This window comes from Candoia aspera, chromosome 2, assembly GCF_035149785.1.
Source record: "Candoia aspera isolate rCanAsp1 chromosome 2, rCanAsp1.hap2, whole genome shotgun sequence".
Classification (NCBI taxonomy): Eukaryota; Metazoa; Chordata; class Lepidosauria; order Squamata; family Boidae; genus Candoia; species Candoia aspera.
In genome coordinates this window covers 20294609-20414121 of record NC_086154.1, presented here as the reverse complement: position 1 = coordinate 20414121, position 119513 = coordinate 20294609, and the positions used below count along the sequence as shown (strand labels likewise).

General features: G+C 39.2%; 2 protein-coding genes across 2 annotated transcripts; one reads left to right on the top strand and one right to left on the bottom strand.

The window, feature by feature from the left end:
• The first annotated feature begins 7019 nt into the window (after positions 1 to 7019).
• On the top strand, positions 7020 to 18993 carry LOC134489052 (monoacylglycerol lipase abhd6-B-like). The gene is made up of 8 exons (XM_063291480.1): positions 7020 to 7132; positions 9395 to 9551; positions 10171 to 10284; positions 10751 to 10883; positions 12477 to 12634; positions 15290 to 15344; positions 16988 to 17088; positions 18817 to 18993. Exons 1-8 carry the CDS (start codon positions 7020 to 7022, stop codon positions 18991 to 18993), a joined length of 1008 nt encoding a protein of 335 aa, XP_063147550.1.
• Positions 18994 to 26309: 7316 nt separating this feature from the next.
• Positions 26310 to 100980, bottom strand: PRKAR2A (protein kinase cAMP-dependent type II regulatory subunit alpha). The gene is made up of 11 exons (XM_063291479.1): positions 100192 to 100980; positions 85968 to 86003; positions 53690 to 53742; positions 53202 to 53285; positions 46267 to 46373; positions 43218 to 43371; positions 37977 to 38078; positions 35335 to 35409; positions 33375 to 33440; positions 31392 to 31530; positions 26310 to 30262 (listed from the first exon to the last, which is right to left on the bottom strand). Exons 1-11 carry the CDS (start codon positions 100454 to 100456, stop codon positions 30129 to 30131), a joined length of 1215 nt encoding a protein of 404 aa, XP_063147549.1. The 5' UTR covers positions 100457 to 100980; the 3' UTR covers positions 26310 to 30128.
• Positions 100981 to 119513: the final 18533 nt, after the last annotated feature.

The following is a 119513-nucleotide window of genomic DNA, read 5'->3' as shown; positions in this document are numbered from 1 at the left end:
GTTGGTAGCTTTCTACCAACTGAAGGAAGGACCTGAGCTGCAGTTGTGGCAAAAATAGTAACAGTTTATTTTAAAAAAAAATTAAGCAAATATATGCAGCGTATCTGTACAGAATTATCCAGTTGCAAGCTTTAGAGTTTCCTTCCTTCCTTCCTTCCTTCCTTCCTTCCTTCCTTCCTTCCTTCCTTCCTTCCTTCCTTCCTTCCTTCCTTCCTTCCTGTTGCAGTTATTCATTAGTTGGGTAATGAAACTTCTGTAAGCAAACAACCCAACTCATCAAGGGCTCTAATCCAGGGATCAGCACAAAAGGACAACCAGTTTGAAAAAAATTGGATTCTCCACCTACTTAGAACAAAATGCCCCTGGAAGATGGGGCTAAGGATTTCCCTCAATGGTTGAGAGGTGAACCCACTCCCCAGAGGTCACCTGACTGCACCACCAATACAATGATCAGGGAAGCATTGATTGATTGATTGATTGATTTAATGAACATTTGTGTCCCTCCTATTCTCAAGATTCTGGGCAGATGCCCTGTTGTATGTTAATGGCATGTATGACTGGGAGGAAAAATGTAAAGTTCATGAAAGTTTTTGAGAGCATATGTAATCCATGCAGGTGCTAATTAAGGATATAACACCAATCAGTGCCACAATCTCAGTTTGTAAATTAAGAAATATATTTAAGCACCAAAAATTATAAGGTTGCCTAAAATTAGGCTATAGTAGGAAAAAAAGGTTAAATAGGAATAAGCAGATTTTACAGGCATAGTGATAAATATTGTTAAATAACTGGATTTTTAATACTCCAAATTATACATCTGTGTGTCTGTTTGTCTGATCTTGGATTCCTATGCCATATTTTGAGTTACACCAGACTAATTACTATTTTCTTCATTTTTTGTAATCCAGCCTATAGATATGACTGTAGATTACTGTTAAATTCTTCTAATTGATAAAGAAATAGCTAATTAAGTATGTCTATATAATTATTTGGAAAGCCAGTTTGGTGTAGTGTTTAAGGCACCAGGCTAGAAACTAGGAGACTGTGAGTTCTAGTCCTGCCATAGGCACAAAGCCAGCAGGGTGACCTTGGCCCAGTCACTTTCTTTGAGCCCTAGGAAGGAGGCAATGGCAAACCACTTCTGAAAAAACCTCACCAAAAAAACTGCAGGGACTTGTCCAGGCAGTCCCCGAGAACTGGACATGATTGAATGGATGTCTATGTCTATGTCAATACCAATGTTGATGTTTATGTTGATGTCACAGAACCACCTCAGTGGATTCAATAAGTAGCATATTCCAAAATGAATTATGAAAACAAGGTGGAATACTCAGAGACTTGACTGAATTTGAAAAGCTTATAGCACAAAACTCAGAACACTTGTTGAGGTTTATTTACACATTGTTATTGAAATAAGATTCATAGACTGAGCAAGTCAAAGATTGTATGATTAAATGCAGAATTTACACAGGACAATCAATATGCGTCAACAGGAATACCAATTAAAGTTGAATATTAAAGTTATGGAAAATATTAGGAAAAAAAACTGGTACAAAATGCTTTATCGCTTGTATATTACCCAGTGTTGTTAAATAATTCATTCTCCAGGAATTGCTGAAAATACAATTAGGTGAGACCATTTTTTTTTTACATTTGTTAACAACATTATTTGGACCAGCAGCATTTCAGCTTCTAAGACATCTGATATACTAGAACAACTTGTTAAATCCTTTAGAACTAAAAAGAAGATTATCTTTTATAGATATTTGTTATCAATAAATCAATTTGATATGCAGATGTTAAGGGATGAGTGGAATAAAGAATAAGAGGTTTCTATGTTGTCTAGACAATGGGACAGTGTCCTAACTTCTATAGCAAGAGTGTTAATTGACTTTAAACTACGACTTATACAACAAAAAAATAATATTTAGAATTTATTGGTCTCCATTACATTTGTATGGAAAAAGATTGTCAAAAACAGCATTTTATTGGAAATGTAATAAGGATAATGCTTCTTTAAAACACGTTTTTACAATGTCCTATATTTACTAAGTTTTGGGAGAAAGAAGTAGACAATATGATAACGCAACAAAAGCTACAATTTTCAGAGGATAGTATTCTTTTGAACTATATACCTAGTACATGGAATTTGACATCTGGACAGCATAAATGGATTCTCCGTGCCCTTACTATGCCCAAAAGGCTGATATTGCAGCATTGGAAAGATAAATGTATGGCCCCATTTATTCAATGGACTGTGAATTGCCTATAGACGTAGACTTTGTATGGACAAGAATAATGAAATATGGGACTTGTTTATACAAAACACACTGGGTTAAAAAAAATACAATAGTCATATAAATGTATTAGAAATATATATGCTTCTGAATAATATTCTCATTAGATAAATAGATATAGATTTTTAACTGTTTACTATTATAATGATATACTATGCCAAGTTTTTTTCCTTTTGTTGTATTTTTTTCACTTTTTTGTAAAAAACAGGGTTTTTTTCTTCTTGATAGTGTATGTATCTTTATTATTATTTTTGTGTTTTGAGTTTTGTTTTCCTTTTTTGTTATTAATTTAAAAGCAATAAAAATTATATATAAAAAAAGGTTAAACCCTTTTTTTCATACTTGCTGGCCATGTTATAATGCTCAACGATTCTGGAATATGATTTAGTACAGAATGAAACAAATCTTAAATCTTAAATTTTCTTTCATGCCAATTCTTTTTCTGCTATGTATTATTAAATCAAATATCCAACAAAGTGTATGGCGTTGGCTTTGTATATGATAAGAGCTGCCAGGATATTTTACATATATACTGGAATCATACATAATTCCTTTTTTTAAGAAGAATAGCAGAGTAAATTGTAAGACATAGTATAGGACATTGATGTCCAAAATAACATTGTATTTGAAAAACAAGTCTGACATGAACTTACTGGTTCTGCACATGGACTTGTTCTACATCCAAAATGTGTGTTTCTCTTAACATAAGGCTTCAAAAAAATTAGATCTTGCCCATTTTGTTGCAACAAGGATTGATTCTCTTATAGATGTTTTATCAATTGTTTGTTTTTATGATGATTTTATTACATTGGCTACTTTTGTTAATTATTGATCACTGATCTGATTTTAATAACAGTTATTGATCACCTTATGTGTATTATTAATCTAATGTTACTTTGTAAATTCTTCCTCAGTTTCACACAGCTTATAAATCTCCCTTCCTTTCTCCCCCTTGCCATTTTTCCCTCTTTCTTCTTGGTTGTGCTTTTTCATATCTGTAAATAAAATAATAAAATTACATTATTAAATCACATTACATTACATTACAGTGAGGTGACATCAACATTCTTTGGAGTGCCCGCCCTTGCTCCCTACTCTATGTTACCAGAAGAGGAGGAGGGACAAGGAGACAGCAAGTGTTGTTAACAAGGACATTAAAGGGAAAGGACAATAGAAAATGGACCAAAACAGTTCCATTGGTTGTTTCATGATATGTCATTAAGTCCTGAAAGCCCAGGGAGAAATATTTTTTCCAGACTCCCCACAGGATGCTTTGTCCATTTTGTCTCCTGCACTCTTTGCAGCAGAAGAGGTGCTGGGAGTGTGTTGGACTAGAAGACCACCAAGTTCCCTTCCAACCCTATGATTCTATGAGTCCTGGTTAGCAGCCTTCCCCTGATCAAAAGCCCTTAACGTGTCATCACAGAACTTCTCATGTTTTCAAGATGCCAGAGGGAAATGAAAATGAGAACTAACCAAGCTCCAAAAGCCAGTTTCCAAAGACTCCAGATGTGGGAGGAAGAATTGGTTGTCCAAACACCCCCACATAACCAAGGTACCTTTTAAAGAGACTTCCTTCCCACATCAAAATACAGATAACCAACGACTGCAACAGAAGCGAAAAAGAGAGTGGACACCCATCACACTTACCATCTCAGGTAAGGCTCTATGGAAATAACAGAGATTCTCCCAGATAGACTCTAAATGTCCATTTGTGTCTGTTGTTTACAATCCTATACAAGTATTGCTGTAAGGAAATACCATTAAAGCTAACAGGGTTTCTGTATGTTATCGTAACTCAAATACGTGAACGAAGATGGAAAGGCTAAACAACCTAGCAAGACAAAGTAAATGTTATTAACTGTGTATCAATAACATGAATTGACACAATGCTCAGCTCTTCCTCTTATATTATAGTATATCTGCCAGCTTTTGATTTGCTGTATCTTTTTTAAAGCAAGAAAAATTGAACGTTAAAGCTAACTGAGTTGGTTAGACTTATATAATGTGTATAAGTGGAAAAGGTAAGTTAAACATGAAAATTGCTAATAGAATGTGGATCTGGGTTGGTGATAGGGCAGACACAGACCAATCAGTACTGTGTGCTGAGAACTACCTCTGCAACAAACTAGTGTGGTTTTCCCTTAACTACCATAAACTTAACCTTGGGGAGAAAACACTTTGAACAGAAAACAGTAAATATGATTCTGAAATATCTACAATGCCAGCAAGTAAACACATGCGGTCCTTGGAGTCATCTGAAGTCAGAGGCTCTAAGAAATCCAGTGCAGGATGAAAGTAAGGGTGAAAAAGGCTTGCTTCTGCCCCTCTCCTTTAAATGCTGTTTTTAGAAAGACCCTCCCAGCAAAAATGGTAGAGTGAATTATTGGAGGCCAGAACACGGAGTCATTTACTAACTTTCTCTGACTCACGGACAGGCGGATGGGACTGAAGAGCTGAGAATATCTCCAAATTTTAAAAGCACATTTCCTTCACAAGAAAAAAGTGATGGATCTATAATATAGTCTTATGCATGCTTACTCAACAGTAAGCCTCCTTTAAAGGCTTATTCCCAGGAGAGTAACTATAGAATTGTAGCCTTAGTTGTACAATATGTCATAGGAAATTATTGCCTAATTTAAAACAAATAGGATCATGACTATGTTATCATAAAGATCATACAGATTAAGTTATAGGAAAGAGCATCAAGAAAATAGATGCTTCTATTTCAATAAAGCTGTTATCAAACAGGGTCAGTTATAGAGTACCCCAATATGGTTTGGGCCTGCATATTTCAGGAAAAAAATATTGCTCAAAATATGAGGCCACCTTCAAAAAGGTCCTACTTAAGGGATTGCCAAAGCAAAAGACCTGACTTGTGGAGGAAGTATGAAGGCCTTTTTTTTGTCTGATTCTACTATTGCGGACTTCCTGGGCTACAGAGCACTGCTAGCAGTTGCAAGTTTCAAGAGAGAAAAGCGTATTTAAAACATTTTCCCCCAGAGACTTGTACCTTAAAGTATGGCAGTGAGTTCTGTATTTTAGCCTTTGATTATTACTTAAACATTACTTCTTTTAAATATTTGATTTGTATCTGACCACTTCCAAGGGCATTTGTTCAGAGTGACTAAGTACTCAGCAAAGTAAATCCTGACTCATCCAGATCTAGAGGATGATTTAGATTGCTAAGGAACTAATAGGGTGTGGTGTGTGGCTCCTCCGAATCATGAATGCAACCTTCCATTGTTCAAAGCTGCTACAGGGTTGGATACTGTGGCTGATATTTACCTTGTCTCTCTGGATGTGGGTTTTAACCTGAAATATTCATTTTCCTCATGTACTTATAAAAATGAGAGCATGCTTGTAGAAAAAGAACTTTTCTGGCTGAACATCAGTAATAGGTTGGTCATGCAACTTGTATCTGTTGACATTCCTCCTTCTGTGGAAATAATTAAACATGTAGAGCTCTTAGTCCTTTCTACCCCTGGCTAGTGCTGACTGCCCTCCAAACAGAAGGGCCCTAGGAATGTCATCAATCTGAATTCCCAAGAAGTGCCCAAGATTCCTTCTTATTCAGAATTCCCTTTATTGTGACTAAGCAATCCTAAAACAATCCCACATAGTTATATGCATCTTTCTATCTGTATTTATGCACACATGATGCAGTCATTTCAACTGCACATCAAATTAGCTGCATATTTCTATGCATAATTCCTCGGAAATAAGTCCTACATGTATGTCTATACAATTAAAACTGTATCAACCTTATCACTAAAGTTTGGTTATAAAACAAATAAGACATCCATCATTTCCCAACAAAACACTCATTAAGCCTACCAATCTCATTATTTCACTTTGAATATCATCAATGAGTATCCCCAGCTGTAATTTTTCCCAATACTGAAGAAATTAATCCATCGTTGTTACATTTTCAGCATATTCAGCATTGTTTTCTAACACTAACAATATATCTGTGTGTACTTTCCAATTAGAAAAATGTGAAGAAGATATCACAGTGGCTGTAGGGCATCACTTGAGAATATTATTACCTTCTTTCTTTCTTTCGATATTCCAAAAATTAACATAATAGGTAATTGATTTCCGTTCAAGTAACTTGGGGATGATATGCCGTCTGGTCATAAGAGCATAAGAAGAACCTTGTGGGGTCTGCCCAAAGGCTTATCTAGTTCAGCATTCTGTTTTGAAGGTGACCAGAGATCCATCTTGTTTCCAGAAATGCTTTTCAAGAGGTAAACTAGGATTTTAGGTAATCCATAGCTTCTACAGCCAGAAAAGCTTTTAAATTTCTTATTCCCCAGAAATATATCTGATTTCTTTTGAAAGCTATCCAAGCTGCATGTTTTCTGGTTGCAAATTCCCCAGGTTAATTGTTCACTGTGCAAAGAAGTCATTCCTCTTATGTAAAGGGGCCCAATATGAAATCTATCATATTGCTTCTGATATGATCATGTATATGTTACTAATGATCAATAACTTAATCCTTCATGAAAGCGCACAATTTATAACGAGGTCACCCAAGTTATGGGCCATCACCCTAACTATGGTATCATTAACTAGATAGTATAATTAAATCCTTACTTTTATCCATCTGAATCATTGGTTAACAGGATCTATTATCACGAGGCCACATATATTTGTGTTTCACATTGTCTCATCCTTTGATTGTGTGCAGGCAACAAAGAAGTACCTTAACTTACGAGCATGAATTACAACATGGTCAGAATGATCATACATGGTGCTTTAGCCATCTTAATAAATTTCTTTATCTCGAAGTACAATCAGCTGCCTTCACTAATATTCAGGATCTTGATCTGGTAAGTATATTTTTTATAAAATATATAACATATTTGGTCAGTTAGACCATTGTTCAGGTATTGTGTATTAATCTACCAATCTTCTGAAGTTTTGTCCAAAAGTAGCTCAGATGACATGTTAGTGATGTAAACAACAGGCTGGGATGAAGTGGAAGGATCTGTCTTAAAATGCCAAGCAAGCTTCTTCCTGCTCCCTTCCACCCCTCCTTCACCTGTCAGCTGGGCTGTTTTTTGGACATAGATCTACCCGTCTTCCAGAAGTAGACTCTATCTTTAGAAATAGTCTGATCTAAAGCATCTCTGCACCCACCTTCAGTCACTTGGGCAGCTTGAAAGGAGGCTAAGTCCCCATCCCAGCAACCCACTCACCCTCACCCAAGCCCACCCTGCTTTTAAGGGGAGAAACTGGGGGTGGTTTTTCCTACCAGCTGCTGACATTAGATGGAAGGGGAAGCAACACCAGGAAATCTACCAATCAATGACCTTAAATGTTCCACAGTAAAGCTGTACGGATGGAGCCAATCACAAGCCATGTTAGTGATGCAGTTTAGAGCTCAGTGGTTAGACCACTCCCATGTACATTATGCCAAGATATTTTTCTGCCAACTCAGGATCTGGAGAAAACCACATTCATTTAGCTTTGTGAGGAAGAGCCCAAAACCTAGAAATTTATGGATCTTCAGGCTTCCCTCAAACACTATCAGAATATGAGGGAAAGTGCTAGTGGTTTAGATCTGTCTCACTTATGCCCCATACCCAGAGTCATTGGAAGTAGGGTGGCATACAAATTTGATGAGGGAGGGAGGGATGGAGGGAGGGAGGAAAAATTTAGGCACTGAGGATAAGATTGAGACAACATCATGAAGATGTGTTGGCAAAGGATGTTCCGGGGCACATTTATGCTGTTGTTGGGATCATGTGGAGAAAGGCCCTTTGAACCACCAACAGCAAAAAAAAACTCTTAAAAGAGGAAAGGTGAGCACTGACCTTGACTCGCTCAGAGAGGCCAGCTGTGACTATCCACAGTTCCCAGCATTCCCAGGCATGGAGAATGTGTCAGCCCCATTAGGTAGACCAGATCAAGAAATCAACTCCACAGGAAGCCTATACAGGTAGTCTTCACCTAACGATGTTAATTGAGCCTGGAATTTCCATCACTAAGTTATTTGGAGAGACTCTGAGAAGATAACGTAGCCCCCTTTGCCTAGGTAACGATTCTTGCATATCGCCATCAAGGTCAACTTTCTTACTCTTCCCTATATTCTGGGGCTATGTGATGGTGTGTGGGAAAGACCTTGGAAGACTAGGCAAAATGATGCTGCCTAGGGAACAGTCAGACAAGAGACAGCATAGCCCACAGCTCAATAGTGGGCAGGGGAAGAAGCTCAGAAAGGACCCTCCCTAGTTTCTCAGGCTGTAAGGAGACGGTGGGAGAACTATACTTTCAGACTTGCAAGATTCTGTCAATGTAGCTTTACAATAAAGTAGCATTAGCTCATCTAGTTGTGACTCCTGTCTGGTTTACCCTGTGAGGCCAACAGGTTTTGAAGCCTTTAGTAAATAATCTTAGGATTTCTTCTGCTCTCTTATGTGGGAATGGGTCATATGGTGACTTTCAGAGCCTTCTCCTCACTTGCACAAACATGCTCTGCCAACTCGTTTTGCTTGTTTTTTTCCTGTGTCCTCTAATGTCTTCACTTCAACCCCAGCCCATGGATGAGATGGCCTTTGGTCACGACTGTATCAGTGTTCAAACAGTCTATTCTCCCTTATTCCAGCACTGTCCAAAGGCAGCCTCAAGGTGTATAACATGTGTTAAGCTTTGTCACCCCTTACTTTGGCAGTGACTGGGAGCAAAGGCAAGAGAGGCACAATAATGGTTGGCAATAGGAATTGCAAATATCATGCTAGTATTGCTTTTAGCTGATTCAAGGATGGGTGGAGAGCACTTCACCTCAGCAGGAGGGAAAGGCACAAAGGCTCAACTCTCTCCTACAGTCACTCCCAGATCCACCCTGCTCTTCTCTCTCTCAGGCACAACTGGCAACTCCTTGTGCTGAAGTTCAGGGCTGCCTTGTGGGTCTTGGTGCTGCACCCTCACCAAATTCTCCATCCACAACCTCACTTCATTCTAGAAGTCATACAACAGCTTTCATAGCCTCTTCCACGCACTGCAATCCAAGCTTGGAATGGAAGTCATTCCAAAATATGCCTCCCTCACAAAATCCCCATCAGTCTCCCATCTGTTCTCTATACTTTCAGGACCAAGCGTCTGAGGAGGGGTGTGAAGGTGAAGTACCTCAATAAGGGGGGCTACCGGTTCAGATATTTCACCCGAGGGGAGCCTGGATCCCAGCCATCTGTGTTGATGCTTCATGGATTCTCACTCAACAAAGACATGTGGTTAAATACCATCAAAGTAGGTCTTCCTTTTATTCTAGCCTGGGTGGTGCTGGTTTGACCCCAGGTACTTGATGCCAGAGAAGAAACCTGCTGTGCTCTTGCTCAAGTCTAGTTACTTTTAAAAGAAATGTGCCAGAAACATTCCCCATGTCCCATCTACCTACAGCCCCCAATCCCCCTTGCCATTAGGCAGAGTGGGACATGTGGAAGAGGGAGCAACATCACAATGTCCAAGGAGAAAGCTGTAGATGCTAAGTGACCTGGCTATCTAATACAGCCTGCCCCACTCTGGTCATCCTCCAAATACAAGGACCATTTCCAGAATCCCCTGCTAGTACAGCCCATGCCAATGTCCACGTCTAAGGTTCTGCTCAGTGTTTCTGTTTCTTTATCTTCTTGGGGGTAGCTGAGAACAAGCTATCTGCCACTATGGATAAAGCAGACTGGGAAACTCAGATCTTGTGCAATTTGCTGATCTTATGAACTTTGGGCTATTAAATAATGCCTTTTTTAAAAAAAACCAGTAGGCGCTACCTCTGAATAACATGTTCTTATGGAACAGCTAGCAGGGAGTGAAAACCAAAGCAGGATAACCAACTCCCCAAATAAATCAATGAGGTGTGATTTCCCCATAGGTCTTTCCTAAGGACCTCCACTTTGTCTGCCTTGATCTGCCAGGTCACGGGGGAACCACTTGCTTGCTGGGAGAAAGTTACACAGCAGTTGCTCAGGCTAAAAGGCTACACCAGGTAGGTCCTTTCTTGAGCTGTGATGTGATGCATTGTTCTTTGAAGGCTGGCGAGTGGCAGCAAACGGGGAAGGTGGGGAGGGATGAGACATTAGATATAGACCCAAGGGGAGACTACAGTGCAGTGAAAAATAAATAAAGCTGTCTGTTCTTTGTATGAAAACTGCAGAGTCCCCTGGTGATTTCATGGACATGTCCATTTGATTTCTTGGAGACAAAGGAAGTGTTTTGCCACTGCCTCCTTCCAGAATCATTTTTGTTCCAGGTCAGAAATTCCTAGTATTAGCCAGTCCAAACCTTGCTTAGCTTTCCAAGATGGACCAAAGGTGGTTAGAAGTTGCCACCTAGCTGGAATGTTGTGCAAAGCCAGAAACTGGAATTTGTGGTTCCAGAAAGAATGGGTAAGGATGGGTAAGCATATCATGAAAACACAGCCACAATCTCTTTGTTCCCAATGCTCGTTTCAGTTTGTCAAGTGTGCTGGCCTGAACCACAAGCCTTTCCACCTGGTTGGCATGTCCATGGGAGGCACGGTTGCTGGGGTTTATGCAGCTCTCTATTCAACCCACGTCTCCTCTTTAGCTCTCCTTTCCCCAGCTGGTAAGTGTCTCCATCGAGTGAATGAACTCTAAAGGAGAAGGCCAGAATGCTTGGCCCAAACTCTAGATGATAAAAAGAGAACTTCATGGGCTGTTTAGGAGATGGCTTCTCTCATCAGATACAACACTTCTTCATGCATTTCTATGTAGCCATTTCTGGGTAGCCCCATTTTTAACACAGTGGCTAGACCTGAATTCAAAAACTGTTGCCAAGGGATCCACTCTCATTAGGGGTTTTTTCTAATTCCTGTCCAAAGAGTTTCAACCAAGGCTATTACATCAGGGAACTCTGGGGAGTGCACCTTGCAGATCCAATCAGACCCATTAAAAAATAATTGATCTTCTACCAGATTTATTTATACCAGATCTTGAACAAATACAACATCACACAACAATAACTACTGGACTTGGTGGGCTGGAATTGAGGTGATTTGTTTCTTCTTATCTCCACTTCAGGGTTACCTCCCCTCTCCCTTTGGAAAGTCCCCAATTCTAATATCCTTACAAGCTCTACTTTATCTACTAAGAAGCCCTTTATCTCATCCACTGATCCAGTTACCTTATCTCCCTATTCCCTTTTTCATCTGACTCCGCCTTCCTACATCCTACTCACTACAAAACCTGGGCACCCAGATTCCTAGCGCCCAAGTTCTTTCCTTGCATTGCATGCAAATTCCTACTAGTTTGCACCAGCTTTGCTCATTTCCCCAATTTTACTGCACTCCTCTGGGTTTCATTAAGACCGTACAGGGTATAGTCTCTACCTTGCCACTAACGATATTCTGGTGTTCAGACCATCTCCTTTGGGGGCATTAGTTTGCCAGGAAACATCAAACCCAGATCAGACTACTGCAGAATTGGATACATGGCCTGCCTTGGGAGACTGCTCAGAATGTCATCTGTTTAAATTATGGTGGTTAAGTTTCTATTCAGTACAGCATTTCAACCTACCTTAAGATAGCTTTCTTTTTTCCTTGATTTTCAGGGAGCATTCACAGATTTTTAACAACCTTTTCCGTCTACCTGTTAGGATGTGCAGCTCTCTCCATGCCCTTGTTTTTAGAAAACAAGGTGGGGGGTGTAATGATCAAGTGGATCTTTTGGTGGTAGTAGTACTCTACCTGTAGAATACCTGTGAGGTCTATCTGCTGACTCAATTGCCAGCTTTTTTCCTCTCCAATATTTTCTTTTGTTTTTTGTACCTTCAAGTCAGTCTTGACTCCTGACCACTGCCTGGACAACTCCATTGTGTGCCTCCTTCTTCTTCCTAGGGCCAAGAGAGAGGGACTAGCCCAAGGTCACCCAGCCAGCTTTCAGGCCTAAGGCGGGACTATAACTCATGTTCTCCCTGTTTCTAGCCTGATGACTTTAACCATTACATCCAGTTGGCTCTCCTCCAATCTTTTAACCAACAGTCATTCCACTTTTACCAGCTGCGGATATTGGTACATGAAATTACTTAACCTTTAATGTGTTTTTTAGTATTATTTATGTATTTTTAAGATTCCTGCTATTTTTGTTCTGGAGGGGTAGTAATTTTTTTGTTTGTTTGTTTGTCTGTTTGTTATACTCCACATTCTCACCCTGTTTTTAGGTCTGAAGATTCCAAAACAAAGTGAGCTCTTTGTGTGGTTACAAAAGGTAGTTTTCTCTAAGGATCCTGCTGATAGTGCTCTTGTTTCAGTTACTGAGGACCAAACAGACAACTTCATGAAGCTTTGCTTATACCAACCCAGCTTTTTAAAGATGCAGGTGAAGATCTGACCTTTCCTAGGCTCCTGTTCTCTAACTCAGTCTCTTGCAATTACATCTCCCATTTCTCCTCAGGTTCTTCTAAAAGATGGCCAGGGAAGGAACGAGACTGAAATTTGAGATGGAAGGGAGAAAAGCATAAATATTTCCCAAATTCTAGAACTGGAAAAGAGGTGCATGGCTCCTTCCTTCCTTCCTTCCTTCCTCCTTCCCTCCCTTCCTCCCTCCCTTCCTTCCATGTTTACTCTGCTTTTTTTCAAGAAAGGGATCCCAGAGCTGGTGGGACATAACCTGCCTACAGGCTGACAATATAAGAGATACAAAAAAAGGGAAAGGAAGGGATGGCCAAAGATAAGGTGAAAATACATTCTGGCCTTATTCTTTATTGTTTATAGTTTGTGTGCTCATTAGTTAGATTTATATCTTGTCTTTCTTCCAGGAACTCAAAATAAGTATATAAAACTCCTGCCTCCCATTTTTACCTAATGTAGGCAAAATACTTTAAGTCAATTTAAATGTCCCTGTTGTGATTGGGTAATGGGTTTGTGTGTCATTACCCAAAGAAAAACCACTTTTACCCAATTTTGGGTAATTTATCCAGGTTTGGGAAGCACTGGCTTAAAGTCACCCAGGTAGCTGAGGGTAGACATGAATCTGGGCCACACCACAATGATATCAGTTCTTACAAGTAATAGTTCTCACAACACAGGAATGAAAACAATACAGGGCTGAGGAGCTCTAACAAAATAGGTCCTTCAGCAGAATGGATGCAATTGCCCCATTTCTCTTTTGCTCCTAGATGCTCATCTAGATCAATATTGTCCACTCAGGTTGGCAGCCACTCACCAGATAAATGTAGAGAATACATGGAGAGCAAAACTTTCCATCTGATATTCGTTGCTTCAGATTTTTCCCAATGCCCAGTTGTTCACGGATCTGATACTTTGGACAATGCTTCCGGCATCATGATGTCTATGTTTGGGCCCTACCAAGGACTGCTAGCAAACCTTAGAACATTCTTTACCAAAAGAGTCTCCATTGTTAGGCATTATCAAACTAAGGCTAGAAAGTGTGTGTGTGTGTTTTAATTTTCTACTATATCCACAAAAGACATCACTCGGTGAGGTGGCTGAAAATTAAAACCTCAGAATCTGAAGACTAGCTATTTAATTTTTCAGTCCTCTGATTGATTTAAAGTGCCAGTGGATGCATCATAAACATTAACCATTTCTCCCAAGGCCCTTTTCCCCTCTTTCATCTTCATCATCGTCTACTGATACAATTTGGATCCTCCCTTTTGCCAATGGTTGGCTAGTTATCATGAACAGGCTTGAACCCATCACCCAAAACTGTCTTCAGCTAGTATATACAGATGATTGTTGGGAGTCTCCAACGCCATGAAATACATAACTAAATATATCTAGGCAGTCAAGCCCCCTTTTTCAAACCAGCAAGTTATTTACATCCCATAACCATCTCCAAATTCTGAAGAGCACTAACTTTTGCACGCTTCAATGCTCTCCCCAGCAGCAGTTTTGGGGAGGCCGATACAAAAAAGTCCCCTATAAGCTGAGACTCTGTCCCTGCTGACAAGAGACTATTGAAACTACAGCTCATGTCTTGTAATGCTGCACCCTGTATAAGGATCCTAGGACCCACTTCATAACTCCTCATCTGGTAAAACACCTGAGAAATTCTGATCATTGTTATGTACAGTTACTGTTATCAGATCGGTTTCCCTGAACATAGCCAAATTCTGCTATACTGCCTGTGAAATTAGACACACTCTGAATACCCAGTGATGAATCTGCCACCAATTGTAACATTCTTATCCTGTTTTGTTTCTTTACTCTTATTTTTAATGTGATTTATTTTGAACTCTGGTCTATGACTGTAATAAAACCTATCTCGATCATCTCTATCATCTATCTATCTATCTATCATCATCTTCTATCATCTATATCATCTGACTATCTATCTATCTATCTATCTATCTATCTATCTATCTATCTATCTATCTATCTATCTATCATCTACTCTATATCATCATCATCATCTCTCTCTCTCTCTAATCTATTTTCCTGCCTTCAGAAAGGAATTACAGTGTATTTTTTTCCTACCAATTCTCATTCACTTTGACAGAGAATTTGCTTTCAAACTTCCTTTGAAAAGTCAAGAGAATTTCAGTGATGGGAACTACATTCACAGATAGAATGAAGTGTTCTTTGCTTACTTAGTTCTGAGCTGGCCAAGGATGTGGCCATAAGCATCTATAGGGGAGGCAAATGAAAAACATGAGTCATTATGTTGTAATGCAAACACTACCCCTTATGTACTTGCATGTGATATCACAAGGCAAGGATGAAATTTACTCTCCAAGGAAAGACATCGTATTCCTCCCAAAGGGACTTTTCAGTGGAGCAGCTAAAGATTCTTCCAAATAATAAGAGTCGTTTGGCGAGATTGGCGGTGAAGAAATGGGATAAATAAATAAATAAATAAATGAAAAACATATAACAGAATGGCACCAGCAGTAGTATCTTCCTGCAGCTGCACACATAATCTAAGAATAAAATAGAGAAACTGTTGAAAAATGGCACAGCAAATTTTAACACAGCATTACTTCTGATTTATACTTTCTCCCTTCAACTTTAGCTCCTAAAGGGATACTTTGAGGATTGGAGACCACGTAAGATGTTTTTTGCATTGTGTAAGTACAAGATAGAGTATGGACCAGGCTGGGCTACTCCCCACATTTTAGAGGGGCAAACTTACATTTAACATAAAGAGAATCCATCCAGGGAACTGTAGCCAAAATCAGCCCTTCAATCAGTGCATCTTCACTGTGTTTGTTTTAGATATGGACATTTCTGTTTCCTAAAATGTTAAAATAACCTTGAAAAAGACTGATATACTGGGAAAATGTGGGTCTATTTTACTATACATTTTTTTAATAAGGTAGGAAAAGTGGGCCAAGCATGGCTTCTGAAATTTTTTCCATCCCTTAATAGCAGCTCTGCTCTGGATCACATCACAGGAAAGAGGGCAGCCTTACAATGAAAGAGTCACTAACATTCTGAGCCGGTGCCATTGCCCAAACATTTCAAGATTCTTTTTCTCTACAGCCACCAGACTGATCCAGTTTACAGTATGTTCAAGGTTTCTTTTGCTGGCTTCTTCTGCCACTCCAAATTTGATCTCATTCTGTTCAGGTTTTGAAGGGTTATTGTGCCAATGGACCGGGTCCCAATCCATACAAAATTTATTTCCAACATTCTGTTGAGCTGGAAAATAACAAAACAGAAAAGGCATCTTGACTGGGCTTGTTTTCAACCTCTTAAGAGCAGCTCCATCGGGGTCTCATGGCCAGACAGCTTAAGAATGGTAGTCTATGTTCCAAGCTATTGGAAGACCACCTGCCTCTCCCACAGGGATACACTGAGCAATTTTTTTCTGGATTCTCTTTTCTCTGCAGTGCTTGGCTACATCCAACCCATTTCCAGACTCATTCTTTTTAACCAGCATCTCTACTCACCAGACTTGGTCCTGTTCCATTCTGTTTTCAGAGAGCTATCCAGTTAATAGGCATAGCTTTGGGCCTTTTTCATAATTATTTTTTCAACATTCTGTTGGGTTAGAGGGGAAAAAGGGGTGGAAAATAGTGTGGGAATTATTATACCAGTAGAGGACGTATTGACTGGGATTGCAAAACGCACGTCTGTTAAACTCCTAGTGGCTGGATTTGCACCATACTTTAAGTTTGTTTTGATTAGTTTTGGAGGGTGTAGCCTGTTCTCTGAACCTGGTCCATTTTACTGGTTTATGCTTTAATGTATTCTGAAAGCTCAGAAAATGAGTTAATTTGGTAAGCAAATTAAGAATGTCATATAAACCAAGCCAATAAATGTGCCCCCTTTGTTTACCAGACTTCCAAGACTACAGAGTGATCCCTTATACCTACCAGAAACTCTACAGTCCAGTTCTCCATTATAATCACAATGGGACAGACGTTTCCAATTTACAATCCCTCCAAGTGTATTAGGGCTATAAATCCCATAATTCCCAGTCAGCACAATCCCCATTGGGTGAGGATTCTAGGAGTTGCTGCCCAACTACATCTAGAGAGATGCAAACTGGAGAGGCTGCAGGGATGGCATTTAATCAGGCCAATAGGAGGGCAAAGGGTTCAAGTTACTCCTCCAGTAGAATGTTCCGTAATCAAATTTACTCATCCCATTATTCATAAGAAAAAGACAACTGAAGATCATAAACAGGGAAAGCCCACAACAGGTGTAACTGCTCATTAGGAATGGAAAGAAACAGCCCCAATTCTGCTTCCTTTTATTGGGAAAGGTTTTCTGGACCTCACCAGCTCTGAATCAAAGTACAGCCTCCATGACAACATGAGGAAAATCAAAGCTCCCACCCAGATCATTTGGGGAAAGGAGGACAAGGTAAGGGATGTGTGGGTGTGTGCACACTGTGTGTTACCTTTTGAATCAGGCAACAGAAGCGTTCATGCAATGGGAATTGTATTGTTGTGGTTTTTCATTTGCTGAGAGTTTCATTGCTGCTGGTGGAAATGCTTGACCTGAAAACAAGCCGCAGTTCTTGTTATACTGGGAGGTGATGTCCTCCAGTAGAAGGAACAGCTTGAAATGTATGCCTACCTTTCCAGAGTAGGAAGATTGAACCATTTTTACTAGCATGAGGACTTTGCACGTGTGTTGAGGGAGACCCTCTGAAAGAGGGCAGGGCTCTAGGGCTTATCTAGGGTGTTAAGGAGAATAGTAACTCCTGCAGACAGGGTGAAAGGCAATGCTACTTTCTTTTACATTCCAGAATTGGGAGAAATGTAACATAGGCATTTTTCTTTCTACTTTGCTACACCCTTCCTCTTACAGCTCTTGCAGCTTCCTCTTACAGGTTTTTATACATTTCTTGTACAGAAGAGATGTGTAAAAAAATCATTTATCATAAAATAAATAGGGCAAATCCAAACGAAGGAAAGGAAGTACAGAAATAATGACAGAGGATATATCCTGATGAGCCTTGGTGATCAAGAGGTTGATGACCTATTAGCACCAATTAAGAACAGTGCTAGACACAAGGATTCACAGTACTTTTAGAGTCATAGGCACTTAACAAAAATCTTGGGAGGACTGTGAACCAGGAGACTTTCAAATAATGTATACTTGTGGTCAAGGAAAGCAGGGCCGCAACTAGGGTCTGTGTCACCCAGGGCAAACATGGATTCCATGTCCATTTTGGCACCCCACCAGCACTCATTTTGGCGCCCCCCCAGCGCGACACCCAGGGCACATGCCCCGGTTGCCCCCCCACCTAGTTGCGGCCCTGAAGGAAAGGTCAAACTTAGCTGAGTTCCATCTGATCTCTTCAGTGGTCAAAGAAAGTGGTCAAATCACTTCAGTGGTCAAAGAAAGATCTAGTAGTTCTGAGGTCGCATTGGCATAACAGTGGAAGAGCAGGGAGGAAAATTCAAGGACAGAGACACGAGAAGGAAGAAAATAATGGAGACAGGCTTCTCCGTTACTAAAACCCAAGAAGGCTATGAGTAAAAACATGGAAAGGCAAGATGCTTTTCCTCTTATAGCATAAAATGTATGAAAATGTCAGAGACAAAAGATATAGGAATTTAAAATTTCCATAATAGGGGGGAAGTTTCAAGGGAAAAGGATTTAAAGTACTTATTTTGTCCCTTAAACATATGCCCAACACTTCCGCCCCTCCACCATACACACATAAAGAGCTGAATCTCTTGGCTTCATCCACTATGTGGGGTCTCGGATCATGCTTTTTATAGCCTTACAAGTTTAATTCAAGTGCACAAAACATATGAGTACCATTGCCAAAAATTAAATACAGACATAATTTTACACATGGCAGCAGCCCTTGATGACTGTGTGTCAGTGCAGTTGACCTTTGTATCTTAACAGTACTCACATGTAACCTGGCTATACAATTCAAGGCATCACAAGTTGAACATCTGAGAATAGGGATGCTGTGTGAAACATCAGTTCCTATTGAAGACTTGTGTACTGAATGTTGCTTCAAAAGCAAATGTAAGGTGGCACATTCAAGTCAGGAGATTTTTTTTCTCTATATTCTTTAAAAATATTTCAGTTGTGATTGGAGGGAATTCACTGTTCCTTTTTGTGTAGGTCTTTGACTCTTCAGGTGCAGAAGTTCTGGCAGCTGCCATTCCTAATTCCCAAGTGCATTGGCTGGAAAAATGTGGACACCTCATAGCCCTGGAGAGGCCCAGGACAGCTGCACAGCTCCTCCTGGAATTCTACAAATCGGTCTGTGACTCAGCCAAGCATAAGAAGGTGGCCTGAGCCTCAGGAAGTGTCAAATGGCGGAGCTGTGCAAGGTCTGCCCCATCAACAGCCCCGTATTGACTTCTCTGGCTGGTATGATGGGAGCTACAACCCAAGATACTTGGCAGACAGCAGGGGAGGTGAGGATCTAGTGAAAACAAAGCTTTGCAACACCATTCCATGAAGACTGATTGAGAATTGATCCATCTTTCTAATGAAACTTGCGCTCCTGTGTGTAGGATTGTTGTTTCAGTCCATGTAGCTACATTTGTTTGCCTCCTCTTCACTCCAATTCTCTTTCCTCTGTTGTAGGAATTGAGACTATAAATGTTGGGAAGAAAGGCTATACTTTTTGCTTATGTGGCTTTGCAAAATATGATAAAGATGATGGCTTAATAAATAGGAATTGTACATATGAACATGAAGTGGAGAAAGACAGCCATGAGTTCACCCAATTGTTTTTCATTGTACACACTGTTTTGCCAGATATATTATCTCCCAGTTACAGCTAGTGCACGGTGGGTTTTTTTAAGATACTGGCATCAAGATTGAACTGCCAAATACAGTGCTCTCAAGCACTGACTGGCGGTGGCAAACCCGATTCACTTCCTGGCTCCTTCAGCTGTTCTGCTTCTTCCCACTCAAGGCTTTTCTTTAATTGTAAGTCTTCTTCAGTTTTTTCCTCGGCTTGGCTTAGTGGGTTTTCTTGGCTGTCCCCTTCATCCTCTGACTCAGTCTCTATTCTAACACTGGGTCTGTAGATCAGCAACACTGAACAATTGATCTTGGGGATCAATTTCCCTCCCATATAGTGCTTTGTTTCTTCCTCTTTCTTCCTATTGCCCTTCCACAGTGAATTCTGGAATTTTTGGAGCACAAGACAGCATGTCACATATAGAGGGACAAACTTGCCTGTCAAACTACAAAATCCTTGTTTGTACAAGCTCAACTTTTTGTTCTAAGAAAGAGGCTAGACCACTACCTGCCCATTTGGTTTGGTTTAACTCTGTTTCTAATTGTGGGCTAGAGATTGTCCTGTTCCATTTGTTTCAGTCATAACAAGTAGTTTAGGCTGTTAACATGGAGACTTATATTAGGTGAGGATTAAATACTGAAAAAACATACAAATGGATCATCAAACAAATCAACCTGTCATGCTCCCAGATCAGATGTTCCCAGAACATCTGATCAGATTTGCATGCATGAATGAAGTCAACACGTGTCGGGACTTGTGGGTCAGTAAAAGTGGGAGGGGGACATGCCAGGAGTGTGAAAGCATCTTGTTTGGACTATCTCTGGCATCCAAGGTCAAGTTGCCGAGCCATTGGATACATCTGCACAGAACTGAATGAACTGGCACAAAAAGAGGGGCTGCATACTGAAGAAGGTGGAGGGGGTTGAGTTCATTGGGGTGCTTAACGTGGAGAAAGTGCGGGAACCTTTATTCGCAACTTTTTCATTGTACTGTATACTACACTCCATTAAAGAGATTTCTACTTTAACTATGTATGAATCAAATTTGATGGCAAGCTGAGTAATACAGTCATCACACAACCCAGAATTTTCACTCAAGGCACAAATGATCAGTCTCAAATGATCATACTTCAGAGACATTATGTGGAAACTTAGCTCTCTGGAGAAGCCTATTATGTTGGGAAAGGTGGAAGGAAAGAGAAGAACAGGATGACCAGCAGAAAGGTAGATGGACTCAATTACAGTGGCAATAGGTGCATCACTGGAAGACCTGAAGGACCAGGGTGAGGACAGATACTCCTGGAGAAAATTTATGTGGTCAAAAAGAGTCACCTCCAACTTGATGGCACATAATAAATCAATCTCCATTCAGTCCCGTGTGCATTAACTATTTCCTATCACACTACCTCCTTCTGAACATTATTTGAATTCTTGTGGTTTTTCAACATGAGAAAAGAAAGTGGACCAATACAGTTTTACATTCATAGATGCAATTTAGAAGCATCTGTAAGGACTTGTCTATCCAAGGCCATGCAATAACATTATTTTAGGGAGCTGTCCAAATAAAATGGGCATTGTGTTTGTAGTGAAAAAGGGCATTAGTAGGACATTATAACTGCTTTGTAGGCAGTTTTATCCAATCCCAGGTTGTTAAATGTATAATGAGGGAGGAGGGAACAGAAAAGGAATGAAATAGTCTCTGACATGGTATTTATGCCAGTACAGCTGCTAAGACTTGACTTTTGTAGTTATAAAAATAGCAGAGTTCCAAAAAAGAACATCTGTTCTTTGATCTTACTCAGTGTGTTCATTTAAAAGATGCATTGCAAAGCCAATTAATATATTTTTTCTTCCACAATCTCCAAATAAAGTCTTAGGAATGGACACCTTGACCCTACACTTGTGCTGCCTGGAATAATTGTAACTTTGCTTCTCCAGAAAAAAAAACAAGTCAGTTAATGGCAGGAGATTGGATTGGCTAATGCATGTTGGGGATTCATCCCAAATCTGAGAGGTGATTATAAGTTGCAGCAGACTAGATATTTTAAAATTAATTTCTAAATTTCTGCTGCCCAATACTTTGGCTGAAACTAAAAGAACAAGACATACATGCATTGAACTGAATTATCAGCTCATCTCTAGACACTAATTGTCATCTTACCTAAGCCGTTCTGCAAGAGACTTTACAGAAAACATTTAACCTGTTTGGGACTGATGTTTTGTGGTCAGGAGACATCCACTGAGAACACCTTCTTCATCCTACAACTTGGTGTGTAGGAAGAATGAGGGCTGATTTTTTTCCTGATCAGATTACAAATAATCAGCTTTTAATTCAATCCAGTGTAGATTTAGATACCAGCATATGGTGTAATAATGGCTGTTGAGAAAAACTGTCAAGAGAAAGTTAGTGTCAGGTGCAGTAGGCTTTTCCCAACCAAAGACCCCCTAAAGATTGTTCCCAATGAGCAGTTCCTCCAGCCAATGTTGCCAATGCTAAGAAATTATGGGGGTTGTAGCATTATTTTGACAAATTCAAGTAAAAGATTGAATTACAGCACACTGCTCTTTTCCTTGGCATGAAAATGAGGGAATGAACAAGGATGTACTCTGCCTGAAGTTCACACACAATGCCAATTCAATTATCTGGATGCTCCAGAGACAATTTTCACTTTGGACAGGCAATCAAGAGTCTCCATATTATAAACTAGGTTGGCATGACCTTCCCCTTTTTGTTTGTTGTCTACTTTTAAAACAAAGTGCTCAGAGTCGGGCAGCCTCTAAGTTTGCTTAATTAATTAATTAATTTTGGTGATCTATTTTCTGAGAAGCCAAAATTCATGCTGCAAGTCTAGCAAAACATAAGCACAATGCTTACAAGTTCAGCCGAAAGAAGTTAAAGAGGTCTTGTTTTCCTAATGTAGGAGTGGCAGCAACAGATGTACTCCATGTTTAAAGTTCATTGTCCATAAAATTTCCAAGTTTGTATCATAAACATGATCCTATCTCAAAATAAGCACAAGCTGAAGCACATCCCTAGGTAATCTATGCAATTAAGGCTGCGATTCTATCTGGGATCTGCAAAATGTATTGAGTTTGAAACAGGTTGCTCTGACCTCACTGGAACTGTTTGGATGGTGGTCATCCATTCCAGAAGGGGTTCTGAGGCGGGAGCATGGCCTTCTGAGCAAAAAACACTTCTAAGTATGGTCAGAGCAGCTGTTTCAGCTGCTCTGAATACTTAAAAGGTTTTGTGCATTGTAAAGTTGTATGGTTTCTGGGACAGTGACCCAGAACCACAAATTTCTCAATGTTCTCTTCCAATATCAGAGGCAGAGCTCCAAACTGGAAGATAAATCAGATCTCATTCTCCAGCCTATTTCCTCCAAAATCTTCTTCTTTCAGGAGCCCTGATATCAAAAAGGCTCCAGTGATGACAGAGATTGAACAAAGCTGTCTGAGAAAGCTTATGAATTGGCAACAGCCTGAGCCCTTAGTCTGCTCCAACAAAAGGAAATTTTAGATCAGCAGCTGAGCAGAGGGCCTCATTTCTACCTTGTCAGTCTATCCTAGCAGGTGCTGGATTTGGCAGGGAGTTCCAATGATGGAAGACTCCAAAAAAGTAATTGTCTCAATTATATCTTTTCACATTTATTTTATATAGGATTAATACTAGTTTTAAAAATTCCTCCCCTGGGGGCACGCTGAGCCAGCAATATATCTGAGGACTTTGTGGCAAATTTAAGCTACTGGCTGATTTTTTGTACAAATGTGTGAGATAAAAGCCACTTCCCTAATATGGCAAGAAAGAATGTCAAGTTATTGAAGACTAAGGTTTGAAAATCAGTGATCTTCAGTGATACTTCCAGGGTGGACTGTATCTACTTCCCTTCTCTGATTTCTTGGACTAAGGTTGGTGGGGTGTTGTTGTTTGGTGCCCTCAAGTCAGTCTTTACTCCTGGTGACTGCCTGGACTAGTCCCTGCAGTTGTCTTGGCAAAATTTTCAGAAGTGGTTTGCCATTGCCTTCTTCCTAGGGCTGAAAGGAAGTGACTAACCGAAGATCACCCAGCTGGTTTTGTGTGTGAGACAAAAACTCATCTCCCAGTTTCTAGCCTTGTGCCTTAACCACTACACCAAATTGTCTCTCTTGGATTAAGGTAGATTAGCATCACATTTTTAACTTCTTTTCCCAGATCATTGACATTTTACTTCTGCCTTCCTGTGATATGTGTGGCACAGAGTGGTAGGCAGCAGAATTGCAACCAAAACTCTCCCCACGATCCGAGTTCAATCCCAGCAGAAGCTGGATTCTCGGGTAGCTGTCTCAGGTCGACTCGGCCTTCCATCCTTCCGAGGTTGGTGAAATGAGTACCCAGCTTGCTGGGGAAGGTGATGACTGGGGAAGGCAATGGCAAACCACCCCAATATAGTCTGCCAAGAAAGAGTCACGAAAGTGGTGTCCCTTCAAAGGGACAGACATGACGCGGTGCTTGCACAGGGGACCTTTCACCTTTTTTTGTGATATCAAGGTAATGCAAAAGTGGAGACTCCAATCAGACTAGTTGACAGAATCACAGATGCTTGACTTGGTCATGTTTATTATTTGAGTTTACATGTCACTCCATTTCCAAAGACTTTGAGTGTCTGACAAGTAATAAACATAACATGAAATAATGTAACAGGAAGAAGGTACTGATGTGACATGATTCAGGCAGCAAAATCTTCAAGCATCCCCAAATGCCTCCGTGAACAGCCTTGTTTTCATGGCTTTTTGAAAATACCTTAAGTCTGACTATCTGGGGATAGGCTGTTCTAGTGGTAGGTGGTCATCCCTGGGAAGGCCCAAGCATAGAGTTCCTGTGGATGGCATTCCTTTAAATTTGGGGCCATGGGCAACTACTCTCTACTAAATCTCGCTGGAGGGTCAAATGCAACTCAGGGAATGCAGGTCTATCCTAAGGGTTTAAGGGTGATCAGAAGCCCTTGAATTGCACCCAGAAATTGAATGCCAGCCAAAGCAGCTACCATAGTAGCAGTGTGAACAGGCAAGCATTCCTTTCTGCAGCCACAGTCCAACCATTTTAACTTCTTTTCCTAGAAAGGGAAGGTTGGAGACTGGTCACCAGTTGTCTAAAACAGCTGGGTCAAACAATAGCTTCTTCAGGAGAGGTATTGTCTCAAGGATACATTTACCATCATCCATACCTATCCTCCCATTATGTCCCTGGCAGCTTTCAATAGCCAAGCGGAATGGGAATCCAGTACCCAGGTGGCCAAGTTAACAGCACACAGATCCCTGTTAATTTCCTTGGGATTTTCAGGGTGAAACCTATCCCAGATAAGCTTGCAATATGAGGCCTCTTATCTCACTTGGATCTGCCCAGTTGGCATCTATCTCCAAGCAAATGAGTGACTCAGTCCCTGTTAGGGAAAACTGAGCTGGAAGATCATCTGTTGGGCCATTGCGATGAATTCCCACGGCATCTAGAAGATAAAATCACTCTCATTTGCTTGGAGTTAGATACCAGCTGGGCAGATCCAAGTGAGTTAAGAGGCTTCATACTGCAAGCTTATCCAGGACAGGTTTCACCCTGAAAATTAAAGTTGCTGGGTGGCCATCCAGACATTATTGTTTTACGTGGTTTTAAAATGTTGATGCCGAGCACCTTCCATCCCAAACAAGATGATCTCTTGGCTTGAGGAGTGTCAAACATTTTGAGGCAGTTGTTCTAAAACCAGTCAGATGGCCTTGAATAATGTTTCAACTGTTAGTCACCGTTCACACTGTGGAAGCAGGGAGGGATATACCACAAAGTCCTCATTTTCAGACCAATCTTCTGTGTATACTTTGCATGCTCACAGAAGAAATGGGCACTGGCTTAGGAAGCAGAAAGGCTGAGCCTGGCACTCTCAACTCAAAAGGGAGACCTTGCACACAGAAGGCATTTGAGGTGACCCAAATATACAAAGCTCTAAGGTTTCTCAAACTTTGCAGTACTGTAACCCCTTAAAGTGACGAGTTTGTGCGATCACTCTCAGGAACAAAACTAATGATTTCGCTTGGTTCAAGAATGGGCAAGAAAGAAGTAACCATCTAGTAAAAGTTATCAAACTTCCATCATATTGGTAGATGGATTTATCTTTATCTTTTTTCTTACTGTTCAACAAAACTTTTCCATTTCAAAAGGCTGAAAATTCAAAATAACAGACTAGAAATTACTGGGCTACACTAACTCATATACTTCTGAGACACTAAGATTACAGCTACACGTTACATCAGAAACCCCCCTCCAACAGCCTGTTGGGTCATGGTCCATGATTTGAAAAACCCTAACCAACTCATTTCGAAGTTTCAGTTGGGCTGGCTGAAACATGCATTCAGAACCGTCATGAAGTCTTTTCTGTGTTTGACATACTTCTCGTATAACATTTGACATGGTCAAATACTAGTTCTTGGGTGATAACTTAAATTACTATGACCCCAGAGAAACTGAATCACACAAAATACAAGAAACTGCTTTCTTTATTTGAAATGACCTTTATTTCAGGTCATTTGCTCTCGTTGCCTCATCTCAGGTAAATGTGTTAGCCAAGACGCTTTTTAGTCGATAAAGGTGTCTGGCGAGCATAGCATGTACTTTTTAAATGAGCATTCTTCCCATCTCAGAGTAACCCCGTCCTTGAGAAGGAGGTAGAGTTGGAATTGTCCTAGTACTTGCACTATGCATTATCTTTGTAGCATTAGCTGCTTTGAGCCAATATGCAGAACTTAACTGCTCTTTTGAAAAAGCTGCAAAGGACTGCATTTGTCGGATTAAAGAAAGCACACTCACACATGCAAAACTGCAGTCAAGAAGGACGGACATGGCATGTCAGCTTTTATTAGTTGAAAGTGAAGTCAAACCTCAGATCAGAATGAGACCAGTGTCTTATGTGGAAGATACTCTTCCCATTTTGGGCAACACTACAGTGCAAGTGCTGATCCCTCTGCAAAACTGCTCACACTTTGGAAACAATCAAGTTGCAGATGTAAAAGTGGCTTAAAATAAATCCCCCAAAGACAGAAAATATCCCTCCTACTAAATGCAACAGAACAGCTTATCAGAATCGGTGTGTGTCCTTCTCACAGGCAAGACACATTTAAAGCTCTTAGAGCCTTGAGGTAGCATCTTTATGCAAAATTAAAATCACCTTTTTGACCAGGCTGGAAATCATCCACAGCAATCCACGTGGTTTAAGCTTTATCTAGGCTCAGTAAATATGTGTCATGCTCCTGCCAGATTAGGGACTATGTTTTCTTTTTCCTGGAAAATCAAGGTCCAGCATAGCCCTATAGCCTGCTCAAGGAGAACCCACAGAGGAGGCTTCCTCAAACGGAACGTGTGCTTGGAACAAGCAGAACACATTTGCCTCACCAACACAGTATTCACAACAAAAGATAACTGGACTGGAAAAGATCAGAAAACTTGTATTTTTTGTCAAACTAATTTTTACAAAGACATTTCAAGAAAAAAAGATGACAAAATGGGTGTCGGGTTTCCCCCCACTCAGAGCTGCACTTTCTTGCTGACTTGTTTTAGAAATGTTCCTCATTTTAATACATTGTGAAAATTTGTGCTGTGACATTAACAGACGTATCTTAAGAGCAGGACACTATAAGCTCTTCCCAGAAACCTCAAAAACGATAAGCCAGTTAAAAAAGACAGTCTCAGAAAACACCACTCTGGTTAGCCACTTTGCTGCTGAGTTCTCTTATTAAAGCTAGACATCACCAATTAACCCTATGTGAATGAACGGCAGATTTCTTTTTCCCTTAAGAAAGAATATCACACAACATTTTAAACTGATGTTCGTCATAAGAAGTTAATGAAGCCAAGTTAGCGGAGGGATTCAAGGATGGAGACGGACTATTCATAGCTGACCTTGCTGAAATCCCGCTGGATTTGCAAAGTGAGGGGAAATTCACAAAGAAAGGAGCAGATGTTTACATGATTGCTCTAGCTTTCATTCCAAATGCTGCACAACGAATCATTTTAAGTTATACATTATAAATTATTTCTACTCTGACATATCCCAAATGGCTCATTTTAAAAAATAATTTCCTTAGTGCGACAATCTATGTGACCAAAAGTTGGACTTGTATTAAAATCAGCAGATGACAGAAGTATCTTCTCTGACTGGGCCTATAAAGGGAATTCTCAAACAACCACCACAGTAATGTCAGTAATCTATCATCATAATAAAGTGATTCGTATGACCAGTTGGTCAGCCACAAACATACACAGATAAAAAGATTTTGCACCAATTGAAAAGATAAACCCAGGCTGGGATTGTGCAAATCAGCCCTTCAATCTGTCTGCTTTCAAACTAGTATTGGGTTTTCTTTTTAGGCAGGACATATATAAATTAGTACTAACTCATCCTATTCACTTTGTTTTGCAAATGGCTTTGAATATATCCTCAGTTCACTTTTATTGGATCGTTTGTCAATGTAGAATCCTCTTCGAAATATCAGAACCCCAACAAGTGTCGCTTAAGTTTAACTAGGTGGAAGTGATACCCCAACTGTATAACCTGTTAAGATACATTAGACTGCAAAAGACACAAAACAATTTGAGCAAAAAATGCTTTGCAGAGGTTGAATGTAGGAGAGGAAAGCCTTCGTAGCCAAAATGGTGGTTCTAGGATGCATTTGTTTGGTTCAGCTGAAACTTGGCCAAGCCTTAAGAGAAAATTTAAAAAATGATTTGCTACTTATACAAGCAACAAAGGCTGTACCACTTACCTTTTCTCACCAATCCCTTTTATCAGATACACAGCCAAGAAATAGTTTGCACAAATTGAGAAACATACACTTAAAATCTTTGGTGTAAAATCTTCAGATAAATAAAGCATTTTTTTTCCTGGGATTTTCAAACTAAGCTTAAATTGAGATACTGGGGGTCGGGGGGGGGGATCAGAAATGTAAAATATGATGGCCAGGGCTTCAGTACCTTTGCCAGTGGCAATGATTATAAAAAGACAAAAAAAGATTTTACTTTCAAGTGCTATTTCCTGATTCAACAACATATAAAACATTAAGTCTTAAACGAGTAACACAGGAATAGAAACTGTAAAAAGAGGGTAACAGGCTCCAGGCTAATAGGCAACCTATGAACTGGATTTACAGCATTGCCAATGGGAATTCAGAATGGTTGAATTATTTCAAACTTTGATGGCACAACGACTAGATTTTGACTTATTCTATCAGCTGAAAATCCACGATTCATGAAAATTTATTTCCAAAATACACGTAAGTCCATGAACACTGGTGTGGAATTGGCACCTAACGCAACTTCATGCAGGATCAACACATCCTTCCCTAAGAATTTCTGGCGCTACATTTAGACTAATTTTTATGGTAATTTCTTACACAGTTAATACTTGGATAAAACTTCAGGAAGATGTCACTTCTGTGCAGTAATTATATATAAACTGGCAGATATTTGCTGACTCAATCAAGATTTTAGAGAAATTTAGCTAAATTGACCTGCATTCAAAAAAGTACCTCCAATGCAAGATTAGTTGCCCAGAGATGAGATTATTTTCCATTGTAGCTTTTAAAAAATCATTTTTGAAGTAAAACGCTAATTTTCAAAAAGGATTTAGCAAATAGGCATTGTAGTTGGAAAGTGTATACCCAATTATGTTACATAATATTGTAAAATATTACAGTATAATGGAACCCATTAGTACATAAATATTCCTTAAGTTACAAAAAAAAAAAACCCAACCCTTTTTTCTTTTTTAAAAAAGCATTAAAACAGATTTTGCTAATGGCAACGCCATGTGAAATCTAGAAGTATCAAGAATCTCCATGAGCAGAAATTTGGGTAAGCTTCCGCTGTTTCCCACCAGACCACAAATCAGTCCAATTTAGAAAACAGCAACGAATCTTCTGCGCAACCGTTGCAGCCCCTGGATCTTATGGCCTATGATTCAAATTCACTGGAGCCTTGAAATTCTGCTTAAGACACGGCTCGTAATTCAGCATTTTACTTCCCTGTTCATTATTTATCAATCAGGTTCCTTTGGAACCCTTCAGCTTCAAACTGTGACACTTCCATTTCCAGAAAAGAAAACAGAAAAACTCAGAACTGGTTAACGTGCTGTCTCTGCAAACTCCTCGTCCTTTTTGACATTCAAATCCAAATATATCATTATTAAAATCAGATTCTGATCATGTGAGGAAAAAAAACTGTCAAAAAGAAGGTAATGTTAAGAAGGTGGCTGTTTCCAAGGGTAGGAACAGCCACTGACTATCCAAATCTCTGATTTCAAAGTTTGTTCTTCCTTTTTTAACAAGAACAACAAAGAGATTGCTCCGTATCTTTAGTATCAGGCACTTGAATTGTTGGGAGAGACATGCCATTCTGAACCAAGCAATGTGAAAAGAGGATTAAGAGACTCAGCAGTAAGCTAGGTCTAATAACAAAATTTCAGCAGCAAAGCGGAGGCCTGGAGTGAGCCCTGAACCCTCCTGCTATGCTGAGACCTGCGTAGGTTTCTAAAAAAATGCCCAAGAAGACACCAACAGCCACTGTCCCGTAGTGTCCTTTTTTCATTTTTGTGGTGCTGCGCTGTTACTAATAGGAGACTTTTCTACATCTTGAACTGAGAAGGCATTGGTGCACTCTGTGCCTAATTGCCTGGATTGGTCAGGTCCATGCTTGAACCAAACAATGCCACCAGCTGCTCTTCATAATGTGTTATATTCCTCTTCATAATGTCCATGCAGGGCCCAAGTAACCGTTCAAATGCTTGCACATCCATAACTGCACAGAAATACAGAGAAATGTGAAAAGAAAACATTAAATTAATTCCAAGGAAACTTTCAACCCAGCTTTTTTAAAAAAAGCAATGAAACAAATTGCCTAGGGAGAGCAAAAAACAATCATCCATGGAGAACGAAGGAATTTAGACACCACGCAACTCTAATTGACTCCGATCAGCTTACAACTGAAAAGCAGGAACAATAAAAGTTGAGAAACCTATTGTAGACGTCCAAAAGAGAACAGGAACCAAACAGAACAGAAAAAACAACCTATAGGGGCTCAGCACCCCGAGGCCTGGGAGAACAGCCAGATTTTTAAGGACTTTTGGAATATCATTAGAATGGGAACCATGCAGAACTCTGGGGGGATTAATGGAATTAAAAAGTGATGGTGCAAACAACTGGTTTTTTGGCTTGGGGTGCTGCACTGACATCAGAGTGCCCCCACCGGGGGGGGGGGAACCCTTAGAACTAACTGTTGCATATGCCTTAATGTGACCAAAGAGAGATTTTTTAAACACCTGATTTTGCCAGTATTGTAGACTCAATAATTCAGTTATTCCCTTGAAATCAGAGCAATCACAAATCTCATAAAAAGTCCCAGAAATAAGAATTCCCAAGGCCTGAAAGAAGGCTCTTGGGAGTAAGTTACACACTACTACATTAAATGCTTCCTTTCACTATCTTGAAGCAGACAGAATCACAACACCTGCAAGACCCAAACATATAAAATCTGTAGTTTTGAACTATTTAATTAAGGTACTGTATACTTTAAGGTCTAGCCCAATAAGGGAAAAGCTGTGCTTATTTTCTTACTTCTTTCTAACATTCCTAGAAACATTCCATATCTCATTAATCAATAGACCTGTAAAATGCTTACATACTCTGAAATATAAGATGCTAACACTGGCACGAGAGATTTCTTGAAACTTCATGCCAATATTCTGAAAACCAAGCACAATATATACATTCAAGGGATTCTTGGAACCGGGATTGATCTGCATCACAAGTGGACAAGCCATTTTAAGCAAATGATGGATCCAAACAGAACAGTATGGAAGACAGAACCAATTGAGTCTGTTAGTAACTGCCATAAAGGGAATAAATAAAAACAAAAACAGAGTTCTCACCTAAACATTTGACTTCCCCAACAGCATAGGCAGAGGCTGCTCTGGGTTTGTTGGTAACAAGTGCAAGCTCCCCAAAATACTGTCCTTTTTGACATCGAGCAATCTCCACCTCTTGGTTTGCATCTTTTGCTGTAACAGTCTACGTGAGAAATTGAAGACATGGCATTGGTTATTTACTGAAAAACTGCTATCAAAAACATCCCAGTTTCACCTTCCCTATACTCTGAGATTAGCTGAGATTGTTCTGCTCTCAATTCCATACCTGTCAGATCTCACATTAAAGCTTATATGATTTGGATTCTTTTTGGTGATGGTCCCTTTAGTGTGAAACACTCTCCCCAAAGGAGTCTATCCAGGAATTTGTGTTCATGTTAGCAATTTAAGCCCCTTCCTGGATCACTGCCTTGTTGTAGAGAAGGGGCTTGCGTAACTCAATGAAGCCATGAGCTATGCTGTGCAGGGTCACCCAAGATGGACAGGTCATGGTGGAGAGTTCTGACAAAATGTGGTCCACTGGAGAAGGAAATGGCAAACCACTCCAGTATCCTTGCCAAGAAAACCCCACGGACAGTATCAAAAGGCTAAAAGATATGACGCCAGAAAATGAGCCCCTCAGGTCGGAAGGCATCCAATTTGCTACTGGGGAAGAGCAGATGGCAATTACGAGTAGCTCTAGAAAGAGAGAAGCGGATGGTCCAAATCTGCTCTTTCTAGAGCTATATCACACTGGTTCTTTAATTGACTTAGAATTGTAAGTTCTGTTAAATGTAAATGATAGTAGTTTGATTCAAAGGAGATTTACTTTTAAAAAGCCACACTAATGCTCTATTATTGTCAGAATGAATTTTTTAAATGAGGAAATGAATGTAAATTTGAAAATATATAAATGTATTTTATTTATTTAACCATATTGTATAGCTGCCCGTCTCACATAGTGATTCTAAGTAACTAAATTTTATTAATTTAGTTCTCTATTAATTAAATTATTTTTTTCAGTAATCCTCTCCTAACGTATGAATGGCAAAACCCCAATTATATCCAAATTTTTTACACTGAACTTACTTCCATAAAAGGAAAACTAATGTGCACAGTCATGAATGAGAATTATGTAGATATTTTCCTTGGTCATAAGTTTATGCATTTAGAAACTGCAGTCTGACAAATACAAATGCAGGGCAGGGCAGGGCCAGGAAAAACACACATGTAGAATATTCACACAACAGAGAAAACTGTTCTCTTCCTATACAGTGAAGAACTCTATAGAAAAATGTCCTCAGTGAATTAATCCTGACTTCCGTACATGTAACCAAGCCAAGAAATGAGCCATAATAGTATATACACAACTTCAACACTTACCAATACACTTCTTAAACCAAACATTTACCAGTATGGATTCATTTGCAAAGGCAATTGCATTATTGAAAAATGTAAGGGACCTTTCCCAACTTAGTGTCCATTAGATATGTTAGGAATGCTACCCAAAATTCACAATAAATGCAGTCACTCATTATACTAGCTGGGAAAGTCTAGGAATTGCAGTACCAAAATAGCTCAAGGAAACCAGATTGAGGACAGTCAATATAAAGTATAAGACTGATTTACAATAAAGTAAATTAAGTAACAACATATGCAGGATGAAGTTTATTAAATTAACTCACACTCTCTTCCAGGAGATATTAAGAGTACCTTTATAATATCACAGAGGGGCTTTACATAATAAATTTGATTTTCAACTTAACAAGATTAACTTCCCATCCCACTGCAACCTTGTTCACAAATCTTATCCTAAGCTTCAATAATTGGTGATTGATACATAGTTTCTTCCTTAGGCATCCTCCACCTCTCTCCCAGGATAACTGGAATGTAATACAGCAAGGACTATTTCAGAAAAGACTCCTTAACTTTGATAATTTAATGAGACATCCTTAAAATATTAAATGATTCTAAATTCTCGCCATCACCACCACAAATAACTGAACTTACCTTGCTTTTAATCATGATCTTTACTTCACCAGATTCTACAATGAAAAAACTCTCTGCCTTATCACCCTGTGAAAACAAGATTCCAGATCTGCATTTTCTGAAGCTTTGATCAAAATTAGTTTCAAACAAGGTTATGAAATTTCTGAAACTGATGCTACAAAAAACACACAGCAGCACAAAGAAAAGAATCTATGCTACCTAAATCCAAGATGTGAAAATACAAATGAAAGTTGTGGCAATATTGGAGTATTTCAATGGGGAAAGGAAATCCTAATACAAAGGTCACTGCTGCTCCAGAAAATAGGAAAGGCATACTTTCCAAATACTGTTTGAGCAATCCTTTTGCATTTGTAAAGCATTTCCTGTATTTTGTATTCTAGGGTCCAAATGAGAGTACAGAATGTAAATTAGCAAACTGTACAAGGGTACAAAATGTAAATCAACAATTAAGGCAATATTTGTTTAGCTTTACAAAACATATGTATACCGTTCATTGTAATCCATTTTTAAAAATTCTATTCTGAGAAGATTGCTGCAAAAGCTAAGTTCCCATTACAGTCTTAACTCTCTAATTAGTAATAAAAGTAAATTTAAAGTGCTGGTATTCAGTAAAAAAATGTGAAATGCAATTGGCATATAAATGGAGAACCCATTGAACAAGTCAATTCTTATACTTATTTAGGGGTGACTTTCACTAACACTGGTTTGTGGATGAAACATTTTAGAAGAGGCACGGCAAGAGCCGGAGCAAGCACCAAAAGGCTATACAAATTATTTTATCACAACGAACCAAGCACTTTGACACCTATCTTGAAAGTCTTTAGGGCCAAAATAATTCCAATGATGACTTATGGAGCTGAATTATGGGGTTTAAATAAAGCTTCCCCACTTGAGCAAATTCAAACGTGCTTCCTGAGGCACATTTTAGGAACTGATAGGAACACGTCTGCCTCAGCAGTCAGAGTGGAATTAGGCTTTTATCCTCTAAACAGCTGTCTAATGATTAAAGTTTTTACATAGTGGCTGAAGATTCAAACAATGGACCTTAATAGACTTCCTAGAATCTGCCTAACTGAACAGCTAAGTATGACACAGCCTAATACGTGGGCTTGTCAACTTTATGATGTTATCTCACATTCTGCTCTCTCTATTCAGCAGTTATTATCCAGGGCCACCCAAGCTAGGAAAATTTTTATGCAGAGAGATGTGGATGTAAGTGCCCAAACTGATTTGGAGCTTTTAGTCAAAAACAGATCTTTTAAGTGATTGGTTATTAAGAAAACAAATTTTCAACCTGAAAAATACCTCTCTGAGTCTGCCCCAATCTTTTAAGAAGGGCTTTTTCCAGAGCAAAATTTGAGTTGTTGGATTCAATGGCCAAATATGGACACTTTCACAACATTCCATACTAATAGAGAACTGGTATATGTGGTTCCCCTGATACTGAAAATATTTCTCATATCCTGTTTAATTGTCAACTATATGCATCTATCAGACTTAAATATCTATCTCCACTATTGGAAAGAAGAGCATACTGGGACCCGAATTTTAGATTGTCTTATTTTCCCCAGGGTAATAATATATATATTGTACGCAGAACTGCTATGTTCATATTGAAGGCTGGGGCTTTAAGATCCCAATATACTGAACAAATTGGGGTACCCTGTAAAGGCGACTCTCTCATCTGATTACTGCCTCCTTGTACCGTGATCACATATATATGTATTTTGTTTTATTATTGTATCCCTCCTTATTATTTGATTATGCTTTGTTTGTATTTTAATTTTATCTTGCTGTATTGATACGGTCAATTTGACTAAACAATAAAATGAAATGAAAGTATACCGTTCATTGTACTCCATTTTTAAAAATTCTATTCTAGCTCTGTGCATGACTGAATTCCTAACTTATCTCCCAAATCCAATATATTCACCCAAGTGGGAGAACTGTACTTACATACCTGAGCAATGATGCGTTCTCCATCTTGATACAGCTTTTCTCCTATTACATCAACAATTTTCATTCGCTCTGATAGCTACAACAGAAAAAATAAAATGAATTTGATATGCCCTGTCCCTTCCTCTAGCACAGTGTTTCTCAACCTCGGCAACTTTAAGCAGTGCAGACTTCAACTCCCAGAATTCCCCAGCACGCTGGCTGGGGAATTCTGGGAGTTGAAGCCCACATCGCTGAAAGCTGCCGAGGCTGAGAAACACTGCTCTAGCATGATCCAACTATTTCCACAATGCAAGAGAAGTAACAATGTTTCCATCAATAAATGTTTCAGACTATTTTTTTTTGTCAAGAACTCCAATAAATCATGCCTAACTATGCCCTGAACATCTGTATTTTGTGCATGTCACATACCTGCTTTTTCCCATCCATACCTAACCGCTTCTCTACCTCACTTCTTTGCACATATCTCAACCCAAGAAAATGGACACCTTTTGGTGGACACTCTGATCCTTCTCAGGGTATGTGCACGTTTGACTATTTGCGGAAGATGGGCCAGAAGTGGCAGATCCACCACCATTATGTCTAGAAGCTAATGCATTTCTCTGCTTTCATTACAGAACTAATTAGCAGAAGGATGGTCAGAGCCTGGTATGCAGTCTATGATAATTGTCTTGACTTTCTGACAACTAACTTGCTATATGTTCAGTATAGGGCCACTACTGTGTGTTCTTCCAAATGTGAAGAAGCCACTTATGATTACTGAGGCCTGCCATACAGCAAGACTCCATCATATATTCCTTGGCTCAGCTGGAGAACAATATACATAGAGAATCAGCCAAATCTATCTGAAGAGCTTACTGAAGAACCTATCAAGATTATAGAATAACTGCTGTCACATATACAGTCAGGACCAGAAATATTGGAACGAGGATACCTGTTTTGGCATTTGGCCTCTGTACACCACCACATTGAAGTTGAAAGGAAAGACACCCAGATGGGAGCAAAGTCAGGACTTTCAGCTGTAATTCAAGGGGGTTGACAAAAGTGGGGCACTAACCATTCAGGAACTACAGCCAGTGGCATACACACACACCCATTGTTGGTGGCTCATAAGTAAAGGAACAAACCAACATCATTACAAACGTAAGGATACCTTTAATACCTGGATGAAAATCCTTTGCAGTCAACGACTGCCTGAAGTCTGGAACCCATGGACATGACCAAATGCTGAGTTTCCTCCCTCGAGATGCTTTGCCAGGCCTTTAATGCAGCTGCCTTCAGCTGCTGCTTGTTTGTGGGTCTTTCTGCCTTCAGTCTTGTCTTCAGTAAGTGAAAAGCATGCTCTATTGGGTTGAGATCAGGTGACTGACTTGGCCATTGAAGAACATCCCATTTCTTTGCCTTGAGAAACTCTTGGGTAGCTTTTGCTGTATGTTTTGGGTCATTATCCATCTGCAATATGAAGCAGCGTCCTATCGGTTTGGCAGCATTTGGCTGAATCTGAGCAGGAAGTATAGCCCTTTACACTTCAGAATTCATCCTGCTGCTTTTTCAGCCTTCAGGTCATCAATAAACACCAGTGACCTGGTTCCATTGGCAGCCATACATGCCATAACACTGCCTCCACCATGTTTGACAGATGATTTGATAAGCTTCAGATCATGAGCTGTTCCTTTCCTTCTCCATACTTTTCTCTTCCCATCATTCTGGTGCAAGTTAATCTTGGTTTCATCAGTCCAAAGAATCTTATTCCAGAACTGGGCAGGCTTTTTTAGGTGTTTGCTGGCAAAGTCTAATCTGGCCTTTCTGCTCTTGAGCGTTACCAGTGGTTTGCACCTTGTTGTGAAGCCTCTGCATTTACATTCATAAAGCTGTCTCTTGACTGTAGATGTTGACAATGACATGCCTACCTCCTCAAGAACATTCTTGACCTGGCTAGATGTTGTGAAAGGGTTCCTCTTCACCATGAGCAGAATTCTGCAGTCATCCACTTCCGTTGTCTTTCATGGTCTTCCAGGCCTTTTGCTGTTGCTGAGCTTGCCAGTTAATTCCTTCTTTTTCAGGATGTTCCAAACTGTTGTATTGGCCACTCCCAGTGTTTTTGCTATCTCTCTGATGGGTTTATTTTGTTTTCTCAGCCTAATGATGGCCTCCTTCACTCGCATGGACACCTCTTTGGACCTCATGTTGAGAGTTCCAGTGAACAGCTACCAGATGCAAATGTACCACTCAGAACCACCTGCAGGCCTTTTACCTGCTTGATTAATCATGGGATACCCAGGAAACAGGCCAAACCTGGCCATGCAGCTGCTTGTCAGCCATTCGTTCCATTACTTATGAGCCACCAACAACTGGGGTGTGTGTATGCCACTGGCTGTACTTCCTGAATGGTTAGTGCCCCACTTTTGTCAACCCCCTTGAATTACAGCTGAAAGTCCTGACTTTGCTCCCATCTGGGTGTGTTTCCTTTCAACTTCAATGTGGTGGTATACAGAGGCCAAATACCAAAACAGATATCGTTCCAATATTTCTGGTCCTGTCTGTACTTTCCTACCTACTGACCCCAACTTCCTCTTAAACATTTACAATGCTGAGGAAAATCTAATTAGACATGGTTTCCAGTTCATCTCCCACAAAGTACTTTACCTCCAGTGACTTAAGAAGAGGCACTGATTCAATAAATAGTTCGTACGTTTTCCTTTTCCTTGCATTATTTTTCAATATAATTCTTCTGAATGTTACTCGATCCTTTAAGAAACAGAATGAAAAAAGATATTTTCTTTGGTTATTTCTTTCTGAGCTAATCAAACTAGTATCTTATCAACACAAACAGAAAATATACCAACTTATAGTGGTGGCCTTTTCTGTACGAATAAGTAGCATATTAACTTATACACTGTTATTAATACTACTAATTTTAAAAAACAGCCAACATTAATACTAGCTGGGGGGGAATGGGGAGAAACAAGACACCAAAAACACTCTTTCTTGACCTTTTCTTTCTGCAAATGATACAGACAAGAAGCTGCTTGTGAAGAATGATCAAATGTTTAATAAACATGCTTCCTAACTGATTCTTTGGAAGAATTGGGAAGGATCAGTCTTTTGAAGTAAGAGCCCATTCAGCTGATGCAAACTACAAGAAAGCACTTACATATCAGTACATGAGAAACTAATATAGCTTAACATACTCTGTATGGACTAATTCTAAGGAACTTATCTTTTAACTTTTTTTCTCCCTGAGACTGAGGAGTGGAATTTGATCATTTAACTACAGAAAATAAACCAAAGTAAATTACACACAAATAACAGCATCCATAACCATGCAATGACGTAATTACGCAAATGGCACAATTACGTATTTGCACTAGGATATTTGATGGAAGTATGTAGCTAAGTCAAGGCTCTGGCATGATCGCATCATCACGTATCATCTGCCTCACTTGTCCTCTTGGAGACCCCAGTGAGCACTTGCCCTAAACCACCAAGGAAATCTTGCTCAGTTAAGGGCACATTAAGCTTGACAATGACTATTACAGTCAGGATTGAATAACCTGAAGAAGGGGAATTTGTGGCCTGTCAGAGACTGCTGAACTTCAAATCAACTAATTCAATAATCAGGGGTGATTAATTTAGCCATTTCTGGGGATTACAGATTCCCCATCCTGCAATTAGCCAACCGCAGGACACTTCTGGAAATCAGTCAGTTTTTAAAGAATGCAGAGCCAAATAATATAGAGCTGTTTACATCAAGAACCTCTGACAACTTTAGGCAGGGGAATAACCTGAACTGACACAACACTGATTCGGCATAGTAACTCCTATACTATTTTTTCCCAAGAACGTGTCCATTAGGTGGCAGCAAATGATCAAGCTGATTTGAGATTCTCCAGATTCTGCACAAGTTTCAAGATCAGATTTATGTGTGTACTACAACTGACAGTGCAATTTATAATATTTCAAACACCATAGTAATGTTATTTTTGTACTACAGTACATATAATTTGTGCATTTCAACCAGAGAAATGGTATAATCATTCTTCTATGACCCAAAAAGAAAAATTCCTTTATTTATGCAAGTTTATACCTATGTATGAAAATCAGCCCTCAATGTGTTCCAAATGTTGTCTTGTGCAAGGTCCTTGCTACTCTGGAATGTTTTCACTTTACTGACTGCTTATCTTTAAATAGAATATTATCTGAAAAGAGATTCTCCACTAGAATGGCAACCATTTCAAAGATAACTCTGAAAGCCGCCCTCTCACTTTCACTCTTCTCTTTGTATACTTGCCATTTTTATCAAGGAAAAATACATACATTTCCTGCTTCAGCAGAAACTGGAAATAAGCCATCATTTGCAAAGGTTGTAACATGCTATGCTTTGCATACAATTAGAAAACACAGTATTTATCAAATAGAACGCCATGGATACATTCCTACTTCATGTGGATACAAAAAGCTTTAAAAAAAATCAAAATTTAGGATTTGCGACCAAGATCGGAAAGACCCAGCTTCAATTCCACTGTGTGGAAAGTCTCGATCAACCACTAACTCTTCCCCCAATGTAAGTCATAGGGTTGTAGTGAGGATGAAATTGGAGGAGGGAGTACTGCTTATCAGCACTGTGGATGCTTCAAAAATGATTTGGAAGAAGCGTTTTGGACATCAGGGAGCACCGCACCGTTCTCCCAGTAATTAAAGCTGCCCTGTCTTTTTTCTGACTTTTGCACAAGTCTTAAGGAATATGGTAGTGTTTCAACGCTTCAACTTCCCGAAATGACTCTTAAAGCAGCAGCAACTGTTTAGAGAGGCTATGCTTGCATGAGGCCTCAAGTACGTCTTTCTCATTATTTTCAAAGCAGTTAAGAGCCATACTGTATGCAACGGCCTTAGACTGCTGAAGGGAACTGTACGCTAGGACAAGGAAATAGTCTGGAGTGATTGTACTGGACTACAGAAAATTGTGATTCAGCTTCTCGCTTTGCCAATTTAGGCTCGTAACAACTTCAGTGTGTAGTGTAATGCGTAATGGCTTCCGTATTGGGGAGGTGGAAGAGGCTTAACATTTAAACGTTCCCCCAGGGCTTCAACCATCAGTTAAGACAAAGTAAGGGAACTAAGGTAATTGTGAAGCAAATAAGATACTGATAAAGGAATCCCTGAAAAGTTGAAAATGACATCAATAATCAAGTAGAAATATAAGCATAGCCACAGAAAAAGATAAAAAATATGAGACTGTTTCTCTACTACATTTGGCCACTAGCTCGACAATATGGAACAAACTGGATCTAAAAGTGTTGCATGTATTTTTTTAATGTTACTTTATTACATTTATAGCCTGTCTTTCCACCAGGAGCTCACAAATGTGTATGTTCATTTCTATTCTCACTCACTCTCACAACAACCTCTGTGCTATGTAGGTTACCCTGAAAAACAAGTGCCTAGCTAAAGATCATCTAAGTGGGGATTTGAACTTGGACCTGTTTTCATCCTACCCCAACATTCTGATGATTACCTTTGGCTAGTATCTTCTATTTGCAATATAAACCAAAATAAAAAATATTTTCACCCTATTCTACTCTTCTCTGACCAGTACGAGAGACACCACGATGTAGTGATCAAGATGCTGAACAAGGTGCTGGTAGTCTCAGGTTCTTTTTCTTAGGCATGGAAGCCAGCTGGCGACCTTAGACCAGCCATCCTCTCCCAGACCTAATCAGCATTAATCTCCATGACAAGCTGGCTTGCACTGACTGCTTTGGTCTAAAAATTAGGCAGGTACAGTGCAAAAACAAGTGGATTCTGCAACCATGTGGGACAAATGCTAAGAACAGCAACTCTGACCAGTAAACATACATTAGTATCAGAAATAAATTAATACGTGCAGTTCTCAACAAAAAAAAAAGGAAGATGATTTTTTAAAAACCCAGTCTACACTAGAGGATGACAAGCACATTGGTATCCACTGTCTAATTAAAATATCTATATCAGTGAATGTAAAGGTGGCTGCCATGAAGCCTATGGTTGTTTCTAATTCTATGAAAATTCAAAGGATTCTGTTGCAATAGCATCATCAAAGAAAATAATTGCAAATAGCTATGAGGTGCTCTAAGCTTTTCAGATATGCAACTAATATAAAGTAACACCTGAAGCACTTGGTTTTCCAGGATTCAAACTTATGATTTTAAAATTATTTCTATTAAAAATTCAAAGTATCAGTTTGGAAAGGAACCCTAGTGAATTCCAAAGCACATGTCACTGGCACGTTGCTATTCACAGGCACCACGCTAGGGACATCCAGGTTTAGCTTCTAATCTAAACAAGTCCCTGTGCTAGATGATCCATGTGAATCACATTGTTCTCTGTATGCTCACAACTTCCATACATATCCATCACATTGTTCCCTTCTGGGGTAAGCAATGTTATGCAAATTGCAGAAATGGAGTAAAAAACAGTGAACTAAAAAGTTAAAAGTATGAGGTAAGAAAAATAAAATTATGACTAAATCTAGTTTACATCAAAACCATTCCCTCTACCTCTCCATAGCTATCTTTGCAAACTATCCTTGCTTCCATACGTTCCTTTTGGTTCTTTAAACTTCTCACCTCTTACTTTTTGAGGGTTACATCAGCTCCATCCAACCATGACTTTCTTGGTCTTCTTCTCCCTCTTGATCCATTTATTCTTCTCACATATTTATTTTGCAGTTTAATTCTCATTCATTCTCTCTGTATAACCAAACTGCCTCAAGGTACCTCTTTCATACTAGTCACTCACTTTTGTATTCAATTTATATTAATTTGTTCTTGATCTGATTGCTTCTCATTTTACAACATACACTTAAGTATCCCAATGCTACTGCATTCAATCTTTGTACTTCTGCTCCCACTTCCATATAACAAAGGTTTATAACAAAGAAGCATAGTCTTTTTATCACCATGTTTGCTTCTTTTGACATTCATTCATTCTTTGCCACAGACCACATGCTAGCCACTATATATACACATCTCAAAGAAGAGAGGGAAAAATGCAAGGGCAAGAACAGAAAGACTCTTAGCTGCCTACATTTTGAAACTTGTTATTTTTGCCAAATAAAATATTATAAGATATTGGCCAAAAGGTGTTGAAGTTTCTGTACTCTTTTCTAATTTTGAATCTTTAAACTGCATGTAAATAGTAAGCATGCATTTAAATATACAGAAAGATGTTGTATTTAATTTTGCGCCATGCAGAGGCTGTGTAAGCTGCTGTTCACTTGGAGATTCACTGAAATATAGAGTTTCACCAGTGGTCCTAAATCTGTGCATGCAACTGTATGTCCTCAGCACAGCAATTTAGATGGGAGCTCATCTCAGCTTTGTAGCACAGTGACCACACAAAATGTTTTACAACGGTTACATTTTTTTCCAAATGTGCATTAATCTGGACTGAACAATAATAAAGATTATGCAAGCTGAAACTGTGAAAAAACTGCTGATAGATGAGATTCCCTTTGCTTCACAATAAGTCATAAAAGGTTGTTGTGGCTATCAGAAAGTTGTGTGCCCCTTATCTAGCTGGGATTGCCATCAATTTCAAAGGGGGTGAGGGTAGTAAGGATTTCATGTTCTGAAAACCAGGCTTTATCTGTTTCCCTGCAACGTTTTTTTTTTCCGTTTTACTATGTTTGTTTCACCTTTCTTCCTTCTGCTTTTTATATATTCTCCCTACAGTGACCTTTGGCTAAAAACAAATAAAACTTTGCTAGTAATAACAGAGAGGAAGCTGAGAGAAATCAGCATGCTTCAATATACTGAGATAAACACAGTAAGAGAAAACAGAAACGGCTGACAGAAATTCTATTTGTGTCATACAAGAAATATTACATTTCCCATACATAAAACTCACCAGTCCCCAAAGGGCTCCTTTTGTTGTGGCAACAATTGTGGCAGCTCTAGGAGTGTTGTACATCAAGGCGAGTTCCCCAAAACTGCCATGATTATCGTAGCGGCCAACACAGCGACTTTGTCCTTCTCGTGCTACAAAAATATCATATAATCCCCTAGAAAGATGGGGAGGTAGAAACCCTGGGCATTAGACCAAATTCAAAACACTGCTAATAAAAATTCAGTTTAATTAAAAAAAAACAAAAACAGAAGTATTTTTACTCTCTAAAGTAAAAATAAGATAGTTCCCACCTCTCTCCTCTGTGGTTTGAACAGAACATGCCCGGTCAGAATGTATCCCCATTTGCCTCCAAACACTGCCCACCCCCGCCCACCCCCAAATCGCCTTTTCACTGTACTGATCCTTATCTGGAAGCTTATTTTCTTTAAATGCTAAATAATATGGAATCATGTACAGCTGGGGAAAAGAGAGGCCCTTGGCTTGTAGAAATGGCCTCCAAGTGTCCTAACAACCAGGAAACACACTGAGACATGGAACTGGTCTCTAATATTTATTGCTAGTGCTTAACAGGAATCCTAACAAACTGAAGAAGCGTGGGAAAACACAGACATATAACCCCCAAGGGTTAAGGCGGTCCCGATCTGTGTCTCTTTGAATGGCTGAACAGTTCCTCAGTGCTACGCATGCGCTTGACAGTCTGGATGGGAGCCCCCTGCTCGCCATCCTTACTCATGACACCAAGTAAGCCGCTTAATTCCCTCCCACTGTTTTCAATAGGGGTAGATGCATTGACCTGTTGGAAAATATCTGAGAATGCTGAAATACCATTTCTTGCTTCTTTCTCTTCCAGTTCTGCTGCTGGCAGGTCTCTGAACGCCTCAGAGGCTCCAGCATCAGAATCCTTTGAAAAGGCTGATGGGCCTGTCCCACCCACGTTTTAAGTATTTAAACTTTAGCATTCTGTTTGTACAGAGAGATCTGCAGGAAGATGAGTATTTTTGCTTATCTCAGCAAGTCTGCCAAGCTTAAATTTTTCCTCAAATGATTAACTTGTCCAACTACCTAATCATTCAGAAACTTAGCATTAATTATCTGGAGAGAAAAAAAGGGGCTAGTCTGTAGCATTATTCTGGTTTCCTCAAATTGAACTGAATTATCCAATCAGCCATATCCGACCCTTGGCGATTCCATAAGCCAGAATTACTATTTTGCAGTATCCCAAACTGTTGTTGGGAATTACTTTTCCTCTGCTTTCACAAGATTCCTTGGCTTATACATCATTAGAGACATATCAAATTACATTTTGTAATCTGCCAGTTTTATATCTGTTCTAATTCCCAAGGTAGTATGGGGATGATAGTATTCTGAAATGCACTTCCATAGAAAGGATTAATATCTGTTACTATAAAAAAGGGAATTCAACAATCTTTGAAAAAAAATATTTTCCATGTCTTTAAAAAAGTGGAATGAGGATATAAATTTTGGAGGCTTTCAAGAAAAAGCTTTTGTTTATATATAACCTCTTTAAGATGCCTATATAATCTCCACAGCTGGCCTAGCATAAATGAGTGGCTTCTGGGTAACACAGCCTAGTAACAACGTTTTCCACACTGTAAGTCCTGGATTTTTGCCTTGACTTTTATTATGACTGAAGCAGTTTCAGAGCTAAGGAAATGAATACATTTTAATGCTTATGCTGGTGGCAGACAACACAGCTAAACAGAACAGTACATATTATATCAGAATTATTAGTAATCTATGTAAATATGGGTGTGATTATTCAATTTTCTTTCATAATAAAATTCTACGGATGAAGCATATACACACTCTCAACGGTATCAGAAATGGGAACACTTGAGTGAACCCAAGATTGCAAAAAAAAATGATTCTTATTCAATATGCTTTAAATGTGTGCTTAAGCAGCAACAAGCAAATTCTTATGGAATAAATTCTGCAAACAGGCATACTGGATTTAGCAAAAGAATAAACTCCCAATGGTTCAGAATAACATAAACAGAATTCTAGTGCACTCAGCCCAGATCCCAGAATTTGTTCTAGTGTTGTTTTATCTGTGTAAGATCATCAAAGATGCTTTTAGATTTTGGATCTCCCTGGTTTTAATTTTATTTTTGATTTGTGAAAGTATTGTAAGCCACACCACATATTTTAAAGAAGGGATATAAATTCTTCTAACAATAAATAAAAGGAGCCATGGATCCAAATAATCTTCCCAAACTGAGACAATAGTTCAGTTGAATTCTTTGGAAATTCAGTTTCTACCTAGTACAGATAGTCCTCACTTAATGACCCTAATCGGGACCAGCAATTCCATCACTAAGTGAAGCAGTCATTAAGTGAAACATCACATGACTGCCACTTAGTGATGGCATTTCTTGCAGTCCTGGCTGTGGTCATTAAGCAAGACATCACATGACCACAACTTGTGACCTCCTGCCGGCTTCCCCAATGATTTTGCTTGTCAGAAGCTGGCTGGGAAGGTCGCAAATGGTGATCATATGACTGTGGGACCCTGCCACCTTTGTAAATGCGAAATAGTCGCCAAGCGCACAAATTGTGATCACATGATTGTGGGGACACTGCAGTGGTCATAAGTGCAAGCACTGGTCGTAAGTCACTTTTTCAGTGCCGTTGTAACTTCAAACGGTCGCTAAACGAATGATTGTTAAGCGAGGACTACCTGTAGCCACTTATCCATCATAATCCTCAGGCTCACACTCATTATCACTCCAGTTTCACAGAAAGCCATAAACATACATATTTTACCATATATGCCAAAAAATTAAGTAGGCATTCACTGTGAAAAGCAATTAGCACAGTAATATTTGAGAATGAGCTAACAGAGCTATCTTAAACACTTAAATCCAGTAACCACATTTCATGACTGTAAAATAAGCATCTTTCTACCTGAAAGATTGCTTTACAGAGATGAAATGGCTAGCTAATGTTAGAGCTAATACAATTTAATTCAATATTTATATTAGAAACAATGTTCAAAAAGTCATCACAGAGCAATACTTGGGCTCCTTACTCTTCAATGACATAAAAATTGTCTCCATCATCTCCTTGGTCAATTACGTGTTCCTGAGGTTGCACTTTCCTTTCAAACATGGCATCTAAAACTTGTGACAATTGTTCCTGAAAGGAGAATGGCATTTCAATCAACATTGGTTATGAAGACTGAGTCATGTTCATTTATAATGCCCAGAATACTTTTTTTTAATAAGAATTTTATTAAGTTTCAAGCAAAGATAAAAGCTACAGAAAAACAAAAAACTACAAAGAAAGAAAGAGAAAAAACTAAAAAAGTGTGGAAACACAAGAGAAGAATTTTTCAAAGTTACAAAAAGAGGTGACTTCTGACTTTAACAGCAAGGATATACAAAAGTTTCCATAATCAATCCCTTCCTCTATATTAAACCAAAATCACATTATTTCTATAGATCATTCCACTGGCACATTGTAAAAATCACTAAATACAGTTACTCCCACCCCTTATATTAAAGGGAAAAAAAGAAAAATTTATATAAACCTCCTAATCAACTTCCCCCCCCAAAGATAACATTTATTTAATTATTTCCTTCCTACTACTATTCTATACATTTCTGTCCACTATAATAAAGATCAAACTAAACAATATATAAATTGTCTGCCATTGTACTTGATAATATAACAATTTTAATAATCTTAATCATATTAAACCCCAAACCATCCAAATAGATATTTTATTATACCTTGATAATCTTAATCCAAATCATTAAATGCCCAGAATACTCTTGATTATGCTTTGAGCTCTGTTTTAAGCACAGAGGAGGGGGCGTATTCTTGAACGGGGTGCCATCTCACTTGTTCCTGAATGCAGGAAACACACAAATCAAGCTAGAAGTAGATTTTACTCTCCTGTGTAGGAGAAAGCCCCCTTCTACTTCGAGGGTCTTCTAACTCCAAAGGACAGAGCACAGATGGAACTCTGCCATGTTAAAAAATAAAAAATAAAAAAGCTGCGGAATCTCAAAGCTGACCATGAAAACAGTGGCCACAATGCTATGTGGGCAGGAAAAGACAGCTCTGCACAGTCCCTTCGCTCTTTTGAAATATCTTGAAAATGTTCCAGGAAAGTGCTAGGCAACTGATAAACAGAGTTGTGGTCTCCAAAAGATCAGTGTGCCATGACTATGCCACATTTAACCATCTATCTGGTGGCTTTGACAATTCATAGGAGACGTGCCTATGAAACTGAATTCTAGTTACTCAAAATGATTATCAGTAGGAAACACCACTCCCTACCCCACAGAAAAGTGCCAGCCTGAGAAGGTGCAGTTACACCACAAAAAGACAGGAAGCACCATCCCTTTTCAAGGGAAGGGGAGGGGAGGGCTCCTCCCAAATGATCCAAATTCTATAGGAGAAAACAGAGGAAATCTTTCCCTTGCATCCTTCCCAAATCTGTTTTAACAGTCCAAAGAGATTGAGACATTACAAGATAATCTGTGCAAAACTTGCTAATCAGTTCAAATAACATAACTTAGTACAACTTAAGGATGCTGTATCTCAGGACATCAAAGCCAGACTTCTTACTTCTCTGAAATACATGTGGAAGCAAGCTTGGAAGAAACCAACAAGATATACGATTGCTTTTACTTTTACCAGAATTTCAAAATCTAGGTCTATAAAAATCTTTAAATTTGCACATCAGCAGCATTTAGTTCTCTAAGAAGAGAACAGACTTCGTTATGGTCAGCAACGAAAGTGCAAAGAGAGAGAGAGAGATAAATTACAGCAAAATATCCATGTACATATAGGTAAACAAATAAACAGATAAATTTAAGATAGCATTAAAAGTATAGAAACAAGATTGAAAAAACCTGTAACCAACCCTATAAAACCTGATCTATAAAACCTATCTTATTTTATTTGCTACTTTACAACCCTTGGTTAGTACATATAAAAATCAGTAAGAGAAAATTGGAGGAAGGAAATAACTTTATGGCATACAATACTGAAGTGGATGAAACATAAAATTTTGCCTTGCTAAGCCTGCTGATATGCTTTATCTGTAAGGCACTCACACTTTTGTATGGCTTCAGTGCAAAATCTCACAACTTGTGCCAAAATATTAGGGGCTGCATTCTCAGCATTCTGAGGTGAAGGTAACATTCTGTGGACCTCCTTTTAAACTTTTTAATAAGTGGAATTATCCTTCAGTGTCTGGCTTGCTCATAGAAGGGGCCACTTAGAACAGTACAAATGCACTTAATTCTCTGTAAGGTTTAAGTCAATTAACAAAAGCATGATAATAGACTAAATAGTAGTGAATTAGTATATTCTGACAGCAGATATGATCAGTCTAAATGTAGACTTTAAAACAGGCTGATTGGTTTTTTTTTCTATTTTCTTTCACAGATACTCCTTTTGAAGATTTTAAGTCTTCAAATAGAATAGAATCAAAGGAGAAGAGAAAGTTTCTTACCATATTCTTTAAACAAGAGAATAATTTCAACCTCTATATTAGGTATTATAGGAATGTCAATATCATACTGTTAATCTGCAACAAAATGTCTGTTAGTAAGAAGGAAGATTTTTTTCAATTAATTGAAGTTGTTGGGTGATTTTTAAAGCACCAAAGTAAATTACTGTTTAATTCACCAGGGTTTGGCATGTATAACCATCCACTGAATATATATTTTTAGGTAAAACATTGCTTCAAGAAAGCCTATTTTCCCTTAAAATCTTGAATTACTGAAAAGTTTATTCCTTAGATATATCCCCAAGATAAATTATCAGATATTTATTCTATCTTTCTTACATTAAAAATAAACTCATATAACTCCCTTAGAGGGACACTTGCAGAAGGGAGTCATGAGATGGTAAGTTTAAAACTCAATGGAAATATCTCAATGGTAGTAAGCACTGAATGTTCACCCTGAAAAAGCACACGTTGTATTCCAGAAAGGTATTACGCATCACTTGCATATCAAGCAAGTAATACCTATCACTGTTTACAAACTACATTTTAAACAAACCACTGTTTTATTTACAGGCACCCAGATGATATGGCAATGGGGTGCTCATTCATTACTAGAAAACCAGTGTAAGCTCTATGACACCCTGAAGGTTTTTAAAAATGGGCATATCTTGATGTTTTATAGAGAGCCACCTCCAATCTAAATATACTGGAAAAGGACAAAAAAACCTGGATGGTGTTTTCTTTATTAACATATCACCTCTGTACAAAATCAACATGGCTTTATTTGGAACCTAAGATGTATTGTTCCCATGTTTGAATATTCCCTATTCTCTGAAATGCAGCATATTAAGGAAAGGCTAAGCAGGGAATTAAAACCACAATAACTACAGGGAGCATTCCTATCAAGGCAGTTCCACATCTGCTGTTGGAGACGGTATACTGTGGAATTTCAGCACATTTGAAATAGCTCTCAATAGCAAGGGGAAATGTGCGATGTAGGAAATTACTGATAAGATATGGCTAATGAAAAAAAAAATCCCTCAACTAATGGAAAGATTTATTAAAAGATTATTTTCATTTAGTTGCAGTTATCTGGAAATATTTCACAGTATTGTGCATTAGAAAACTGACAGAGTTCTTGAGTCCAAGTAAGGGAGGAAGAACGAGAAAGAGACTCACAGTAACTTGGCCTTAATTCTCTGGGAGAATTACTTTGCTCAGTTTTCAAGATTGTGTTACATTACCCTACTAGCAAACAAAGATCCTTCCAAAACAATCCAAGTAGTTTTTGTTTCCTAAGTTGCTTGCTATCTTTTCCCTGCTACTCAGCCTATTTAACACATTATTTCTTTCTGCAAGTGATATTTAAATAAATATTTACATGTTAAATTGGTAATTTTTTTACTTGGGGTCCACCCAAGATTTAGTTTTTCATTAATGCTGACCCTTACAAACACTGTTCTGAGTGTTACCAGATATCACCATTATTACCTTTTGAATTATTAAAACCCAAGGTGCTACAGAACACACTAAAAGCAGAAGGGATTATGTGAGAGCTGTCTAAGGACCATGAAATAAACTTGGCAGCACATTCTGAGAGAAGCAGGGTGGAGGTTGGAAAGCTGTAGGACTGTAGTAGTTTGGTGAGCTGCCATTCAGACCAAAAACAGCTCTTCCCTATTCAGATCCTATCAAAGGAACTTCTAGGGCTTTTATCATACCAGAGGTTCCCAGTGTTCATGCAGTCCTTCTGAATCATTACTAAGAGGATGCAAATTGTAACTAAGCAACCTGTAACAAAATAATTTTTTAAAAAACAAAACCTAAAAAGGTAACGCTTTTAGAAAATTTGTATTCATATCTGCTAATTACTGTCAAGTAGTAGAACATGGCAACAGAAGAGAATAAAAAATATTCAGCTTATCTTCTGGCAAAGGCAGTTGTGTAACAACATCCCTGGTAGATACTACTCCAGCTCTTTTTAAAATTTTTAGTAAAGTGATGGGCAGCATTTTGGTGACTGGCTGTCATTTAAATATTTCTGAATTTCTATACTATTTATTTTCTGTATATTACTCTTTAAAAATGACTGGATTGTGGGGAATTTAAGATAAGGTAAGAAAGCCATTATTTTAATCTGTCCATATTTCATTTATTTTAAAGCTCATTAATACTTTATTTTATTTGGGAAAGCAAAAGGTTGTAACAGAATAGAGTAGCAAGCCATGCTCAATATTATAATATGGATAGGTTAAAAAAAACACTTCAGCTAAAAAAATCCTACCTTTTATGATACTGAAAGTCTAAGTCAAACTATACAGTGCCATGCAGATACAGTACATCAACCACTCAGGGTACAGCCCCAACGATTAGTGACTGCTAAGCTCATGCCAAGCTGCATGCCCTGCATCAGGATTCTCTGAAATAATCTGTGCATCCAAATTATATGCCTGTTTGTCATTAAACAAACCAGGAAAACAATTCAATTTTAGGTGACATGCAGTGATATTTGATTGACCCCATCCATCATCCCAGGACTCAGCATAACAACATTCTGAGCCCTCCTGAATCTCCCTTCTGCTTCAGAGAACATCATAAAGAGCCTCTGATGAAACCTAAATTGACTCTCCCCATCAGCCTAATTTCTGTAGCACCTAATTATTTTTTCTTACAAGATTCCTCTTGTTAAAATCTAATGAATAAAAATCACATCCTGTTATGAATAACCCCAAACTTAAATTGCACTTGTAAGAAACTCATCACAATTGGAGCTATTGAATTCAGAGACAGCTTGTTCCAGTTAGGTTAAAAAGGCAATTCCCAAAGCTGAATCTAAAATGACTAAAATTCTTCTTAGATGTGTCATAGAACAGAATGGTAAGCAATATTTAAGAACATCCTAGACAAGATTTAATTGCTGAACAAAACTCTTAAGCCAGGATAATACAATATTCAAACATAAATAGTAATTAAAGAGCTGACTGAATTTTGTGTTCACACAAACAACACAGCTAAATGAATATCATCTGGATTGTTCATTTCAGAATGATAAAGCAGAAGGAAATTGTCAGATACTGCCAATATTGAACAGGAAAGTATAAATTAGCAGCCACTTTTTATGACTGAAGCATTTCTTTAATCTAGGGCTATGCAATCTACACCTTACTTGTAGTTCCTAAAAGACATTTTTGTGGACCAGGTTTGAACCTCAATTATTAAGCATCAAAATAGAATTTTAGCAGCATGGTCTTCTTGTTCTTTGTTTTTCCACTATAACACCTTAAAATATGTATATTAAGCTTTTAAAAGACTTAATGCATTTATTTTTCTTGGATGGAATGGAATGACTAGACAATATATTCTTATTTATACCGTTTAAAAATTTTCATTTCATGACAAATAGTTAATGCTTTTCTTTTATCATTTTCTTTTTTTAGTGTAAGCTGCCCAGAGTCATTTTGGTGTCAGGTGGCCATTAAATCTTATAAAAAAATAAAGCTACTTGATTACAGGCAGAAAGTAGCATCTCTAATACAAGAGCACCAGAGGAAAAAAGTTTACTGTAACTCATGACATCCTCCTAACATAGCAACTATTTCAAATGTCTCTAGCAGCATAACTCCTAAAACATGTTTTTGTGTTAAAAATTTCAGGATAGTTGCCAGGGGCTTAACAGGACAATTTGAAATGCTTTTAACAGGTAATATCTGAAATGGTTCAACTGTACCAACATCTGTACCTGGCTGAGAAATGACCTGAGTTTCATCATGCACTTTGATTTAGCAGATGGTGTCTTCTGTTGCTACTATCCCTGAAAAGTAACTGTTGCTGCTTTATCAAACTAATTATTGAAAGATTATGATACAAAAAATGACAATATTCACACACGTTAGTACTGTAAAGAATTTGAGTTCATTTGGCAGTGAGCAGCATGGTAGTGCAGACTGCTTGATCAGTTTTGCTTGGTTTTGGCTACCAGCAGATACACCTAGGAAATCCAGATGCAAATCCATTATTGCTCAAATTTACATGTGATCCTAGAAGCTCTGAACAATTGAGCCAGAAGCTAAGAGGAAGAGGAACAAGCCAGATTTCTGGTTCCAGGTAATAGTGAACATATGAAAGATTGAGTCAAATCAGCAACTCATTCCTGAATAAGCTAAAATTCTTTACAGATCTGGTTCTTCATTTAATGTACATCTAACTAATGTATTGAAGTTAAATATTAAATTCCTTCCCTTCATGTACTGATAAGCCAGTGCAAGACTATGTTGTTACAAATTAAATATAAAATTTGAAATAACTAAATAACTACTAACTCAATTTCATCCACATGTTGCTATATCCACACATATAAACAAATCAACACGCTTTTGTACTTATATATAGGTCAAATTAAAACAGGTCAAATTGAATTAAAATTTTAAATTATTATTTAATTAAATAAATTAAATTTAAAAGGTCAAATTAAAACAGTAAATATAGGTCAAATTAATTACCTGATCTAGGTTTTTGAAGAGGAGAATATCTTTACAGGCTTCCTGCAATCTGCATCTCTGCTCATCTGTTTTTGGATGAACTATCTAAAAAAGAAAAGAAGTGTAAACATCAATACATTTTTAGGCTAAACATGTTTGGGGGTATAATTCTGAAAATATTTAGGGAAATATTGAAAATGTTGTAACTGTAACAGGGAACAGTTTATAGCAGTTCATACTGCTTCAGTAAAGAAGGCCTGAGAAGCAATAAAGAAAAAATCTGGCCCTCAAATGTTTTACTAATTATTTTTATTTACCTCAAACTTAGACAGTTGGAAAGCCTTCTAGAACAATTGTGAAAATTCTTTCTATTCATTCAAAAGTTACCCTTAAGAGCAAGTGCTACTACTTCATTTATCACTTTATTTTGTAACTTCACACAAGTAATAGGATAAAATAAAACTGCTGTTTGTATCGGCAAATAATATAGTATGTTCAATCTTGCTTACCCTTGGTTCTGTATCTTCATCCTCTTCATCTGGGTTGAAGGCTTCTGCACAGACTTGAAAAAGAAGGAAATATTTGTCTGTTAATCTTTAAAAGGGTTACCATGAGTAGAAAGGCAAGAACTCTGCATCAATATATTAATTAGTGCCATTTTAAAGTTCCCAATAACATGAAGTATAGTGTAAAAGATTTATCACTTCAACCCTAACTGTTCCAGACACTGGATAACTATTCAGGATTCATTCCAATCAAGGTGAAGGCAATACAGCTCTTAGTTGCACCATTCCAATCAATACATGACAAAAAAGTCTTAGTGACTAGGGTTGCTTGCGAAAATGGTGCTTATATTGCCTGTTTGTGTGAAAATGGCAAAATGGCAAAAGATATTATCGTATGTAAAAGTTGCACACTAAGAAAATAACTGTCTTTTCAGTGAATATGGATGTCTGCATTTGTATCAAGCAAATAAGCATCATATCAGCAACTAACCCTGTACATTCTTTTGTCACTATCTAGGAAGAAAAAGAGTTCAATGTAATCTACAATGAAGTCAAACATTTATGGTCAAAATTTCAGCAGCTTAACATACATTTAAAAAGGCAAAGAAGCCCTAGACCAAGATTATGTTGAAAGATTATGTGAACAGAATACAAGTCAAGAATTATTCCCTTCAATGTTAACTGCTCTAGGAACTTTCCAAAAGAAAAGCAGAGGAATATTTTACATGCATCAGTAAATAAAATTTTGGACTTTGGAGAGAACATGACAGAGGCATAAAATTAACATTTAGTACAAAGTTTATAATAATGAAATGCAAATAAGGGAAATACAATGATCAGCAAATGTTAAACCATTCAACTTGCTTCCTCAATAGGTAGCACAGGAGTCTGCAGTCTTGATCAGCACGCTGATCTGGAATTTTGAAAGCAGATGTCAACCTTACCAGGTAGACCGGACAAGAAACACAACCAGATGAGATAAGTTTACTTTACTGTAAGGCTACATTGACAGAACCTTGCAAGTCTGAAAGTACAAATCTCCCGCCGTCTCCTTTATAGTCTGAGAAGTTAGGGGGGGTCCCTTCTGAGCCTCATTATGCAGCTGTGGGCTATGCCCTCTCTTATCTGACCATTGGAAATTCTGTTGTTTCTCTTCTACCAGGGAGTCTGATTAAAATTGAAGAAGGCCCTGGGTTTGAGTTTGAATTTTCAGAAAAAAGAGGAACCCTCCAGTGTGTCTTTGTCACTAACAACCTAGGTGTTATAATGAATCCTACACAGCACTAGGAAAGCCTAATCCAATTCCACCTTCCATTTCCTTGTATACATAATAGAATCCAGTTAAGTGCATTCAAGCAGAAATAAACCCTATTGAATTCAATGAGATTTACTCTCTTGTATATGACTGCAGCCTAATGGAACTTCAGCGTAACAGAGACTTTGTGACAATGTTTAGTCTTTCATCTTTCCCTACTCTGATGAATGCAACAGCACATAGCAAAAGGCACAAATGCACTTGTCTTCCACTCAACCTAAAACCACTCACAGATTTTCTAAAAAAAAAATCCCCAAAGGCAGAGAGAGTATCTTAAAACCACGTCATGTACCTTTAAAAGAAAATGTGATTAATTTTGTAAAACAGAAATTAAATACAAAATAAAACTGGGAAAATGTCAGTTAAAATATTAAGATAAAGTCAATTCATCCATTGTAGCTGATTATAAGTAGGTTCTAGATCAAAATATTTATTACATACTGATATGGAATGTATCACCATCACACACTGGTGGAGAACCACATTTCTTATGAGAGCAAAATCCAGCTGTTGACCTATTCTAGTAGGCTAGATAGTGTCAGACCACAGCAAAGCCCTCCCCTACAAAAACATCAATTTCTGTCTGAGTGGATAGGTACACTTTGTTCCTCATACTGTCTATCATGGAGAAAATACTCCAAGACAAACGAGGAGCCATCAATTCCTGCCTTACTCTATACTCTACTGTATACCGAGTTCATTGTATATTTTCCCCTTCCTTCATTGGGGAAGGTATAAAGTGCCTCCTAAATAGTCTGTTTGCTTGACAGATAAACTAGCAGAATATCAGATAGCAATACAGGGAAATAACTCCTTTGAGCTTCTGTGGATTATCCTAATGGGCCACACTGGTCCCACAAGCTAGTCCCAATCCTGCATGTAACATGTTGGTAATAATTCACTTGTTTTTGAAAACACGTAAGATTATCTATTAACCACCACTTTAAGTTAAGCAAAACATCTGACAAAGTCTCCCATGAGATTCAGGCAGAGAATATGGAAAAATGGAGCCAGTTTGGTCTAGTGGTTAAGGCTCCAAGCTAAAACCCAAGAGCCTGTGAGTTCTAGTCCTGCCTTAGGCATGAAAGCCGGCTGGGTGACCTTGGGCCAGTCCCTCTCTCTCAGCCCAACTCACCTCACAGGGTTGTTGTTGTGGGGAAAATAGAAGGAGGAAGGAATATTAGGTATGTTCCCTGCCTTGAGTTATTCATAAAAATAATAAAAGCAGGATTAAAAAAATCTAAATATATATATATATAAAAAACTATGATATCAACAGATGGATACAGCTGGTTGAATAATTGTATCTAATGAATGTTTGACAATGGGTCCATGTCAAGACAGAGAGAAGCATCAAGTGGTACTACAAGGTTTAGTTGGATCCAATTCTGGGCACTGCATTTTAGGTAGGACACTGACCGAGTACAGCATGTGCAAAGGAGAACAATCAAGATGATAACGAGCTTAGAAAGAAAAATGTATGACGAATGGTTGGAGGCACTGAGTACGTTTAGCCTGGAGAAGACAAGACTGTGGAAATACATGATAGCTGTCTTCAAGTATCTGAAGGGCTGTTGTGTAGAACAAGGGTCTTTAAAAATTTTCAGGTTGCAGAACCTATTAGTTTAAAACAAACAAACCTTGGAACCCCCGATCTGTAAAATGGTGGCCACAGTGTTTTTTGGAAGAGAAGAAGCCTTGCCCTTTCTGTTATCCCATCAGCTCTCACAGAACAAAGTTTGAAAAAAACTGGGTAGAAAACAAGGCAAAATTGTTCAGAGTTGTTTCAAGAGGGAGGAGAAGAGACAATGAGTTTAAATTACAAGGACACAGATTTTGGCTTGATATCAGGAACAATACCCTAATAGAAAGAACTGTTCAGCAATGGAACAGACTGCCTCAGGAGGTGGCAGACTCCTTCACTGCAGATGTTTAAACAGGGGCTGCATGGCGCCATCTATCAGGAAAGCTGCAGTGAAGTGGACTAGATTATAAGATCCTTTCCAATGCTTATATTTGATGGTTCTGCAATAAGAAGTGTCTTTTTCATTCCAGAGGGCAAGATATCAAGTTAGAGAAAAATCAGTAGAAGAAATATATCACCATCTCATACTACAAGCAGGCACACTCAACACGGTATACAAATAAAATCAGCACAATATTTGAAGACAATTATCTGTCCTGGACAAAAGATTCCTGATATAAATTACCTTTTTCTTCTGAGTAAGAAACTTTGTGGTTCTCTTTTTTGAACTTCATAAATATAAAGAAGTCCCAAGAATAACCAGGACTAGAAATCATCATTGCTTCCACCTAATTCTCTTCCAGTTCTGTACATCCTTTCTGCTAACTGTGTATCATTAAAATTTTACTGGAACTGTATTTTATTCTGTAGTCTAACTGTACAAAAGTCTTGACAGACTGCTCAATTTACAGAACTAAGTAAGTGTGGAAGAATAAGAAAAAGAAGCCAGTTTCTGAAAAACTGAAATAAACCTCACAATTCCACAAGGGTATAAATAATTTTGAGAGATAGCTACACAGCCGTAACTCATTGGCAGATACAATACTGTGCATGTCATATGTGTTGTTCTTCTATTAAGTGAAAGAGGATGCAGGTTTTCCAATGACAGAACTACTTCCATTAGCAGGATCACCTTGAGAAAGGGATGAGCAACCCAGCTCAGATGATATTGGATTTCATACAAGGGAATTATTGTTACTTTTCTAGCTAAGCACCAGTTCATCAATTAATGTAGATCAATGTGAACTATCAGTCTAAAGCTAAAATGCAAACATAACAACATAAAGTGATGGTTTTTCTCCTTGTCCTTTTTTCCCATCTCATTATGCAACAACATTTAAAAAGGGGGGGGGGGAAAGGAACATTTACAGTAATTTGAATAGGTTCTAAAATAAAATATATTCAAGGTAAGCATCCACAAAACTTTCACTTGTATAAATAAGTTCACATGTTGCTTTGAGTAAGAGTGGAAAAATTACTAGAAGTGACATACCTTCATTAAGAAGTGGAACAAGGATTTAGAATCTTCCTAACAATTACAGCCTGCTAAGTGAAACCAAAGTGTACCCAATAAAAGCACACAGGTGAGTATTTTCTCAAACTTTTATTCAAACATGATATGCAGGCCAACGTACTGAGCTAATTGGCATGCACTGTTGAAATAATCACAAGACAACTTGATGCTAGCTGAAACTGAAGCTATCAGAGATTTTGATACTGTATTTTACTAAATGAAAAACAACAGCCTTGGTCAAGTCATTCTCCACATGAATTCCTACCTATTAAAACATTCTCATGTACCTTAAAATTTGCTTTCTATATATAGCCACTTGCAAATGCAACTTCCTGAGTGAAACACCACATATTTAGCCATGTTTATGAGCTGCTCCCTATACTCTAGATTTTGCCAAGGCAAACATAATTGCCTTCCGAAATCATATATAACTGGCATGACACGGGGAGTCACTCTTACAAAAAAGTTGTATTTATTTCTTTTATGAAAACTAGAATTCTCAACACAAGCCAATTAAAGCACAGCAAGCACTTTTTAGGCTGCTCCCTGTCACTCCCTCTAATCCCTCCCAGTATGATTTTTCCATTCCAGCTTAACTTCGTCTTTTCTCTGGGTAGGAGGGCATACTTTCACACAAAGCACTGTGTGGCAGCCACAGACCCAAACACACCCTTGGAAATAAGAAGATGCTTTGCAGATGACAACCTGCCATTTTTTAAAAAAGTCAGATGAGGTGGGGAACTACCTAGCAGGTATAGAATGAAGTATAATAGCAGAGTTTAACACAATTTTAAGAATTTAATGGACTATAAAAACATCTTCAGAATATTGAAAACGACATCCAAAATCACAATCAAAAGGTTACATACCAATAAAAGTCTGGATGGATAAATATTTCTTTCTCTAGTTCTAAAAGAACACTAAAATAGTTGCCAACTTCTTTGAAATAAGGCTTTCTAAAACATCTTTTAAAATCTTAATAGTAGATAATTATCTATCCATCTTCCAGATACAAGCCTAACTGAAGTGAATGGGACTTACTCCCAAATAAAAGTACACAGCCTGTTTAAAATTTAATTAATTTAATTAATTAAATTAAATTAATTAATTTGTCCTGTTATTGTTTGCATTATCATTATTACTGATTCAAATTTTCAAGAGTTAAAAAAGAATTATGAAAAAGAAAATGTAAAAAAATGAACTCCTCCTGAACATATCAAGACTAATCAGCTTAAAAGAATATTCAGCAGACAAAGTAATTCTGAAACTAGGAGCCCAGTTAATTTGAAATCAATTTAAAATACATTACTATTCTGATATCCACTGGGTTATTTCACAGTTTGGACAAGAAAATAGGGCAAAATCCTCTACTATGACTCTACAATTTATTTATTTATCCATTCATTCAATTTGTCCCTGCCCATTTCCTCCCATCGGATAAAACTTGCTATCGTTTTATCATTTTATTTTACTGGAGTTGGGTGGCCAATCAATCAATCAATCAAATTCCTAAAGCTGGTCAACAGTGGCAAAGAAAAAAGAAGAACTGGGAAGGAAGGGGGTAGGTAAGCCAGATGGCAAAGCTGCAGCGGGACAGTTTTACAGGAAATTTAGCTGCTGGATAACTCCACATATCATCACCTTTTTCTTCTCTTTACCCTCAGAGGGTTGCTTTTAAGCATTATTCCATAATTCAATTTCATTTTCATGCTTATTTTAAAATTCTATTGATAAGCAAAAAAGTGGGAAGGCTTGTTTCTTATCTTATCGGAATTAGTGTTAACTTTGTTCTTGTTTCTTTCTTATTACACAACATTCAAAAACTGGTTTATGAAGTATATAAAATATAGCACACAAAAAAAGCACTAGATGAATGCAATCATTTGCATAATGTTATAGAAACAAAAAGCATTCAAATAATATTCTTTTCATGGCATTTATTTCACTATTACAGCTGCATGAAGATAAACTATAGAGCTTTTCGTGTATAATAATTGACTCACATTTTAATACATAACCAACCTTAGAATTGACAATGAAGACACTGAAGTGGTAGATAGCTTCTGCCTTTTAGGATTGATGCCTTTTAGTCTGTGGTGTATTTCTTGACTGCTTGTTCCTTTACTGTTGATAAAAGAACAAACAGTCAAGAAATACGTCAGAGGCTAGCACTTAGGAAGATAGCAATGAAGGCTTTGAAAAGGATATTCAGAAGCCAGGATGTCTCTATACCTACAAAAATCAGAATTGTGCAGATAATGGTTTTCTTGTATGAAAGTGGAAAAAGAAGTAGGATAGAAAGAATATTGATGTTTTTGATGTCAGAGAAGGCTCTTGAGAAGAGCATGGATAGCCAATAAACAAATGGATCAAAGATCAATCTAGAGTTCATATTCAAGGCACAAATGGTCAGACTCAAATTTTGAACACATTATGTGACAACCCAACTCACATAATGAAAAATCTATAATGCCAGGAAATGCAAAAGGAAAGGGAGGATGACCACCAGCAAACTGGATAGACTCAATTATGTCAATGGGTGAACTATCAGAACACCTGAATGGCAAGGGGCAGAAAACTGGGTGTGTAAAGTGTATCAAATTTGGAACGTTTTAAATTTGAAACACCCCATTTTGAGTTTGAAACAGTTGTCTGGGGTGCAAGAAGCTGTCCTGCATTTGAAAACAGCTGTTCTGATAATTCTGAAAGTCTTTTGAGTACAACCATATTTTTTGAGCAGGAAAGGGATAGTATACAGCAAGGGATAGTGTACAGTCCTGTCTCTCCCACTCTCTGGCTGCAGTTGCAGCTGGATAAAAGGCTTGACCAGTTGTCAATGTGACTTGGATTCTAAATATATCATCCTTAAGGATATGAAAACTTTCTTAGAAGGTGTAAGCATATTTTGAAAAAGAAACACACCACAGTAGTATCTATCCCCTGAAAACTAAATTGCAGCCAGTGAAGCTTTTTAAAGAATACTCATTCAGAAGGAAAATAATTCTCAACTAAAGATGATCATCTGACAACCAAAAACAATATTAAACAAGGGAAAAAAACACCTTGCTTCCTTTACTGTATTCTTAGCAAATTTAATGCAAACCTCCCATTTTAAACTAATTGGGAAACGCTTGTATTTTAGGAAAATACAGTGGTTTCACAATACAGTATCACAATGCAGGATGTACACAATGTATGTATTGTAAGACAGATCATCAAGCAATGTTGATCTGTAAAATGCTTTTCATGCCCAGGTGTCATTTTTCTTCCTAACACTCAGTATTGTTTTCTCAGTAGTAAAAGTTTGTTAACTGTTTCTTCCATCTGTTAACGCCCATTTCTGTTTCATGTACTACATGGAATATGGCTACAGAAATTACACTGATTTGATTGGTCTACAAAGCATGATTTACTTAGAATTTTTTAAAAAGACAGTAAAAATAAGGCTACCACTGACAGCAGAAATGTATTATTTATTCAGAGTTTTGAAAACTTCACTAGTTATTTGCATTTCTACACTTTTGTCTCTATTTAAAAGTGTAAAGTGAATGTTCTACTATTCAAATAAGTTTACACATTAGTTCCTTAAACAATAAATAAGTATCAACATAATTTAGTTAAAAAAATCAAAAAGAAAAAATTCATTATGTAAAGTCAAGGATTTTCACTACTGGAAACAAATTAATTGCTAGAATAAATCTAGCATTTAGAAGAAAAGGATGCTTTTATTTTTGCCATTTAGAAAAGCCCTTAGTTTGGCACTTAAATAAATGAGAGCCGCTTCGGTGAGGTGGTTAAGGTGCTGGATTAGAGAACAGGAGCCGATGGCCATTCTTTAGGCATGAAAGCCGGCTGGGTGACTTTGGGCCAATCATTTTCTCTCAGCCCAACCCACCACACAGAGTTGTTATTGTGGAGAAAATAGGAGGCAGGAGCATCATGTATGTCACCTGCACAAAATAAAGACAGGATACAAATCTGCCTGGCAAACTGGAAGGAAGGGAAGAGTTACACTTGTGCTAAAGAAGATGGCTAAGAGCTATAGCAAGCAGAGCAGTGATAAAATGTCATTGACCAGGAAAGGAATTTCAGGCCTTTCTTCCTTGAGGTGACAGGTTTGTCTTTGTAAATTTCTTGTGCTTATTCAAGGCTTTTTCAGTGAAAAACCATTGATGGTTGTTGGCAAGTTTCAGAAGCACAGACTTAAGAGGAGAGTCTGGGACCATGAAACAGGGTTGGAATTGTCAGTCATTGCTTAAAGGATTAAGTAATGTTTGCAGGTACTTTTGAAAGAAATTGAAGATATGTTTGTTCAATAAGCTCTTAAAACATGACAGATTATGCTACTAAAAAGTTCCATTTAATTTTTGTAATATATTCTCCTGAGTTTTGGATCACTCAGCAGCCTTGACTTCAAAGCTGGCATGCCTGATTTGTAAAGCTCTGTTATCTGTGACCAGGTGCCCTGCTTTTGAGCGTTAGGGTAGGGACAAACCAGGCAAGCCTGCTCACGTATCATCTACCCTGGTGCCTGACAGGACCTCTTTCTGAGCCCCTGGACTGTTACTAGGCTGGTATTTACCTGTGATTTAGTGCTGAGAGATTTTTAGTTCTGTGCTCTGGTCTGGAAAGGCTCAGGAGCTTATGGACCTATTCAGGTAATCTTTGTCCCAATGTACACAGATGGACAAATATTTTTGTCTTGAACCGGGTGGATTATCATCAGCAGCTGATCACAACATCATATGGGAAATGCCGGACTGAGTCTGTTGCCATAGTTAGGTCATTTCCTGGTCCAGGTGAAACTCATCATCTCTTGTAATCTCTGCAGGATGGAGGGGGTCAATTAAACTGGTCTGAGCATCTTACGGATTCAGACAAATTACAGAGGAACTTAGGGATTTTCTAGGCATTTTGGCAGGCAATTTGGCCAACTGCTTAGTGGACCTTTGGAACTGTGAGTTGACTTAGCGTGCTTGCTCTGAATAGTCTCTATCACCAATCCCAACAAGCACCTGGGTTTAGAAAGGAACCTCCAGAAGATGTAATAGAAGGAATGCTTGGAGTACAGGCAGAGGAACTGAACGTTATGGAGCACAGGTAGAAGTTTGTGTTTAAGCCTAGTTCACGTTGGTTCATCTTCTCACATGTTGCCTCAGCAAGTTGTCATCTAAGAGCACTGTTTAGGATAGCCATTCCCTTTTGGGAAAGGATGGACAGGAAAGTCTCCTGACAGGCTGCAATTTTTAGGGGAGGAAGTGATGCTGGCTGCTCTTTTTGTTTGTATATTCAGGAAGATAACTTTAAAACAAGGCTTTTTCCATCAAGAAGGATGTGCTATCTTCTTCCCATGTTCCTTTGGAATATTTCTTATATCAAATACCTAATCTGCTTGTTTATTTATTTCTTATATAGTTGAGCTGCTTACATTTAGCATATGGTTTAAGATGTTAAAACAGAGCTGAAATAAGAACTGTTCTTTTGAACCTTCATGTTTCTGGTACAATTAAAGAAAGAGCAGCAGAAAGTAACCATATTTTTGATACTATTCCAAAGCGTTCCACAAAAGGAACATTTCTGAAAAGGCTTTTACACAATTATCTGTCTCTCCCACGAGAAAATAGGATCTACAATGTTTCACTTTATTTACAGAATAGTTAAAAATATCAGCTCTATGTAACTAAAGCAAATTTAGTACAGTGCTGTGTGCCAAATGTCATGATGTCTCAAAAATAATCAGAATTATGCTTTTGTCATCACTTTAACAAGAGTGAAGAAAAAATGTGTGAATGTTAAAAGCTTTTTGATACAACACATTAATACTTCAGTTCTACCATGTAACGAACACTGCACTGAAATCAATTGGCAGGTATATAACTTTTGCAAAGATTTTTGATAATCTGAGAAATAAAAGCAGTAAGAATAGTAAGAGAATAATATTCTTTTATAAACAGAAAATTGTACTTTAAGTTTGAAAGATTATGTAAGGTGCAGAAAGAAGATAGGCAGCACCAAAATATATATTAAATAAATAAACAAAACAATCAACCACCCAGCTTGTTCCACTGGCTGTTCCACTCATTCACTCAGGAATTTCCTTCTGATGTGTCTCCGAACCTCCCTTTTTATACTTTTAACCCACTGATTCAGTCCTGCTTTCTAAGGCAACAGAGAATAAGGCAACTCCCTCTTCTGGGTAAGAACCCTTCAGAGTTTTGAATACTGCTATTACAGCACCTCTCAGTCATCTCTTCTGTGGGTACAACATTCTCAGATCTTTTAACGGATCTTCATAGACCTGGTTTCCAGACTCTTCATCATCTTGGTAGCCTTCTTCTGAACTTGCTCCAATTTGTCAGTACTCTTGTTGAACAATACTGCCTAGTGATTTCAAATAGGGCCTGACCAGAGCAGAGCAGTCTGGCTCTATTACTTCCTGTGATCCAGACTCTATGCACTTACTAATAGATCCAAAGATAGCATCTGCCTTTTTAACAGCTGCATCACACTGCTGGCTCATGCTTAATTTGTGCTTGCAGGGATATTCAAGTCTCTTCCGCATGTACCACTGGCAAGCTAGGTCTCCATTCTATACCTGTGCCTTACATTTTTTCCTACTGAGATGTAGAGCTTTTGCTAAGGTTCAGACATTTTAAATCTGCAGCAGTGTCTTGATCTACTAAGTTATTAACGCTATTAAAGAAGGTTAAACGGGCACAAATTGTTTGCAACAAACTTACACTGATTAATTATAGCATGCTGATCAAGGCACTCAAAAGATGCTGTTGAGTAAGTTGCCCAAGGCAGTGAGCCTGAGAAAAGGAGCAACCACAAAAGGGAAGTACTGCTGGAGCACAGAAAAGGAGAAGTACCAAAGGGGGCGGAGTGGAAAAACCACTCGCTGAGTTGTACAGACATATCTGAAAGGAAGTGTGGCCAAAAAGGGAAAGGGCCTTTAATCCCAGGCTGTGGGGTATAGTGCTGCATATAAAAGGAGCTGCAGGATCTTTGATGGAACAGTGCACTGTGTGTTACCCACAAAAACCAAGGAAGAGATTGGTGGAATTTATTCTGCAGAATAGGAAGTCGCCTTATTTTCTCCGTAAGACACATCACAGCCTTCTTGCACTTAGGAACACTAAGCTAGGGGCCAGTTTAACCAGCAAGCTCACCAGTATGATACAAGGCAGAGCATCACCTTGTTCTACCTCAGCTGGAAACATGCACATAAGGTGATTCAGAATTTTCACCTCTCTACACATGTCTGCAAAAGTGCCGTAAGTATTGATTTAGGGGATACAAATAAATGTTAGCGAATAGGCAACTTCAGAAATACGAAACCCGTGAATAATTAGGATTGACTGTATATAGCACCTTTTCTGGGTAGATTATATACTGAGGCTCAAAATACTTGTCTGCCATCTTTTACACTTCTGTAAAATATTGGGAATGAAAATAACATAGCACCAGGAAATGGTTTGGTGATATACTCTATCTTGGATGCAACCCAAACATTTTAGTAATTGCCAAGGATACTTAACAAAGATGTGACACTTAACAAAGACTGTGCAGGTGCTGAACAAGGAAGCATGTGTTAAGATAACATTATCTCTATTGATATGAAGTTGACAGGCTTTTGAAAACTTACAGTATATTCTATTGCAATCACTCATCCCCTAGTTACGTATATTTCTTGTTTATACTTTTTGCCTAGTTAATAAAAGTTTATGTAAAATAATATCAGCTCAACCATCCTACCCTCCCTGCCAGGTGTCTGGTCTTGGCAAAGGACTTCTACAGGAAAGAGACAGGTCTGAGCTAGATTGCTTGAGAAAATGACCAGTTAAGGGTGGAAGAGTTATAGACCCCTGTGTACTTTTATTTTATTTATTAAATTTTGCCACCACCCATCTCCCCCCAAAGGGGGACTCTGGGAGGTTTACGACAGAGATAAAAGCATTAAAATACCATAGGTAAAGGTAAAGGTTTCCCTTGACGTAAAGTCCAGTCGAGTCCGACTCTAGGGGGCGGTGCTCATCTCCGTTTCTAAGCCTTGGAGCCGGCGTTGTCCATAGGACACTTCCGGGTCATGTGGCCAGCATGACTCACGGAACGCCGTTACCTTCCCGCCGAAGCGGTACCAATTAATCTACTCACATTTGCATGTTTTCGAACTGCTTGGTGTGCAGGAGCTGGGATTAACAACGGGAGCTCACCCCGCCGCGCGGTTTCGAACCGCCGACCTTCCGATCGACAGCTCAGCGGTTTAACCCGCAGCGCCACCGCGTACCATAAATAAATATAAACACAAATATGATATTGAACATAAATACAGTATAAAATCCAGATGATGATGATAGTTGGAATATCACTCACTCACTTTTGGGAAAGTTAAAGTTTTAATTAGTCATCCTATGCACAGGCATCAGAAGATATGCCCTTTCCTACAGGAAAACACAGGGGAAAATGAGGCATGTCACTTAAAATCCTCTCCATTATAATTGTCTTCTGCAACAGCATTACACTTGTATTATACAACCTCATAGTTTGTGAAACTATGTATTTCATTCTATGGCATAAAAAGAAATACAGTATTGGGGCACACAAAATAATCTGCAGTTAAGATTTGCCAATTAGTAGAATCTGAAAATCTGCAATTGACATCGCTATTTGCAAATATATAACAGTTCAAGTATTGTATATTTTGAAAATGTTAAATATGGCCCTTTACCACAAAAGGGTACCTTGGTACAGACCAATTTAAGATGTTAGTACTCTTTTCTTTCATTCTGCTTCCAAATCATAGGATTTTGCTGGTTTTGTGAGAGCTGAACACTTTCAGCTACATTGTTTTACTATACATAAATGTTATGCATTTATTAACAGGATGCAGCTGGCTTTCTCTAAAAATCAGCCAGCTTTCAAGAGCAGGTTGAATTAATCAAGCTGCATTATAATTTACGAAAGTATTATACAATAGGAAATGTTCCACATGGAGGATCTTTATATTAATAACTTTAACTGCAATTATTTTATGATCACGTGAAAACGTAAGTACACTCCATTGAAATATTTGTTTTTTCCCCCATACAACATACAGATATCTGATCTTCATTTCAATAATACTGATAGACAAAGTAGATTTATTGATTTATCTGTCATATTTCTTCACTACCTTTCGCGTATAGCAATGACTCTGGGCAGTTATAGATACAACAAATATCATGCACCATTTAATTTTGTAATCTATTGTGTAATTTAAATAAACATAAATGCAAATTTTACATGAGGAAAAAGTAAGTACACCCCTACATTTATGACTTCCTCAATACCTAAAATTAGAATCAGGTGCACCAGAACAGGTGCAAGTGATTAGAACTTCATTAGAGAGAATCTGGAAGGAACCTGTTTTACTGAAATCTCAGACATTTACTTTGATTTGCTCTTTGTTGCTGTCATGTTCGCCGTTGCAATGTTTGATGTACATCGTAACGTTTTGCATGCCATGGTGCTGACGTGCGTTCCGGTTGGGAGGGAGCTGCTGGGGGACCTTGTACCAGGCTGTATATCTGTTTTCATGGGGATGGAATGTGTTTGGGTTATCGTTCGTGTTCAAGGTCTTTTTACCCGTTGATTAGCGGAACTTGTTAGGGGCACCTGGGATGGGGAACTTGAAACGGTTGTACGGGGGGAGGGCTTACTTTCGCACCGAGGGTTTTTAGTTTGTATTTGGCGCGCTTTTGCTCATTCTCAGCTTTCTTTGTACTTGCACACTATTCTTAAATAAACCAGATTTGATTCAAGCACTTGCTTGTGAGTCTGAGTACAATTTGAGATAGGGTTACAGTTGCTGAAGTGCGTTTGTATATTGAGGTCGAAGATTCTCAACATGAGCTCTTTCCAGGCTTTGACCAGGCCCAGCACAGATAAGAACTGGGGGGTCATGTTGCTTTCTTTGATGTTACAATAACCAATTTCTGAATAGTTTCAAAGACTGCGAACTAACATTATTTTTAGCATTTAGTGAAAATATTAAATTTAATGTCGAATTTGTTGGTCTCATATAATATATTAATAGTCAAATTCCACATTTTGTGAATCCAATCTTTCATGAAATATCAATCCCAAATTTTATGCACATGCAAGTTGGTGGAGTAATCATAACAGGATATTAATTCCTTATGTATAAAGGTTTTTTTAAAGATGACTACCCCTCAGAAGCATGCATATGTAATATAAATGGTTTAAGTCTTTGTGCTAAAATTAGCATGTTAAATGACTTCATAAGAACAATATGAAGAAACAATTGAACGCTGGAGGCTGCAATTATTCATGGAGAGGCAAAAATACTATTTTATATGCACTGCAGTAAATGATATTTTGATGATTACAAACATCCTGACCACCACCTCCTAACACAGAGAAATGGTAATGACCTAGAGGTACAGGAGAAAGCAGTACAATTTGACCTTAAATTCTGAATGGCTTGTAATCTTACAAAAACAACAGCAGCAGCATCAGATAGCCAGTGAAAGAGAGAGGTACGTGAGTCTAATTTATGAACCTAATAAATATGAATCTAAAGGGGAATATTTCTTGTTTCTTATACCATATGCAGTAACAACCAAACTCTGCCTTAATCAGCCAAATGGTTAAAATTCCTTTTTTTTTTTACAAATGAACCCAAACACAGAAGTTAAAATCAACATTAACAAAAAAATTGTTTTCAATTAGAATGTTCTACTGAGGGCAAATGACTGAAAAAAATAATTCAATGAGAACCAGAGTTAGATGTTCGAAGTTATTCTGGATTCTTTCAACTCCTTAACTACAAATTTGAGTTCCTATCAAAAACCAGCCACACATCCAGCTCTATTCAGCAAACAAGCTTATCTCAAGACATTAGAAATCAATCTCTGTAAATGAAATTATATACAAGGGCATACAAAACAGTTAAAAGGTAAAGGCAAAATTTTCCTATGAAACTGTTTTTAAAGGCAAGTTAACAATGGTTTGCTACTGCCTATTTCTGGTGGTCCCTCATCCAAGTCCTAACAAAGTCCAATCCCGCTTAGCTTTTCATGGGATCAGCCATGGTGAAGCTAGGTGCTACCACCTACTGTGGCTATAAAGAAGTTCACAGAAGTTTAAATGGAGGATACTTTCCTCGTACAGAATGAATGCAGAACCACAATAAAATGGAATCATTTTAAATGCTATCCTGCCTAACTTGTAAGGGAAAGTCTTGAAATTACATACACTGTAATAAAAGCCAATGAGAAGTATCCAGTGTATATCTCTGGCTTTTTAAACTCTCTCAAGCACAAACAACTGAATATACATTACCTTATAGAGTTCCCAACCCACTGCCCCAAAATATATATTCCACTAGTGAACTACAGGACTTCTTGCATGCAATAATGTGTAGAGCTTGCTGCTAAATTTGATAGAAACTAATGTATGGTTTAAATGTTCTATAACCACAATCTTGCCAAGAAAACTGCAGGGAATAGTCCAGGCAGTCATCTGGAGACAACACTGACTCGAGGGCGCACACACACACACACACAGACAAAAATTATCACCACAAGTGTTTTGATTTAAGTGTCATTCCTATCAGTGTGAGAAGTGACTCCCATAGTACCTCCCCCTCTAAGCCCTCTCCCCACATTCCTGGAAGAGCCTGGAACATCTTCTCACCATGCAGAATGAAACAGACAATCTGAGAAATTGAACCAAATATTAAAACAATATTTAAGATAATATGTCTCTTATCAACAAGACAACTGAACTGAAGGGTTGTCACTTGCAGAATCTGCCTACAAAAACTCAGTACATTACTCCATCAGCATGTCTCCTTTACAGGCAAATTACAACTTTTACCCCCATGTGTTGCCCTCCAAAACTCCTTCATCTTGCAGTTCCTCACACCTCAGACTTCCTGAAGGAGAGGCAAACTGCTTAGCACCTCTTAAAGGAGCAGCTACATTTGGTAAAGGGCTGCATACAAGCAAGCTGCAGACACACAAGAAGGGTCTGAAATTGCTGAGGGGGTTTTGGTGTAGCTTTCAACAAAAATTTTTGTCTTCTGCCCGACCCTCCAAAAAGCTGGACTCGACGTTTATTGGTTCATTCCAAGCAGTTCAGCAAATTATTTGCATCCATGAAAATTTATCCTGTGCCATCGACTGCTGCTTGTGCAGGAGGCAACCCCTGCAGCTTACAAATTAAGACAATTCCACCTTGCCCTATTCTAGTGAATGGGGAGCAAGAGTATAAAGTGGAGGCTATTCTGGACTCTAGATGCAAGGGGAAGCATTTGGAATACCTGATTCATTGGAAAGGCTATCCAGAGTCAAAGAGATTGTGAGAAACCACAAAAAACATCCATGCCCCATGCCTTCTATACCAGTTTCACCTGCAATTCCCAGGGAACCCCATCCACATTAATCTACCACTATTACAAGATGACTGTAGATCCCAACATGAATAAACTCTGTTTCCCAGCATGGGGAACTCCACAGAACAGACTGGGATACAACCTGGTGAAACAGAAAATTTCTCAGCTACCTCTACTTCTGGTATGTAAGATTGGTCAGGTGGGACAGGAGAGCTGCCAGGAAAGAACAGAGAACAGCAACCTGCACAGCAGCAGGAAAAGGGAAGAAATGCCTGCTTCCTTCATTCAGAAATCCTGTTCTGAGGATGTAGACTGGGACAAGAGGATGTAGACTGGGGTAGTCTGTATGAACAGTTAAACCACTACTACCACTTATTGTCCAAAATCGGTGCCATTCCCTCAGAGTCTGTAGATATTTCATATGGGAGGGAAGGGCCATCGGGGGATTGGGTTGGGCATTGACCATGGAACTGGCAAAGCAGCAGCTATGGAATAGGTGGAGGAGGACAAGGAGTGAAACTGACTGAGCACAGGTACATGCCCAAGTTGAGATCAACTCCATGGCAATGAGAGGCAAAGCATCCCAAGTTCTCCTTTCTTATTGCTTCAGTAGGCTGTTGTTCAGCAGCCCTAATTCCCTTTTGGGAAGGAACCAGTTGCAAAGCTTCCCCCCGATTGCTGTGACCAGTCAGCACAGCATTAGATTCTTGAGTCTTTTCCTTGAACATTATAGACATAATTATATAGCTAATCTCTGACTCATAAGTCTGGAGACAACAATGCTGAACATATCTTTTCCATCTTGATTTTGCAGTTCTATCAGGTATAAAAAACGAAATACAGATATAAAATTGTCATGAGTTTCTGAAGTTTCATTAACACAGTTTTGAGTTCTATGAAACAGCTCATAATACAACCCAAAACTGAAAGTCTGAACATAATCCATTTAAGCACCATATTTGAAAGGTTCTTGAGGCAGGAGAACTATGTATCCACTTTGAGCTCCTGGAAGAAAGCCAGTATATAAAACTCAACAGAATAAAAATAAATAATCCATGGAACTAGATCTGTGAACTACATGAAGTAACACAAATGGTTGTTTCTTCCTCCACAACAGAGAAGTCTTTCTTTAGGTTACCATGACATTTAGAACAACCCTGGCAAGCTAATGCAATAATACCTAGTCGAAATATAAACTCAGTTCAGTCCTACGTATTTGAAAGCCAACTGACTCATCACATACCTCTCCGGAATGCGAGGTCATCTTATCACTGCCATGGAACGGCATACTATGTGGTAAATATATTCACACTGACATAATCTTGGCCTTAACAATACAAAATGATTTTGATTGTAGTATTAATGTACAAAACTGAGGTTATTCTGATTTAAAACAACACTTTGACTCTTTAAAAAACTATTCTTACATATTCAGTTTAAGAAATATAACCAAGAGTGCAAAAGTCAAGTCTACTGCTTTAAAACAGCAGTTGTCACTGTATGGAATGGAGTAAGGTTTAGTGAGTCTAGCACTACCTACGAAACAGAGCCAGTGTTATCTTTGCAACAGCTAACAGAGTTCATCAATAAGAGCTTAAGAAGACATTAAGTAGGGTGATGATTGCTAAGCCTCTGTTTAAAAGACCAAAAGCACTGCTCTGAAGATTAATGGAGGATACCACCCAGAATCAAAGCAAGCTCCCAAAAGAAAAAAGGTCTTAAGGAACTTTTAATATAGGCCTCAGTTCAATCTTACTTGAATACATATGTACTCTTCAACTTGTACATGCGTATTCTCCAAACTAGCAAATAATCCACAGCTGTACTCTAATTATCTGCTATGAGTAACTGAAACAATTGCCCAAGGCCAGAAGTGCATTTCTGGGCAAAATCATAAAAGAACCATCTAGATTTATGCCTGGGGCTGATATCTTTTCTTTACTCCCAAACAGATACAGTAAAACATTCAGAGCCGAATCTTCATCACCCTGCTTTTTTGACCATTTTAAAGCTGTACAATTTAAAACCATACAACATATTCTCAATTACTTAAGAGAATAATCAGAGTTGGCAGTTCCTTGTTATGATTAATTCAAGCAATCATAATATAAATGTGTCTTTCAATTTTTAGAAAGCAGCTGTACTTTTATCGGACATGCCAGTATTGAAATTAAATCCTATTTTCAGAATTTTCCAAGTATTGCTGATGTGTGTATTAGAAAAACCATACTGTTCAAGCAGCTAAAAGGAAAGGAATCAGGAGTTTTGAGAAAGAAGGAAAGTCTCAGGATAAGCTTCCTTTTCTTTTCTCTAAATCATATAAATGTCTGAAGCCCAGATGGGTAGCACTATAGAAACAGTCTTAACTTGGACCAGAAACACTGGGCTATGCACCCTTTGAAAAAGATTCAGAACGATCACAGCCTTTCTCTGCTATTTAATAAAGGAATCCACCCATCAAAATTAAAATGACTCATAAGGCAGCGGCATTTTTTCAGGTGTGTATGGGAATCTGAAAAGGATTTGACTTACATCCACTTTTTGTACAGGAGCCCAAGGCCATGTACATAGTGCTCCCTTCGCCTATTCCTCCCTACAAGCGCCCTGTGAGGTAGTTTGGACTGAGAGAGTGTGACTGGTTGGGCTCCTTTCATGGATAGCAGAGGGGTGCTGGGTTTGGGCAGTATCCAAAGCAGTACCAATCATTTTTCAAAGGGGTTACACCCATAATTCACACCTATACCATACAGGTATAGAGATATATAAGAATTATAACAGTTATTGCCCAATGGCAAATAGCCCAGTGGCAAATACCCCATTTTTGCATGAGGATTGAGCAAGTGGTAGCTATCCAATTACAGGTAATCTTGGAAGAGTGTCTAGATCCATTCCAGTCTATGCTCCAATTTGGTTATGGAATACAATTAACTTGTTTATCCTGAGTAATTAACTTTATCAGAAAAGGACAGAGGAATGTGACTTCTGTTTCTCAATCTATTAGCAGTTTTTGATAACACTTTTCTGGTTTAGGGACACCATTACAACGTGGTCTCAATTCCTATCTGTGGGGCAAGTCCCAGAGAATAGCACTGTGTAACAACAGGTTGGCCACCTTCCTGTGTGGTGCTTCTAAGCCATAATCTGTCTCCAAAGATATCTATAATCTATATAAAACACATACCTGAGTTTTTGCTGGGTTTGGCTTTAGCTGGTTTTCACAATAGTATCGATCCAGCTCTTCCAGGGCTTCAGTTAGGTGTTGTTCTACCTCCTCAAATATTTTTCCCTGTACAGCCATTGCTCGATCATCAGCATATATACAGTCGTTAGTGCCTGCAGGAAGCGGCTGATCATTGGTGTAAATATTGAAAAGGGTTGGGGCCAATACACTACCCTGTGGTAAGCCATTCCTGATTCCTCCACCTACTTCATCTTCCCTGGAACTACACGAAAAACATACGGTTCTGAAGCAGATTCCTAATGATGTTTGTAAGTTTAAAATCTTTAGTCATATCATATACTTTCTGCTTCAGTCTTCTGAGATTGATGGTATCATATGCGGCAGTAAGATCTATAAATACAGTTCCTGTTACGCTGCCCTTTTGAAATCCATCTTCGATGTACTGAGTTAAGGATTTGTGTGGTACAGCTTCTTCCAGGGCGAAATCCAGCCTGCTGCGGTATGAGCAAGGGCTCTACAGCTGCAGTGAGGCGGTTTTGTATCATTCTTTCAGAGATGTTATAGGTATGGCACAGGAGAGAAATTGGGCAGTAGTTCTTAGGATTGTTGGCTTCTTTACCTGGTTTTAGAATTGCTATAACCTTAGCCTTTCGCCAGACACCAGGAATCTCACATTGTTCCAAACAATCATTAAACATTTCTAGTAGCCACTGTCTTGCTTTTGGCCCAAAATGTTTTATCTGCTTGATAAGGATATCATCCAAGCCGGCAGCTTTCCAAGGTCTACACTTCCTTATGGCATCTCTCAGCTCTTCCATAGTAAAAGAATGTGATCACCAAAACAGAGGCAGAAACAGGTCCTTACCACAGTGATGCCTCTCCTCTGCAATATTGCTATTCCACATCTCAACTGCACACTATATAAGCCCTGCCACCATTTAATAGGATAACTAATTCCAGTATGAGAAAGTAAGTTGTCCGTACTACAATGAAACTATCATTCATGCTCCTTTTTGTAAATTCAAAAGCCCCAAACGCTACAATCTTTCCTCATAAAATAATTGTTCCACTCGCCTGATTTATTCTTGTCAGGATCTTTTATAGCACTCTTTTCAATGGCAGAAGCCAGAACAGTGAACATCATTTCAAAGTGTTAACTGCGCCACAAATTTGAATGAATCCAGGTCGAAGAATGAAATACTGAAAGATCACTTTATCAAATCTATGCTTTAGTTACCTTTTCCATTTTCTGTCAGAAACTATTTTCATTAATTCACTATTCAAAACCAGTTCTCTCAGTTCCAGAAAGTTAAAATATACACTGCCACAATTAAATCTATTTTCAGATGCATGCTGCCTAGAAGATTGTGGCAGCAAGACTTTTATATGTACAAAGATGGAAAGATCCACAAGTCCCTGCAGCGGAGGATTGGATTATTAAACTGATGGAATTGGCCCAAATGGCCAAATTAACAGCGCGGATAAGAGAAAATACCATTCCTGGATTTGTTTCTACTTGGCAACCACTTTGAGTATTCGCTCGTGTCAGAAAAAAATGAAGCTTTAACCTTGGGTTTTGATGATTAAAAGGTCTGATTTTATAGAAATAATGTTACTAAGGTTTAACTGTTGGTAAGAGATTATACTTGTAATTGCAGTTTGTCATCTGTATTGCAGAAAGTCAGAAGTCACTTTCCTTTCCTATCTCTTTCTGACTCCGCACTTTTGTGGTTTCTCTTTTTTCTTTAGGTCGATACTGTCTTTCCTATACTCTATTTTGTATTTTAACTATGCTTTGAAAAATAATAAGCTTATTTAAAAAAAAAAAAGATGCATGCTGCCTGAAGAATACTCCGTCCCCCTTGATTATTTTTAAATCTGAATATATGAATTGCTGAAACAGAGTCATTCCGAGACAGAAAATGGCAGAAAAAAGAATAAATGAGGAGCTAAAATGTGGTCAGTCCCTAAGCTGAGCATAGTAAATTAAAACTAAATTAAAGATTAAATTAAAAATTCATGATAAAAAGAAACAAACCCTATTACAACAAGATCCATTGTTTATCTGAAATACTAACTACAAACAGAATGAACCCTGAGGACAAAAAGTAAATGCTTAGGAAGACTATGCATATTCCCTTTTCTTCTTAATACTGTTGTTCGTACAATCCTGGGGTGGCAATACCTGTGAGTGTTGCTGCATCTATTCCATTCCTTCAGTATACCCTCAAGAATCTCAGTTTACAGCTTACAGAGCATCAAAGAAAGATGTTCATGTACCATTTTAAATTTTTCTAGAAATTACTTTCCTGCAGCAAGTTCTAGTAAAGACAGGAACTGATCGATTTCACACACTGATAAGACAGAAAAGTAAACTTTAGCTGAAAGTGATAGAAGTAAAACTGCAGAGGGAGATGAAGGGGTGAGGACACAGCAAGGAGAAAGCAGAGGGGAGGAGAGGAGAAACAAGCAGTAAAGGTGGAGGACACAAAAACACAGCTTTCAGCAAGAAAAAAAAATAAAAAGTTCAGTTCTTTGATAAGAGGTAATTGCAAGCTTGTGATTCTCACAACCCGCAGCAAAAAAGTGTTTGAAACAATTGTAGTTATAATTGGGAGAGACTTTGGAAGTGATTGAGAAAAAGCTGCAGGCACATACATGTATGGGTGTCTCAACTGGCTTAAATAGTTTAACAAGTGTTTGGGGGACTTCACCATCCATGCCAAGACCTCCTTGTGCACAGTGATTTGAATTCATTATCTCCATAGCATCCATGTCCCAAAATGACATTTTGGCCCTTCACATTCAGTTGAATGTGTTGGGTCTGTTCTTTCCCACTGGACAGCAGACATTACCTGGGGCTTTGAAGTCATTTGGATCCCAGAACATCACAGGGCTGGTAAACCTCTTATATGAACTCCAAAGAAAGCTGCTGGGCTGACATGATTTTCTGATGACCTATCAATGCTGGGGTTGTGTTGTTTCTTTACCTCTAAAGTCTCAAGGCTGCATTTTTATCTCCCTGCCAGATGCAAGAGAGAAGTCAAACGGGCAGCTGAAAGCTTCCTAGATTGCCTAGGAGGCAGACATATCTGCTTCTAATGGAAGACTTCTAAGGCTGATTTGGCAGTGAAGAGAGATATTTTTGTTTTTTCATGGTCTAAGGAAGCAGGGTGACCAGCAACACCAAAGAAAAGAAAAAAGACAACAGAGCTCAAAAGAGGGTCATCTGAAAATGAGGAATTTGTGAATGTGAATTGGCTAATAAAGGAACTGAATGGCACTGAGGAAAGGAACCCCATTAGGAAGACAGCCTGAGAGCTACAATGGAGCTGAGAAGCAAGGTCTAGGTGCTGGCTTGTTAAAAGAAGTTTAAGGAACAGATATTTTTCCCTCTTCTCCATACTCTTTACCTTAAAAATGTTAAGGTAACAGGAAAGAGAAAGTAAACCCAAACTGTTTTCAGAGCTGGTTGTTGTACCTGTTGTCATTAGTTTGAGCTTCTTTATATTTAATTTTAGTCTCAATTTTTCACTGTGCTCCTTGCTGTTTATTACTAAAGCTTGTAGATTCTTTGCATCTTTGGCTATCAAAGTAGTGTCATCAGCATAGTGCAGGTTATTAAGGTTTCTTCCTCCAATTTTAAAACCACACTCATCTTTTTCCAAGCCAGTTTCCCTTAAAATATATTCAGCATATAGGCTGAATATATAAGTGGAGCATATACAGCCTCTGCCAAACTGGAGTCAGTCTGTTTCACCATGTTCTGCCTGTACTGTGGTTTCCTGACCTGTATATAGGTTTCACATGAGGATAATGAGATGTTCTGAGATTCCTGTTTTTTTAAGCATATTTCACAGTTTGTTGTGATTGACACAATAAAAGGACTTTCTATAATCAATAAAGCACATACTGACTTCTTTTTGGTATTATTTGGCTTCTTCAATTATCCAGCGTGCATCAGCAATAATGTCTCATGCGCCTTGGCCTTTTCTAAAGCCCACTTGAACATCTGGCATCTCCTTTTCTATACAGCGCTCTAATCTACGTTGGATAATCCTAGGCATTATTTTGCTAATGTGTGAAATTAAGGATATTGTGTGAAAGCTTGCACACTCTGTTCAGTCTCTTTTTTTTTTTGGTATTGGAATATAGATTGACCTCTTCCAAACTGTTGGCCACTGTGTCGTTCTCAGTATTTGCTGGCATAGCTTGGTTAGAACCTTTACTGATTCTTCGTCTGTGCTTGCCATATTTCTGTGGGTACTCCATCAATTCCTGTAGCCTTCCAACTGCCCAGAGTGCTGAACTAACTTCATCTTCTAGTACTAGAGGTTCTTGTAAATAGATAATATCTTCTGAGTATCTTGGATGTTGACATCTCTGCTGTACAGAGTTTCAGTAAACCCCTTCCATCTGTTTTTTGTTTTTTTTGAATTGGCTATCTGTCCAGGGTGCTCAAAGTTGGAGCCTCCTTCTGAGTTCAGAAATCTTTTGGAAGACTTTCCTTGTTTTTCCAGATCTGTTTCCATCTTCAATAGCTTTACAGATGTTATTGTAATACTGCCTCTTGTCTCTTTTAACAGCTCTCTGAAACTCGTTATATTCCTTCCTGAGATTTTTTAAATCTTTCTCGGGTTTGGTCTCTCTTCTTGACAATTTCCACTGTTTGTTCTGACATCCAGTTTGCTTTCTTCTGTTTTTTTTTCATCTTTGGCAGTCTCTTTTCACATTCATCCTTAACAAATTATTTAAGTTCATTCCACGGTTCCTCTGGTTCTCGATCAATGAGGTTCAGGACTTCAAAGTGATCCCTGATGTTATTCTTGAAAATGGTGGGAATACGCTCAATACCATATTGTGAAAACTGACTGGCTTTTTCTTCTTTTTTAGATTATCTTGGAACTTGCACATGATCTGTTTCACAGGAAGCACCTGGCCATGTCTTTGATGCTATAATTAAGCTCCTCCACCTCCTTTTAGCAATAATGTAGTCAATTTTATTTCTGTGTACTCCATCTGGTGACATCCATGTATACAGCTGTCGTTTTGGTTGTTTGAAGCCAGAGTTAGCAATGAAGGAATCATTGGATTGGCAAAAATTGATGGTGGTCTGCTGCTTCATTCCGGTTTCCTAAGTCATATGATCCAACTACATTTTCCTCCTTAGTATTTCCAACTTGGACATTCCAGTCTCCAATCACAAGCAGCTGTTCTGTTTGCATGTTCTGTCAATTTCAAATTGAACTTGATCATAAAACTCATCAACCTTTTCCGTTTCAGTGATTGGAGCATAAACTTGGATGACTGCCTTGTTAAAGTCTTATCCACAAAGTCTAACTGATATTATTTGGTCACTGATTGCATTGTAGCCAAATAATGTTCTTGCTATACCCTTCCGAAAAGCAATGCTTCTGTGTTTTTCATGTCCTGAGTTGAAATATTTGCTCAAAGTCTTCACTACCAGTCAATGACCCAGATTAAATAAAATTTACTAAATAAAATCTACATAGTAGATAGAACATACAAAATAAAATAGAACATACAAAATAAAATAAGGCATACAAGATAAAAAATACACAATCATGCTTGCACTATTTTGCTATCAGCAATATACAAGTTTTACAAGGTGCAGAAACAAACTTTGCAACAGCAATAGTTACCTTGGGTCCTTATCTGCTAGTAAAAATTGCACATAAAATTCTTCAGACTACCAGAAATGGAGTTAGAAGAGGCATTAGGAGCTCTTTGTGTATGTCTCGATAGAAATTACAATATAACATGCATTGGTGTTTTAATATTACCATCTTTAAAAAGCTTTTCCACATAAGGAATTTTACAGAATTTTTGCTCCAGCTCTACTGATGGTATAATATTGAACTGTAGTAACGTAAAGGTTCTCCAACATTTATTGTCTGTGAGTTGATCCAGATACAATGCTGCTTTGAAGTATGCATTGCTACGGTCCAATTGTACCCTAGGCGAGAGTTCACTATATAATATTCTGACTGTAATTCTATATCAAGAATCCTTTGCTTAAACACCATTGTCAGATCTTGTCCTCTAGGTATAAGTATCTCCCTTGAAAAACCCAATTTATTTATATTTTCTCAATTTGGAGTTTCCAGGAGGGATATTAATTGATCAATGTTAGCTGTGTTAGACCTTGAGGCTGGAAATGAACCTTTAGCCAATATTTAAAAGTATACAGCCATGCCGTTGTTTCGGCTGCCTCCAGCCACAGCATGTCCTGAGTGCTGTAGAAAATAGTGTGATGTTCTGACTAAAAATGTCCAATCCCAGCCTATCTCAAGTCGCTGATGCCCAAGATGTTGATGTGTAGTCACTTCACTCCATCTTTCACAGTGTTGAGCTTTCCCGTGTTCATGCTCCTTATGCCCCAAGTTCCCACTGTAATTCTGTCTTTGCAGCTTCGGATTTTCTCTTCCTGTATGGCGACGTCGGCAACTAGACGTCCTGAAGGCTTTAATCTAGCCATATCATCAATACCATCAGAAGTTCAAAAAATCCTCAGCTTTTCCTCAGTTGCATGCTGATTGCTATCCAACCTGAGGTGCCCAACATTTGGCACTATATTGTCAATATTTTTAAGTTTTCTATCTATGTGGTTTGCTTGGTAAAAATACAGCAGTGGTTTACCATGGCCTTCTCCCATGCAGTATGGATTGATGCCTTTGCCATTGTCACTAAAGTGATCCTCTGCCTTCAGCATCTTCCTATACTGCTGCTGCCCAATATAGGTGCCTGTTGCTTTAGCTGGGCAGCTTGGATGACCTTCATGCCTTGGGTGACCCTGCTGGGAATATATACTCTTGGCCTGCACTCCTAGCGTTCTTCACTCATCCCTCCCAGGAATACCCCGCCCCTGCCATGATGAGGCAGCAGAGTAGGATTGGGGGGGGGGGGGAATACCTATCTTTTACTGCATCTAAATTCTGCATCCATTTAATCATACAATCTTTGACTTGTTCTGACTTATACTTACCCAGCGGTTTATAATGGCCCAAGTTACATGTTACACCGTTTTCAAATATACTGCAGTAACGACATTTTCTTGAAAAGAACTTCAGATGTTATTTACTTCTTTTTTACAGGCATTTCCTACATTATATAAGTCACATAAACCTGACATTATGGGCAGGGTGCTAAAATATGGCCATCATCCCTGTCCATACACAAGGGGGGTAGGGTGTGTACACGTGTGCAGTACACAAGCTGAAATCCCCCCCCAAAATAACCACCTTACAAAAGGGTTCCTGTAACAAAAATTTGGATAAAATGGCAACCACTTATATAAACTGCATACACCTGGGATAACAAAGCCACAAAGTTTATTTGAAATAGATGGCTAAAATAGAAATCTTTTTCTTAAAAGCAAGGCAATTTTACAATCAGGAAAAAAATGTATTTAGTCCGTTTAGTCTTCTCTTCACAACAAATCATCCACAAGCAAGCAGTTAAAGGATGAAAGGCTACCTGAAGCATGAAAGGCTTGCGATGATCCTGATCTGTTTGATCAAGCTGCTGCTTTCTCAAGTCTCCAAACTCCATTTTGGAATGCTTGCAAAACGTGCAACCAGTCACGCGTGTGTGTGCACGTGCATTCTGAGTACCGGGATGTGTACATACAATATGCTTAATGCCATATATCTAGAAAACCAGTTTCTTCCCTTGCAGAGAGCCAACTGAGGCTTTCCTCAATTAAAATACCAATCAGGTCTGGTCTACACACAGAGCAGAGTGAAGTGCACAAAACAATCATCATGCAATTAGGGAATGACCCTATCAAATGCAATTATATATAAAGCACACTGTGTTTTTTTTAAACAGTGTTATCAGAGAAATACATTTCTAGCTTATCCATAATCTAGATGGTATTGTTTTTACTCTGATTTTTCTAAGGTGCAAATATTAAAAACTCTTCCTCTACCTGCCACAAAAGACATCCATCCTGCCCCCTCAGAACTCTTCCTACATATGAGACAATGCTTTCCATTGTTACAAGACAGAAATAGAATTAATTAACTCTGATGAACCATTTAATTTCTGCCTATGCCAGATGAATAGTCCCACAGATATGAAGTGTTTCTATTATAGAATAAAAGAGAGGATGCATTTCAAGTATTCTTAGTTGAAATCACATGTTCCAAGTTTTATCCTTAGCCTGGGACATATTGCTTCAAGTGTTTCTATGTTTCTCAATTGGCTTATTTGTTTGTTGTCATTTCTCCAAACCATACTTCAAGAAGGCATCAGCCAATAAAACAGTGAGCACGCTTTCAATCCCTGCTGCTACTGACTACGGGTTAGTTAAAGAATGAGGAAGCGTGTGGGTGACAGAATCTGTTAAGTACACATTCAGAGATAAAGCATCATTTTGGACTGCCGCTTTGTGGCATTTGGAGATCATGAATGGAGACAATCTGGAGCTCTGAGTCCAAGAGAGAGATTCATTCATTCAAAAGCTTCCTGCTCTCTCATTCTTTTCCCCACAAACAGTAATCCTGCATACTTTTATTTATTACATAAGCAATCTAGGGACAGTAGTTCAGGCACTGTGATGCAATGATGCCACCCTGGGGAATTTATCTCATTTATACTTCTTCATTCATCAACATAAATGCTGTGGAAAACAACATTTAAAGGAACAGACCAAAAAAATATAAAAACACAGATTAAAATCAAGACTAAAGAAGTACTTTGATCAATTCCCAATTAAAAGCCTAGGAAAAGAGGTGCCACTTTACAGATTTTGATTTTCTAAATACAGAAAATGCAGTGCCTGAAAACAGTGCAGAAGGCAAGAAAGACAGACTTCTGAGAACAGGTTCCTAACAGGGTTTTTTTTCCCCACTGTATGCAGGCACACTGTATGTAAAGTGTACACCACATTACTGACAGGGGTGCTATGCTGTTTAGCCCCGAGGTTGCCAAATGCAAAATGTCTACTATGTGTGTGCATTAACAGACCATTTCTGTTCTCATATTTCTGAGCTTCTTTGGCAGATGCATTGCCAGGTGCAAAAAGCATGTATTTTGCATGAACATTAGGAAGCCTCAAAACAATAGCCATAAACATATTCTTTTGTTCCTAATCATGACCTGTGTTGAAATGAATCCATTGTTGTTGCTTCTTCAACGAATTCAGTTCTGTGGCTATTTGTGGACTGCAAAAAACATGCTGTTACTTTTCTTGTTAGTTCTGCAATTCTTTGAAATGTATTTTAAAAAATATAAAAACCATTTCCTTGACCAATTTTTCTGTAGATTAAGTAGTAAATAGCAGAGATTACAAAAAAGAATCCAGAACCTTGACTAGGCCAATAGGGCAATCTAGCTCTTTAAGAATGTATTCCTCACACACCGTGAAAGGAATAGGGCAGGGTTTTTCAACCTTGGCAACTTGAAGATATGTGGACTTCAACTCCCAAAATTCCCCAGCCAGGACGCCTCCCTAAGCAAAGTAGAGCCCAGGGTGCAATTTAACAGGGGTCCAGATCTTCAGGGCTCTGTCAAAACTTGTTCCTCTTCTAAAGAAGCTTTGCTTGGGAAGCTGGCTTGTCTAGGCAGAGCAGAGGGAAAACCATAACCGGGCATTTGTCCTGGGCTACAAGTATTACAGAAGTGAGGACCAGAGGCTGCCAACCAGAGCCCCAATTCAAAGTCCCAAAATCCCAGCACTTAAGAGATGCACATCAGCCTACAAATCTCCACCACTGGCCAGCCCTGCCTTGAGTTTACCTGGCAAGATCTCCTTGTGCTTGGCCTCTTTTTCTTGCCATTGTGGTGGACACAGATCAAGCTGGGGATGATGGATTTAGGCTGCACTCTTCACACAGCACCACAGAACGCACCCAACTCTTTCCACATGTCACCTGCCATGCCTGGAGCTCCTCCAACCACACGGTTTTGTACTGCCAGTTAAATACCCCCAGTCGGCTTCTGATAGCGAATTCAAAATATCAGTTGCAGACCACAGTAACCCGGAGCACGCTACAAACTCAACGCTTTCTGAATAGTAAATAGGCACAAGAGCTTCCTTAAGCAAAAGTGTCCAGAGAGACAAATCTCAGGTTCAGGAAGATCCAAGAATAGTCTTTCCAGTCCAAGGTTCCAGGTAATCCAACAACAGTATATAGTATATAGTCACAGATAGGAAATCTAAAAGTTGTCTGCACAAAGAGCCAATAAAACAAGTCATCTCTTTTATATAATTGGCTGAATCACACTTCTTCTTTTCAAGTGGATGGCTTGACTTCCTTTTCTTCCTTTACTCTTCTCTTCTCAATTTGCAACATGTTGCTGGGTTGGGACTTGCCTAGCTCAGGCTTCTCAGGTACACTCCTTTCACTAATTCCTGTGGTGTGCAATGGGGATCGGACTGCTCAAACTCTTCTGAGACCGAAGACTCAGACTGATCCCCAGCACTCAATCGCCACATCCCTCATTCTCTCTGGAGAGCCTAGTTAGGCTGGCCAAAGCCCCCAATCACTTGCTAAACACCTTCATCCCAAGGGATCCATTCCAAGACCCTTGTCAGTGAGCGTTCTGGGCTTTCCCTGTCTGCTTTGCTTAGACAAGCCAGCTTTTCCAGGCAGAGCAGAAGCAAGTTCTGTCGGCTATCCAACTTCCTTTGTGCAAGCCCACCCCCAACCCCCAATTTGCTCGCTCCCTCCCTGTAGAGTCATTACCCATAGTTTGAGTACCTCTGCCTAATGGATCAATTCTAGTAACATCTCGAATGCTATTAAAGCTATCCTTCCAATAACTACGTGCTAGCCCAACAGGGTAGACTGGTCTAAGAAATCAATGCCATGTAATTCAGGACTACTTTTACTGTAACAGCTATAGTAACAGCATCTTGCAAGTCCGACTGTGCTTCCCCCTCCCTCACTTCATCTTCTTGTGAACTGCCGGGGGGGGCTTGTCTGAGACATATTCCCAAGTTACGTTCTTGCCCCAGGCTCAGGCCCCTCTATCTGACCACTGCCCTGATAGCAGCTCTTCCTTCTGTCCTTCAAGGCAATTCCCTATGCCCTCTACACTACCTGTCTTCTCCTCCAACCTAGATATACTTAAGTACTTAACTAAGATAGTCTTAAGGTACCCAGTTGTAGCTGATGCTCAGTAGAAGTCACCTCAACGCATTTTTAAAAATGGGTATTCTGCTCTTCAAAATATTGGTTTCTAGGGATTAGAAAACGCTAAAATCACAGTGTGAAGTCCCCAGATTAGAGGGATGGCAATGGCAAATCACTTCCATATTGTTGACAGTTTCATACTATCACCAGGAATCAAATTCAATTCAAAGGAGAATTTAACTCTTTTCAAGTTTATTATTATTTAAAACATACACAATGAGTAATATATGTGAATAATATATATGAATAATAACAGCAGAAACAATAGACTGCTTTAATTCTGCTACATTAAGAACAAATCCAAATTAAAACTGCCCCATAATTTCAATATAAAATTTTTATACTGTACTTGGGCCCAGAAAAGGGGTAGCAATTTAGGTTATTTCAACAATCCTTAGTGAAATAATGTACTAAGTTACAAAATTTGATGGGGTGATTCAGTTGATTAACGTTCATACTGAAGCTTTCAATCAAATCTTTGCATAGCATTACCAGTATATCAGAAAGCTACAATCTTGTGAATTGCACATATTTTTCAGATCAAACAACAGTATGTTTTGTGAAGATAATTATATTATTACAAACTTCTGGTATTGTTCAATATAACAGTATTATGATTTCATTGCTGTGCTATTTGTAGTTCTGTGTTTAATGTAATTTAATCCTATACTGTACTGTCCTGAGGAATGTAAGATACTCAGTCACTGTTTCTAATTGGAGCAGCATATAACCCTTAGTAAATACAATAAAAATAAATAAAATCAAGCATTTGAAACATAGTAACTCAATCTCTCACATTTACCATGAAGCTAACTTAAAAATATTCTGTCCTCTCACATATTTGCCCAAGGAAAGGCCCAAACATTTTAGTCAATCATTATATTGGCTTTTTTATTCCATAAATTTAGTTTTAAACATTATATTTTTTATAGTAAAGCAAACAGCAGCCATACTGAAACAATCTAGAGCTGCAAATTTTACCTTTTGTTCTAATTTTCCTAAAGTCAATTCTCATTTTTTCAACACTTTCCAGCTACACAAAGTGAACCAATTTTTCAAATCTGAGTTTGTTAATTTTTGCAAAATTCTTTCTTTAGAAGTGTTTTGGCAACACTGAAAAAATACACACACATTAAGTGTGATCACTGAAAAACTGTTTGAATTGTATGATAAAAGAATACTGACCTGATACTCTTCGGTTAAATTTGTTAATAACAGGAGCTACAAGAGAAACAAAAAAAGTCCAGTAAGTTAGGAAATAACTGGTGGTTGAAATTAAACAGGATCATAATTATCTAACAATACATTTATCAATTTCTTGCACTATAACAGGTTGGCCTTCTATTTTTTTAAATTAAACTTCAAAAGCTTTATTTTAATTGCATATTTACAGTAATTAATGTAAAGATTTTCCTGAATGTAAACTTGAAGCCTTTACAAAAAGGTATAGCTAAGAACTTTAAGCTTAAAACAAATTCTACACTGATGGGTGAAAAGGAATAGAGAACGGCATTTATAAACTGGGCATGGAAGAGAAGCTTTCCTTCTTATAACAGTTTTCTTTCTTCAATTGTAGACACACAGGAGGAATACAGCAGGCATCTTTTACAGCCCATGAACAAGCGTGCAGTTCTCGGTTGACTACAGTGAGTAAATTAGTGCTTAAATGTCAGGTTGGACAATATGCCTAAAATACAATAAAATGCAAAGCTCAGTAATTCATATCATTCTATCATCATGCAAAGTTACATGAAGGTCTTTGTAGATAAGAACTGCCCAAAACAATCTGCTGTGCTTTTAAAGTATTTCACAGGATTGCCTTTTCAGGGAACAGATGCATAGTGTTACAGTACACAGTAAAAAGTTAAGTAATTCTAGATTAAGCCTGTTACTGGAAGAACCCTTTCACTTTTATGTGATCTGCCATAATCAAGCTTGCTGTAAAATTGCTTTCCAGGAATCACCCTTAACGAATACTCAGTTCCCTTTTGAAAACATCTACCCAGAGCAGTATCCAAGCCTGGTCAAGGAATAGCAGCTGGACAGGCAACACATCTCTCTGTATGTAGATAACTGGAACATGAAAATGAATTTCCTGAAAGAGGAATATATTCAGCTTCGTATCTGGATTAATCTATTTCATCACTGGTATAATGTATTGCCAACAAAGTGAGAAAACACTTTTAGCTTCATTTAATCAGGGGGTAGGTTTTTTAAAGTCTGCAATGACTTACTAATTTACCAATTAAATATTTTTGAGTTGCCCATGCTATCAGATACCAGCTACCACCAAATATTCTGCCGTGAATTTTAAAGCTGTACAAGAGCATCAATCTTTATGAAACAATTTCTACTCATTAAGATCTAATCCATGTTATGCACAATCACGTTACACTGAAACCTAGTATCTTCCTTTCCCTCAGGTAAAGATAATTTAATCTAGAGGAATAAGAAAGAATCCTTTCCTTGCTTTTTACTTTTATGCTCAAAATCAAATCTACATACCTGCAAATAATGTTTGCATCTCAAAGAAAAAATGCAATTGAGAAATACTAGATCCACAACACTGCATGTTTAATGTGTACCGACACTCTTACTGACTGCATGATCCTAGGACAACCGAATTAGCAATTATAATTTGACCAGAACTTCCAAAGCTAATGTTAGTAATGCTATTACAAATCACGGCAGAAGACAACTGAAGAACAAAATGGATAAGGAGGATAAATCTGGAAATCTCTTAAAGTAGTGAAATCAGTAACAAGTCAACAACGGCCAGCTTTCTGAGAAAGATAGGAGCATGAGAAGGATATTCAACAATTCAGACACAGCTCTCTCTCTTCTCAGGTGAGAATAAATGAATATGTCAACCGTTTCCATCAGACATTTTTAGACATGTGATTGACTTGTACAAGCACTTCTGTGTAAAAAATAAATGGTCTAAAGCTGATATCACAACAGCAACCAGAGTAACTAACAAATAGCAACAAGGACACACCTATGTCAACAGAAAATTCACTCAGCTAAAAATGAAATTAAGAGGAAAAATACAAGCAACAAAAAGAGTTCCTGTGAATCAGGAAAAAAATGGAATATGAAAGCAATAATATTTCTCTGATTATCTCTTTCTGGTCAACAAAATCTCATTTATTCTAATAGGTAAGGTGACTACCTTCAAAGAAACACACATGCATTCTCTCTCTCTCTCTCTCAATCGTTCCTTCTGCCTTCCTTCTGCACAGAAGAAGGGACTGTGATCAGAAGCTCCCACTGCTGGAAGTCAAAGGGGATTTTTTGGTGGTACACTCTTCTCCTACATGCTACTCTGAAGAATCCTCCCTTCCTCTGCAGCTGCTTTTCACAGATGAATAGTGCCTTATTTCCACCCACACCCTGCTACTAGCAACAGGATCCTATAAGCAGAATTTCATTCATAGGTAAACATATGAAAATGTAGCGGGGAAGGACACAGTTCCTCACTGTAATCCCTTCCCTGGCATCCTTTATTTTGTTTTGTTTTTTCCCTTGAAGAACTGGAACAAATGTTCTCTTTCAAAATAATTTGAGGCAAAATATTCATGTACTGAAACCTTTCACTCTCCCCAAATTACCTCTAAACATTTTACAAAAGGAAAAATTTTCTGCATAGAATCATTAATTTTCCAATGTTGAGGGCAAATTGTAGTTGCAAGAGGAAGATACTTTCCTGCTTCCACCAGCATTGCCATTTTTATAAGAGAAGAAGGAAGGATTTAGATCCTTGTGGGTAGACGCTGGCAAATCTGTCCCTGCCGGTATGATAAGATCTTGAAGACCCATGGGTGCAATGGCATGGCCAGCTATTTATTCTTGAACTGTAGATTAGGAATAAGGAACTGGCTCTTCTGTCTGCTCAGAAAGACAAAACAAGCCTAAAGATTTCCAAAAGAACTCCTCTACCCAGCTTTTTCAGTCTGCCTCTGAGATCCACAAAAGAACACAGCCACATAAGGCACATCTTAGACAAGGGTTTTGTTTCTCATAGTGGCTAGCCAGGTGCCTCTGAGTGCTCCCAAAAAGGAGAGAGAGACATACCCCTTCCTGACATTGTTCCCCTGTAACTCTGGTATTTGGAGTCACACTGTCCCCCAACCTGAAGAGAATACTGACTCTTCAAAACCAACAGATATAGATGGATCTGTCCTCCATAAATTTATTATATCAGGCTAGAAACCAGGAGACTGTGACTTCTAGTCCTTAAGCACAAAGCCAGCTGGGTGACTTTGGGACAGTCTGTCTCTCTCAGCCCTAGGAAGAAGGCAATATCAAGCCACTTCTGAAATCTTACCAAGAAAGCAGTAGGAACTTGTCCAGGCAGTCGCCAGGAGTCAAGACTGACTCAAAGGCATTTTTTAAAAAATTTAATGCTATTAAAGAGAAATTTCTCCCTGTCTACTTTCTCCATATATACAATTATATATACCTCAATTATGCCCGCCCTCATTTTTCCAAACTAAACATCCCCAAATGTCTAGACCTTTCTTTTAAGAAAGGTGTTTGCACACCTGGTGATTTTGTTCACCTCCTTCTGTACTTTGGTATACCTTTTTTCAAATGTGACCAAAACTGTATACATTATTCCAGTTGATAATACACCACAGATTACTATAAGGTTATTACAATCTTTTAGTCCCTTTCCTAATGATCCCTAAAATGAACTTTTCCTTTTTCACAGACTCAGTACATTGAGTTGAAATCTTCACTGAGCTATCTATTATGACTCCAAGATCTTTTTCATCATTAGTTACTCAGAACCCATAAATGTGCATGTGAAGACAGGTATTTCTCCCCCATGTGCATCACTTTACATTTGCTTAAACTGAATCACTTTTGCCAGCTGACTATTTACCCAGTTCAAAGAAATTCTTCTGGACCTGTTCTTTTTTTTTTTTTTTTAGATTGTTTATCCCGCCTTTATTATTTTTATAAATAACTCAAGGCGGGGAATATACCTATTACTCCTTCCTCCTCCTATTTTGCCCCTAACAACACAATCACCCAGCTGGCTTTCATGCCTATGGCAGGACTAGAACTCACAGTCTCCTAGTTTCTAGCCTAGTGGCTTAACCACTGGACCAAACTAGATCAAACTGTTCACATTCACATTTAGTTTTTATCAAACACAAACTTGGCTACCTCACAGCTTAACCCTAACTCAAGCAGTTTATGAACAAGTTTAAAAAATGAAAAAGCACAAATCCTTAAGAAATTATTTACATACTTCCTTCCACAGAAGAAAAATTCTCATTTAATTCCTACTTTTTGCTTTCTTTTTAAGCAGTACTTTAAAAGACAGGTCCTCTTACACTATGATAATTAGGTTTACCCAAGAGTGTTTGATGAGGAATTCTGTGTAAATTCAAGCATGAAACACTGACAGGGTCACCTTTATTCAAGTGCTTACAGATGCCCTTTAAAAACTCCAGAAGCTTAGTGAGACAGGATCTAACTTTGTGGAATCCATACTGATTTTCCTTCAGCATGATTGAATATGAATAATGATTATGCTGAAAGATAATGGCCAACCTATAATTTCTCAAATCCCCCTAGGTTCCTTTTTAAACCCTGGTGTTATATTGTCTCCCTGCCAGTTCTCTGGCATTGCAGGGGATTTGAGTGACAAGCCTCTTTATCACTAGTCCATTTTTTAGAATTTTCCCCTTTTGTATTCAAATGTGACTATATTTTACCTTGTTCTCAATTTTCATTTGCATGTACAATAAACCACAGAGTATTGTGTTTGCTGTTCCCTATTGGTTACACAATACTTAATATCTTGCATGGGATCATGGACATCACTTAGGATTAGCTTTATAGAGTTCTCTCCTCTCTAGGTGGTTCCAAGGCCATCTCTTCTATGGCTGGAATATTTAGAAACGTGTTGTTCTTTCTCATCACATAAGAATGTACTCAGTATATGTGAGAGTAACTGAAGTCCCCCTCCCAATTTCTCCATACATTTCCCTTATTTCTTTCACCTATCAAGGTCATTCTTAGTATTTGGATCAGCTGAACAAATGCTTATCTTGACAGATAATTTCTATTTGTAACAACAACAACAATTAAACTTACAGTATATGCCATGTGACCAAGGGCAGCTCACAACAATCAAAGATATCTGTAGCCAGATATTGCCATCTACAGGTAGTCCTTGACCTACGACCATTCGTTCAGCGACCGTTCAAAGGGCTTACCGACACCCTCAAAAAACTCCAGCAGCTTCAAAGATTCCTTCAAAGTTACAACTGCACTGAACCTCTCGTGCACCCCCTCACATCCTCATGCATCCTCCTTTGCACCCTCCCCAACCCTCCCCTGCACACCCTCACTCCTCCCCCTACCCAGCAGCAGCAGCCATATATCTGCCTGCTGGCCTGGGGCTTGCAACTTCCTGCCAGCTTCCCCACGGACTTTGGTTGTGGGAAGCCAGCAGGAAGTTGCCCCACCTAACAATCATGGGATTCAGTTGAAGGCAGCAACTGGGACTGCAAGGATCGCTGTTGCTAAGCAATGCAATCACGCTTTACGACCACATCACTTAGCAACAGAAATTCCAGTCCCAATTGCCATCGTAAGTCAAGGACTACCTGCATAGAGATTCTATGGAGATAGGTGGTCTTTTGAGGCTTTCTAGTACAGTATGTTAGGTGTTATATCCTCTTTCATAAAAAGCAACTGCTCAGTCAGCAAACAAGGAGAGTAAATAAGGGAGTTTTGCACTGGGAGTTTGTACTTCGTGCTATAAACGGGAAAACATCCTTTTTCCTGCTAGCTTTCCATCTTCATACTGATTACTTGCTATTCTTTTTGAGGAACTATATGGCCTAAATGATAGGCCTAAGTACTACTTTTACAGAGTTTAAAGCCTATATTGCTGCTGGGTTATATAGGTGCCTCCTTGCTTTAGCTGGGCAGCTGGGGTGACCTTCACACCTTGGGCAACCCTACTGGGAGAATATACTCTGGGCACACACTCCTAGTGTTCTTTGCTCATCCCTCCCAGGAACCCCACCACCACGATGAGGCACCACAGAGACGTGAGAAGGATTGGTAAATGATAGGGTTATAATGCATTTGCTTGGAGTTTAGAAGTTTACTGAGGAGCCTGATCTAATGCTAATGAAAAGGAGCCCTGTACTTACCATTTTTCTTTTCTCTTTAAGCAGCGCATGAAGTCTTCAGACTCTGTTTAAAGTCTCCAGTATAGGAACGTTCATAGCCTTCCTTGGCAATTAGTTCCATTATTTAACTGCTACCACCATTAGTAACATTTTTTTTTAAAAGTCCGTCTACCTTCCTGTAATTTAACAATATTAGTCTGTGTTCTGTATGCTGGATCTATAGAAAATAGGTCTTGACTGCCTTCACTGTGATATTCCTTCAAGTATTTGAAAAGTGCTATCATTTCCCCCCTCAGTTCTTTTCAAGGGTGAACTTACATGTGGTTCTCGTTTAACAACCACTCGGTCAGCAATTGTTCAAGCTTATAACAACGCTGAACAAGTGAGTTACAACTGCTCCTCGTACTTATGGCCATTGCAGCGTCCCTGCAGTCACCATTTGCAACCTTCTTTGTATCAAATCTGAAACATCAATTTAACTAATCTAGGGAAGCAGGTCCATTAAACCCAAGAGAGATTTTATACATTCATAAAACAATGGATAGGACAGATTTTGCACATCATGTTACAAATTTTACACATATGTAAAATGTGTATGAGATTTTACATGTGCATAAAATGGCATCATGCATGTGCAAATGGATTTTGTCCAATGAATCCCAAGTCTGCTAAACCAAAGTCCACTAAACTAAGGGTTTACTGGTCTTTGACAGGGAAAATGGAAGGCACCTGGATGAATTTATATACTTTGATAGAATGTTTACCACAGGTGGAAAAACAGATTGGGAAATTTTAAGATGTGCAAAAGCTGAGAGAAATGTGGTAAGTAATGTGTGATCTGTTGTGAGGAGTGAACATTTGTTGAAAGGAAATTTAGCCTATTTTATGAGGCTTCTACAGTACCTTCGAAGAAGCTAGCTCTTTGATGCGTGAAGAAAAAATACTTTCACTGGAATGTTAGGCAAAAAACGTTAGGCAAAAGGCAATAAAACATTATATGACCCTGAAACTGCCAAACTTGCCAAGGTAAGAGTTTTCTGGCTTAAAAAAGCAGAAACGGCTGTATATAAGAGCAGGCTTCGGTCCACTTTGTTACATGGAAATTAAGTTGGATACGTCAGGAGAAACACAAAACAAAGTTGAATGTAAAAGTGATGAGGTCCTTAAGTATGTATTTGTGGTAAAACAAGAATGGGTTAAGAATAAATGGGTGATTTAAGAATGTGGATTAGCATGAAAGAAGTACATTGAGGCCAGCAATTTGGTCATATACAAGATATGAATCAGAACCAAATTAGAATTAGAACCAAATCACAAAACAAATATATGAAGAGTGAATGTGTCTAGACTACGTCTAGACTTCAGAGCCACAAGTAAAGTCTAATTAAGTGACAAAACATGCTAGCAAGTGAAACTTTAATAGTTTGGCCTACAGTTTGTTGAAGACAAAAAAGTAAAGGCAACAAAGCAGCCCCAAAGACGTGGGCATGAATAGAACCATATTTCTATTTAGGCTGGAAAAAGGCCAAGACTTGTGGAGGTTAAATCAATGGCAAAGGAACAAATCAGGGACCTTGACTATCATAATGATCACACCGGTGTTCCTGAATTTTATCACTAAATGTTAGACTGCTGCAAGCCCTCTGTTGCAGGATATTTATACAATCAGGATAGATTAAAACGGGCTGTGGAAAAAGCCCATCTATATTTATTCAAGGTAAATACAGATGGACTTTTTCCACAGCCCATTTTAACGCCCTTCCTTCTACAGTGTTGGTGGGTAGATTTCATGGACTCCTTATCCTCAGAAACTTTGCCCTTGTGGTTCTAGGGAGGCAGAAACTCTTGCCAATATCCCTTATATAATATCCTGATATGCACTTTGCTTTTCCAGATTATTTCCAAACATGATGATCATACAGATAAATTTTATGCTCTTTCTTTTTAAAGGAATGTTAATTCTTCGCCCACATTCCAGGTTGCCAAATACCTTTACCAAGCCATACAGCTGCACAAAACTTTGACTTAGATATGTTGTTCTATTGTTGTTTTGTGATGGGTTTGCTGTAGCAATCTATTTTCGCTTATTTGTAATGCTGTCAAAGATTGTAATAAATTTCAATTTCAATCACATAGACTGGTTTTCCACCCTACACTAGGCTGTTGTTTGTCAGATAGATCACTGTGGCTGAGTTCACATATTGAGCTAAGCTAAAATCCGTAAGCAACAGTGCTAGAACCACATTCCCCGAGCTAAAATCTCATTCTACCATACTGACTTACAAAGGAATTGACCATTGAAAGAACATCTCTCCAGTGAAAAGATTTTTACTTTAACCTATTCTGCATCTCATTCCCATCTTCATCAGATAAGCTAAGCTAAAGCATCAGGAGGAGGAACTGATGAATTTTGATAGCTAATATTTCTATTCCCTGCTATGGGGTCCCTGTAGATGGATCCCCATTAGAAGCAAGACTCAGCAAATCCTGTCTCCCAGATCTTACATGTTGGCCAGATTTACTTTGGGACAGGTGACTTCGGAGACAGCCAGGCCATGAGGCATACAGAGCTTTCAAGGGAAAAACCAGCATCTATAATTGCATCCAGAAACCGACTAGCAATGCAGCTTCCAGAGTAGTGTTATATAGGCATCTCCTGAAGTGCCCACCACTACCTGGATTACTGCATGTAGAACCTGTTTAATCTTCAAGGGTAGCTACTTGTGGAATGAACTGCAGTATAGGAATTCAATCACAACCACTTGGATTTCCAAAACCTCCTGGTGCAGGAAAGGTAACTGTATGCAAATATGCAAAGGTTCTCCTTGCCACAGTCTCCATCTGCTGCTCAAGCAGAAGCTGCAAGTCCAGGAGAACCCCACCCCCAAGTTGCAAGCCAGTTGTATCTAAAGGGGTGTGACTCTGCCCAGAAATAAAGATTGTACTTCTCTTGAGTCAGAGGGTCTCCATATCCACAGTCACTCAGTCTTGCTAAGACTGATTAGCTGTAAGTTTGTTCATCCCCATCGAGACCCTAGCAACCACCAGGCACCAAGCCACTGTCTATTCTGTGTCATTTATCCAGAGACAGAGATGTACAACTTGGTATCATCCATGTATTAATGATACCTCATCCTATGTCAATGTATGACAACATCCAGCAGCTGCATATAGATATTAAAGAGCAGGGATGCATTTTTATTACTCCCTCCCTCAATCTGCATTCTCCAGTATTGTATTCCATGTTCCCAAGGATCATAACATACCCCGGGGATACATTTTGGGCAGGGCAGGGCAGAAACTAAAAACAGGAAAGCAAGCCCTATTTCATGAGTATGAACCCCACTGCATTCTAGAGTTGTAATGTTTTTTCAAACGTCTTAATCTATAAAAAGGCACGGAAACAATTATAATAGAATCAGACAAAACTGAGGAACTTAGGCCAATTGGAAACATTTTAAATAAAAGATGATACTCTGGATATCCTTGTAATTTATCACATTATACATTTGATAAAATTAATAAATCAAATAAATAATCAATCCAAGGACCATTTCTATAACTGGTATCTGATAAACTAAATTAATAACACCAAATTTGACATTAACTGAAATTCTTGGTTTATGTGACTGGCAACCCTCTATCTCTGTAAACAAACCTTTTTTGTAAGGGAAGATTTACTTTTTTTGCTGACACTGTATTATGCACCCAATAACATTTGAAAACTTTAGTATCTGCCAGTATATATTGCTACATTAGAGTACTGTATAACATCACTTGAGTTTTAGACAAAGAATCAGCAATGGTGATTTTCCACTTCCTGAAATCTTGAAGCTTTGCAGATATTAAATATATCTAGGTCTACCACAATTTCACCCAAATGTCAACTATATATCATATCTAACACATTTAAGAAGCAGATATCAAATATACTAGCTTACTATTTATATAAGAATTTATCAAATCATCCAAATTTCCAAAGCAGTTTAAAGCAATTTAAAACATATTTAGCATAGGAATGGATGGATAAGCTAACTAACAGAAATTACTCAAAGCATCAACTTTACAATAAAATAATTAAGTATCCAAACAAACCTTGACTGTGTCAAAATAAACTAACCAACTATAAAATATACAGCTGCCACTTCAGTTACAACAGTTTAACAGTTACAAACTACATGATATGAACATTTACTTTTAACACACAATAACAAGGATACAATCATAACATAAATATGGTAGGGAGCTCCAGCAAAGTCAATATTTAATCTTACTGCTGGGAGAAGAAATATAACTGCCGCTCTAGAAATTATCACGATAAAAAAATGAAAATGCATCTACTTAGAATGCTATGCGGTTCCCAGTTTAAGAACATCCCAGTTTAAGGACAACTCCTAGTTAAGAACGGACTGCCATAAAAATTATTATATTAAAAATTCAAGTTAAGTACAAAGTTTTGGGTTAAATACATAATACTCCTTTGTGTATTATGCGTAAGATGTTTTAGTGTATTTGGAAGTGTTTCTTACGTGTTTTATATGCATAGAAAGGTAAAATATATATTATATGCTAAGACAAACATTTGTTCCGATTTACATACAAATTCAACTTAAGGACAGACTTAGGAACGGAACTCGCTCTTAAACCAGGGACCTGCTGTACATTACTTGAAGGATAAGCAAACAGGGACATATTATATTGGAACCAAAGGAACACAGGTTAAAAAGAAAAGCACACAGACAGTAACACATTTTTACTAAGGTTTTTATTTTAAAAAAAAAATTTTTTTAACGTAGAGGTTTATGGGTCTTATACCACAGAACCATAGAATGACAATACCTTATTTCATAACTTGATTGTACATACTCTGTATACCCAAAAAACACTGAGTAGAATGTGGTAAATAATTTTACATTCAACTCTGAAATCTGATTTGAAGCAGCCTTCTTTTGCCCTCAATGTAATGGCTGCTTTAAAAAATCTGAAGGTTAGCCAAGAGATTTTAGACTTCCAAGAGCCCCTAAAAACAAGTCAAATTCTCTGGCTTTTAGACTATCTTCTACCACACTTGACAAAATATACCAAAACCTAAAGAAAGTGTAAGTAAACTAAACATTACTCAGAATTTATCATGTACCAAGGATAGCCAATATTATATTATTGCTTTTGCCAGTAATGATCTGAAGAACTATCTTATCCTTTGAACACTAGGACTGTAGTACAACCAATCTCTGGATGAATTACAACTTTTTTTTCCTGATGCACATTTGTGCCCCTCTAAATGTTGCTTGTCTCCTATTTCCAGCATAAGAAATGGTTAAAGATTACAAGAACTGTAGTTCATCAATGTCTGTATCCCACCTGACTCAGCTTACCATAAAGAAGTTATAGTTCAGTCTGGCCAGCTAGTGCTCTTTTCCCATATTTGTTTTAGTTTTCTTTTCAATAATCCATCACTAAGACCTGTGCTCAATTCAAGAGAGAACTTACCCTTATTACAGCACAGCAAACATGGTAGGGTATATTAACCACTTTCACTCTTATACTGTGACATTTAGAAACATAGATTTTCTGGCTATTTCAGTGAGTTTGCACAAAAAGCTATGTCAAATTAAAACAGAACACTGAATCTTGTTAAAATGCCTTGACAATCAAGGAGATTCCACATAACCACCATTAAGTGTTTCAGCATCTTACCCCAACAATCTTTTTTCAAATTGTTCTACTTATTTCAATGAATCTTCTTTCCAAACAAGTATGTTCTGAATCACTGCCTTAACATGGTTAACAGAATTTTTTAATTACTGTACACCAACTGCTGCTGTTTACACTATCAGTCTGTACACTGAAGCATCAAAGAGATTTACCATTTTACTCCAACCGTTCTGTTGTTATTTTAACAGTTACTGGGAAGCTGTGTATTTTTGCTTTCTTTTCTAAGTCAACCTTTCCTAAACAAATTAAAACTGAGACACACTTTACGGATGCATTTGCTTTTCCTGCAATATTTAATTTAACAGACAGAACTCTTTAAAAGTCCACACTAAAGCTTCCTTTTACCATAAGACACAAAGTATCTAGGAAATCATTCTGATTTTATCCCCATCATCTTCACTGGCATTTGAAGCTAATTAACTACTAGGTTTCTAACTTATTATTGCTAATAACTGATCTAATTTGTTTTGTACACCTTAACTATTTCAACAAGGCACTCTCATCCATAGTGATAAAGGTAACTATTTCTGAGTTTAGAGAATATTACATTCATTAACTTTATTGTAAGTCTACAGAAGATGGTTTGGAGGTAAAAGCACAATCTAGATATATAAATTAGATGCACATGCAAAACCTCTCTTATGTCATGGCTTTTACATATTTAATGGAAAGGTTTTTTAATTAATATCCATTTAATATTCATAATGCCTAGTAAGACCTTGACACTACTACTCTCAGTGTAATTAATCTGCATTTTAAAAAATTGCATAAATCACATTACGTATTACATGCCACATTAATTTCAGGTCTTCAGAAAGGAAACTGCTTTCTACAATGCCCAACCACTTAGGAAGTGCAGAATTTTCCCATAATGCGCAGCACTCCATTTATGTCTTCTCTTTTGCTCTCCCTTGCAATTGCCTCTCACATACTATACAAAACAGCTTTTTAACTAGGAGGTCTTGCTTGCTTGCCATCTCAGGAAAAGCATCATCACCACTTCACGGTTACAAAGGTACATTTCAGAATACTCATTTCTCTGAAAACTTCCTCTTCCCTGATTTTTATCATATACTAAAATTAGAAACATGCATATAGCACATAACTTACCAACCAGGGAAAAGGGATCAGAAAGCTGTAAGCATCCACTGAATTTAGTGGGCCTTACCTCTCAATTAACATCTACAAGATTAGGCAGTAACTATTCTAACACTAAAGTTTTCAAACAGCACCTTCATTTTTGACACTTACAAGAATAGAATGTTGTGTCTGTCAACACTGATACCACCTAATTCTCCTGATATTTCCAAAATGTTAACTTCTAACTCCCAGGAGATGAACTGGATAACGGAATCCTGATAGATTATGGTATATTCTCAAGTTTCTGGTCCCTGTACTCAAGTCAGAATATTTTTTAATGCTTGCTTTAATTGTGGATTAGCTCTTACCCCATGTTCCAATTATGACATAATTAATCCACACTTCAGCAAGCTCCTTTGGACAATCCTGAACATGAACTAATCTAATTTTTCCCCTGAACCAAGGATAGGATATCATATCATATCATATTTGAACCAAGGCAAATAGCTACTGAGTTTTGAACTATTTACCAGGTTTTAAAAATGTTTTGCATTGCTCACCATTAATTACAGCATAAAATATGTTGTAAATATGAGACAATACATGAAACTTCCTTCTCTAAATGTTTTTAAAGACTGACCGACCCTCCAAAATGTGGAGACTGAAAAGGTTGACTCTACTCCTCAAATCACAACAAACTGTAAAATTATGCTCCTTCATGCCACTCCCCTATCCTTCTGTTTAATCAAGAAATTCCTTAAAAGCTTTTTCTTTACCAACTGGCCCTCTTTTTATTCATAAAAAAAGACATTCATTCAAAATTCATCGGCATACCTAGAGCAATAGTCGCTCAAACACATTTAAATGAGACAGGAGAGTAAGTGAAATCTGAAAGTATTAGGCTATTTTTTTTCTCAAGGCCATCTCCATGTCAGAAACCGATGAGGGGAGCAAAACGCACACGTTAAGGATCTGTATTGGGTCACACCTCTTTTTCCGCATTCAAATGACACCCCCCTTCCCTCACACACTGTTTTCTAACGTTAATCATCATCAGTACATTAATCTGGTAAATTTATACCCCGTCTCCCACCGTTCACTTGAAGGCGGCAGGGAGGATTTTTCAAAACGGAAAGCCCTGCACAAGAACAAGCCTCTCTTCTCCGCTCTCCACATTCGCACGACATGTTGGAAGTGCAACCGGCGGGGGCTGACTCGCCGGGGCTCCATCCTACTGGAGAGTCACCGGGCTGGTGGAGGGCGCGAGAAACCCTATTGCAAAAGCAAGCCCTCCGCACGTGAGGATCTTCGGATCCTCTTCGAAAGGAGAGCGGGGAGGAAAAGGGGGGAGAAAAGGCACGAGGCTGCGCAGGCCACCGGCAGCACGCGGCGAGACCCCTCCGGCCGCCCTCGACCACGCCGACCCAGTCCAGCCCCTCCTGGCCGCCACTCACGCTCGTAGTCGGAATCTGACTCCTCCTCGGTCGATTCCTTCCGCGTCTCCTCGCCGTTTGACTCGGTCTGCATAGGCTCCCCACCGAAGTTGACTCCTTTGCCCCTGGCAGCCGCCCCCTCGCGCAGCTGCTGGTCGCGGGCATCCCTCAGGCGACCGAAATACTCGGCGGCGAAGTCCAGGAGATCCGCCGGCCGGTGCCGCAACACCTCCACGGTATAGCCCTGCAGCAGCTCCGTCAAGCCCGGCGGGATCTCGATGCTCATCTTGCCGCCGCCGCGGCTAGCTGACGAATTCACCGACGGAACCGACTCGTCCAACTGCCAACCGCCGCCCCCTCGGCTTCCGAAACGGGCCCGGCGCCGGGGCCTCCCACCGCGGCTCAGTCCCCTTCGAGCCTTCCTCCGCCAAGGGAGCCGCGCTCGTGCCACCGCCGTCTAACACGCGAGAAAGAAAGGGATTGAGGGGGAGGGGCTGGGACGGAAGCACTCGACGCTCTACGCACCCCAAGCAGGAAACGGCCAAGAGAGCGGGCCGGCGGGGGTGGGAGAGAGGGGGTGGCGCCGCCCGAGGGGCGTGAATTAGAAAACGGGTGGAATAATTTGCGTCACAATACCGAAGAAGGGGCGCGCGAATGGAACGGGTTAAAGGAATACTGTAATATGGAAGGGTAGGCGATGGGATGTCGCGCGTGCGCAGAGGAGGGCAAGGTTTAAGGTGGGCGCCGCCTTCCCGGCCGTAATTCCTTCGCGGGGTCTAGGTAGCTGTAGAAAGGAAAGGGTTGGTTGCGGTGATTTAAAAAAAAAAAAAGCATGTTGCACTTCGTGTTTACGTCGGTTCATGGTCCTGCTGATGGTTGTTGGAAAATACTCGAAAAGGCTTCTTCCCTCCTCAGCCGGAGTAGCTACTTTCTCAATCCGCGAATTACCCCCAACGGATTGCTCAGAAATTGTCAGTCAGCATCTGGGTTGACTATCCAGCTGCTTTACCTAAAAGCAGCTACTTGAAAATGTTAAACTGGTCAACGTGCAAATGGAAGCATTTTCCAGAGTAGTTCTTTTTCTAGTTTTCTTTCCTGATTTTCAAACCGGAGGTAAACTTTAGAAAGCTATCCTCCTTCTGGATATTTTAAAAAATCATGTTTTAGTTGTGCTGGCATTACATTATTAACCATTGTTTGATGTATGATAGAGAGAAGGCATGTATTAGGTTTAGTAAAAGAAGGAAAGATTATTTATCTTGCTATTTCATCAGTGTTAGCTCAGATAGGATAATTGGTAATCTTATGTTAGCTCTTCAGTAGAAATGATTACTTACGTAGAAATTGTAAATGAATTTTATTCTCCTGCTCTAGCCCTCCTGTTTTATTTATTCATATTTATATTGATAATATATTTTGAATTTTGTCGCTGCCCATCTCACTCAAAGAGCAACTCTGGGCGGTTTACAGTAAAACTGAAAATAACTACAGATTAAAATACAACTATTGACCCAAGAACCCCATGAAATGTTGAGGTTCAGGTTCAGTTTCCTGGCAGAGGAAAGATTTGAACTGGATCCCTACTGCCATGTCTCTTTCAAAAGATATAGGTGCTTCTCTGAATATGGACTAGATGCCTATGGCTTTTTTCTTAAACAGAAGGGAAGCAACCACCAAGGAGCTGTTGTAGAAGTATCCAGAGAAGTGGAGGACTCCCCTTCATGGGGTGTGTACAAATCTAGGTTTCACAACTATCTGGGTTCCTGTGCTGAGTACGGACTCAATGACCTAAATACTGTAGCCCCTTTCAACACTGGGATTTGGTGATCTCTTCCTGAAGCTTTGTAAGTTTTGTAGGATCATGAGTCTTATGGGCCCACAAACATTTATACTTAGTCACTTCATCCTACATACCTTACTCATTTGTGATATATTAAACAATGAACTGTTCATAGCCTGATTATTTGGAGATAACTCTTGCTGACCACAGACTTAGCAAGAGCCCATAGCCTGAGTTTCAAGAGGTTTGGCTTGGTGATGTAACAATATTGGGTTGAGTGATATCACAAAAACCTCATGAGATCACTGGCTTCCCAACTAGAAAGAGAAAAGTTATTTATGTTTTCTTTAATCTGGTGACTCACTAACATAATGTTTATTTTATGGTATACAGTACCTAGTTATAGTTTTTCTTTCTGTGATAAAAAGTTTTATTCTTTCTATTAAATCACTGACCTTTTCATCCATCTTTCCTTCTGCTACAGTCTTTTGCACATTTATCTAAGAATGGCTCTCCAATCTCAACATGACTTACATCTGAGTATTACATATGCAGCATTATCCTGTATATTCTCACTATTGCATAGCAATATTAAACTGCTCAGAAAACTGTCCTATCAGCCCTTTCTGCCTCTGAATTTTATACATGTTACATAAGAAATATTTAATTTTCTCAGTACTGAGATTTTCTCTCCCTATTCCTTTTTCTCCTTTTGTGTCATGTCTTTCAGATTGTGAGTCTCCAGGCAAAAACTGTTATTATTTATTTATTATCAGTAAGTCATTTAGGGAATCTTGCTGGCCTAAGACACTTTTAAATAATAAAACAAAAAATGTATTCTTCCAGTATGCTTTTTTCCTTTTGTTCAGCAGACCATCTGAGCCCCATGTGCTGCAGGGGAGAAAGACTCCAAGTCATAGATGGGGCAGTAAAGCAAAATGTTCTGTGCTGCCCGCCAGCCTGTGTATCCACTTGACCAGTGTCTCTCAACCTTGGGAACTTTAAGATGCTTGGCTGGCTGTGGAATTCTGGGAGTTGAGGTCCACACATCTTAAAAGTTTCAAGACTGAGAAACATTGCACTTGGCTGTCAGGCCATTCAGCTTACACTTAGCTTGTCAAATGTTTGCTGAAGTCAAGGCATATTATGTCCACAGCATTCCGTCAGATTTCGAAAAAGTACAGTTAATATGAGAGATTTAAATTATGAAACAGATGGGGTATGTACAGGAACAAATGAAAAAGAAATGGGACTTTTGAGTTTCTGTGATTATAGAAGACCTATGAAATTTCTATAATTTCTAAGTTTGATGAAGATTATAAGAAATGTTCACCCTATTTTCCTCATACATGAAAAGTGTATCAGTTGTTTACTCAAGCAGTCTGTACCTTTGAAAGTCAACAATGCAAGTATGTTATGAGGACAGTGCATTTTCCCTACAAGTGAAGCTTGCTCACTGATTAAAAGGAACAGCTATACATCTGTAAAATCTGTGTCTTTGTGCCATTTTTGAAGTACAAGTTGTAGCTGGCATACAGTATATGCAACACAAATTAAAGCTAGTATCTTTAAATAAGAACAGAAAACTTGGCAGATATATAAGCACTTGGCACTTGTCTGTCCTTAAAACTCAGAAGCATCAGGTAACATACAGGTTGTTGATTTGATGATGCCATTCTATGTTGTCAGTATAAATATTCCTGGGTTGCTTTTGTTCTAACAAGAGGAGGAAGAAACCAACATGTATTTGAGCTGTAAGTTCTACTCAAAAGTATGACCTTGGCTGACCTTGTCAGTTACAGCATATTTATTATTCCCTTATCAAGAGGTCCCATCAATACCCCCAAATCCTATTCATTTTCTGGAAACAAATATTTCATTACACAGAGAGTTAACTGAGCACCAGATCGCCCCAGCACACAAATTTTGTTAAGTTTGAACTGAATTTACTTCAAAAGGAGACAACCCTGAACTTCTTCCTCAAAAAAGGAAGATAGACAGGGGAAAAAAATCCACCATATTATGTAACATGTTTTTAGCAAAATGAAGGTGACTCTTCCATTTCTAATTTTTTGGGGGAAAATTGACAATAACTTGTAGGCAAATATTTTGTCTCAGGAGTGGTGTTGGTGCCTCTGGCATTACATTCTCTTGCACTAGGGTATTAATAGCTCTGGGTAATGTGTACTTTGTGATTGTTTTTTTAAAAAACGGCTTTACTCTTGTGATCTCATGGAAAATTTATAAATCCTGGGTGGGGGGGAGGTGTGGGGATCAATGTAATATCCAAAGGGAGTATATTTGCTGTCTGAGGGGGAAATGAAACCCTAAGATAGGTCAAGGTCATTAGAAGGGTCCACAGCTGCTAACAAAGGGAGCAAGCCTAAAGACAGCCTAACCCTCAGAGCGAGCAGGATCTGGGAGTTTTTTCATTCAGAATAAATCATCCTATGAGATTAGGGTAAACATGTTTTTGTCAGATTCATCAGATCAATAGAAGCTGAATTAGGGTTTGCTGTGTGGAATCTCATGTCTCAACCCTTGAACTAGAATCTGCTACATACAAACCGAAGTTTCTGCAACTTAGAGCCTTTCCCTACTTGTGTCTAATTTCTTTTTTTTTCTTTTCCATGTCCCATGATTTAGTTTTTACCTTGTCCCCAGGCCATGAATGAGACAGCCTTAAATAATCCTCAGCTGTGAAAGGTGAAAGGTCCCCTGTACAAGCACCAAGTCATGTCTGACCCTTTGGGGGGACGCCGCTTTTGCGACGTTTTCTTGGCAGACTCTAGCGGGGTGGTTTGCCATTGCCTTCCCCAGTCGTCATTACCTTTCCCCCAGCAAGCTGGGCGCTCGTTTTACCGACCTCGGGAGGATGGAAGGCCGAGCCAACCTGAGCCGGCTGCCCGAGGATCCAGCTTCCTCTGGGATCGAACTCAGGTTGCAGGGAGAGTTTCGTTTGCAATACTGCCACCTACCACTGTGCGCCACACGAGGCTGTAATCCTCAGCTATATCCCTTTTAAAGTAGTATTTTTCCCCTTCATCTGACAGGATCCAGCTGCAAGATAAGTAAAACCATTCTGCCATCCTTTATGTTGGGAGCCAAAGTCAGATGTCCAGTAGTGAGTGGGAACAAAGTAGTTTCATTAGCCATTTCAGATTGATTTGAGCTCAGCCCCATTTCTTCTGTACCTGGTCTGCTGTTAGTCTGCTCTTGTCTGTCTGAAGAGCTAAGAGCAGCAATGCTGCGCTGTGATAAGTTTATGAGAATTGCACAATAGTACTAGACCTCAGCCAAGACTCCCATGCATGCTTTAACCTTATGGTCCTTACTAATTTAGCACGAGGCTGAAATAGAAACAGGAATGATGGGACTGACCCTCCACCCCATTGTCTCCAGAACTGAGCACAGAGGAATCTGGAGGCTGGCATTTATATATGCCTACGAAGCAGAAGGGAAAGGAGAGAACTACTAAATGAATGTGCTGCTTGCAACTCAGCACCCTTTGTGATTCCAGCTTGCTGCTGTTGGTTGTTTTTTTTTTAACTTTATTCTGTTCAAGCCATGGGTAGGAGGAGGGGCATAGGAGAGAATTTAGATATGGTTTATTAATAATTTATTGGGCACATTTATATGGCTACCCATTTAACCAGTGAAACTCTGGGCAGCAGACAAAATAAGAAACAGGAGGGAAGGGAAGGGTCCTGTAGCTAGATCCACCTCATTCCTGCCACAGTGCAGCAATTGGTGAGTGTTTTCCCTGCCTGTCCTGCAGAATAGGAGGGAGACGAAAGCCAGAAGAATCAACCAATCACATTGCTTGTTACTTGCTGCACATGTAGAATCAGGACAGCACCATTCAGCAGTCAGAAGAAGAGGTGGAAGAGAGACAGGATAGGATCAACAATGAGGGCAGCAAATCGGATGGCAGTTTTCTGCCAATTCAAGGCTTGGTGGAGAGCACTTAACTTAGCAGCGGGCAAAGCCCTTACTGTACATCACTGTTGTATGAAACAAAAAGCTTCTGACCCTTAAATCAGTGTTTACATTTTCTCTCTTTCAAGCAAATAAAGAAAATGAAGAAAGAAAAAGCCCTAAAACTCCAGAGCTTGCTTTTTAACAGCACATGGCCAGCAATACCTTTCTCTTTATGATTGCTTGTTACTCCCCATCTCTCAAGGCCACAAGAGGGATGCTTTTCCTGGGAATCCTCATGCCATTTCTCATAACTGTTGTGCTCATTGCTGCCACCCCCCACAGTTCATCTCAATCCCCAATGTTTTGCGATAATTTTTCTTCCTGACTAGGCAGAGCAGAGCTAGGGCAAAAAGAGGTGGTGTGCTGGAAAATGCAGATGAATGCAGAGAAAAAGGTCAGTTCTCATCATGGGGCTTCTTCAAGCCCAAAATGGGGGAATATTATACCGTGGGACCAAAAGGTGCCACCTCCAATGTCCTCATAGTATTACAATCTAATATTGGGCAAAGACGCTGAGTAGCAAGAGATGCATGGCAGATCCAAGCCATATTCTGATACTGTGGAAAGTACCAAAACTCACCATGCAAACAGCAGCAGTAAACAATTCTACCTTTCCCACTTCCTCATAAGTCAGGCATGTGACATCAGCTAAAAGACACACATCTGGGCATCCAGCACAAATGTCTGGTGCACAGAAACCTTTGCAGGCCCAGAGGTCTATGCTCTGTGTGTGCATAGACCTCTATCTAGACTGCTGCACTGTACAAGTAAATACCTTTTCTTTGATGTCACCATCTGTATGGTGAATTTTACTCCAATTTATGTAATGCCTGAATATTGCTCCAGCATATCGTCAACCTGCAGAGTAAGACGAAGTTAACCCAGCCAGGAGGGTTGGTAAGCCATGTTCATCATTTACTGTAACATGAAATCCAGCTAATTGTGATTTGTTCTATAAACCACAGCTGTGTGAAGGCAGCCCTAATGACTTGTGAACTGCAGGCTTGCCATTTATTCAAAGCCAAGGAAGTTTGATTATGTTTTGCTTTTGAAGAAAAATTGTGTAGTTTGGGGCAATTGTTTTGTAAGTACAGCTGCAAATGTTTGAGACCTGTATGCCATCACCTTATTCACCACTGTGTTTTGTATTAGGATAAAACATGCAGATTGCTGAGTCTGTTTAGCCTGATAAAGACACAAAGCAAAACATCAAGGCAAAAGAAATTGGGGGGGGGGGGGATATTTTGTTGACATATTGTTCATGTATGTACGTATGTATGTATGCATGCATGCATGCAATGTTTCTGACTAATTTCAGGTTAGTGTTTGCCCAACCTGCCCAAAATACTAATTCTGCTTGCTTGGATGTTTTGGGGAAGCCACCCACTGATTTTCAAACTGAACTTGCTTGAAGCTCTGTTTGAAAGCCAGGGAGCCTTTAACCTTAAGGGCGGTTAGAAAAGGGGGAAATTTCTCTTCCCCAGGCTCTTAGGGAGCAGCCTGCCAACTGGCCACTTCCTGCTTTGGCACTAATCCACACTTCCTCCAGCTGGGCATATCAGGGATGGTCTCTGTTTATTTGTATTTTGTGTGTGATTCCAGTTATTCACCTGGGGGAAAGACGGGTTGCCAATAAGTTTGAGCAAAGCTCCCAAGAACTTCATTGGGTTCAGTTTCTGATGTTGGTGTGCCCATATATAGGGAACTATGAGGTGCAGCAAAACAGCAAAGTGTAACCAGAAACATTCCGTTAGTATCTCTGAAGGTTACTTAAGCAGCAAGCAAAACCCACATATTCCAAAATGTTTCTTTTGTTTGCCTTTTTACAGACAGAGGACTCAAAACAGCTTAACAGTCAGTTCCCAGGCAACTTACAGGCAGGCTGGCCCCAAGCATTTTATTGCCAAGGCCGAAGGAACAGAACCAGACTACAGCTGACTCTTACTTCATGCTGCTGATGGACCAATCTCTTTTGCTGACCTTGAAAACGGAGGTTTTCTATAACATGGGGTGGGCCACATAGCACATAGCTTAGCCCACTCCCTCCTCCTCCTCTGCTTTGCCCCTCTCCAAACCTGCATCCTGGAGATCCATAGCTGGTTTAAATATGGTATACTGAATAAACCATAATTAGCTGGATTTCCAAACAGATCATGCTCTGCCTTTGGGTATTTTTATTGGTTGATTTATTTGTTTTCTATACTTGGATATCAACCATTCCCAAAGGCCCTAGGCAGTCAGCAACAACAACACCCTCCCCCACAACGAGTCCCAAATACATACAAAAACAAAATCTGTATAAATTAGCCATGCACACCACACACCCTATCTGCATATTACAAAACACCTTCCTCCTTTGTCGGACAGAAAAGTTTTTACAGGTTTCCTGATGTACAGGAACCAGGCTGGAGAGTGAGTGAGTGGTACACAGGCTGCAGCCCTATAGAAAGGCTGCCAAAGATACTGGTTTGGCCTTCTGTTTTATTATGTGCTTGCTAAAAAAAAACCCTCTGAGCTGGAACTGACACCTGGTACTGGGTCGGTGAAACAAACTGGATATATTGTTAGAATATTATCAACCCAGCATCCCAACATCTTCCCTGGCTGAGGTGGTCTCGAGGGAGTTGTTGAGAAAGCCAGAATACAGGACATCAACATTCCTGCTGAGGCCTGATTTCATGGCTTTTGTGACTATGACTTGGTCTCAAATTTTCATCATGCCAACGTGTAGAATGGAGCACATTCTCAGTTTACCTTTTATTTATTATTTATTAAATTTTGCCACCACCCATCTCCCCCCCCAAAGGGCATCACTTGAATAGTGGGAAAATTATAGTTACTCCACAAAATTCAGTCTCATGGCATTATTCCTGCCCTTTCGAAAGAGGGACCTATTAAGATATCTGTATCTATTACTGTCTGTGGAGAATCTTATACATTATTCAGTGCTTTGGAGGATTTTCCAGAAGGCAGGGCAGGTGATCCTGTCAATGATCTATGGAATGGGGAAACAAAATGGGCCATTGGCACAATCACTTTTATCTTGGTGATCCCTCCGGTGCTGAGAAACTAAGGTGCTGGCTAGAAACCAGGAGACTACAAGTTCTAGTTATCCCACTGGGTGGCTTTGTCACTCTGTCTCAGCCCAACCCACCTCCCAGGTTTGTTGTGGGGAAAACAGGAGGTAGGAGCATTATGTACACTGCTTTTGAGTTGTACAAAATAAAGGGATATAAATCTAATGAAAGATAAAAAATTTATGGAGAGTGCTGAGCAGGTTGTGACCAAGGGAGCTTTGCACAATTTTGTTTTGTGCAGCAGTTGCGCCTGTTATTGGGTCAGGCTGACCTGCTCATAGTCACTCATGCCTTAATCCCCTCTCGATTGAATTATTCCAACCTGCTCTAGATAGAACTGCCCTTGAAAACCATTCAGAAGCTTCAACTGATCCAGAACGCAGCTCCATGAGCAATAATGGGTGTTCCTCATTACAGCCATTAACACTTCTACTTGCACTGGCTCCTGTAAGCTTCCAGGTGTAATTCAAGGTGCTGGTCATCATTTATGAAGCCCTGCATGGCATAGGGCTGGATGATTTGCTGGACTGCCTTCTCCCAAGAGTATCTGGCCATCCCACATTCTCCAGCAGGTCCAGGTCCCTTCTTTGAAACAATGTCACCTTGTGGGCCCAGGAGGTGTGCTTTTCCAGTGGCAGGTCCTGTCCTTCGGAACAATCCCCTAATATATGGTTATAGCAGTCCTTTAGAAAGGCAGTTAAAATCTAGCTCTTTCCCCAGGCAGAATGAGTAGAGTTCCCAGTTAGTGAGATATATGGTAGCCCTTATCATTGTTTGTTTTCATTTTAGTGGTGTGTATTATTGTTCTTTTGTACATTGAATGATTTGTATGCCAACAGGAGTCACGTTGTTTGAGTTGGGCAGCCATATAAGTGTTATAAAATAATGAATTAATAATGGAAGCCAGGAGGCAACACATTTTCACATGATGTATTAAACTATAAACTAGTCAAATGTATTTAAGCTTAACATATTGTACAATTACAGACCCTATTGTTAATCTATGGGTTGGTGAGTCATACAACTCACCCATACTGGTTTATCATCAGTTATGGCAATGATTTCAGTTGTTATAGTTACATTGATCATGTCAGGTGAACACAGCCACTGGATACTAAAACCATTGTCTTTTAATGGAACTTAACACTTTTTAACTGCATGCAGGATTATAGACAATCATCCAAATCCAGCAAGGGAATTTTGCTTCTCTAAAACCACAGCTTTGTTGTACATGTTGCAACTGTTTTGTTAATACAATATGCTTTGGATGCACCTCTGACCAGCATGAAAAATGGAGACTCATCTAGGCTCCAATAAAAAATAATGGGATGTATCTCTCCAGGAGCATAGTTTTATATAACAAGAGCCAACTTCTTTACATTATTTCTAGATCCATTTCCTTTCTACTCTTATAATCACTTTTCAGTATAATCCTGAAGTTTAGTTTGGACAAAGATGAGTCTTCCATTTCTGTTTCTATTGATCTGCTATCTTCCAACAGTCCCCTGGACAAGAACTTCTCGTAAGTATTCTAGGGTATGTAGAGACCAGGATGGAAATGTCCATCAGTAAAAATATTCTCCTCCATTAGAAGCCAAACTAACTTGGTTTCCTTATCTATTGTCTATGCTTGTAGCATGTCAAAGCAGTCTTGTCATGCAGTAGACAATTCTTCTTTATAAATCAAATCTTGCTAAACTTTTGAGTTATTCAGAAGAGGATTAATGTCAGCACCAAATGGGTTAGAGTAGAGATAGGTAATAGCCTAAGTAGAGATGAGACAAATAGCCTAAAAGGAAAATGAATGGTTACCTTCTAAATGGGCTAGGCATAGTATAACTAAGCAGAATCTAGATCACTGTTTCTCAGCCTTGGCAACTTTAATATATGTGGACTTCAACTCCCAGAATTCCCCAACCACCATAAACTGATTAGCTAATCAGTGACTCAGTTCATACAATGCTTCTAACCATATTAGAAAACAACAACAACAACTAGCAATTGTATTCACATATGCTAACCTTGTATAGTCTATATCTTTGTTAATTCTGTTGTGGCTTAGCATGATGTGCAAATCTAGCCCAGTCAGTTGTTACTCAGTTTCAGTCAGTAACCAACTTGTATAGTCCAAGTCACTGTATAGGACAGGCAACTCCAGAGCAACAGAGGAAGAAGTTTGCCATTTGAGCTCAGCAGACGGTGGTTGAAACCTCTACAGAGAGTAAGGCAAGAAGATAATATGAAGGATATCAAGTCATGTTGTACTCACTGAGCACAAGGAATAAGCCTCTATGCAATACAGAACCTAAGCATCCATAAATAGCATTTTAAAGGAAAAGACTCTCAAGTGAAATATGTTCTCCACAGTACAGTACTTCAGCTGATGCCCCCAATTGTTTCATCACAACTGAGACTTTCAGAGATTTGAGAGTTGGGCAGCATATAAATTTAATAAATTATTATGGTTGGTCGCACAGTCTGATGTTTAGCCTGGATTTGGCATTTTTGTCCACCTGTTAGGCAGATATTGTTTAATAATATTAAAGGTATTGTGGCAGGATGTAAGCTGTTCCAAGTAAAGCTGCCTTTTGCAATTGACTGATGGTGATTTTATCAATACCGATGGTGTTCAAGCAGTGCTCCAGATGTTTTGAGATTGTACCCAAGGTGCCTATTACTATTGGTACTATCTTTGCTTTCTTTTGCCATAGTCATTCTACTTCTATTTGCAGATCTTCGTATTTTGTGATTTTCTCCAGACTTTTTTTTTTTGATCGTATGGCATAGCAGTTCGGTGTTCATGCTGCTTTTTTTCTTGCTGGGAAATCCTTGTGAGGTCCAGCAGCCAGATGTGTAGACTATTTAGCTGTGACAAGTCACATTGCCCAGGGTGCACCACGAAGAGGCTAGTCTACACTGCACCAAGTTGGGCTGAGAGAAAGTGACTGGCTCAAGGTCACCCAGCCGGCTTTCATGCCTAAGGCGGAACTAGAACTCACAGACTCCTGGTTTCTAGCCCGTTACCTTAACCAGTAGACCAAACTGGCTCTCATTTTCTCCAGATGATGATGATTATGACTGAATGCAACAGAGACTAATAGCAATGCAGAAATGTTAGAAAGCACAGTAGATGACAACTAACTCATTTTTCCTACGCACAGTAAATTGCTGAGGCTGGTCTGGTTCAGCTACCTCTCTATTCTGACAAGGCAGTGATCTGATTAGCCAGCCAGCCAGCGATTCCAGTGGCAAGGGTGGCACTGGGAATGTTTAGGGAATTCATTGCAGCAGCATCTTCCACTTGGAAGATCCAATAATGGAGAAGGACAACTTTCCATTCCCTGTCTGTAACTGCAGTTATGCAATAAAGCAAGCCATGGTTTACTTAATTACTGTTTACTAAACTATAGCTGACTTGGTTTATGCTCTGCTTAAAGCAACATGTGAATGCAGTCTGTAGGCCAGGCAACTGCTTCTTCACAATACGTTAACTTGGGAGATGCCCAAAAGGAGAGTGAGAAGGAGACAAAACCGGCCTACCATCATACCATGGTTGACTTTTCAATTAAATTCAATATAACACTCCTCTAGTTCCCAGTTTGCTGAATAGAGTTTTCTTCTGTAAGTTAAAAGTATTTTGTGGCAAGGTCCTGAATGTGCCTGTTAATGTGTTGGTTTACTTCACGTTGTTTAGCATTATTTAACTTATTTAAAGATTAATTTCTATGAAATCATGTGTGTTTCTTTAAACAGCTTTTGTAAGCTGAAATTCATGTACCAAATGCCCTCAATCCTGGCAATGCACTTTTAAAAATCCTCATGAGATCTCCATTACATTTGTTAGTACTTTTTTAAAATTAAGTTTGTAGCACAGCATGTTGCTCAATTTACAAATAATTTAAGAAGCAATTGGGTGTCATTATAAACATTTTTTTTCTCAGAGTACTAGCAAGTGTGCCCCTGGGGCTTTGTTCTGAATAGCTGTCACCTGCTGGGGTTTTAGTGTATATCAGGAATTAAGAGCATTTATAGGTAAATGAATGGCTGTATGGAATTGAAATGGGACATGGAGCTTCTGGTTTCCTGAATCAAACTCAAGTCTCTCACAAAAACTAATTGTTCAATTGAGTTTAAAATCTAATTAAAATTCCTAATGGAGGAGGCAGAATATCAGTAAGTACAGCCAGCTGACCATGATAGCCTGGAAAACTGATTAATTTATTTACATCTCTATTTGGGCCCACGAGAGGTTTATCATGATCACCTTATATTTTAAATATTTAAATATCTAGTCTTCTCAAACATAGGGGAAATCATAAAACAGCTAACAAAAAAAAACCTATCTCCACAATTCAACCCAATTCAGCAAAACTCATCTCCACAATTCAACAATACAAACTCAAACCAACATTTTAAAAAAATGCAGCATCCCCCTTCCTCCATTTGAAAGCCTCATCTGCTTCAGATTAAGCAGCTTAAAAATAAAGGTGATTAATCAAGTTTTTAAACCTTCTTTAAAAAATAGTTTGCTTCTTGTGTTTTATATTCCTGTTTATAATCATTTTTATGGTGAAAAGCAAATAGGATGTTATAAAATATTTTTTACTATGAAAATATTCCAGAGCAATGAGGCTACTGCTGAAAAAGATCTTAATGCAGCTTGATAGAGCTTTCAGATGGATTTATGAATGGATTTCAAAGGCCAATCTTCATGGCCAGGAAGGCTCCTACTTCTTAGAACTATGCACACTGTGAAAATGATTCGGAGTTTTGGATTTTGCTCAAACACATCGCCTCTCTGCTATTAAAGCAGCCTGACTTTTTTTTTCGGACTTCTGCCATTTCTTAAAGTAGCTACAAGATTTTTCAGACTCGTGCAGAAGCATTTCTTCCACATTATTTTCAAAGTGTACACAGCCATAGTACATATGTAAGTGGTCATTCAAAGCTTTAAAACAACAGTATCTTGATGGAAAATATTGAAATAACTGAAAGTTTGAGTAATGCTTTTAGATTGTCTGAGTAGTTTCATGTTTGAAAGCATTAATCCAACAAAAATCTGTGATTCAGCCTGTTGTGCAAACACAGCCATTGTCTGGTGTCCTTGTTATCTCCATCAGATTGATCTGTCCATGCCACTGGCTTGATCATTTGGTTATTTTAATGTTGGTTGGAGAGGTGTTCCATGTGTAATACCTGTAGAATACATTTCCAACTACTGAATGTTGTTTCAATCAGAATTTTGAAACCTTTCACACCTCAGCTATTGTTGGAATATAGCTAGTATCTCTCATCTAGACTGCCACAGGTTCTCCATTTTTGATGACTGATATGAAATAGGCATAGTTTAGTAGAGCATAGCTGTGAGCCAATCCAAATGTCACCATCATCTCAAACTCACTAAAAAACTTTGGGCAAACTACTATAAGGGAACAAGAGAGTATGCGAACAAGAGCTCCAGTAACCAATCTTCCTTGACCTATCTTCTATATCTTACCTGCTTCATTAACTATATTCTCTTCCTTCTACCAGCTCAACCAGGCTCCAAAATTAAGGGTGCTCTGGCATCTAGTTGACTTGAGCACCGACTATTGATCTCAGTTTGATCACCCAAACTAATGGGGAAACGTGATCCACTGGAGAAGGAAATGGCAACCCACTCCAGTATCCTTGCTGAGAAAACCCCATGGACAGTATCAAAAGGCTAAAAGATACGATGCCGGAAGATGAGCCTCTCAGGTTGGAAGGCATCCAATAAGCTATTGGGAAAGAGTGGAGGGCAATTATTAGTAGCTCTAGAAAGAGTGAAGCGGTTGGGCCAAAGCCGAAGGGATGCTCAGTTGTGGATATGTCTGGAAGTGAAAGAAAAGTCTGATGCTGTAAAGAACAATATTGTCATGAGTACTGATGGTGAGCAGGAGGGGGCCTCTATCCAGGGGGGAAAACGCATGCGTAGTACTGAGGAGTTAAGCAGCCATTCAAAAAGACACAGATCAGACCCACCTTAACCTTGGGTTTATCTGTACGACAAGGCTGTATATTGTCACCCTGCTTATTTAACTTATATGCAGAGTACATCATGACAAAAGCCAGTGTCATGTTCACTGTTTCAATGTACAGTATACATCGTAATGTTTCATATGCCATGGCGCTGACGTGCATTGCTGTTTAGGAGGGAGCTGCTGTGAGGCCTTGTACCAAGCTCTGTATCTGTGTTCATTACAATGGAATGTGTTTGGGTTATGTGCTCTGTTCAAGGACGTTTCTCGCAGACCATCAGAAACCGTTAGGAGCACCTGGGATTGTGAACTTGGGAAGATTCTATGGGGGGAGGGATTTCATTTGCATTGAGGGTTTTTAGCTTGCATTTGGCACGTTTTTATCATTCTCAGCTTTCTCTGTGATCCTGCATACTATTCTTTAATAAATCAGATATCTTTGAATTCCTGCTCATGAGTCTGATAGTGTTTTAGAATAGGCAACCATTACATAAAGCTGAGAATCACCAAAGTTGTACTGTTAGCTCCTACCAAGATTAGTTTCTTGTGAGGGAAATAGTTAATGATGGCCGAGTCCAAGCTCACGACCGGGGGACTTGAGGAGATGGCTAGCTTGATGCCTGAGTCGACAGTCAAGAGCAGAGAACTGAGCCTCACCCCAGAACCTTCAGATTTCCGGGAGGAATCGAGTTCCAGCCCTGAGGTGGAGGAATCCGACGATGGGAGAGAACCAGAGCAACCGGCACCCAGCAAATCGCCCGCAGAGTTGATCACCTGGGATGAAATGGGAGAACCCCAGCCAGGGGCATCCCAGGCGTCCTGGAAGTATCGGTTCCCACTGACCCCAGACGTAGAATCTACCACGGTATCAACAGAGAGACAGCCTAACACACGAGGGAGGGAGGAATCTCAAACCCCTGAAAGGCTAAGAGTGGTGGAGGCCAAAATAGAATCGATGGAGTACATGCTAAGAAACCTGTCTCTATCATGGGGGGGCAGCCGAGGCGCGAAGGAGATTCCAGCTCCACACAATCATCCTCCATCCCCTCACCCGGACCGCTGGTGGAGCAAGGCCAGAGACGGCTCTGGAATGAATCTTCACCCCGCAGAGTTCAACCACCAGCATCCCCACCCTGAGGAGGGAGAGCTACTGTAACCTGGGGCCCAACCACTCAAGCAGCCGCTGATTCAGCTCCAACAGGAGTGGGGGTGAAAGACTTTCCTGTCAAGTTTGATGGGGATCCAACCAAGCTATCTTTCTTTCTCACTAATGCTAAAAGTTACATGAGGCAGTTTGGACCATACTTCCCTTCCGAAGAGGCTAAGATAACTGCCATTGCCACCAAGTTGAAGGGTCGAGCGGCTGACTGCTATGCTCAATTAAGTGAGGCTGAGTCCCCTGCACTTGATTATTTTGAGGACTTCATGTGGGCGTTAAAGCTGCATTTTGAGGATCCTCTGGCCAAGGCAAGAGCTAAAAAGGCACTGAAGGATCTTACCCAGGGCCAACTGTCTGTAGCTGATTACGCCCTGGAGTTTAAGGCTCTAGCTGGGAAAATCCCCGACTGGTCTCAGTCAACCTTAATAGAACGGTTTAAAGAGGGACTCAACCGGGATGTCCTACAGTGGGCATTGTGTAGGGACGACCCAGAGTCATTGTATGAATGGATCTGTCTGGCAGGCAAGGCTGAGCACGCCCAGCATACCTTCATGCAAGCTAGAAGATCTGAAAGACCACCCGCCACCATGAGGGCACCCCGAAGTGCTGCGGCTGCTCCCCGGCCAAGCTATAGAGCCTGGGATGAGGAGAGAGATCGGTGCTATGCGAGGGGTCAGTGTCTCCAATGCGGAAAGGAAGGGTATCGAGCAGCTGATTGCCCAAAAGCCAAGGCTGGAGATCGAGCGGGGAAGCCACCAGCCAAATCGCCCCCTCCCTCCCCCCCCCCCCCGTGGTGGATGACAGCAGCCAAGGGGGCAGCCGACGCTGAGGGATTATTATTCTACTTCTTGGGAGAGGCTGAAGACGACTCTAAGGATCTGGCAGGGAACGCCAGCCACCTGCCATGAAGAGCGCCTGCAGGCAGGTGGAGGAGGATGGGCACGAGGATGCTATGGTGAGTGCTGACTGTCCCACTTTAGCAGTAAAAGTGAAATTGGGCTCCTGCACAAAAACTACAGAGGTCTGGGCTTTGGTTGACTCTGGGTGTTCCAGGTGTTTCACCCTGAACTGGTTGCGGCTTTGGACCTGCCTAGCTTCCCCCTCCAGCAGCCTTTGATCTTCACACAGTTGGATGGTTCAACGGTGGGGGGGGGGGCGGCAACCCATTTCACTGGAACTGTGGCAATGCAAATGGGCAGCCACCGTGAGACCTTAAAATTCGTTGTAGCACCTGTTGGCAATCCCTTGGTAATTCTGGGGATCCCCTGGTTGACCTATCGAAGCTGATATATAAACTGGGAACACAGAACTGTGACTTTTAAAGATGGGTTTTACCAAGCTCCTACAGCGGAGAGAGCTGCACATGTGGGGGTTGGAAGGGCTGCGACCGCCATGCCGCGCCCTAACTTGGCACATTTAGAAGGCTTTGCCTGATCGATACCAAGACTTTGCATACATATTTGGGGAAATGGAAGCAGATCAGCTACCTCCCCATCAGAAAACTCACTGTGCGATAGAGTTGGTTCCCAATGCTCAATTGCCCAAGCCAAAAATGTATCCAATGACTCAGAAGGAGCTTGAGGCATTATGGGACTTTATTGACAAAAATCTGTCAAGGGGGTTTATTGAACCTGCAAATTCCCCAGTTGGGGCCCCTGTGCTATTCAGGGAGAAGAAAGATGGCACGCTTCAACTCTGTATGGACTATCGGGGGATAAATTCTGTCTCAATTCTCAACAAGTACCCTCTTCCGCTCATGAAGGACATGTTAGCTCACTTGTCTAAGGGCAAGATTTTCTCCAAGCTCGATCTTCGCGAAGCCTATTTCCGCATCCACATACGAGCTGGGGATGAGTGGAAAACTGCTTTTAATTGCCCACTGGGGTCATTTCAGTACAAAGTCCTCCCTTTTGGGTTGGCAGGGGTGCCCAGAGTCTTCATGCAATTGATTAATGAAGTATTACATGATCATTTGTTTAAAGGGGATCTGGTTTATTTAGGTGATGTTCTCATTTATACTGAAACTGAGGAGGAACACGAACGCCTCCTCAAACAGGTGTTACGCAAGCTTAGAAATGCCAAACTCTATGCCAAACTTTCCAAATGTGAATTCCACAAGACCCAACTTGACTATCTGGGCTATAGGGTGTCTGACAAGGGCATTGAAATGGACCCTGCAAAAATTCAGGCGATTTTAAGTTGGGAATGTCCCTGCGCCCGGAGGCAATTGCAAAGTTTCCTCGGGTTCAGTAATTCCTATCGCCAATTTATCCAGGGGTTCGCTGAGATTGCCTTGCCCCTCACTGATTTACTCTGTACCAAGGGCTTGGGGGAGACATGCAAGGTAAAACATCCTGGAGCAGTGCTGAATTGGACGCCTGAATGCCAGGCAGCGTTCGAAAAACTGAAATCCCTTTTCACTGCGGAGCCTATTCTACAGCACCCCAATCCTGAACGCCCCTTTGTGGTCCAAGTTGATGCTTCTGGCTCCTCAGCTGGGGCTATTTTGTTACAGAGAGATTCTGAAAATCACTTAAAACCCTGCGCTTATTTGTCCAGAAAATTTTCTGAAACCGAACGCCAGTGGCATGTTTGGGAAAAGGAGGCGTTTGCTGTAAAAGCCACTTTGGAAGCCTGGCATCACCTCCTTGAAGGTGCTAAATGCCCTTTCAAGGTTTGGACCGATCACAGGAATTTGGAAGCCCTCCGCACCCCCCGGCATCTCAGTCCTAAACAAATTAGCTGGGCTCAGTTTTTCAGTCATTTCAACTTCCAGTTAAAATTTCTCCCAGGAAAGAAAAACTTTCTGGCTGATGCTTTGTCACGTTTACCTCAGGATTTTGACCAGGGGGCAGATGTGGCTGGGACTGTTCTCACTGAACCGCAACTGGGTTTGGTTGCTGTCACTTGGAGCCAGACCCGTGCGCAAGCAACCCCGCCCCCAGCCCAGTCTGGGAAGTGGAAAGTGCAAGTTCCTTGTCAGTTACAGAAGGACTTTCTCCAGGGGCTGAAATCCGACACTTGGTTGCTAGCGAATAAAGACACTGTTTCTTTTGAAAACGGTCTGGTGTGGGTGGAACACCGCCTTTATGTACCTGAAACTTTAAGAGCTGAGATTTTACAGCTTTCTCATGATGATAAACTTGCTGGACACTTTGGTTTTGTCAAAACATTGAATTTGGTTCGTCATCAATTCTGGTGGCCTACCTTGAGACACGATGTAAAAGACTATGTTGCTTCCTGTCCTGTTTGTGCAATGTCAAAACATAAGGGGGGGAAACCACAGGGGCTTCTACAGCCAGTGGCCACCCTGTCCCGTCCCTGGGACAAGATTTCTATGGATTTTA

Bases quoted from the DNA above. Each gene is read 5' to 3' on its own strand.
- LOC134489052 (XM_063291480.1), top strand. From the start codon at position 7,020: ATGAATTACAACATGGTCAGAATGATCATACATGGTGCTTTAGCCATC. The intron at 10,884-12,476 runs GTAAGTGTCTCC...CCCTGTTTTTAG, and splicing joins AGCTCTCCTTTCCCCAGCTG to GTCTGAAGATTCCAAAACAA. The intron at 15,345-16,987 runs GTAAGTACAAGA...TTATTGGGAAAG, and splicing joins TAAGATGTTTTTTGCATTGT to GTTTTCTGGACCTCACCAGC.
- PRKAR2A (XM_063291479.1), bottom strand. From the start codon at position 100,456: ATGAGCATCGAGATCCCGCCGGGCTTGACGGAGCTGCTGCAGGGCTAT. The intron at 86,004-100,191 runs GTGAGTGGCGGC...TTTCTCTTGTAG, and splicing joins GTCAGATTCCGACTACGAGC to CTCCTGTTATTAACAAATTT. The intron at 53,286-53,689 runs GTAAGCAAGATT...TTTCTTTTTTAG, and splicing joins ATGAAGATACAGAACCAAGG to ATAGTTCATCCAAAAACAGA.